The following is a 144,179-nucleotide window of genomic DNA, read 5'->3' on the forward strand; positions in this document are numbered from 1 at the left end:
GCATGAGTAACCCTGGCTTTTTCTCTTTCCTCTTCTAGTTTTAGAATTTGATCATGTCTAAGCTGAATAGAAGAGGAAGGACTTTCCTCAATAAACTGCACTAGGGCTAAAGAAGGAAGAACAAGATTTGTGGGCAATACTGCTTCTTTTCCATACACAAGATTGAATGGGGAAGAACCTATAGAAGCTTTCTGTGTTATTCTATCAGCCCATAATGCAAACATTAAGGATTTGTGCCAGTTTTTATGATTTTGTTCTATAGTTCGCTTAATGATTTTGATCAGATTCTTATTAGTAGATTCTGCTAAACCATTACCCTGGGGATAGTAATTAGCAGAATATTTTAATTTAAATCCTCTTTTAATAGCGAAATCAAACATAACATTGCCTGAGAAATAAGATGCATTATCAAAAACAAGAGCATTTGGGACACCAAACCTGGTAATGATGAATTGATCTATGAATTCAATGATTGCTTCAGAATTTGTTGTCTTCAAAGGGATTGCTTCAACCCACTTAGTAAAATAATCGGTAGCAGTAAGGATATACTTATGTTGTTTGGAAGAAGGTGGAGTAATCTCCCCAATGATGTCCAATCCCCATTGCTCAAATGGTTGTTCAATGTTGACTGGTTGCAGAGGGAAAGCTGATTTGCGTTGTCTTCCACTAGAAGTTTGACAATTGAGGCATTTCCTTACAAACTCGTGGGCATCTTTAAACAGAGTGGGCCAATAATATCCAGCATGAATAATTTTGTGAGAAGTTGTGTCAGCTCCAAAATGTCCTCCTGCTGGTCCATCATGTAACTCCCGCAAAACCTTTTGTGCTTCAGGTTTCTCAAGGCATCTTAATAAGATGGAATCATAATTCTGCCTAAAAAGCACATCATCAATAATTGTAAAATTCTTCGCTTTTAACCTAATGGCCCTTTTGTTCTTGTAAGATAGGTTTGGAGGTGCATAACCATTCTTTAAATAAAAGATTAAATCCGCATATTGGGATTCAGAATCAGTAACACTTATCTGATTGATTTCTTCCGTTTGATCTGTATCACTTGATTCTGAAATGTTGGATGCTCCTGCCAATATCCTGCAAAAACCTTGGCCCCTAACAATCTTTGCTGGCCTAATTTCTAAGTCATACTCTTGAAGCGCTGTGACCCAATTTGCCCTTTTTTCACCCAGTTCTTTTTGGATTAACAGTTGCCTAACTGCAGGGAAAGGAACTATAACTTTTGTGTGGGTTTTCAAAAGGAATGGTCTATAATGTTTGATTGCTTTAAATACAGCAAAGGCTTGTTTTTCTACATCGGAGTAATTCAATTCAGCACCCTGAAGATTTGAGCTAAAAAATGAAATGGGTGCTTCCAGATTGTGATCATTTAATTGCGTGAGTACTGCAGCATACGACGAGTTGGATGCGATGGTATACAATGTAAAATGATTAGAAAAATTTGGAGTATTTAAGGCTGGGGCATTGATTATTGATTGCTTGATTAGATCAAAAGCTTCTTTTTCTGTTGATCCCCACTTAAAGACTGAATTTTTCTTAATCATTGTTTGAAGTGGCAAAATAATTTGAGAAAAATCTGGAACAAATCTTTTAACAAAATTGATCTGGCCTAAAAATGACTGCATCGATTTTTTATTGTGTGGGAAAGGAATTTCAGAGATTTCTTTGATCCGATCAGGATCAATATAAATTCCATCTTTAGATACAATAAAACCTAAGAGCTTCCCTTGATCAAGAGCAAAGAAAGACTTTTTAGGGTTAAGAGAAATACCATATCTTTTGCAGCGTTGAAAGATTTGATCTAGATCATGCAAATGATTATACCTCTCCTTAGAGAATACAGTAATATCGTCTAGATAGACGACTACTGTTCTATTAATCAACCCTCTAAAAGCTGTATCCATAGCTCTTTGAAATGTTGCTCCTGCATTTATAAGTCCGAAAGGCATTTTCTGATACGCATATGTTCCCCATTTTGTTCTGAATGTAGTTTTAAGCTGGTCATCAGGGTGAACCAGGACTTGGTTATATCCTGAGAAACCATCTAGAAAGGACATCAATTCAGAGCCTGCTACTGATTGAAGTATTTGCTCCATGGTAGGTAATGGGAAATTGTCTTTCAAGCTTGCCTTGTTCAAATTTCTGAAATCAATACAAATTCGAATGTCGCCATTTTTCTTTCTGACTGGCACCATATTAGAGACCCAGTTTGAGTATCGGACAGGAAAAATAATCTTGGCTTTCAAGAGTTTGTTAAGTTCCGATTTTATCTAGCTCTCTAAATTTGGATGTATTTTTCTTAACTTCTGCTGAATCGGTTTCTGATCGGGGAGTACCGGAATGGTATGCTGGATAAAGGATGTATCATAAGTCTTCAAATCATCATATTTCCAAGCAAAAACCTGTTTATTTTTTCTTAACAGTTTAATGAATGCCTCTTTCTCTTCAAAGGAAAGTCCTAATCCTAAATTAATATTTTGAGGAGCCTGTTCAGTACCTAGATTTATCAATTCAAACCTTAGGGTAGAGCTTTGGAGCTTTGCATTAGTTACAGTTTTAAACCTGTCTTTAATATCATAAAGATCTTCCAGCTTTACCACAGGTTTAGGAATTGCATTTTCCTGAGGTGTTTCTCTCATTTGGGAGTCATGCTCATCTTCCTCAATGATTTGATTATCATAGGACTTTTCAGAAGTTAAGAATTGTAAAATATCCTCATCATGGTTGAATACTCTCCAATTAGTGACATTGTCAGGAACTGAAGGCCTAAAAAGCAATTCTACGGAAAATCTATCTGGGTTGTAGCCTTCAGAAGGTAGGAGCTTGGAAGCTACATTAGCTAGGAGATCGGCTGCCGAGTTTTGAGACCTGGGAATGGAGGAAATGTTGAATGCGGAAAAGTGTGAGGTAAGTTCTTGTACTAGCGATTGATAATGCTTGAGGTGATTTGAAAGACAATGGATTGCATTCCTCCCCTGTTTAACAATAATTTCAGAATCGCCGAATACTTTTAGATATTGCACTTTAAGACCGATTGCTTTATATAATCCTTGGACTAAGGCTTCATATTCGGCTGTATTGTTAGTGCATTCAAATTCTAGCCTACAGGACAGCATTGTCTTTTCTCCTTGTGGGCTAACCAAAATACATCCTGCTCCTGAGCCCTCGCTAGACTTGGACCCATCAAAATATAATGACCAAAATAAAGAAGTATTAACAATTGTATTTACAGTTTTCTCAGTATCATTGAAACATCTAGACCTATCTGTTTGTGAAAAATTCTCAATCTGAGATGTAAAATGATTCACTGAGAAAGGGGATGGTTGGGCGACAAAGTTGCCAAAGAATGACTCTGATGAATAATTCCCCAAAATGTTGTTGTTGAACGCTACGGGTTGGTTTTCTTGCTCAAATTCAGTAACTGTGTGGGTCATATGTTTCTCTCGATCGATCTTTATTTGATTTGGTTTACCCTTATAGGGAAGCCACATATGTGACCAATCAGTAGAAATATACCCATGCAATTTTTCGGACCAATCCCTACTCAAAATTAAACCGTAAAATTCAGGTATATCGGCTATTAGGATGTCAATCCTTTGTACTACTCTGGGATCAGTAGACAACCTGATAGTTACGGAATTAATTTCTCCCACAACCTGCACTTTGGTCCTGTCCAACTGTACAATATGAATAGCAGACTTCTGGGGTTCAATGTTCAGTTTAGAACAAACTGAAGCTGACATTATGTTAGATGATGCCCCTGAGTCAATTAAACAGTTGTGCAGGTTTCTGTTATAGATCTCATAGGTTAGAAGGAAGGGTGGAGTATGAGAATTTGATCTATCTCCAATCAAAACTGAATCGGTAGCTTCAACCATACCTGGAGGAGGTTGGCCTGAATCATTAGCAGCTTTAGCACTGGGAAGAGCTGTAGAAGGAACAGCATTCAATTCTTTAAGAAGTAATTTCTACTGATGCTTTAATTTACTAAGTTCAAACATAGTAATGTTTGCTTTAGTTTTCTTCATGTCATCAACAATGTTATACTCCATTGAATCGGATACCACTAATGTTTTGGATGTTGAAGGAGTACTAGAAGTTGAAGGCCGGTTTTGGGGCACTGCTACAGGTGATTTCTTTGCAGGTGTTTTTTGTTTGGTTGTAGCGGCACCAGCACTCCTTTTCTTTGATGTTACCTGAACGGGCTCGGAAGTACTTTTGCTTCTAGTAGTGACCGGGAATGCTTCTTCTTCGTTGTCGGTATCGGAGTTGGGGAGTATAAAATCCCACATTCCATGACATTCTACTACTTCTTCATCGCTGGTTTGTGAAATCGATTCCTCTTCCTCTTCTTCTTGTTCTGAATCAGCATTAGATATGAAATTTGGTGGCTTTGATTCATTTTTCTTAAAAGTTCTAAAGGGCCTTTTGGTTGATGTCTCTGCTACCTGTTTCTTTATTTCAACCATTTCATTTGATAAAGTTTTTAGGACTTTTTGTAAACCCTCCATGTCGTATGGATCTTTTGGGGTTTTCTTTCTTGAGTCATCTTTGAAAGAGACTTTTTTGGCTTTTATGTCTTCCAGAGCAGCTTTCTTCTCTAGAGCATTGATGCATTTTTCCACAGCAAGTGCTTCTCTCATGTTTTCAGCTAAGGTAGGTTTCCCTGCCCTGTCTACAAAAATGGCTATATTGGCAGGTAGGGCGGTGATATACCATTCGCTTCGAATTTGTTCACTTGGTTTGGAGGCTGTAGGGATTTTATTCAGGAGCTTATTGAAGCGGGCATTAAATTCCTTAATTGGTTCCCTATGCTCTATTCTCATATTGGAGAGATCATTTATTAGGGTAGCCAAAGACCTATCATCTCCATATTTGGTAAGAAACTGCTCTTTGCAAGTGTTCCAACTAGTAATGGAACCAGAGGGTAAAGAGAAATACCAGGATCCTGCTGATCCTTGCAAGGTGTAAGGGAAAAGTCTAACAACAACATCTTGTTCTGTTACTCCTTTCAAGTTGATTGCCAACATGAAATTATTGATGTGTTCCTCAGCCTGGGTTCCATCATCTGGATTAAACTTGGGTAGCCATTTTTCAGGATAATCTGGTAATGGATGCAATGGTGCAGGCATATTGACTACACTAGGTCTGGTCCATGGATCTGCCATTACAATAGCAGTAGTGGATGATACTACCGCTGTAACTCCAGATGTCTGGGAAGGAAATAATGTTGAGGAGTGAGCAGGTTGGGATGTTGACGCTTCTAATCCCTGGTGAACAAAAATATGTAATGGGGGAGTGGATGGTTGACTTTGCAGATGGGAAGTTGAAATGGAGGATGTGGATGAAAGCTCTTCACTGGCAGATCCTTCAGTATTTTTCTTCGCCTTTTTCCTTTTGGGTAAAGGGAACTCAGTGGGTTCAATACTGAGCTTTTCGCTCTGAAGTCTGGTGAGAGGATGAGATAAATTGAACTGCGAAGTCGCATTGCTTTGTGATACCTCAGATTTCTGTGGTGAAATCGAGAAGTTCTGAAGTTTGTGGATAAGAGACTGGACTTCAGGTGATTCAAGACTTAATTGTTCTGGAGTATGATGGGTTTGAGCAGTGGTAGTTGATTCCTCTTCTTCTTGTTTAGATACTGGAGAACCAGCATGTGAATGAGAAGTTGGAGGGGATTCGGAGGGAGAATTACTCTTAGAATGGCTTGCAGATTTGGGTTTGTTTGCCATTCACAGTCAGACCCTCCTTCTAGCGCCAAAAATGTTGATGCCTCGAAAATCGTTGCAACAACATCAGAGATAACCACCCGGTCCGGACCTTAGTACAACTCCTTTTCCGTTTGGAATAGTGGCTCCGACTGGGGATAATGGGACCAGTTTCCCAAAAGTGGATAAACGGGATGAATGGATGACTTATAAACTAGATTAACGGTGAGCGAATAACTAAACTATTAACAAGAATACAATAACTATGATCTATCTCGGGAACCTATTGAGCTTTAAAGTGCAGCGCTTGATGATCTATGTATATAAACAGGCATATAGATGACTCTATTTAACAAACATAGACATTGTTTCGTACATGATTACTATGCTTAAATAGTTAAGCAAAGCGATTGAAGCGATATTACCACACTTATCGTTTATATCATTGACATATACATGATTAAAAAAAAACACATCATAAAACATCCAATAGTGGAATGAATATAGATCTGCTGTCACAGCGCATGCATATAATCAATAATAGCAAGAATAATCACATAACAATTCATATGAAAGGAATGAATTCAGACATAGATAGAAATACCATATGAGCTGCTTGACACTCCCAATATCAATCGCTACTTGTAGTTCTTCCTTCAACGCAAAAACATTCTCAACAAAGACAATAGTGCACAATTGCATAAAAAGCTTCCTTGTCGAATTAAGGTGGTCCAGTTTCATAAAAGAATATTGACTGAAGCACAATAATGCAAACTTCAGTCTTTTAAGTCTGATACAAAACTTTACGACCCTTTCCAAAACAATGAAAGGGTCTTATAAATACTAAATTAATCTAAATATCTAATAAAATAGAAATCCTATTTAATTGGCATCAATGAATCTTGATCCTATTTTTCTCAGTGATCTGGCAGTCGGCGACATAATTCATCAGGTAGGCTGCTTGCCTTTATATCTGAGCTGACTTATCGCAAGCATTGGCTCTACTTCAGGAGGTTTGTTGAGGCGCGAACTGAGCTGGGCGGCATAGGTGGCATCCTGAATATCGGGAATCATATACCCGATCGCATCTGTTAGGCACTTAAGGGCGGCTCTTTGTGTATGCGGCTTAATCAGGAAGAGCCAATATGCCTCGAAGGTTAAACTGTTAATCCCGGCGATTAATCTCCCCTTTTCCTCTAAATCAGGATAACATGATTGCTCCAATGTGTTTGTTGTTGTCAACTTTCCTGGTGTACATTGGGAAATCATATTTGATAAGTAGAGAGTGTTGTTAACTAGTTCAACTAGATCGCTGGAATTTGATTTGCATCTTGAAGTCGCCCTCTTTGCTTTCATCATCTGAGACTGCTATTCTGTGAAGAGTATATCTTTATGTGTTTCTAAGATCCTGGGCAAATTTGTTGCTCTCCCTTGATCAGAGTCTTGCCAGTCAAGAAATGCAGTTATGATCTCTTCGGCTTGATCTAATTCATTTTTGGCCTTCTCTACCTGCTGATTTATGGATGTCGTTAACTCACACAGTGGCTCTGCCTGAGCGATTTGTTGACACAGGAGCTTAATTTGGGATATTAATGCAGTGTTTATTTGTAATGTTTCTGCTCTGAATTCATCCACTTGTGGAGCGCCCTTTATTTTTTCGAGCTGCGATGACAATTGAGCGATTTGCTCATCCTTTGTTTTCATCATTTGCTCGTTTGCTGCCCTTAATTGTGCCAATGCCTCTGATAATTCCTTCTGTTTCTGATCGCGCTTTGGTCGATCCTTTGCTTTTCTGCCTGTAATTGCTGAGTTAATTGACTGTTCACTTGTTGTTGTGTCAACAATTGCTGCTCTGCCTGCTCTGCCTTCTGCTTTGTCTCAGCCAACTCTGCCTGTAATGCAAAAATTTCTTGATCCTTGGTTTTCAGTAGAAGACTTACCTCCGATGCCTTATCGATTGTCGCTGCCGAATAGGCTCCCGCATACTGCGATAGTTTTGTCAGGTCGTCGGAGGGGTCAAATTCCTCCTTCCAAACCACGCTGCCCGTAACAGTTTGCTCTGGGAAAAGGGAAGGTTGATCAATCTTCCTTCTTTTCCTTTGTCGTTTTACCACTGCTTTATGCCTCGGGCTGTAGAAAACATCCAGGGGAGGAATATCTTCTACCTGGAGAATGATTTGGTCGGAGGGGTCTTTTGGTATTACCTCAACATCCTTAGAAATGGGTGGGCCGTCGGTTCCACTTAGAACCTGAGGTGAAGTGATGTCTTGTGTATCGTTTGTCTTGGAAGTGTCTGTATCTTTTGAACATTCCAACCCACTGATGATAGAGTCAAATTGCTTCCATTCCTGGAGCAATTTAGGGTCAATACGAGTATCTATATTGACATCAATGGTGGTTTGTTTTTGCTTTTCGGCTTGGGACTCCTTCCGCACTTCTTCCTGCTCTTTCTTCTGTTGCTCCTCTTGTTCTCTCTTTTGTCTTTCCTCCTGCTCTTTCATTTGTTGTTCCTCTTTCTCTTTCCTCTGTCTTTCCTCCTGTTCCTTCTTATGATCCTTTGTTATAACCGGAGGTTCCTTTGACTGTTGCCGACCAGGCTCGCTTGATGATGTCACTGCGGTTGTTGCTAGTAAATCTAGAGGCAGAGTTTGCAACCTCTGTTCTCTAAGTTTATTAAGTTCAGTCAACCCTTCATCATTATATTTCGCTATGGCGAATGATTTAACCTGATTTATTGACTCCGCTGAAGAGAACAGGTCGTCAAAGATATCTTCCTTATGATCAAATCTTGTCAGTTTGGCCTGTTCTAATGCATTATAGGCAACTTTATTTGGATCGAAATGCCTATTTGGGAGAGTCGCCAGAGTCAAGGATTGAATTTTTGTGGCTTCCTTTTCTGCATGTTTGAGGTCATGCAGGGTATATACACCACACTTCAAAGGAAAAGAGGGCCAGCGTTGCTTCTTATTTTTCTTGAGTGTTTGTGTAACACTCTCAGCAATGATTTGATAAGAAATTTCACTTGCTAGCAGTTTATCCGGTATGTACAAAGGGAAGACATGCGGTCTGGCTTGGCTACCGAAAACTCTTATGTAGGTAAATCTCTCCTCTCCGAACCATCTACCTATTCTGGTTAAATCAATTCCTGCTTGATAGGAAATCTTGGGAGCAGGTTTATCGAAAATGGAATAATAAATAGGCAACATAAAGCCATTACAGACTTGGTATAGATGATGTTTATAAGAAGATTTCCACAATTTCTGATGATATATATGAATAGGCGTAGGGTCTTGTGCAGTCCACCTCCAGTCGAGTACGGGGAATTCAGAGTTAAAACAGAGGGTATCTAGAATATAGGCACTGTAGTAAAATGGGGGAATTACCCTTTCAGAAATACGGGTCTTGCTTCTAAACTCAAGCACAGCTTGTGCTAATTTGTCAGAAAGGATAGTGGCCCAATCCATAATTATACTGTTGCATGTTGCTTCCATTAGAGGGACCATTTCTATGGTAAAATTAGCAGAGTCATGCAATCCCCATAATCTACACATCATTATTCCAGCATAGCAATAAGGATAAGCCAGAGAATCAACCGAGTACTTACCGGAAGATTCATGTTTGTGCTTGGCCGGATTTTGTCTCCAATCCCGGATGGGTTCGGATTCAACTTCATTTTCATTTGCGAATTTCTCCAGGAACGCCTTATTATATATCTTCTCTGGCTCGGGCAAACGGTACATTTGCCTTAGATCATCCGCCCTGAATGACCCGAAAATTCTTCCGTCTCTAGTGCTGAAAGTTCTATCCAAGATTGGGATTTCTTCAATCGCCCACCGCACTACGTCTGTGTATGGGAGAATTTTCTCCCTGGCCGCTATCCTGTGAAGGAAAGAGTCGGCTAAATCCTTGAGAGTACTCTCAGACTTCCGAGTTAAATCCACAGTAGCTTCTACTATTGTCCTTGCTGGTTCTTCGGCTTCAATCAGGTTGTAGGTGCCTTGCCAAGTAACTCTGACGAGACCCGTACATGTAGTATCAGATATCAAGCCCTTCTTTTTGTCCACGACAGCTTGTCCTGCAGCTGGTGTAGCGGAAGCGCCTGTGGTCTTCTTGGATTTCTTCCCCATCTTGCTTGAGCTTTCTCCTATGGATGAATTCTGCACAGCGGCGAAAATAAACGTAACACAGAGATATGCTAATGAAAATCCAATATGGGAAAGATATATTGATCAAAGCGTGCTGAGAGATTAACTCTTAAAAATGGCTGCGGATACAATTGATGGGAAGATCTTACAATTACATTAAATGGCCGTTTAAAACCTGCCACCCCTTAAATGCGCATTATATCATTAATCGGCCGAATGACCTGTTTAAGCGTGTTGTGGATGTTTTGGCGGTTGAGCGCAGGTGAATGATTGCTTAAAAGATCAAGCTTTAAATATGAATGAATCATAATATCCCTCCATTTAACGGCTTTTTTGAAATCCGCGCTATATCGTAATCGGGCGTCGGGAACACTTAAATCCTTATGTTGACAATTTTGAAATCCCGATCGCCGATAGCGAAATCGCATCGCATCGGGGTGAATGGGCATAACAATGTGCATAAATAGTGTATCGCCGATTGCCAATTGCGATATCGCATCGCATTGGGGGTATGACCTGGGCGCCTTATTATTATGCATAGGATATTTCCGATTGCCGATTGCGATATTCCATCGCATCGGGGTGAAAGGGTTGGGGTGTTTTAAGACTGCGTAAAGATTACCGCCGATAGCCGATCGTCGATTGCGCATCGCATCGGGGCTAATGGCATGGGGCGCTTTAAAATGTGCATAGAGTATTGCCGATAGCCGATAGCGATATCGCATCGGCGGAGACCAATGTGCCACTTATTTGTGTTTTCTATGCCATTGCGATATGCGATCTTGCGATCGCTTTATCGCAATGGTAAAAGATTGTTTTATTTGACCAAAAATGGGTTTTTAAAAGGTTTTATATAATGTCTTCCTTTAGTTTGCGGACCTTTTTCAAATAATGCAATATTGATACCAATTAACTTCTAAAGGGACCCATCTCATATAATAATTTTGTAAATATAAATGATATGAAAATGGGGGGTTGTTGTAGGGCACAACAGGACATTAATTAAAGACTCTGCAGAGTTAAGCTCAGGAGGGAGTCGCATCGCATAATGGCGGACGGACGAAGAAACCCAAAATAAACCACAGAGAAATCGTTGAAGAGTGGCGTAAAAACCAAGCAAAGAGAAGTGAAGCGCTAATGCTCATCAATCGTTGGATCTTTACGATCAACAATCAGGATTAGATCACAAGAGCGGAGCGGAGTTTAATATCGCATCAGAGGAAAGCAGTGGGAACAAAAAACCCTGACCCCAAGCCTGAGCGATTGCGATAATGCAATGAAGCGTGGACCATTGGATCACATAGTTGATCAACGACGGAGATCAAATCGTCGATCGCATATCGGGTAAGTTAAGTGACAGCGGTAATGGAATGCCGACATGCAAAGTTGCGATGGGTCGATTAAGCAATAGCCGATAACAATAGATCGGAGATCGGGATGTAAAGGAGAAGCGCGCGAAAAGGCTTGAGGGAGCGGACCCGACAAAGTTATAGATGCGTGTTTATAATATTTAAGTTTACAAGCCAGCGTTATTGCAAATCAGAAATGGAAGGGTTCATGAGTAGTATGACCGCGAAGGAGCGATTGCGATTAGCGATAAAGCTAAGCCTCGAAACTGTGCAAAGGCTTTGGAAAAGGCAGAAAAGGTGAGTTCACATATGTCTATGTGTATTCTTTTATAAATGGATTAAAGCGCGATAGAGGGTTTTGTGGTTAAGTCAGGGATAATCAAAGCTATAGTGTCAGAATTGGTTATATGTGCGACATAAGGATTAACAAAGGTTTATTAGGGTGAATAAGTCCCGATAGAAAGGGAATGAAAGGTTAGATTATAATTGGGTCTTAATCAAGCATTCCACATAGGGATTTATGAAATGGGCCTTAAACCATTAAGTATTGAAGATTTAACTCCTTAGAGAGTTAAAATTCCTAGGGATATAGGAATTCTATGTATTCGCCCGTTTCTTGCATCAGAAGATCTTATTCATGCATGCCAGTGAGAGTCGCAGTTGAAGGGATAACCCTTGGTTCAATTGAGTAAAACCACAGTCGACAGTGAGCTGCCCTAACCAGAACTTCATGTTGGTATTTCAATTTGAGTCACTCACATGTTTAAGATATTGGTTCTTCATCAGTGAAAGTCATTTTGACTGTTGTAATTGTACTCTCTTTGAAGAACATTTGATATTAATAATAAGAAGAATTGATATAGGGTTTTCTCCATCTTGGGGTTTTTCCCTGGCTTGCGCCACATCTTGTGTACTCTTTTCTTAGCTTGTCTTCAGAATCGATCCTTTACGTTATTTCTTCAGCCATTATTAGTTTGATAATGTTCCACGAGATTGTTAATGAAAATAAAATGGTCTAACAAATAGATGAATTTTAAGTGACAGTCCTTAGCAAAGAACATGTTATCTAAAATTAACACTAAGGTTATGCCACACACAATACTTCAAGGTGAGACTCCAACATAAGCATAAACCAACCCATAGTGGGTCTTTGAACTTATTAGAAAAATCGACAGTCCTTAGCAAAGAACATGTTATCTAAAATTAACACTAAGGTTATGCCACACACAATCCTTCAAGGTGAGACTCCAACATAAGCATACACTAACCCATAGTGCGTCTTTGGAATTATTAGAAAAATCTACTCTCCATCTTCACTCGCACCATGCAATCCTGCATTGTACACACCTAAAGTTAGAAGCTTAAAGGTTGAAGGTTGAGACTCACATGACATGTCCACACCCATGGGCCATTGGTATTCTACATAAAGCACTGAATTTCATGTAGTTTCTTTAGTGTTAGTACACTCATGATAAATCTTTGTTTTTATAAAATGGATCTATTTATTAGCATGATTAAAAAACAATCTATTTTGTGGTTAGATATGGAAATTTCAAATATGTGGTTAACAAGGCTTTTGAGGTTTTTGAGGCTTTTGAAGCTTTTAATACATTCATACTTGAATCTAAACACAATTGGGTTGGGCCTTTTAGGTGCTAGCCCGCTTACAGGAGAGCTCCATTCTTCTTACTTTTCAAAAGATTACAAATTTCTTCAAAATACATGTCATGTATATTATTATTGCTTAACATGTTAGAATTCTTCCAAATTTCCATTTAAAAGAGGATTCAAACATGTGTTATTATCTATATAATAGGGTCCTTCCTTCAGTAAGATCCTCCTTTGTCTAACTCATCACCTTGAAATTTGAGATCTATTGTTCCTCTTCGAAATACACTAGTTAATGGGTTTGACCTTGTTACTCAAAAACTTTTCAAGAATGGTTTAGCATAATTTGTAAAATCTTTGAAATTTCATAAATAGAGACTATAATTGCACTAAATCATTGGCTAGTTTGACAATAGGAATGAACATGATTTGATATGTTTTATCTTTCTAAAGAAATATAAAACAGATACATCTATGATATCATTTGGTTGAAGCATATTTTCTGGTCAAAGCCATAATTAAAAAATCGACTAAGATAGAGCAAAACAGTTGTATTAATAAAAAAATATTTGTTATGTTCACATCAAAAAATTAACAAAAATACATGATACATGATATTTAAATAAATAAAAATCAAACCTCGCAAGAAGGGCAATTTTAAAACGAAACCCGTCATAAAAAATTGACTTAACCAGTAGGAGTGCCATCAAATTTATACCCTGATCCCGAGGCTTATGCCTCACCGATTTCATGGCAATTATAAATATCCATTTCACTTGAGAATTAAACAGGAGTAGATCTACATTCTTGTCATTCCAAATGCAAGGAAAGTTAAAATCTGCAAGACAACCATCATATCATGTATGTTGTCCAAGCAAATAATATTGCTATATAGTTATAGCAAAATAAACTGGAGGAATTTATTTCTGGATATCCTTTGAAGAAAAAGTATACAAAGCAAATATTTTTACCAGATGAGTGCAACAAGCAGTATTACTTACCCCTTAAAAGGAACTTAGTTACAACTGCACTATCATATCTGTACATGCCGAAACATAAAACCTTTTACGGCCAGTGAAGCTTTTTAAATAACAAAAATGGCATGCGAAATCCAAGTAGCAAGGGTGCATATCAAAAAAAAATCTACAGAGCCAACTCTATTATAATTAATGATCTTAAGGAATGAAAACTGAGCTTAATTAAAAGTTGATACAAGGGAGTTGGTCACTCAGAAAATACAAAGGTCCAGGGCATAAAAATGAAATTAGTTACATTAGCAATAGTAGCTATCTTGTCTGGAGGACAATCAACGCCAAAGGGACTTGGACCACTTCTCACCCAGGTTGCTTGATGTGAACCTTTTAGGACTTACGTCTGTCCTTCCGTTTCTGATCTGCAGGTCTGTCACCATGTTTCTTATTTGCAGGTCTGTCCTTACGTTTCTGATGTGCAGGTTTGTCCTTGCGTTTCTGATGTGCAGGTTTGCCATTGCGTTTCTGATGGGTTTTTCTTTCTTCATTAACAGTGAAGACTTTAACAGCCTGAAAGGATGCAATCAGGGCGTTTTAGCATTATCTATGAAGGAAAAGATACAATGGACATTGGTCTGTAATATTTAACCATTTAATCTCATAAAGTATATGGCAAGAAGTAGCTAAGGATTTCAGAAGAGGCTCTTCAAGATGCATACCTTGTCCACATTAAGTATATCGTGATTATGACTAGAAAGCACTTTTTGAAGAACTTTGTCACATTGTTGTTTTTCCCTACTGCCAATCCCTGATCCTTCCACAACTGGTAGAAACTGTATATAACAATTATTTTAGATTAAAAATAAAATGCCATAAAGCCACAAGAGAACACAAGAATGTAGTAAGTTTCCGGAAAGAAGTACCTTCCGATGTTTGCCAGGGTGCTTTGGAATTTTTTCACCCGGAAGCCTTTCATCGAATTTGCCAACACTAGCAGTTGCAGAGCTTGCAAAGCCTGCTGCATGGCCTAAATCATCTTTGCCAATTTTCTTAGGGGTATCCTTTGTCCCTGTTATAGGCAACCTTGTTGCTGCTAGTTGCACAGTACTGTCACCAAGCATTATAGAAGAACATGAATCAATCAAAATGACCAGGTAAATTTTATAAATAAGTTAGACGACCTTTTACAACTAAAACAGCACACGACAAAATCCATACATTTTAACAAAAAGGTTATAACAGTTAGTTCCCCAGTAATGCATGTTCTTTATAAGTTGCAATCAAGACGAGTAAACACCTTGGCAGAGCACCAACTTTTGCTGCGTTTTTTAGATTCTCTAGCTGACTCTTCTCATTCTTCTGAATCCTTGTTTTCTTTTCCGTTTTTTTCCGACTAAAAGGATCCTCACCAGGTTCTGCATGAAAAATAGGTTCAACCTTGTTAAGCAGATAAAATTCATTGTACATCCATAGAAGTGCTTGGATATTCCCCACAGAATAATAAAGGCAAACTAGTCGAGAAAATAAAACAGAATTTGTTTTTTTAAATGTAGGTGAGAATACAATTCTACACTCTTAACAGTACAGGATTGGAAGGGTCCAACATAAAAGAGTTCAATTCAATTTGATATTAGAACTTTTAAACCAAAGGTAGCATATCAGTGTAAAGTTCAAATTTTAGGAGCAAACAGAAAAAGTTATAAAGAGCTTCAAAGATAGAAAACCTCAAGACAAACTCTTAGGAATATAAAACGTTTCCTTTTTCAGCCACATGAATGTCATAGAGGGGAATTTAGATTCTGATCAAGGGCAAAACATGATTCACCATGGTTAACAGACAAGTCTATATTGGACAAGTAAGAGGATTAAAAAAATGGTATACCAACTTTTAAATGTGAAAGTCCGCAAGTGATACACAAGCTTACATATATGGCATACAGATACCACAGAAAGGGGGAAATTACCTGCATTTATACATGTAAAACATTGCGTCAACTAACAGCCAGAAAAGGAAATAGGAAATGTCCACATACTTAATGCCATGTGTATGAGTTCTCTGCAAAGAGAGATGAAGAGGGTGTTCTTATCCTTGTCACCAAAAAGGCATAGCAGGTGAACTTTCAGATAAAATAGTTTTTTACTTATTTCACAAGGTTGTTTATTTTCATTTTGGGTACCAGTGTTACTTGGGAGCGGGAGCGAAAGCGGGGAGTGGGAGCGACATTTTCAGAAGCTCCCAGTTTGGGAGCGAATCCCAGAGCGTTTTTTATATATATATATATATATATATATGATATTTTTTATATTTTGCTACATATATGTCAACAAAAACATGTAGAATAATGAATTAGATATAAAAAACATAGATTGAACCATATAACAACAATCATCTAGAAGTTACAATCTTCATCAACCACGTCCACAAGTTAGTAACATAGTAACATACAACCTATCGAGTCTCATGATTCATCAATCTTAAAGTTTCAAGCTTCCAAAATTCAATATATAACATTTATCATCACTGATCACCAAAGTTGTACTTGTAAGCTAAGTGTAACCATTACAACAAATAATATCTAACATGAAATGAAATGTTATAAAATGAAATGAAATGAAACAACTTTCAACTTTCATGAAGCATCATATTCATAATTCATTACTAATGAGTTATAATTGCCAACTTCAAACTTAAATTGTCATATATTGTTTCAAAAATATCATAATAAATATGAAAGAGTCAATAGTTATAAAAACTACTAGAAACTAGAAAAGAGAAGTAAATCTATTATCTATTTCTTATGTTGGGGCCTCTTGCCACCACGAGAAATGTCTAATTTTTTAGTCTTGTTGGAAAATCAGGATCTTTGTCATTAATATCACCCTCTAAGCATTAATATCCAGAGGTATCTTTGTCATTACCGTTGTATCTGTATAGGGATCTTTGTCATTAATATCACCCTCTAAGCATTAACATAAGATAGAAAATAGCCCCAAGAGTTAGCTTAATCGGTCAAATCAAGTGTCTCGCCAATGGGAGGTCACAGGGTCGAATCCCGAAAGCTCTTGGGGTTAGGTCAGTAAATAGGCCGAGGGGTGTTGATGCCCTTCGGGTGGCGTCCACTCAGTGTTTAAAACCCTGGACGTAGCGGCTACCCACTGACCCGGGTATCCGTGAACCAGTAAGTGAAAAAAAAAAAAACATAAGATAGAAAAAGCATAGCATGTCAAGTCAAGATTTTGTTTGAGTGATGCGTACATTTTTAGGAGGGTCATGATAGAGGAGTTCAACAACTAATGTCACTAACATCAATGTACATAGAGGGATTGGTGCTCTTGATTAAATACGAGTTCCATACCCTAATACATGACAAAATTCAATGGAAACATTGCAATCCCCCAATCCTGAAATCCTAAAAAACTGATAAGTCTGCTGGATTTTGAATGAAATCTAAAATTCTACTTTCTCCATATGAAATCCAATGAGGCCGGAACCACTCTCAAACATCCCGAGTCATTTCATGGTAATGTTAAAAATTTAAGTAAAAGGATGAACCTTAATCTTCATTTTCATCATTTTACTTTAAGAATTTAACATTACCATGAATAGCATATCAATACTAGGGCCATAGACTTGATCATGAAGCTGCCCCACTCAAAAATTATTTGTTTCTTTCAAAAAAAATGCATTTTGAACATTATTACAAAAAAAAAATTGCAAAAAAAGCAAAAACGCTCCCGAAGAAGCAGGGAGAAAAAAAAATTTTAGGGAGCGCGCTGCCGAGTCGCTCCCGCCAAGAGCGCGGATTGGGAGCGGGATTGGGGGGGGGCTCCCCTGCAACACTGTTGGGTACTCATGTTATTTCTTTAAAAGCCATTGCTACAATCAGTGGATGTGGTGAAAAGATTTTACTTGGTTACAACAGCACATAGGTGCAAATGCAGATCTAGTGTAGATATAGACGCAGCGTTTTGGAAATTCAATTTTCACATTGTTTGTGGCACATATACACATAAAAATAGAAAAAACTTTTGTAAAAATGATAAACAATAATATAAATTGTGCAAATAACTAGAAAGGGAATGATGAGGCTATAATTGATTGATGGCCTTGTTACCCACCATTTTGCGGGTGATATCCCTAGGAGAATTTTTTTCTCCATGATGATCCTCAACTGGCAGCTAGCAACCCATTGCAGTCGCCAACTAGCTCATTGTGCCATTTCTCCGCCACATGAGCCAGCCATGTGGTCCCTCACCCATCTGTCATGATCGTATGTTCGAAGATGGGCCTCCCAAACCTAAAGGTATGCCTTGTCATTTGGTAGTTGAGTATTTTAGTTTACTTATCATGGAAACTCTTGGGCATGGATTATGGAGGGGATTCAACAAAAAGAATGGACTAGGTCTATGCTCTTGTCCCCTAGGTCTCTTTTGGATGCTAACCTTGGATCAAAGTCTCGTGGGATCTCTTTTACTAACCTTTGGGCTTTAGGGATGGTACTTCATGAGAATCCATGATGTTGGTTGCGTGGTCCCGCTCCCTAATCCACATACATCACCCCCCCTCCACTCATTATAACCCCATTCATCATTCATCCTATAGATTTTTACTTGTAGATTCAACAACTTATGTGATATGCTAAAACATAAGACAAGAATCTGCTCTACTCATCAGCGAAAACACAAATTGATCGATGAAAACATTAAGAAGAAAAAGAAGAATATCAATCGCACGTAACACAATATTTTTCCAGTGAAATCAACTACTCAAAACCCGAAACTATCTATATTGCATTAACAAAAAGATCTGAGAAAAAAGTATAATGCTTGTTCGATTCGAACAAGCAGCACAAGTACAATCTATCTCTCTGCTTCACAAACCAGCTCAAGCCAACACTTAGCCAAATATGTTGCCTACCAAGCCCCTACTTCCTTGTGCAATTCCTGAGAGAATTAGCCCATATTTAATTGGGAAATTCTCTCTCCATAACTGCACAATCCATCCATAGGCCCTCAACTAATTGCATGCACCATATGTACAACTCAAAAAATTATACAATTGATAGTACATTGTCCTTGAACTCTAATCTCAATTGGGTCTTCCTCAGAACTGACATGCATGAGTTATTTATGAGTGAATCTTCAGTTAACTGGTGGAGCAATGAAGTTGCACTGGTGCTTGTCCCCACTACTAGACCTCCTATTAGTTCCTCCAACTGTTTGAACTAGTTTAACTAACTTTAACTACAACTCAAAAGAACTCAACCTGGACCCCTAAAATTTAGGAATCACTCTATATGACTCTAGATAAACTTCCAACTCGAATTTACTAAGCCTACTAAGTCAAATTAACTTAGTTAACTATTACAAGTTGCTATTAGAATAGAATTTCGATTTAATTCCTAATTTAATTCAAGGACAAATTAAATTAGGATTTCTTGTTGTTATTTCTAACACCTCCCACCTAGGTCCACATTGCTCTACTGGCTCCACAAAGAGTTAGCCTTCCCATCCCCCTTGCCTACACCTTGGGTCGGGCCTGGAACTATGCCCACAGGTTGATACAACTAAAAAGAAAAGAAAAAGCATAATGGCCACATTCAACAGGAAATTGTACCACAAAATGCAAAAGATGGTTGGGACAAACACATTTAGCACGTGGGCAAAAGCCATTACATGAGCTCTACCCCCTTCCATTTACCATCACCCTGGTTCCTATCATTGTTTTAAAAAACGGCCGAGTCAAACCGAGCCAATGCCTAGCCGGGTCAGCTCGGTGGCCGAAACAGAATGGTTGGTTGGGTTGTTACTGAGCCAGTCATTGACTCGGTTGACTCGGTAAACGGAACGGTTGGCCGAGTTGTTACCGAGCCAGTCATTGACTCAGTCGACTCGGTAAATGGAACGGTTGGCCGAGTTGTTACCGAGCCAGTCATTGACTCGATCGACTCAGTATCAACTCGACTGGCTAGGATCTTTGACAAAAATCCTGAAGCACATTTGTCAAAAGTTGTTTCGCCTCCTACATATCAATGGTTGGGTTGTTGTTTATTGCATATTTATATCCCTAAAGTAACATCATTGTGAGAAAGTTTTGAAAATTACAAGGCCGAAGTATGGTTATCCTAGTGGCATGAATTAGAAAACTAAAACAATGCATTTAGCCATACAATGTTTTTAAAAGGCGAACGTTCTGGCAATGGACTAATAAATACATATTTACCTCTGATTGTTCTAGAGCTTGACCAGAATTAAATCAAGGGTTTTGAGACTTCATTAGGGGCAAAGAATTGGTATTATTGTTGTTGTAGTCTAGTGATTGTCCTTAGGCTGAGGCAAAAAAGAATCCTGGCATTGGTGGCTAAGTATGAACTTTGTATTGGAGAGTGCACTAGGTGCCATTTTGTTAAAATTGGCAACTAAGGCCAAACTCCATGTGGGTCATCTTATTTATGGCAACTGATATTTTTCTTGGATCCTTCTCATCGAGAGGTGTAGGATTGATCTAAATATCATCCAATTCGGATAAGTATTCATGGAGTTATGAATTTATTTGTGTTATAAGACAATTCGTCAAGGTCAGTCAGCAACCAAATAAACCCCACATGTGCTCAACGTTTTAGTATAAAAGGAGATGACATGAGAGTCATTTCTCACACACACTTCTATTTTGATTTCTCTCTCCACTTGTCTTGGGTTTTAGTGGAAGAGAAATCTAGGATTGGAAGCCCTAGATGTTGGAGGAAAAGAAGCGGTCCTAGACGCAGATGGAAAACAGCGCTAGACGCAGATGGAAGGCAGCCCTAGACGCAGACTAAAGGGTGCCTTAACGCAGACCTAAAGGCTGCCCTAAACGCTGGTCTAATCCATCCCTAAACGTTGATCTAATTTAGCCTTATCGCAGTCAATTTTATGGGTCGTAGTGAGGGTTTGTTGTAGGTGATAGCATGGTAAGTAAGGGTTGTTCCAAGTGCATAATGTTGGGTAGATTAGGCCGAGGAACAGCTGTGTGGACAGCGGAGTTATAGCTGCAATATAAGGGGTCAAAGGAACAGCGTGGAGGCTGCCCTAGACAACGTAAAGGGGCTGAAGGAACAGCGTGACCTTCGTCGCAATTTGAAGGACCAGAAGGACAGCGTGGAGTCTTCCCTAGACAACGTGAAGGAGCTGACGGGACAGCGTGGCCTTAACCACAGTTAAACAAGGCCTAAAGAAATAGCATAGGTATAGAGGGTTATTCGCTTGCTTAACCGCAGTCTTTAGAAGGCTGCCTTGCTAATTTGTATGGAAGATAAGGGCTATCCAGTGACGCAGTGCAGTAGTGCAGCATGGTGAAAAAACACATGGCAACAAGGGTACATGGTGTTGCTCAACAAGCAAGGCGACTAGTACAGCAGTGCTAAGGTTACATGGTGCTATAAACTAGTCCAGCAAATTAAATAGACAGCTTGGCTACATGGTGCTGCCAAGATGCATGGACAAGCAGGCTACATAGTGTTGCAAAGTCACATAGGACAGCAGCAAGGTATAGCAACTATGTTGGGATAGGAACTATGATGGGACAGCCCTATGACATAGGACAGCAAACATTGTACAGCAGTTGTGATATGACATGGCAACAAAGTGGGACAGCAACTGTGATATGACATGGCAGCAAAGTGGGACAGCAGCTGTGACATGACAGCAGCAAGCATGGTGCAGCATGGCAAGTGTGGACAGCATGGGCATGGTGCTGCAAGCACATGAGACATGCAGTATGACAACATGATTCAACCATGGCACATGGGACCGCAGTGCAGCATTAGGTGCAGCAGTCATGAGGTCCAGCATTGTGATGATGGGTGCAGCATGGTGCAGCACGGTGAGGTGCAGCATGATGACGAGATGTAGCACGATGATAGGTGAAGGAGTCACCTTGGAGAATCAGTTGAAGCAGCATGTCTTCAACTGATCTCATCTTCTTAGAGATGATCTATGTTCTTATCTAGATAAGTCAAAGTGTTGACTTTTGTTGTAAATGTACTATCTCTCTCTCTCTCTCTCTCTCTCTCTCTCTCTCTCTGTTGAACTATTGAAGAACATATAAGAAAAATTGTTCAAGGGTTTCCCCACATTGGGGTTTGTCCCTGGCTAGCGCCACATCTTGTGTCCTCTTGTCTTGGCTTGTCTTCTACGAGTTATGTTTATGTTCTATCTGCAGTTTACTTTAATGCTTTTGTGATTGTTAATCTGGAAAAGATATTGAGCTAACTATGAAAAATTAAAAAAATTGCTCTAAGCATAGAACATACCTAAAATTAACACATTTTGATATAATGGATATATTCATGAGCCTACTTTGATCATATGTTGTCTTCTCTCTATATTCTAAAGCTTTGTTTCGAAACATAAATGAAAATCTTTAAAATTATCTTTAAATATATATATATATATATATATATATATATATATATATATTTTACAACGACTGAATCATTGAAATCAAAGCGGCCGATTCGATACCGAGTCGGAGTCGGAATCGACCCTCGGCCGTTTCCGAGTCGAAGTCGGAGTTTTAAAACATTGGTTCTTATAAGCCTTAGATGAGCCTCCTCTATCATTCAGAAACCCTTATTGCCCCAACCCCTGGTGGGCGATAAACTGCCCCACCGTTAAGTGAGTATCCACTGCTATACTTTACACATCATGCTCTCATTTTTTTGAGCCCCAAGCAGTTAACCAAAGAAAATCATAAAAGGAAAAAGGCATATGAAGAAGGGTGGAAAAATCAAGTCTAGGTAACTCATCTACCACAATTGTTCCCTTCTACACATCATTTACCAAAGTATGGTCTTCCCTTTTATTAGCTACCCTTGTACCATGGCATCTGACCCAGGTTGTCCCCCTCCATCCCCTACTCCGTTCCATCAATTTATCACATGCCACCACCATTTGAAGGATGTACCATGAAAGTACCACCCCCTTTAGAAGTAGAAACCACCTAATAGGGTGTTTGGTTAAACCCCCTTGGGGCTTGTAGACATTAGCACATACCAAAACCCACTAAGGAAGGGCATGCCATTATGAAGTGCCCACATGTTTTCCATGGTTTGTAAACTATTTCACTTGATTTCTTTACTGACTTAGTGTACTGGAAGGCACAGGGACGCATTGGATCTTATGCAGGATTGTAGATGGTCTCTATTTTGTGTTTGGTCTCCCTATACGAGGTCCTGACCCTCCAGAGGGCTGCATTGGCACATGTAGGGTGTGTGTAGAGAGCCATGGGCCTCCACAGCAGTAGACAGCATTACATGGATCCCCGGAGTCATTCAGATATTGCTCGTGGTTCACCTATTGGATGAGGAAGATGCACCTGGTTCACTTAGATGCACTAATGATTAATTGTACCTAATGGTGAAGATGCAACACTGAATATTATTGGCAAGTGATTTTCATCATGCTCTGGGCAACTTAACTAGGGCCCAGGTCCACTAAAGGAGAATTATGACACCCTACCGCCTACTGGTGAAGCGTTGAGAGCCATGGGACTCCTATTACTTGTAGAGCATCACTCCATTCCATGGGCACCTACAACACCCCAACAGTTTGAGCTTTGCCCCACATTATTCATGAGATGATGTTGTTAGAATTGGCAACTAGGGCGAAACTCCATGTGGGTCATCTTATTTATGGCAACTGATATTTTTTTTGGATTTCTCTCGTTGAGAGGTGTAGGAATAATCTCAAGATCATCCGATTCCGACAAGTATTCATGGAGATATGAATTTATTTGTGTTATGGGACAATTCGTCAAAGTCGGCCAGCAACTAAATTGCCCCCACTTGTGCTCAACGTTTTAGTATAAATAGAGGTGTCTTGAAGGTCATTTGTACACACAGTTCTTGCGATCTCTTCCTCTCCACTTGTCTTTGGTTTTGGTGGGAGGAGAGATCCTAAGAAGACAATGCTGCCCTAATGGAGATGATGCCCTAAAATGCAGTCATGGAGATGATGCCCTAAAACACAGTCATGGAGATGATGCCCTAAAATGCTGTTCAAAATGAAGCTGCCCTAAACGCTGTCCATAATGAAGCTGCCCTAAACGTTGTCCACAATGAAGCTGCCCTAAACGTTGTTCATGATGAAGCTGCCCTAAACGCAGTTATGGTGAAGTCCTAAACGCAGGTCTAAGAGACCCTATGACGCTGATCTATGAGACCCTAAATCTGTTGTCAATGTGCCCTAGCTGCAGGCTTGTGAGAAGATTTATTAACAGAAAGAGGAGACATATATACAGCCTATCTAACGCTGAAAGCAGGTCTAATAAGAGACCTTAAGACGCTGTCAAAAGCAAGGCTATTTGCTGTCCTAGTTATCTACAGCAATCCTATATTACTGTTCTGAAGAGTTATCTACAGGAATCTGAAGACACCTAGCCACAGTTAGATGATCTATCCGAGGAAAGACTTCAGACGAGGACAGTATATGGATCTGCCTTCTTGCAATGTATATCAGTTATATATATATATATGTGTGTGTGTGTGCGTGTGTGTATGCATGTACTCTTTCATGGTTTGATGAAAGTCAAGTTTGAAGACAGCATGATGATGAATGCTGCAACATAATAAGGTGCTGCATAATGCAAAGAGGTGCAGCATGATGTGATGGATGCAGCAGCATGGTGCAACACTATGGTACAACATGATGATGGGCATGGATGTATAGCAGCAGCTCGATATTGCAGCAGCTTGTTGGTGTTGGGTACAGCAGTGATGGAATGGTGCAGCAATATGATATGATGGGACAGCATAGTGATAGGGTGCAGCAATATGATATGATGGGACAGCATAGTAATAGGGTACAGCAGCGTGAATGTATTGAAGTGCAGCATGTGTATGATGGGTGCAGCATAGTGCACAGTGATGGGTACAGCAATCATTGGTGCAGCATAGTGCACAGTACAGTGATGCATAGTGCAGCATGATGATGAAAAACAGCATATTGGGTACAACATGATGAGGTACAGCTCAGGGATGGTGCAGCACAGTGATAGGTACAGCAAGGTGATGGAATCACCTGTGTTCAGATCAGTGACCTCGTGTGTCATCTTCTTAGAGAAGATCTCTGCACTTATTATGACAAGTCAAAATGTTGACTTCTGATATATACATACTATCTCTCTCTCTGCTGAACTATTAAAGAACATATAAGAAGAATTGATCAAGGGTTTCCCCACATTGGGGTTTGTCCCTGGCTGGCGCCAAATCTTGTTTCCTCTTGTCTTGGCTTGTCTTCTACGATTTATGTTTATGTTCTATCTGCATTTTACTATCATGCTAAATGTGATTGCTAATCTGGAATTGATATTGAGTTAATGTGAAAAATTGAAGTAAATTGCTCTCAGCATAGAACATACCTAAAATTAACATGGTATCAAAGCAGAGGTGAAGACAAAGCCCAAGCAAGAGTGAAAGAGAAATCACCAAAGACAGTTGGGAAAGGACAAAAGGATCAATGGATTCCTCATCATTCTTCAAATTCACCAAGGGTGAAGTCGAAGCAGAGAATATTATCCAAGTGGCGCAGCGGAAGCTTCTAATGGCGTGCCTACAGATCACTTCAATGGGAAGTCCAGGTCTACGGGTGGAAGTAAAGGCAGATCCCTTGTTTGTAATAAGTTCAGCCATTATGCGAAGGAGTGTCCGACTGGCAGGGACACATCACTTGATGATGATAACAATCATCCCAGGGACATCTTCAATGATCCGAGGAATGACATGTAATGCATGTCATCAAGGAAATAGCCGACTCTTCAAAGAAAGCAAAGAACCCCAGGTATGGAGAAGACCTCTCCTCCACTCTTTGGGAATATGGCTTATTGATTGTAGTGCATCAAGACACTTCATCGGATAGAAGGGTGTTCTCTCTAATTTGGTAGAGATGGAAACAATCATGGGATTATACTTGGAGACAATGCCACCTATGCCGGAAAGGGTGTAGGGAATGTTACCCCTCAATTGAATGAGGATAACTCGATTCATTTACAAGAATCTCTTTTATGTACTTCATCGCAAGTAGAACCTGGTGTCCATTTCGGCAATGGAAGTCAAAGGTTTCAGGGTGGCATTCATCGATGGAAAGGTACGTGTTTGAAAATGGAATTTTCAAAGATGCTTTTATTCAGGTTTGGCAATTTGTATCAAGTTGTAAGCAGTCCATTGGGGACCATGTTAGTCGACACATCTCATCTATAGCACCGAAGGTATGCTTATTATGGGGCCCTACCCAATGTGAGTCAGATGGTGTCAGGGATGCCTGAATTCAAGAAGAGCATGAAGGTACATGTCCGAGATGTACCAAAGGAAAATCTTACAAGGGGACCATTCCCCTCATGTCGCAGGTCCACAAGTTTGGAACAACCCAAGGGGTTTGAGATTCATGATCAGGAATCTCATGTATGCAGGCAGAAGAAAGCCTGCTCTGGCTTGAAGCAAAACACCCCAAGCATAGTATGAGAGGATTGATAGTTGTCTGATGAAGCTGAGATTCACTAGGAGTGAAGCCGATCCAAACCATTGCTTGAAGGTTGTGGATGATAGACCTCTCATACCGGCACCTTCTGAGGACGACCTCTTTCTGACAGGTGCAGACCCTCTCATTTGCAAAAGTAAGAGGGAGTTGGATTCCAGATTTGGAATGATAAACTACAAGCCCGTGACTACCTCGATGGAGCCTAACTTTCAGAAGTTATGTGGTAGTAATGTCGGACCAGATTTGGGAAATGCCTCTGAGTTTCATAAACTCATTAGCATTGATGTTCTTGGTGAACTTCCATCCGAACATATGTTTTGCAGTTAGCATGGTGAGCTCATATATGGTTGAGCCTCACTAGATTGGTGCCAAGGATCTTCTGAGATATCTTCGAGGCACAATCACTCATAGATTGAGATACACTGTCGGAAATATGAAACTGCATGATTATTCGAATGTTGACTGAGCAGGCAGTGTGGAGGATCACAAGAGCACTTTTGAGTGTTGTTTCTCTTCAGGTTCTGCTTCGATACCCTGAATGATCAGGAAGCAAAAGTCGGTTGCTTTAAGCACCGCTAACACCGAATACATAGCTACGAGTATGATCTCGTGTGACGCTACCTGGTTGAGGAAGCTCTTAAGTGAGTTGTTTGACACATGATGGATACCACCGTTATCTTCTGTGTCAACCAGGGGGGATTCGATTGTTGAGGAATCCTGTATTCTATGATTGCTCCAACATATAGACATCAGATACTACCTTATCTGGGATATGGTATGTCGATGAGTGAGGAGGCTCCATCACATTGAGACTGATGTATAGGTCGCAAACATTCTGTCAAAGCCCCGAGGAAAGGTCAAATTTGTGACTTTCCGAGAACGACTTGGAGTCGTTGAGAGACCCTCTTATGAGGGTGTTGCATGCATTAAGCTCTGGAGCTCCGAGGGCCTTGGGGTACTTCTTGGAGCAACAAGCGACCATAAGGGCGACTCACCCTCCCCTAATGGTGCGTTGTGTACAGAGTGAATGGTTCAGCCTTCCCCTGTGATACCCCGTGGCGACTTAGGGACAGGACGAATGGTTCTCCTGTAGAGGCATCCTACCCATGCAGTCTGGGACTCATGGGAAGTACCTCTCATCTAGCCAATGAGCAGGGAAATGGGGTTAGGGACCATAGTACTACTATCGATGGATGCATCATTGTATCTACCGTACTCCCTATGCTAGGATGACCTCCATTGATCTGGGATCAATGAAACTGATCTAGGATCAGTATGAGTGGTTTGAGACACTCTCTTTTGATCTGGGATCAATGAAATTGACTTCAGGTCAGTAAGAGTGACATAACTCACTCTCTTTTGGAACTGATCTGGGATCAGTAAGAGTGGTATGACACACTCTTCATATGGAATTGACTTCGGGTCAGTAGAGAATGGTATGAGACATTCTCGATCAATTCTTCTTCTTCATGGTTCAGCGAAGCAGAGCAGAGCAATGCAAGGCACTGATGACAGAGATAGTACACTCTGGCAAATGGATCAGCTAATGGAGTTCTCCCTAGTTGAGAGGGAGTGCTAAAATTGGCAACTAGGGCCAAACTCCATGTGGGTCATCTTATTTATGGCAACTGATATTTTTCTTGGATTCCTCTCGTCGAGAGGTGTAGGAATAATCTCAAGATCATCTGATTCCAACAAGTATTCATGTAGATATGAATTTATTTGTGTTATGGGACAACTCCTCAAGGTCAGCAAGCGACCAAATTGCCCCCACTTGTGCTCAACGTTTTAGTATAAATAGAGATGCCTTGAAGGTCATTTGTACACTCACTTCTTGTGATCTCTTCCTCTCCACTTGTCTTGGGTTTTGGTGGGAGGAGAGATCCTAAGAAGATAGTGTTGCCCTAATGGAGATGACGCCCTAAAACACAGTCATGGAGATGATGCCCTAAAACACTCCCTATGCTAGGATGACCTCCATTGATCTGGGATCAATGAAACTGATCTGGGATCAGTATGAGCGGTTTGCGACACTCCCTTTTGATCTGGGATCAATGAAACTGACTTCAGGTCAGTGAGAGTAACATAACTCACTCTCTTATGGAACTGATCTGGGATCAGTAAGAGTGGTATGACACACTCTCTTCATATGGAACTGATTTCAGGTCAGTAGAGAATGGCATGAGACATTCTCGATCAATTCTTCTTCTTCATGGTTTAGCAGAGCAGAACAGAGCAATGCAGGGCGCTGATGACAGAGATAGTACAATCTGGCAGATGGATCAGTTAATGGAATTCTCCCTAGTTGATGAGGGAGTGTTAAAATTGGCAACTAGGGCCAAACTCCATGTGGGTCATCTTATTTAAGGTAACTGATATTTTTCTTGGATTCCTCTCGTCGAGAGGTGTAGGAATAATATCAAGATCATCTGATTCTGACAAGTATTCATGGAGATATGAATTTATTTGTGTTATGGGACAATTTGTCAAGGTCGACCAGCAACCAAATGCCCCCACTTGTGCTCAACGTTTTAGTATAAATAGAGGTGCCTTGAAGGTCATTTGTACACACACTTCTTGTGATCTCTTCCTCTCCACTTGTCTTGGGTTTGATGGGACGAGAGATCCTAAGAAGACAATGTTGCCCTAATGGAGATGATGACCTAAAACACAGTCATGGAGATGATGCCCTAAAACGCTGTTCAAAATGAAGCTGCCCTAAATGTTGTCCACAATAAATCTGCCCTAAACGATGTCGATAATGAAGCTGCCCTAAACGTTGTCCACAATGAACCTGCCCTAAACGTTGTTCATGATGACGCTGCCCTAAACGTTGTTCATGATGAAGTTGCCCTAAATGCAGTTATGGTGAAGTCCAAGTCTAAGAGACCCTATGACGCTGATCTATGAGACCCTAAATCTATTGTCAATGTGCCCTAGCCACAGGCTTGTGAGAAGATTTATTAACATAAAGAGGAGCCTATCTAACAATGAAAGCAGGTCTAATAAGAGACCTTAAGACGATGTCAAAAGGAAGGCTATTCGTTTTCCTTGTTATCTACAGCAATCCTATATTACTGTTCTGAAGAGTTATCCACTGGAATCTGAAGACACCTAGCCACAGTAAGATGATCTCTCGAAGGAAAGACTTCAGACAAGGACAGTATATGGATCTGCCTTCTCGCAATGCACATCAGTTTTATATATATATATATGCATGTACTCTTTCATGGTTTGATGAAAGTCAAGTTTGAAGACAGCATGATGATGAATGCTGCAACATAATAAGGTGCTGCATAATGCAAAGATGTGCAGCATGATGTGATGGATGCAGCATCATGGTATATTGCAGCAGCATGGTTTATTGTTGCAACATGGTGCAACACTATGGTACAGCATGATGATGGGCATGGATGTATAGCAGCAGCTCGATATTGCAACAGCTTGTTGGTGTTGGGTACAGCAGTGATGGAATGGTGCAGCAATATGATATGATGGGACAACATAGTGATAGGGTGCAGCAATATGATATGATGGGACAGCATAGTAATAGGGTACAACAGCATGAATGTATTGAAGTGCAGCATGAAGGATGCAGCATGTGTATGATGGGTGCAGCATAGTGCACAGTGATGGGTACAGCAATCATTGGTGCAGCATAGTGCACAGTGATGGGTACAACAGTGAATAGGTGCAGCATAGTGCACAGTACAGTGATGCATAGTGCAGCATGATGATGAAGAGCAGCATGTTGGGTACAACATGATGAGGTACAGCTCAGTGATGGTGCAACATGGTGCAGCACAGTGATGATGGACATGGTATGATGGTGCAACATGGTGCAGCACAGTGATAGGTACAGCAAGGTGATGGAATCACCTGTGTTCAGATCAGCTACCTCATGTGTCATCTTCTTAGAGAAGATCTCTGCTCTTATTATGACAAGTCAAAATGTTGACTTCTGATGTATACATACTATCTCTCTCTCTCTGCTGAACTATTGAAGAACATATAAGAAGAATTGATCAAGGGTTTCCCCACATTGGGGTTTGTCCCTGGCTGGCGCCACATCTTCTGTCCTCTTGTCTTGGCTTGTCTTCTGCGATTTATGTTTATGTTATATCTGCAATTTACTATCATGCTAAATGTGATTGCTAATCTGGAATTGATATTGAGTTAATGTGAAAAATTGAGGTAAATTGCTCTCAGCATAGAACATACCTAAAATTAACAGATGCACTTGGACCAGCATCCCCCCAACCGGGTTAGTAGTGTATACATGGTGTGGTCGTTGATCTGAAGCCTAAATGAGGTTTGTCTCACCCCTTGAGATAAGGGAGGGCTAGCACCATCCTCTAAGCCCTCAACATTGGAGCAAAACTAGCCTATTCTATCACCAGAAGACCCATGAGACCCATTTTGTGCTCCAAACACAAAAATGGGGTCCACCGGATGATTTGAATGGAGATTTAGGGGCCAACCCCTAGATCTGGATTTTTGAAACCCTCTAAACTTGACTTGGCACTAGAGGAGCCCAACGCATGCCCTCGAAGGGCCTACGCTGCACAATGTTACATTCATCGTTACTGGTAGTTTATTGTCAGGGGTCCAAAATTTAAATTATCGACAATATCGGTGAAAATATTGGAAATTATCAAAAAACTTTAAAAATACAAAATCATCATTTTTTCTCTAAGTTTTAACTTCTAAAAAACATCAACATCAAACAAACACAATGCTACATAAATATGAAAATAAAATCGATATACAAGATGTATAAGATGTCAAGTGTTACATGTGTTGAAAATGATAGCAAGAAAGGGTTCCTTGATTTGTGCCTTAATCAAAGGGACCTCAACGAGTTCTTCCTTAGCATGCTCGAATTCCTATAAGTTAGGAGCTAATTCCTATAAGTTAGGATGAATTCCTAAGATTTAGAATGAGTCCCTACATATTAGGACAAGTTCCTATAATTTAGGATTAGTTCTTAAAAGTTAGGACGAGTTATGAAGCAGTTAACTAATGTGCAAAAGTGGAAGGTCGAGTTTCTTGTCTTCTAGTGCGAGTTAATTTGGCAAAAGGACAAGTGATTGATTCTCAAGTTCTAGAATTAAGACTAGATGAGTTACATGAGTCAGTTAACTCATCAATCACAAGTTCGATTTCCAGAAATAAAACTTGCCAATTTTAGCTAATTCGAAAAGCTTACGAGGACGAAGGCACAGAATTGATTCATTGTTTTGTGAGCACGAGTTGGTGAGACAAGACAATAGAGAGCACGAGTTTTGTGTGTGAGATAGCAGAGCTAGGAAGAGCGTGAGGGCGAGGCCTATAAGCAGTGTTTGGCAAAGAAAATTCTTACTGGTATGCAATTCTTGCTGGTATGCGCTAGGAAATAGGAGGAATTTCCAGAGCCAGCGCAAGAATTTAGGAGCTAAGGACAAGGCTGTTGCAAGCAGGTTTCAACTAAGTGTCAGCATAGAGAACAACCTTGTTCTCTAAGTGAAACAATTTGCCTTGTAATTAAGTCTCTTTTCTCAACTTTGTCAATAAAGTTTCTGCAGCTAGCAGAGGGTTTTCCCAGTTGGTTTCCCTAGAAAAATAGTGTTTTTTGCTCTTGTGTGACTGTGTTTATCTCTGTTCTAATTTCGCTGCAAAATTAGTAAAGAAATTTAGTGTCTATATGAAAAGAAATTAGTTTCAGATTGTTCATATCAGCAGTTGCAGAATTTTGTAGATTTTCTACAACATGAGACATCGATATTGAAATATAATATTTGTCCCAAGTCATAAGATCTAATAGAATGATACATGTCATATCAAAACAAAAATAATGTATCTCGTGAGATAAATCATGGCAATCAAAACAACATATTTCCCCTTGTTTGCTTGATGGAAAATGGTCACAACATCCTCAACTAGACAAAAAGATTGGTTGACCAAAAAATACATAAATTATTCAAGTTTTGAAAAGAACATATAATTTATGTGCATCCATGTGAAGGCAAATTATTATACACAAATATGCAAAAATTCTCATGTATATAGCAAGGGTATAACCAAAATATCATTGAGTGCAAGCCATCTCTGAATCAAAAAAGATCAATAGAGAGGCTCTAATTGCCTCTGAAATCCAAAGAAAATCATGCTACAACAAATAGCTACATAACATCAAAATCATTGCCTATATTGGGATCCTCCTCATCAAGATCACCCTCTAAGCATTAAAATAAGATAGAAAAAGTTTAACATCCTAATCAATGATTTTGCTTGAGTGAAGTGTACATTTTTACTAGGGTCATGAACAATTGAGTGAAGTGTACATTTTTACTAGGGTCATGAACAATTGAGTGAAGTGTACATTTTTTAAACGGTTATGAAGGAGGAGCTCAACAGCCAATACCACCAACATCGAGGTACATAAAGGGCTTGGTGATCTTGATTAAATGTTAGTTCCATACCCTCGTACATCACATAATGTAATAGAAACATTCCAATCCCACTAATCTTGAAATCCTAAAAGCTGTTTAAGTCTGCTGGGTTTTGAGTGGGATCTAAAATTCTAGTTTCTCCAATCCAATGAGGTCGGAACCACTCTCAAACATCCTAAGTCAATTAATGGTAATGTTAAAAATTTAAGTAAAAGGATGTAAATGAAAGATGAAAGAAATTATCACTTTTCTTTTAAGAATTTAATATTACCATTAACTACTAGGCTATGTATCTCATGAGATGAATCATTGGAAATGAAAACAATAGATTTCTCCTTGTTTGCTTGATGGAAATAGTCAGAGTATCCTCACAGCTCAATCCCCTAACTCACTTTTAAAAAATTATGGTCAAAAGAAAAAAGAAGTTAATAAGTTTGAATTGACAGAGCAGGGCAATAGACCTTTGTCCTGACAATGGGTCTTGGTGTAGACTTGAAACGTCGACAATCTAAAATGTCTACTGTGGAGCAATTTTCGACATCTCAAATTCAAGATCAACCCCACAGAAATCTGCAAACCCTAATTTCGAAATTACCGTGATACGAGCAATTTAACGTGATAATTACTGTCGATATTATCGTCAAGGTTAGTTTTGGCGATATTATCGCGATAATTCTGACAATATCGCGATAAGTGCAACAATTGATATAAGTGTGTCTCACAAAAGGAACCACTGTTGGAACCCTTTGATTGCTTGCTTCTTCTACTCCCAATGGGTTGCTTTGTAAAATCTGTGTACTCATCTATCTAACACTTTATCAAGCTAGATTGCATAAACTAATAAAGATATTCCTAAGTGCATTTAAACTTCCAAATATGAGGTTAACTGCCCAATCCATGTATTTAACAAGTCCTCCAATTACTCTTCATGAAATGTCAATTTAGTATTAGAAAGAAGTCACTATTTCCAAACACATCCATTACATCCCTATGATTTAATGTTCAAAAAATATAATTGTTCTCTGTGAACAAATCATAACATGAAACCATTAAGATATTACCATCAGTTGGTTTTGCTTCAATGATTGGAATATCATTTTCATCTCCAGCCCGATTATAACCATGACGGCGTTTCCATTCTCCTGACTGTTCATCATATAAATGTTTGCTTCTTTTGCGCTTTTTGATGCCTAAATGACCAAGATATATGAACAGTTAAAATTAGACCCATGTGTGGTAACAAATGTCTCTACAATGCTTTAACAAATATATGTAAAGAAGCAGATTTTATAGTTAACTAGCCAGGCACTATAAATTAGGATACAAAAAATCTAATTAACATAAAATTTAGAAGAAAAAATGATGCAATAATTCAAACCTTTTGACTGGGCAAAAATTTCCCATTTTGTTGGAGGCTTGGCTCTTGGAAGCTGTGCATGGAAACACATTAATACTTTACTTCAAATAAAAAAGAATCTCGGTCTTTGATTAGTTAATAAGCAATCAAAATGAGACAAGCACAAGACATGCAACCACAATTGTGAAATAACACTGATCCTTGAATTCCAATGTGAAGAAAATTTTACGTGCAAAGCTTTGGAAAACTATCATGGCCATCTAAGTAAAATATTCACCCCTGTAATATGTGAATAAGGCTCATAATTTGAAGCTCTGTTCACTGAATTATAAATTCAGATAAAGAATGCAACATAATCAATTTAAAATTCCACCTATTCTGATTCATTTTCAACAACTAATAAATTGATATTCTGTGAACAATGCTGTATCCAAAAAAATGAGGGCTTTGTTAAGATCATAACTGTTATAAGCTACGTTTCCACCAAATTTATCCACGTGATGAGAGAAAAGAGGTAAATGATATGTTAACTCCATGTGGCAGTTACATGCATTTTACAAACAATTAAAGAAGTAACAACAAACCTACAGGTTTCACAAAGAACATACAGAAAATAAAGACTTACAGGCTTTTCACGAGGAATTGGAGTCGTTGGAGTTGGCAATTGAACAAGTGGACCCTCTTTATCAGGAGTTGAGGGTAAGCTAAAAAGCTTATCTGCAAGCGCCTGCACAAGCCTAGTGCCTTTCTCAAGGCATTCTTTCACAAGCTCTTCCCTGTATTTGTGAGACAAATCCACCAAGAAAATATTAGCAGAAAGAAAAATGCAGATACCAATCTCACTTTTAAAGACAAGCTCTGCTTCTTATATTACTGAATAAAAATTCTATATTTTGCAATGAATCCAAAAAACAGTTTGGTCATTTCATGGAACCTTGCAAACGAAATCTAAACAAAGGCATTACAACAATCTCATCCTGTAAAATAGAGTAGCCATTCTGTAGCTGGTGAAGACAAAAAAATGTAATCGAAGTAATTTACAATAACATGGCTTGAATTTACAGGACAATGTAAATATCTTGTATATACACCATTGTTGCAAAGGAATCACTGTGGCACCACTATGCAGAAATTAAGGATGGTTCAGGTTAGCAGTGAAGGACCATTGCAGCCATGAGAGGCACTTGGTCCATGTTTTTTTAACAAGGGGGTGAATCAGAAGAAATGATTAAAACAGCAAAGCACCTGCTGCAGCTATCAGGTGAGAGCATGGACTTTGAAACTGCCCTGACTTGTTTAATACTTTGGAAAAATTATAAACTAGCAAAAACCTACTCTGTCAAAAATATACTGTATATGCAAACAAGGTATTGGTTCACTTGTGAGGTCAACATGAACAGATTATTAAGCCATTTATCAGGTTTCAATTCTTGTTTTGGTCCTATCTCACCTGGTTCAAATTCAAATTCGAGTTCGACGACCTTGAAGTTCGATAAAAATTCAACAGTGAAAATTTTTGTAATAAAATTTGGCATTAAATTCGACAAATTTAAAAATTTAAAAATATACATAATGAATGAAGATAAAAATGAAAATATATAACTAAACACATTAATGCAAGGAACAAGGCATTTAGCTCAACTGGAAGTTTTAACCCTGAACTAATGCCAACCATCTACCTCTACTGGAAGTTTTAGACCAGACAAGATTGAGAATCACATCAAAAATCATTACTCTGACTATGGCAAGAAACCCTTCGTAAATGATTTTAAGTTTAATAGTAGCCGAGTTCGAACTTCGGTGATGCTGGAAGCATGGAGTTTAATAAAAGCTTGCATGGAATTGTGGATGTTGGAACCCTGGATGGCGGAGCCTGGAGGGAAAATAATAAAAAAATACACTCCCGTGCCGTGTCCTTAGGTGCAACGAAAATAATGGGTGCCGGCAAAACCACGCGAAATGAACAAAACTACGAAAATACCAAATATCACGCAGACCGTATTTCTTATTAATTTAATTGCCATTGAATTTCAATGGCTAATTGTTAAATTCACATTCGCTGGAAAACCGTCTGAGTTTGACTTTGAATTCGATATGGAGTTCGGCGAATCTGAACCGAATTAATTCGGTTGGGCTTAAGATTCAATGAATTTCGAATTTTGACCCTGAAATTCGCTGAATGCGGTAACACAACTTTTGTCTGCCCCAACAGAATGGCATGAGTTCAAAAGAGACAAGGCAGGGTGCAAGTCCCAAGTGATTTTGGAAGAATCGTTACTCCTTGGGCCGGGCACCTAAACAAAAGGAAGTCCACCCATGCAGTGCAGCCACACAATGTGTTTCAGCTTTTCTCTGGAAGCACTCTTTGAACCAAAAATAGGTATATTTGCTACATAATATGTTGACCAGGGTGAGGTTAACAGATTATTGAGCCATCCACTAGGTTTCAGTTCATACTTTGGTCTGCCCCAACAAAATGGAATGTGTTCTAAATAGATGAGGCAAGGCGCAAATCCCCAGCGATTTTGGCAGAATAGTTACTCCTCAGGCCTAGCACCTAAGGAAATCCACCCATGCAGTGCAGCCACCCAGGGTGTGCTTCTCTTGTAACTCTATGAACCAAAAATATGTATAAATAGTAAAATACCAATGTGGAAAAAATCGACCTCAAGAATAAATCCGGAAATTGAAAAAGTCGTTAAAGTTGGGAGGTTTTTGAAAAAAAAGGCCAAAAACTCTGCAAAATTTTAGAAGTACAAAAATATTCATTTTTTTTAAATTACCATCTAAAGTATCCACAACGTCAGATAATGCGTTGCCACATAAATATGAAAAGAAAGCTAATATATAAGATGTATAAGAAGTCTAGTGCTAGATCACATATCAATAGTGAATAAAGTCCTGAATCCTGAGTCCTGACTCAGTCTCAAGAGTCAAAATATCAACAAAAAATATAATAAATGTATATCATCATCATGAGACATCTACATGTCCTAAACTAATCAATCACTGAGTTCCTCTGCCTCTTTTACGGGAATAGGGAATGGCTTTTCCTTTTCCTCTAGAGGAAGAAGAACTTGCCCCTGGGGCTACAAATGGACTTCGTCATCCTCTAGAAGCAAAAATAGGTGGTCTCCTCTGTCCTCTGCTGCTGCCCATCCTAGATGGTGTCACCTCCTCCTCCTCCTCCTCTCTCTCCCCTGCAGCTGCTACCTCCTCTGGCTCCAGTGCCTCCGGATCCACTTCACAAAACTGGTAAATCTCCTCCTCTTAGGCAGTGACAAACAACTCCTCTCTCCACAGGCAAGATCGCAAAGGTTAGAGTGCAAAATGAGTGGAAAAATCAGCCTTTTCCTAACTTATACATGGCCTGGCACGTTACTCACAAGTTTTTGGATTGACTCCCGATTTTATCCTCAAGTTTTACGATTAAATACAGAGTTTTTCATTTTTTGAAAAAATCGTAAAAAACTCTGCCAATAACTTCGGTGAACTGAAAACATCGCGAGTTCCCGATATTATCGTGATTTTATCAGGACTTTTTCCACTGTGATAAATACTACAAATGGGTAAGTGATAATTATAAATTTTGATGGCTTACAATGTCACTGCATTGGCAACAAGCAGCAGCCCATAAACTCAGTCAGTACCATAAAAGATCTGATCTTTTACCAACCAAATAGAGGAGATTGCTCTCTGTCCCTTATGGAAATTAACAATTGAGGGCTTCATATCGAGAAAGTATGCACAGATGTCTGAGAAATAGAAGTCATATAGATATGAAAAGTAGTGCAGAATTAAACTGGCAAGCAGACTATGGTTCTAATGGCCCTTTGTTGGAACATCCATCCAAGATTATCAAAATTGGAATACCAGACCAGAACCAACCATTCTGGAACAGTTCACCAGTACTGAATCAGCAATTTGAGGCCTGTTGCACTTTGAACCGGACTCCTAACCAGAACACCAAACTGGGGGAGAAAATGAAAAGGGGCACAAAAAACCTGCCCACCACTCCCAAACCCTAAATTATTATAACCCCCCCCCCCAACGACCTCCCAAACCCTAAATCCTTAATATATAATGACCACCTATATATCCCTCGCACATCTCCCACTGGTGATTTCTGAGGCACCAATCTGGGGAGGGAAAAGGAAAATAACAGAAAATCGAAAATAAAAATAAAAATAAACCACCCCCCATTCCCAAAACCTATTTCATTTTATATAATTAACCCTGCCTCCTCCCCACCCCCACAAAAAAAAGAACTAAATCACTACAGTACAATTACCCCCCACCTCCTCCCAAACCCTAAATCATTATTATATAATGACCACCTCTCACACATCTCTCACTGTTCAAGCATTTGGGGATTGTGGAGCTGAATTGAAGAGACTTGATTGGGAGTGAGCTTGAAGCTGATTTGGCATTGTGTGGGTCTCTTTCAGTGGATTTGGCATCTACACCAATGGTCGATTGTCATCAACAAGCTTGGAAGAGATCTTATCCCAGATTGTTGTGCTCGGGTTAATTTTAGGTACGTTCTATGCTAGAGCAATTTATTTAATTTCTTTTCCATATTAGCAATCACATCAGCATAAAAGTAAACTACAGATAGAACATGAATATAAATCACAGAAGACAAGCCAAGACAAGAGGACACAAGATGTGGCGCTAGCCAGCGACAAACCCCACAAAGTGGGGAAACCCTTGATCAATTCTTCTTTTATGTTCTTCAAAGTTCAGCAGAGAAAGTGAGAGAGATAGTACATTTACAACAGAAGTCAACACTTTGACTTATCTATCTGAGCATAGGTCATCTCTATAACGATGAAATCAGTTGAAGACATTCTGCTTCAACTGATTCTCCAAGGTGACTCCTTCACCTATCATCGTGCTGCATCTGTTCCTCTTGCTGCACCACTGCATACTGCACCATGCTGCACTAATCATGATTATCATCATGCTGCCCATGTCCATGATCTTATCCATCATGCTGCCCATGTCCGTGATCTTATCCATCATGCTGCCCATTCATCATGTAGCTCTTTGCTAATGTTCATCATCACCATTATGCTGCCCCTGCTAATGTGCAAGATTATCATGCTGCCGTTGCCATCATCATGATTATCATGATGCCCTTGTCATAATACACTGAGTTCTATATCTCAGAATGCTGAGTGTAACATAGTCCCTTCGTCCAAGATTTTCATCTTCAGATCACTATTGTATTACACTGTCCAATATGCTTAGAAAGACTGTTTCTTTCATAGACAGCCTTGTATTTACCACGTTGTTACCTAGAGCTTTGTATTACTGCGGCTTCACTTCCATGCTGTTTATGACCTGTGTATTAGGCTACAGGTCAGCGTATATATGTTTCATTTACCTGTGCATATATACATGTGTATCTTGCTGCGTAAGCTATCTTAATGACCAGCGTATATATATATTTCATTGCTGCGTTCATTGCCTGTGTATATATAGCTATTGCCATTGCCTTCATGACTGCGTGATATTCATGACAGCATATCTATGTTTTATTGAATACACAGGGTATCACTGTTTCATTGACCAGCGTATAGTATCTATGTCCCATTGACCTGCATATGGGTGCTTCATGAAGATCGTAGCTAGGTCCTTAGATAACTGCGGCTGTGGTTATGACTGCGGCTAGGTCTTCAACGAGCAGCGTAGTTCCATATACTTTGACTGCGTTATAAGTACGCTGCCAGATCCGAGAATATTACAGCCTCATCTGCTGCGTGGATATGTCTACGCGGATCATCCTTTGCTGCTGCGTACATATGCCTGCGTGGATCTGCCTACGTGGATCATCCCTTGCTGCTGTGTGGAATCCTCATATGCCTGCATGGATATGCCCACGTGGATCATCCTTTGCTGCTGCGTGGAATCCTCAATATGCCTGCGTGGATATCACTACGTGGATCATCCTTTGCTGCTGCGTGGAATCCTCATATGCCTGCATGGATATGCCCACGTGGACCATCCTTTGCTGCTGCGTGGAATCCTCATATGCCTGCGTGGATATGCCCTCATCTGCTGCGTATATATAATGTTCTTCTCAGCATATGGTTGCGTGGATAAGGTCACCATTACAGCATGTAGATTGCCTTCATTATAACGTATGGACTGCGGCTCTTTCTACAACAACTACATCTGCAGCTAGGGCATCCAACGTATTCTCTTTTGTGTCTTCTCCTCCTCCAGAAACCCAAGACGTGGAGAGGAGGAGTTCACATGGAGAATGTGTATTATAAATGACATCAAATCCTGTTCTATTTATACCAAAAACGTATAGGTTGAATGGAAATGACGTTTGGGCTTCTTGAGCCTACATAAGCACTGGTCGGCTTGATAATAATTACATAATCAAAATAAATTCATATCTCCATAAATACTTATCGGAATCAGATGATCTTTGGATCAATCCTACACCTCTCAACGAGAGGGATCCAATAAAAATATCAGCTGCCATAAATAAGCTGACCCACATGGAGTTTGGCCCTAGTTGCCAAATTTAACACTCCCTCTCAACTAGGGAGAACTCCATCCTCTAATCTATATGACCCACTGTACTGTCTCTGCCATCAGTGCCCTACACTGCTCTGCCCAGTGTTGCTGGCTCTGCTCTGCTCTGCTCAACTCTGCTGGCTCTGCTCTGCCCTGCTCTGCTGGCTCTGCTCAACTTAGCTCTGTTGAACTATGAAGAAGAATTGATCGAGAATGTCTCATACCATTCTCCATTGACCCGAAGTCAGTCTCAAGAGTGTGTACCACTGGTCCCAGACCAGTCTCTACCGACCCAAAGTCAGCGTCATAGTGGGTACCACTCCTACCGCTAGTCCCAGACCAATATTGCAATCTCAGAGAGCGTACCACTGGTCCCAGACCAGTCTCAACCGACCCAAAGTCAGTGTCATAGTATGTACCACTCTCACTGGTCCCAGACCAGTACTGCACTAACACGAAGTCAGTCTCAGAGTATGTACCACTGGTCCCAGACTAGCCTCAACCGACTCGAAGTCAATGTCATAGTATGTACCACTCTCACTGGTCCCAGACCAGTACTGCACTAACACGAAGTCAGTCTCAGAGTATGTACCACTGGTCCCAGACCAGCCTCAACCGACTTGAAGTCAGCGACATAGTAGGTACAACTCCTACCACTGGTCCCAGACCAATATCGCAGTCTCAGAGAGTGTACCACTGATCCCAGACCAGTCTCAACCGACTGAAGTCAGCGTCATAGTATGTACCACTCTCACTAGTCCCAGACCAGTACTGCACTGACACGAAGTCAGTCTCAGAGTATGTACCACTAGTCCCAGACCAGCCTCAACCGACCCGAAGTCAGCGTCATAGTAGGTACAACTCCTACCACTGGTCCCAGACCAGTATCATTGATCCCAGATCAATGAAGGTCATCCTAGCATAGGGAGTACGGTAGATACAGCGATGCATCCATCGGTACTACTATGGTCCCTATCTTCATTTCCCTGCTCATTGATCAGATGAGAGGTACTTCCCATGAGTCCCAGACTGCATGGGTAGGATGCCTCGACAGGAGAACTTAATCAATCCCGTCCTCACAGGAGAACTAATCATCCTACTACAATTGTCATGGAGAACACATCATCCAGACCTCACAGGAGAACTAATCATCCTACTACACAGGAGAGCGAATCATCTTGTCCCACAAGAGAGCGAATCATCTTGTCCACAGGAGAGCGAATCATCCTGTCCACAGGAGAGCGAATCACCCTGTCCACAGGAGAGCGAATCATCCTGTCCCATAAGAGAGCGAATCATCTTGTCCCAGTGCGCACCACCAGGGGAGGGTGAGTCACCCTGTGGTCGTATGTTGCTCCAGTAAGAACCGCAAGCCCCCAGAGCTCCATGTATGCAACATGCAGGATCCTTGTACAACGATCTCTTGACGACTCCAAGTCGTTCAGGAAAATCACAGATTTGATCTTTCCCCGGGGCTTTGTCAAAATGTCAGCGACCTGTACATCAATCTTAATGCGATGGAGCCTCCTTGATCATCGACTTACCATATCCCAGATAAGGTAGTATCTGATGTCTATCTGCTGGAGCAGTCGTCGAATACGAGATTCCTCAATAATCGAATCCCACCTCTGGCTGTTACAACTTACAGACAGAGAATCACAGTGGTATTCATCATGTGTACTCACTGAAGAGTTTCCACAACTAGGCAACTTCATACGAGGTCATACTCGTAGTTATATATCTGGTCTCGGCGATACTTATAACAACCAACTTCTGCTTCCTGCTCATCCATGATATCGAAACAAAATCCAAAGAGAACCAACACTGAAAAGTGCTCTAGTGATCCTCCACATTGCCTACCCAGTCAGCATTCAAATAATCATGCAGTTTTCATATTTCCGGCAGTGTATCTCAATCCATGAGAGATTGTGCCCCGAAAATATCTCAGAAGATTCTTGGCACCAATCTAGTGAGGCTCAACCAAATATGAGCTCCCCGTGCTAACTACAAAACATATGTCCGGAATCCAACTCCCTCTTACTTCTGCAAATGAGAGGGTCTACACCTGTCAGAAATAGTTCGTTTGCATAAGGTGTCGGTATGAGAGGTCTATCATCCACAACCTTCGAATAATGATTTGGATCGGTTTCACTCCTAGTGAATCTCAACTTCATCAAACAACTATCAGTCCTCTCATACTACACCCGGGGTGTTTTGCTTCAAGCCATAGAGGGCTTTCTTCCCACCTGTATACATGAGATTCCCGTTCATGAATCTCAAAACTCCACGGGTTGTTTCAAACCTATGGACCTGCTACATGAGGGGAATGGTCATGGTCCCCTTGTAAGATTTCCCTTCGGTACATCTCAGACATGTACTTTCATGCTCTTTTTGAATTCAGGTTTCCCTATCACCATCTGACTCATAGACCTCTGGTGCTATGTGTCAATGGACATGGTCCTAGTGGACTTCCTGTAACTTAATACAACCCTGAACTCAAAAGCATCTTAAAAAAAATTATTTTCAAACACGTACCTTACCATCGACGAATGCCACCTTAAAACCTTCGACTTCCATTCCTGGGGTTCCTTGCTTCCTTGAAGAGTCGGTCGTGTCCTTGATGACTTGCATCTCTGCCATGCGAACACTCCTTCGCATAACGGTCGAACTTATAACCAAGACATCTGCCTTTCCTACCACCCTTAGATCTAAACTTCCCAATGAAGTGATCTTTAGATGGGCCATCAGAAACTTCCGTTGCGCCATTCTGATAACATTCTCTGCTTCGACTTCGCATTAGAGAAGCTCCAAAGACAATAGTGAAATCCAAACATCATGGTGCATCAAGAAAAGCTCCTAAAATTCATCCTAGTAAAAAGTGCGAAAATCTCATAAGAGATACTAATCCAATCCAAGTGATGATGATGGAAATGAATCACCTCACTTCTATTTATACAATCCTCTAAGGGATTCGAATGGCTTAATTTGGGGACTAATAATGTCGCTAAAATAAAATAATGTGCATAATAACAATACTTTTGGTGACAAGCCCACCAAAATAGCTCAATAAAACAAGAGTAAGACTTTCAAGAGGGCAGAATGATCAATATAGTGAGTCGTTGGGCCTTTAAGGAGGCCTAATGAAGACCAAGGGGTGCCATGATGTAAATTGGACTCCAAACATAGTGGACAAGGGGTTGGCCCCTTGTTTTCCAAGCAAGAACATGTGGTGCTCCCAAGTGGGTGTGGGGGCACAAGGACATCCTCATGGGTCTCCAAGTGGATCGGAAATGCTTGTAGACCATCTGTAAGGGCTAGGATGATGACATAATCCCTCCCTCTGCAGCGGGAGACATCCTCTGGACCCTGGAACATCTGCCAAATGTATGGTGCGCGTGTGGAACCAGTTGGGCATGGATTACCATGTTGAGAAATCTAGGAGCAGCTAGATTAAGTGATTTCTCCTACTTTGATTATTGCTTTTGATGTATTTTTACTAAACTTGATTAGCTTCTTCTTTGACTTGATTATAATTAGTGTTCTTATCATCAAACAGCTACCAAACAATAAAGAATAATGAGACAACAGGACACAAGATATAGGTTATCAACCAGGGCCAAAACCTCTTCTCTTGAGAGGAAAACCCGCCAAAATTCTTCTCTTCTTATAGAATTTTCAAATGACGAATTCCAAGACCTAAGACCCTTGTCAAAGACCCCTTCCAGACCAAGTCAAACTTCTTCTTAATGAACTTTTCTTTCAGTTACTTTTGACCTAGCAACTTCCAGCAACTTCGGCAATTTCCATTACTTCGACCCAGCAACTTCGACTTGCCCAACAATTTCCAGCAACTCAACATGCCCAGCAACTTTAGAAACCCTAACACAAGAGAGAGAGAGAGAGGCCCAAAAACTTCGATCTTGCTTTTCTTCTTTTCATCCTTGATTTTTGTCTTTTTCTAGCTTCTTTCTTGAGGAGATCGAATCTGCTTCTTGTGTGTCCAAGTGAGGTCGAGTTCCTTCTTATATATAAGCTTTCCAGGGGTACAACTTGCTTCTATGAGGCCGACTTGATCTTTCATGTAGGCCAACTTATTTGACAAGGGCCTTGGAGGGTCTTTATGACATTTTTGACTCTACAAAAATTTTCTTTACAAGATACAACATGCCCAAAGGGGTCTTACATGTGTGACAATGATTCTTTTGACTTCATAATTCTATGACAAACCTAGAAGCACTCAATGAGTGCTTGACCTACAAATAAATTTACCTTGAGCATGAAACCCATGCATCAAGAATGAAAATAATATTTGTTTTTCTCTTTTCATCAAATATATAAAATCATGATTACAATAGACATTATGAAGACTGAACCTAGTTACATATTTCAACAAGGGTACCACCTGAAACGTCGGGTTCCTAGAAGTTTCATGCAACATAGGGTCAATGGGACTAAAACAAAGGTACATTCAACAATAAGCTTAGTGCAAATGGCTACTCTAAAATTGTAAAGTAAACTAACTAGCTAGCTATCCAAAAAAGTTACATAGAAAAACTGGAGCAAGTAAGAGAGAGAGAGAGAGAGAGAGAGAGCAAAGTCTATATAACAAGAAGGCCCTAACTTTGAGGAAGATGTTTTACTTTGATGAGTGGACTAGATCTCAATGAGGCAGCAAGGGTGATGTGAAAGACCTTTATAAGAGAGTTTTTCAAACCAGATTTTCGTCTACAGCAGAAAAGATTGTCAAAGTTGCGAGCCCCTTGTTAAGGTGTTGTGGATTGTGGACAGGAACATTACATTTATGAGGCCATGGATCAAGCCAGAGAACAAATTACCGCAGCATACAAGCATTAAATGCAGCTAGGTATTTCTAAGCCCAAAAAACCAATTCAAAGTCAAATTTCAAGACAATGAAGTTGAGGAGGTCAAAGATGAATTATGCATTTGTTTAGAGTGCATGTTCTTTAACCCCAACAACCTGCGCAATTACTACCTAGCATATTCCTTGTAACAATATTTAATTATTATGCAAATCTACTGAATATAAAGCACAACTGGGATTTTAACACGTAAATGAAATAAACATCATAAGCAAAACTAATACACCAATCCCATTCAGCCCCGAGTGTTAGCTCAATTGATTGAGTTCTTGTCGTTAAAAGCACCTTGCTAATGGGAGGTCACAAGGTCGATTCTCCTTGACACTCTCGGGATTAGGCTATGTTAATGAGCCCGTTAGAAGCGATCCCTTCAGGCAAATATTCCCAAATATTTCTGTGGACGTAGGAGCCACCGATCTCCGATGTACGTGAACCACACTAAAAATAAATACATCAATCCCATTCACATGCACACATCAGAGTTATGCCCTTCAAATATGTTCTTAATTCAAATAACATAACTTACAAGGGCTCCCTTCCTAGGATAATGGCCCACTGAGGACAATACAAATACAACAAGAAACATGGAGTTATCCCAGCTGATCAAACCCCTATACTGATGTGTCCTTTGATCTTGCTGGCTGATCTACATCTGTCTTCCTTACTGCCCATTCAAATAACAGAACTTAGTGGAAGAGAAATCTAGGAGTGGAAGCCCTAGATGTTGGAGGAAAAGAACGCAGCCCTAACGCTATCCTAAGGCAGCCCTAACGCTAACCTAAGGCAGCCCTAATGCAATCCTAAGAAAGAAACCCTAGCCACAATCCAAGCAAGCATCATCAAAGCTCATCAAAGGAGCCCAAGGAACTCAGCTAAGGGAGAAAGGTAGCTATATGGAAGCCGCAGCAAGAAGGCTAGGACAGCGAGGGAGATAAGGGCTAACCGAGTTGTTGTTAGAGGGTCGAGGAGCTGAGCTTGGAGGCCGAGTTGAAGAAGGATGAACGCAGGTATGTTTGGGGCAGCGAAAAGGTAAGGGAAGACTGTTTTGAGTGGGTTGTAGGTGACAGCGTGGGACTGTGGTAGGCCGCAGTCCCTACCACCTCAAAACAGGGACAGCGTGGAGAGTTTGAGGGCTCAAACATGCCCAGAACAGCAGCGTGATAGGGGAGGTGTACCATGAAGGTGTGTTTCAATCCTTGAGGGTTGTTTGTGGACTGATAGATAGGTGTGTGAGGTCTGCCAGATACCCTAACCAGTCACAATATAAGCAGCAGTGTAGGCAAACTTGGAACAACAGTGTTGAAGGGACAACAGTGCTAGTAAATGGGACAGCTGGGCTACATGGTGCTGCTAAGACACATGGGACAGCAACAAGGTATGGCAAGGCTATTGGGACAGCAGCAAGGTATAGCAAGTTGTGATGGGACAACAGCAAAGCATAGCAAGTTGTGAGGGGCAGCAGCAAAACAATGGGACAACAAGCTTACATGGAATGGCTATGTCACTAATAGTGGGACAGCAGTATGCCACATAGGACAGCAGTGGCTAACATGGTGCAACAATGGCACATGGGACAGCAGTGCAGCATAAGGTGCAGGAGTATGATGTGTACAGCATGGTCATGAGGTCCAGCATTATGATGATGGATGCAACATGGTGTAGCACGGTGAGGTGCAGCATGATGATGAGATGCAGCACAATGATATAGGTGAAGGAGTCACCTTGGAGAATCAGTTGAAGCAACATGTCTTCCACTGATCTCATGTATCATCTTCTTAGAGATGATCTATGCTCTTATCTAGATAAGTCAAAGTGTTGACTTTTGTTGTAAATGTACTATCTCTCTCTCTCTCTCTCTCTCTCTCTCTCTCTGTTGAACTATTGAAGAACATATAAGAATAATTGATCAAGGGTTTCCCCACATTGGGGTTTGTCCCTGGCTAGCGCCACATCTTGTGTCCTCTTGTCTTGGCTTGTCTTCTGCGATTTATGTTTATGTTCTATCTGCAGTTTAATTTAATGTTGATGTGATTGCTAATCAGGAAAAGATATTGAGCTAACTTTGAAAATTGAAATAAATTGCTCTAAGCATAGAACATACCTAAAATTAACATGGTATCGAAGTTGAGGTGAAGACAAAGCCCAAGCAAGAGTGAAAGAGAAATCATCGAAGACAGTTGGGAAAGGACAAAAGGATCAATGGATTCCTGATCCCTCTTCAAATTCGCCAAGAGTGAAGTCAAAGTAGAGAACATTATCAGAATGGTGCAGCAGAAGCTTTTGATGGCCCACCTAAAGATCACTTCAATGGGAAGTCTGGATCTAAGGGTGGAAAGAAAGACAGATGCCTTGTTTGTAATAAGTTCGGCCAATATGCGAAGGAGTGTCCGAATGCAGGAACACATCTCTTCATGAAGATAACAATCATTCCAGGGACATCTTCAATGATTGGAGGAATGACAAGTAATGCAAGTCATCAAGGAAACGGCCGACTCTTCAAAGAAAGCAAGGAACCCCAAGTATGAAGAATCAAATGTTGTTTCTGATAAGATAAAGAAGGGTTATCTTGTATTGGCCCTCTCCTTCAGATTTTGTGGGAATCTGGCTTATTGATTGTAGTGCTTCAAGGCACTTCATCGGATAGAAGGGTGATCTCTCTAATTTAGTAGAGATGGAAACAATCGTGGGATTATACTTGGAGCCGATGCCACCTATCCCGGAAAGGGTGTAGGGAATGTTACCCCTCAATTGAATGAGGGTAACTCGATTCATTTACGAGAATCTCTTTATGTACCTGATCGCAAGAAGAACCTGGTGTCCATTTCGGCAATGGAAGTCAAAGGTTTCAAGGTGGCATTCATCGATGGAAAGGTACGTGTTTGAAAATGAAATTTTCAAAGATGCTTTTACTCATGAATTCAGGGTTGGCAATTTGTATCAAGTTGCAGGAAGTCCATTGGGGACCATGGCAGTTGACACATCTCATCTACTTTATGGGGCCCTACCCGATATACAGGGATGCCTGAATTCAAAAGGAGCATGAAGGTACATGTCTGAGATGTACCGAAGGAAAATCTTACAAGGGGATCATTCCCCTCATGTAGCAGGTCCATAGATTTGGAACAACCCGAGGGGTTTAAGATTCATGATCGGGAATCTCATGTATGCAGGTGGAAGAAAACCCTCTATGGCTTGAAGCAAAACACCCCGGGCTTAATATGAGAGGATTGATAGTTGTCTGATGAAGCTGAGATTCACTAGAAGTGTAGCCGATCCAAACCATTGCTTGAAGGTTGTGGATGACAGACCTCTCAAACTAGTACCTTATGAGGACGACCTCTTTCTGACAAGTGCAAACGCTCTCAAGTAAGAGGGAGTTGGATTCCGAATTTGGAATGGTAAACTGCAAGCTCGTGACTACCTCGATGGAACTTAACTTTCAAAAGTTATGTGATAGTGATGCCAAACCAGATTTGGGAAAAGCCTATGAGTTTCATAAAACTCATTCATGTTGATGTTCTTGGGGAACTTCAGTCCAGACATATGTTTTGCAGTTAGCATAATGAGCTTATATATGGTTGAGCCTCTCTGGATTAGTGCCAAGAATCATTTGAGATATCCTCGGGGCACAATCTCTCATGGATGGAGATACACTGTCGGAAATATGAAGTTGCATGGTTATTCGAATGCTGACTGGGCAAGCAGTGTGGAGGATCTCAAGAGCACTTCTGAGTGTTGATTATCTTTGGGTTCTGCTCGATATCCTGGATAAGCAGGAAGCAAAAGACGGTTGCTTTTTGCACCGCTGAGACCGAATACATAGCTACGAGTATGACCTCGTGTGAAGCTGCTTGGTTGCAGAAGCTCTTCAGTGAGTTGATTGTACACATGATGGATACTATTAGGATATTCCGACACATAGGAAATAGTTAAGTACAACTTGGTCTAGTGTAGAGTTAGGTATAGAGTTAGGTAAAGTGTGTTTCTTTACCGTTGTACATTTTGTAACTTACAATCCGACGGTCACGATATGTAGTGATCTGACGGTTCATTCTCTCCTCGGTATTACCGACACTTGATCCGTGGCTTGACACCCGATTGGTCCATGAATTCTATTTAAAGCGCATGGAGGGTCATTTGTAGGGTAATCCGTGCGTGAGAGAAGCTTATGTAAATTTTCATTCTTTGATTAATAAATTGCCTGAAGTGGCCGCGTTGGCTCAGGCCGTGGACTGTTTCCCTCTTTGAGGGTTTTAACCACGTCAAAAATACTGGTGTATTGATCTGTGATCTGGTTGTGAGCAGTATCCTTTTGGTGTTCTTTCTGAGGAACTTACCCTGTAAATTCCTACAGATACCACCATGATCTTCTGTGTCAACCAGGGAGGGATTCGATCATTAAGGAATCTCGTATTCCATGATTGCTCCAGCATATAGACATCAGATACTACCTTATCTGGGATATGGTACGTCGATGAGCAAGGAGGCTTCATCGCATTGAGACTGATGTACAAGTCGCAGACATTCTGTCAAAGCCCTGGGGAAAGGTCAAATTTGTGACTTTCCCGAACGACTTGGAGTCGTTGAGAGACCCTCTTATGAGGACCCTGCATGATGCATGCATTGAGCTCTGGGGGGCTTGGGGTTCTTGGAGCAACAAGCGACCATAGGGCGACTCACCCTCACCTAATGGTGCATTCTGTACAAGGTGAATGGTTCAGCCTTCCCCTGTGATACCCCGTGGCAACTTATGGACAGGATGAGTGGTTCCCCTGTCGAGGCATCCTACCCATGCAGTCTGGGACTCATGGGAAGTACCTCTCATCTGGCCAATGAACAGGGAAATGGGGTTAGGGACCACAGTAGTACTATCGATGGATGCATCGTTGTATCTACCGTACTCCCTATACTAGGATGACCTCCATTGATCTGGGATCAATGAAACTGATCTGGAATCAGTATGAGTGGTTTGAGACACTCTTGTGATATTGATCTGGGATCAATAAAACAAAAAACGGGTCAGTAAGAGTGATATGACTCTCTCTTGGAACTGATTTGGGATCAGTAAGAGTGGTATGACACACTCTCTTCATATGGAACTGACTTCGGGTCAGTAGAGAATGGTATGAGACATTCTCGATCAATTCTTCTTCTTCATGGTTCAGCAGAGCAAAGCAGTGCAGGGCACTAATGGCAGAGATAGTACAATCAGACAAATGGATCAGCAGATGGAGTTCTCCCTAATTGAGAGGGAGTGTTAAAATTGGCAACTAGGGCCAAACTCCATGTGGGTCATCTTATTTATGGCAGATGATATTTTTCTTGGATCCCTGTCGTCGAGAGGTGTAGGATTGATCTAAAGATCATCCAATTTCGATAAGTATTCATGGAGTTATGAATTTATTTATGTTATAAGACAATTCGTCAAGGTCAGCCAGCAACCAAATAAACCCCACATCTGCTCAACGTTTTAGTATAAAAGGAGATGACTTGAGAGTCATTTCACACACACTTCTATCTTGATTTCTCTCCACTTGTCTTGGGCTTTAGTGTAAGAAAAATCTAGGAGTGGAAGCCCTAGACGTTGGAGGAAAAGAAGGCAGCCCTAACGCAGTCCTAGAAGGCAGCCCCAACGCTATCCTAAGGCAGCCATAACGCTATCCTAAGGCATCCCTAACACAATCCTAGAAGGCAACCCTAACGCAGTCCTAAGGCGGCCCTAACGCTAACCTAAGGCAGCCCTATCCGCAGTCCAAGCAAGCATCACAAGAGCTCATCAAAGGAGCCCAAGGAACTCAGCTAAGGGAGAAAGGTAACTATATGGAAGTCGCAGCAAGAGGGCTAGGACAGCGAGGGAGATAAGGGCTAACCAAGCTAGTGTTAGAGGGCCAAGGAGATGAGCTTGGAGACCGAGTTGAAGAAGGGAGAACGCAGGTATGTTTGGGGCAGCGAAAAGGTAAGGGAAGATTGTTTTGATTGGGCTGTAGGTGACAGCGTGGGACTGTGGTAGGCCGCAGTCCCTACCACCTCAAAACAGGGACAGCATGGAGAGTTTGAGGGCTCAAACATGCCCATAACAGCAGCGTGCTAGGAGAGGTGTACTATGAAGGTGTGTTGCAATCCTTTAAGGTTGTTTGTGGACTGATACATAGGTGTGTGAGGTTTGCCAAATACCTTAACCAGTGACAATATAAGCAGCAGTGCAGGCAGACTTGGACCAGCAGTGCTAGTAAATGGGACAGTTGTGCTACATGGTGCTGCTAAGACACATGGGACAGCAGCAAGGTATGGCAAGGCTATTGGGACAACAGCAAGGTATAGCAAGCTGTGATGGGACAGCAAGCTTACATGGAATGGCTATGTCACTAATAGTGGGACAACAATATGCCACATAGGACCGCAATGGCTAGCATGGTGCAACAATGGCACATGGAACAACAGTGCAACAGTATGATGTGTACAGCATGGTCATGAGGTCCAGCATTGTGATGATGTGTGCAGCATGGTGCAGCACGGTGAGGTGCAGCATGATGACGAGACACAACACAATGATAGGTGAAAGAGTCACCTTGGAGAATCAGTTGAAGCAGCATGTCTTCAACTAATCTCATGAATCATCTTCTAAGAGATGATCTATGCTCTTATCTAGATAAGTCAAAGTGTTGACTTCCGTTATAAATGTACTATCTCTCTCTCTCTCTCTCTCTCTCTCTGTTGAACTATTGAAGAACATATAAGAAGAATTGATAAGGGTTTCCCCACATTGGGGTTTGTCCCTGGCTAGCGCCACATCTTGTGCCCTCATGTCTTAGCTCGTCTTCTGCGATTTATGTTTATGTTCTATCTGCAATTTACTTTAATGCTGATGTGATTGCTAATCTGAAAAAGATATTGAGCTAATTGTGAAAATTGAAATAAATTGCTAATCATAAAACATATCTAAAATTAACACTTCCTTTGTGTTGGTATGAAGATCCTATAAGATTTTGAGGTCTCACTATACTCAACAAATATGTCGTTTTGTCCTAAAGGCTCCAGCTTCATCCTCTTCTCCACCGACACATGGAATGATACTGGACAACCAAAGATCCCCAAATGTCCTATCTTTGGCTTCACCCCAATAAATGTCGCCTCTGAAGTCTTATCCTCCAATATCCGGTGAGGACTCTCGCTCTGCACATATATTGCAATGCTACACACCTCTACCCAAAGAAACATGGGCAGCTCATGGTCATGTAGCATAGCCTTTGGTAGAACCAATGATGGACCGATTATTTCTATCTACAAGCCCATTTTGTTGAGGGTTGTACGAGACTGACATGTCCCTCTTGATCCCTACTTTCGTGCAGAAACCCTTGAAGTCGTTAAGGGTGTATTCTCCCCCATTATCTGACCTCAAGACCTTGATCTCCTTTCCTGTCTAGCTCTCCATTTAGGCCTTGAACTCCTGAAATCGACTGAAAACATCATCCTTGATCTTCATGAAGAAGTTCCAAGTTTTCCTAGAATAGTCATCAATGAACATGACATAGTATTGTGTTGCCTGTAATGAGTCCAATGACATCAGCCCACATACATCTAAGTGAATGAGATCCAAGATCCCCTTGGACCTACTCTAGATAAAACTTAACGGTTCTAACACTCTTCACTGCATACACAGCATCATTACCAAGCTCCACATGTAAATATGAGTCTTTCTCTGTCAGATTGCTAAACAGCTCCCGTGCTTATGTCATATGGTGTGATGCGCCACTATCCAAGTATTAAACACTCCTTGTGATGGTGTTGGTAGATAAGACAGGACACAAATGAAAAGTCCTTCTCAATCTTCATTGCAAACTCATCTAGTTGAACCTTTGTTGATGTTGCTATCTATTGTGACTTCCTCTTCCCCTTCTTCCTCTTTGGACACTGTGATGCATAATGCCCATTCTTGTGGCAAATGAAGCACTTAAAGTCCTTCTTCTTCCTTCATTGAGATGTGTCCCCCTCAATGTTACCCTTGGAACCCTTTCCTTTGCCTTCTTAGCAATACTACCTAGGCCCAAGTTCTCTTCTCCATCTCCCTACTTGTTGGCTTTAGACTCCTCCCAAGTCTCTTCTTGGATGTAGTCATCCCAAATGCTTTCCCAACTGGGAAGGTGTTCTCGAGCGCAAATCCCCTTGACAAATGGTTACCATGACTTGGGAAAACCATTTCAAGTTTATCCCATGTCTAGGTGATCCTCATGAAGTAACTAGTAAAGTTATCAAACCTTGACATCTGGATGGATATGAGCTTGTTTCCAAAGATCATCTTGTTCATGTTGTTACTTAGCAATAGGTCCACCAGAGCTTTAAACATCTCCCTGATTGTCTTCTTTTCTGCCAAATGTGGGATCAAATGATCCTTTACGACATCCACGATAATCCTCTAGGCTTTGATGTCCTTCTTCACATGAGCTTCCTTATCTATTGGATCTGCCAGTTTAAAAACCTCTTTTGCAACTCCCAAAGGTCATTTCCCTTCAACAGCAAGGTGACACTTGAATTTGAGGGCAAGTAGTTAGATCCTCCATCCCAATCTATCCTCAAAACACAAACTGGTTGTTGCCATCTCTAGATTTGATATTTTTCCACCTTGTGCTAAGCCCTTCTAGCACCTACCATAAAAAAAAAACTTGGCTTATAGATCCACTAAGGTCTTCTCATGGAACTGTGTGTTGATCCTTTGAAACACCCACAAAAGTTAATTTTCTAATCTTTGCAATCTCCCTCTCTCCCTATAAAGGAGGACCTTCCCCAATCACTCATTGTTGGCTACACCGATACTATCCTCCATACCTCTAGTAGCTACAAATACCACACTACCTCTTAGTATGCACCCTTGTATGGTCTTTACACATTGCACTAATATGTCTACGATGGTGTTGTCCCCATACACCTGTGATGTCTTGTATGTGATCATGCTTCAATCAACCGTATGACCCCACACCTTTTTCCCATTGTCAATTTTTTTTGTTAGCAGCTATACAACAGTCGATTCCATGCATACAGTTGATTTCTTTTCCTGTACGGTAACCAATCCACCTGCTGGTCTACGACATCTCAATCTATACAAATAGCAGCTCTTGCATGTGTCTTTTCCTAGTGACACGGTTGCAACTATATCTGCTCCCCGCTGGCTACCTTCTCTTACAACTGCTTTTTCTTGGCCCCACAGTTCCACTCCTATCTATTGGTTGGGCCCTTTCCTAACAACTATGTTGATGGCTGACAAACATGTCAACCGCTTCCTGCTTCCTTTTTTCGTTTATTTTATTACGTCAACTCTACCTCGCATGATTTTTGTGTACGACCACATAAAGAATGTTTTACTTTCTAGTTTGCAGCCAACTATGTGGAACTTTTTATTGTCAACCCTACTCCTTGCCACCTTTGTTGTATACACCGCCCCACAATTTTCCTATCAATTACAACACTCTTCAACCACCACTATGTAGGGCTTGATCCATACAACATAGAGCCACTCCAGCCCTACAACCCTTGCTCTATGCAGTCATTGACCCAACTATATATGGCCCCTGCAATTCCTGTACAATGGCTATACAATTCTTAGAGATCAATCTTCAGAGGACAAGCACTAATGCCATGTTAATTTTCCTTAACCCAAGTAACTTGGTCGATTACTACCTAGCAGATTCATTGCAGTAATATTTAATTATTATGCAAATCTACTTAATATAAAGCACGGTTGGGATTTTAACACAAACAAAATAAACAATGAAAGCAAAATCAACACACCAATCTCATACACATGCACACATAAGATTTTTTCCCTTCAAATCAATTTGTCATTCAAATCACTTTAGGACTTACAAGGTCTCCCTTCCTGGGATAATGGCCCAATGAGGAAAATACAAATACAATAAGAAACCTAGAGTTATCCCAGCTAATCAAACCCCTTTATCGATGTGTCTTCAATCTTGTAAGCTAATCTAGATCTTTGTCACCTTTGTTGCCTCTTGCACTCTTCCTTGAACCATATTCATTTGAATAGAAGTCCTTCTCCACCCAATCATTGAGATCTCACTCCCATTGTCTATTGTGCTCAAAGATGTGTGCTTCTCCCTTAACCTAGCCTTCCTTTTGTAAGTTAGAGATATTGACTAAATCCACAACCGTAATCTCCAAAGTGATTGACAGTTGAGATTAAATCTCCACATCACTTGAGATTAACGATTGAGATTCATCTAATTCACAAATGCAAATAATCTTTGCATTTCATAAGATTAACTCACTTTATCCTATAAAAGTCAATTACTTTAAATTATTAAAGTAATTGCCAAGTTTTAGGGTCAATTAGGCGACTTCCACATGCCTAGACACTTAGGCATGTGCAGAAACATGTGCCCAAGCTAAAAACATCACCACCTATTTGAACGTCCAAGATGAAATACCTAAACAGAATGAGGCTTTTGGTCAAAGTAAAGGTACCTTTGGCAAACAAGTAGTCGTTTGTGCGAGAGATCAAAACTAACAAGATATACAATCCCAACACTTTCTAATTCAAGTAGTCATTGTTTTGTCTTTGAGTGCATTCACACAAATAAGAGAATTATTTGGAACAACAGTTAAATGATCTTGTCTCAATGCAGTACAACCTTTGATTGAGATGCAACCAACTGCATAAAAAAACACTTGATATAGATTCCACTATATTGGAGGATATTGATCCCTTCCCGAAATGGAAGGCACAACTAACAAAATTTGAATGTGATGACTTGGGGTGAATGGACTTGGATCCACAATTAGCACATATCATTAGTACTAATGTCCTTGGAGGATTGAAGCAAAGTTAAAGGTGGAGACAAAGCCTAACACTGACGATGAGGATTCAAGTATAAGGATGCTTTTAATAATGTGTCAGTTTGTTGGAGAATGATATTTTTGGACATTAAAGACCATTTAGAGACCCAATGTTTACATATTCCATTTCACATATGTATCACACATTCAACCTTACATGTTATATCAATGGGTAGAAATTGCATATTTGGTGTCTAACAGTTTAAATTTTCATTGACATACAAGAATATATGTATGTATGTGTGTATATAGAGAGAGACAGACAGACAAAGAGAGAGGTGGGTTAGCTCAACTAATTGAGAATTGTGCATTACGAGCATGACATCAAGTCCCCAACTTGGTTATCTCTTTGGATATTAATGGGCCTCACTCAATATCCCTATAGAGTTAGGTTGTCAGAACTACAACCAATCGACTTACCAAAGTGCCATCCTCAAAATGACAAGAAATGCTTGTAAGGTTTCCTTAGGATGTGCATCCCATCGAACAAAAGGTTAGATAGATAGATAAAATTAAACTTTGCATATCTTATGCATTTTTAGCATATGAAATCTTCAACTTGATTCTTCAACCAATTCCAATCCAATCTCGTCAAACCCTTAGTCAGTTATGATCTTGATCCTAGACTTATCTCGTTTGACCCTCAACCTGTTTTGAAATTGACTATGGCTTTGATAACTTTGTATTCATCCAATTAAATTTATTCTTTTCTTGCCTAATGAACTAGATCTTTAAATTTATACTACTCAATTAAGAGACGGTCAATATTTGCTCAATTCTATAGATTTTCCACCTAAAATAAAAATCATAAAGAGTCCATGAATAAACATATTACAATGAATATTGCATAAGACACAACCAAGAAAAGAAGTTAGGGTTTTGTGGAGATTTTTTCAACACTGACAGTGATGGAAGCACAATTTGTGGCAAATTATAAAGAGGGATCCCAAGAGGTCCAGATGTAAAGCAGCGACTGGGGTGAAGGGTGGACAGTAGCTTCCTAGCTATTTCTCATCGGTGTCTTCCAGCCTATCCAGAATTCTCACAATAGCTACGCCCAAAGGGCACGGTTTCAAAGGTACAATGTTGATACTAGGCCTCACTCGATGTCCCTATTAAGTTAGGTTGCCAGAACTATAGCCAGTCGGCTTACCAAGGTGCATTACTCCAAATGACAAGAAATGCTTGTAGAGTTTCCTTAGGATGTGCATTCCATCGAACAAAAAGTTAGATAGATAAATTAAATTAAATTTTGCATATCTTGTGCATTTTTAGCATATGAAATCTTCAACATGATTCTTCAACCAATTCCAATCCAATCTCGTTAGACCCTTAGTCAATTATTGTTAATTTTAGGTATGTTTATGTTGATAGCAAATTTACTTCAATTTTCCATATTAGCTCAATATCAATTCCAAATTAGCAATCACATTTAGCATGATAGTAAAATGCAAATAGAACATAAACATAAATCGCAGCAGACAAGCCAAGACAAGAGGACACAAGATGTGGCGCCAGCCAGGAACAAACCCCAATGTGGGGAAACCCTTGATCAATTCTTCTTATACGTTCTTCAATAGTTCAGTAGAGAGAGAGATAGTACATATACATCAGAAGTCGGCATCTTGACTTTTCAAAATAAGAGCAGAGATCTCTAAGAGGATGTCACATGAGGTAGTTGATTTGGACATAGGTGATTCCATCACCTTGTTGTACCTATCACTGTGTTGCACCATCATACCATGTCCATCATCACTGCGCTGCACCATCATACCATGTCCATCATCACTGCGCTGCACCATGTTGCACCATCACTGAGTTGTACCTCATCACGTTGTACCCAACATGCTGCTCTTCATCATCATGCTGCATTATTCATCATGTTGCACTATGCATCATACTGCACTATGCATCACTGTGTTGCACCACTGTCACTGTGCACTATGCTACACCATTCCATCACTGTGCACTATGTTGCACAATCATACTGTTGTACCCATCATTGTGCACTAGGATGCACTACTCATTGTTGTCTCTAACACCATGCTACATCCAACTGTTGCATCTAAACATGTTGCTCCATGCACCTTACTGCACCATGTTGTTGCATCCATCACATCATGTTGCACCCCTTTGGGGTATTCAACACTCCATGTTAACCCAACACGTGGCTCCCACAGGCTGCTCTAAATCTGATCCAAATCTGGTCAATATCCTTGACCCAACACACCTCTAACACTGCTCCAAATCTGCTTGTCACTTTGTTGTTCCTGACTATTCTGGTTAGGACACTTGGGCATACTACTGCAGCCCTGAATTCCTCTCAACAGTCCTCGAACAACCCTCCAAAAACTGCGAACTAGGCAAGGAGAGATGCTCCTCCTCCACGCTGAAGGTAAGGGTTCAAGACAGCACTCAAATCTACCCACGCTAGCTTTGTTGTAGTGGAATGGCATGTGGCCTACCACACAACACTATTGTTGCTCATGACACCCTCCAACAATGGTACAACCCATCTGTTAGCCATTAAACAAGCTAGCGTTCAGCTCCTAAGGCCTCAGCCTAGCACAACAAGCATCACGACTTCCTACAATAGACTTCGGACCTTGTTCAACCCTTGAGACACTCCAATCCACGCTGCCCTAGCCTCCCTTGTTGTGGCCTCAAAACAGAGATCTCCATTCCTCCACGAGCTGTCCTCAAGATATGCGTTGCGCTAAAATGGATTTACTACGTTCTAGTCCCTTGCTGAACTGCGTCCAAGTCCCTTGTAGAATTTCGGTTTAGGGCATGGCAAACCTCTTCTTAGGACAGTGTATCCTCTTGAGGACTTTCCCTTCCACTAAAACCCAAAACAGTGGAGAGAAGATATCACAAGAGGTGAGTACCAAATGACTTTCAAGGCACCTTTATTTATACTAAAACTTGGAGGACAAGTGGGGGTTATTTGGTTGCTGGCCAACCTTGATGAATTGTCACATAACACAAATAAATTCATATCTCCATGAATACTAGTCGGAATCGGATGATCTTTAGATCAATCCTACACCTCTCGACGAGAGGAATCCAAGAAAAATATCAATTGCCATAAATAAGATGACCCACATAAAGTTTGGCCCAAGTTGCCAATTTTAACACTCCCTCTCAACTAGGGAGAACTCCATTTGCTAATCCATCTGCCAGACTGTACTATCTCTGCCATCAAATGCACTGCTCGGCTCTGCTCTGCTCTGCTGAACTATGAAGAAGAAGAAATGATCGAGAATGTATCATACCATCCTCTACTGACCTGAAGTCGGTTCCAGATAAAAGAGAGTGCCCAATAGCACTCTTACTGACCCGAAGTCAAACCCAATGAAGAGAGTGTGTCATACCACTCTTACTGATCCCGGATCAATTCCAAAAGAGAGTGAGTTATATCACTCTTACTGATCCCAAATTAGTTCCTAAAGAGAGTGAGTTATATCACTCTTACTGACCCGAAGTCAATTCCAATTGATCCCAGATCAATGTCATCCTAGCATAGGGAGTACGGTAGATACACAATGCGTCCATCGGTACTACTATGGTCCCTATCCTCATTTCCCTACTCATGGGCTAGATGTGAGGTACTTCCCATGAGTCCCAGACTGCATGGGTAGGATGTCTCGGTGGGAGAAGGATGAACCTCTCATCCTGCCTACATGTCGCCAGGGTATCCCAAGGGAAGGCTGAGCCACTCACCCTGTACACAACAAATCACTAGGGGAAGGCTGAACCACTCACCCTATGACTGTGTCTCAGCAGGAGAAGGATGAACCACTCATCCTGCCTACATAACAGACCACTAGGGGAAGGTTGAACCACTCACCCTATGGTTGCTTATCGCTCCAAGATGTACCCCCAAGCCCCCCAAAGCTCAATGTCCATATCATACAAGACCCCTAGGAGAGAGTCTCTCCACGACTCGTAGTCATTCTCGGAAAGTCAAGAATTTGACCTTTCCCAGGGACTTCGATAGAATATCGGCAACCTGCACATTAGTCCCAATGCAATGGAACCTTCTTGCTACTCGATGTACCGTATCCCAGATAAAGTGGTACCTGATGTCTATACGCTTGGAACAATCATAGAACATGGGATTCCTCAACAATCGAATCCCCCTCTAGTTGTCACAGAAGATCACGATGATATCCAATACGTGTCCAAACAGCTCATTGAAGAGCTTCCACAACCAGATAGTTCCACACAAGGTCATACTCGCAATTATGTATCCGGCCTCATCGGTGCTCACAGCAACCAACTTCTGCTTCCTGCTCATCCAGGATATCGAAGCTGAACCCAAAGAGAACCATCACCTAGAAGTGCTCTTGCGATCCTCCACACTGCGTGCCTATTTAGCATCAGAATAATCATGCAGCTTCACATTTCCAGCAATGTATCTCAATCCATGAGAGATTGTGCCCCGAAGATATCTCAGAAGATTCTTAGCACAAATCCAGTGAGGCTCAACCATATATGGGCTCAACATGCTAACTACAAAACATATATCCGAATGGGAGTTCACCAAGAACATCAATGTTAGTATGAGTTTATCGAACTCAGAGGCATTTCCCAAATCAGGTCCAGCATCACTACCACATAACTTCTGAAAGTTAAGCTCCATCGAGGTAGTCATGGGCTTGCAGTTCATCATTCCAAATCTGGAAACCAACTCCCTCTTACTTTTGCAAATGAGAGGATCTGCACCTGTCAGAAAGAAGTCGTCCTCATAAGGTTGGCAATATGAGAGGTCTATCATCCACAACCTTTAAGCAATGGTTTGGATTGGCTTCACTCCTAGTGAATTTCAGCTTTATTATCTAGCTATCAATCCTCTCATATCAAGCCCGGGGTGCTTGCTTCAAGCCATAGAGGGGTTTCTTCCACCTATATACATGAGATTCCCAAACATGAATCTCAAACCCCTCGGGTTGTTCCAAACCTGTGGACTTGCTACATGAGGGGAATGGTCCCCTTGTAAGATTTTCCTTCAGTACATCTCGGACATGTACCTCCATGCTCTTCTTGAATTCAAGCTTCCCTTTCACCATCTGACTCACATCAGGTAGGGCCTTATAATGAAGATGGGCAAACCTCCAGTGCCATTGAAGAGATGTGTCACACGACATGGTCCCCAATGGACTTTCTGCAACTTGAAAAAGCATCTTTGAAAATTCCATTTTCAAACACGTACCTTTCCATTGATGAATGCCAACTTGAAACCTTTGACTTCCATTGCCAAAATGGACACTAGGTTCTTCTTGAAATCAGGTACATAAAGAACTTCTTGTAAATGAATCGTGTTACCCTCATTCAATTGAGGGGTAACATTCCCTGCACCCTTTCCGGGATAGGTGGCATTGACTCCAAGTATAATCCCCACGATTGTTTCCATCTCTACCAAATTAGAGAGAACTTCCTTCTATCCGATGAAATGCATTGAAGCACTACAATCAATAATCCAGATTCCCAACGAGACTAGAGGAGAAGTAGTGGAGAGGGCCAATATAAGATAATATTTCTTTAGCTTATCAGAAACAACATTTGATTCTTCATACATGGAGTTCCTTGCTTTCTTTGAAGAGTCGGCCATTTCCTTGATGACCCGCATTACCTGCCATTCCTCCGATCATTGAAGATGTCCCTGGAATTATTTTTATCATCATCAAGTGATGTGTCCCTACCATTCGGACTCTCCTTCGCATAATGGCCGAACTTATTGCAAGCAAGGCATCTGCGTTTCCTTCCACCCTTAGATCTGGACTTCCCATTGAAGTGATCTTTAGGTAGGCCATCAAATGCTTCCGCTGCACCCATCTGATAATCTTCTCTGCTTCGACTTCACCCTTGGTGAATTTGAAGTGGGATTGCAAGCAATGCATCTGTCTTTCCTTCCACCCTTAGATCCGGACTTCCCATTGAAGTGATCTTTAGGTAGGCCATTAGATGCTTCCGCTGCACCCCTTTGATAATCTTCTCTGCTTCGACTTCACCCTTGGTGAATTTGAAGTGGGATGAGGAACCCATTAAGCCTTTTTGTCCTTTCCAACTGTCTTCGATGATTTCTCTTTCACTCTTGCTTGGGCTTTGTCTTCACCTCAGCTCTGATACCATGTTAATTTTAGGTATGTTCTATGCTGATAGCAAATTTACTTCAATTTTCCATATTAGCTCAATATCAATTCCAAATTAGCAATCACATTTAGCATGATAGTAAAATGCAGATAGAACATAAACATAAATCGCAGAAGACAAGCCAAGACAAGAGAACACAAGATGTGGTGCCAGCGAGGGACAAACCCTAATGTGGGGAAACCCTTGATCAATTCTTCTTATATGTTCTTCAATAGTTCAGCAGAGAGAGAGATAGTACATGTACATCAGAAGTCAACATCTTGACTTATCAAAGTAAGAGAAGAGATCTTCTCCAAGAGGATGTCACCTGAGGTAGCTGATCTAGACATAGGTGATTCCATCACCTTGTTGTACGTATCACTGTGTTGCACCATGCTACACCATCATACCATGTCCATCATCACTGTGTTGCACCATCATACCATGTCCATCATCACTGTGTTGCACCATCACACCATGTACTCACTGTGTTGCAACTTGCACCATCACTGAGTTGTAACTCATCATGTCGTACCCAACATGTTGTTCTTCATCATCATGTTGTACTATTCATCATGCTGCACTATGCATCATACTGCACTATGCATCATTGTGCTACACCACTATCACGGTGCTGCACCACTGTCACTGTGCACTATGTTACACCATTCCATCACTGTGCACTATGCTGCACCATCATATTGTTGTACCCATCATTGTGCACTAGGTTGCACTACTCACTGATGTCTCTAACACCATGCTACATCCAACTGTTGCATCTAAACATATTGCTCCATGCACCTTACTGCACCATGTCGCTGCAATATACCATGCTGCTGCATCCATCACATCATGTTGTACCCCTTTGGGGTATTCAACACTCCATGTTAACCCAACACGTGGCTCCCACAGGCTGCTCTGAATCTGATCCAAATCTGGTCAATATCCTTGACCCAACGCACCTCTAACACTGCTCCAAATCTGCTTGTCACTTTGTTGTTCCTGACTTCTCTGGTTAGGGCACATGGGCATACTGCTACAGCGCTAAACTCCTCTCAATAATCCTCGAACAGCCCTTCAAAAACTGCAGACTAGGCAAGGAGAGATGCTCCTCCTCCACGGTGAAGGTAAGGGTTCAAGACAGCACTCAAATCTGCCCATGCTAACTTTGTTGTAGTGGTATGGCATGTGGCCTACCACACAACACTACTGTTGCTCACGACACCCTCCAACAATGGTACAACCCATCTGTTAGCCATTAAACAAGCTAGCGTTCAGCTCCTAAGGCCTCAGCCTAGCACAACAAGCATCACGGCTTCCTGCAACAGACTTCGGACCTTGTTCAACCCTTGAAACAATCCTCCAATCCACACTGCCCTAGCCTCCCTTGTTGTGGCCTCAAAACAAAGATCTCCCTTCCTCCACGCACTGTCCTCAAGATAAGTGTTGCACCAAAATGGATTTACTACGTTCTAGTCCCTTGCTGAACTGTGTCCAAGTCCCTAGTAGAATTTCGGTTTAGGGCATGGCAGACCTCTTCTTAGGACAATGTATCTCTTGAGGACTTTCCCTTCCACTAAAACCCAAAACAATGGAGAGAAGATATCACAAGAGGTGAGTACCAAATGACTTTCAAGGCACCTCTATTTATACCAAAACGTGGAGGACAAGTGGGGGGTTATTTGGATGATGGCCGACCTTGACGAATTGTCACATAACACAAACAAATTCATATCTCCATGAATACTTGTCGGAATCGGAAGATCTTTAGATCAATCCTACAAGAGGAATCCAATAAAAATATCAGCTGCCATAAATAAGATGACCCACATGGAGTTTGGCCCTAGTTGCCAATTTTAACAGTTATGATCTTGATGCCAGCCTTATCTCGTTTGACCCTCAGCCAGTTTTGATATTGGCTATGGCTTTGATAACTTTGCATTCATCCAATTAAATTTTTTCTTTTCTTGCTTAATGAACTAGATCTTTAAATTTATACTAATCAATTAAGAGACAGTCAATATTTGCTCAATTCTATAGATTTTACACCTTAAATAAAAATCATAAAGAGTCCATGAAAAAACATATTGCAATGAATATTGCATAAGACACAACCAAGAAAAGAAGCTAGGGTTTTGTAGAGATTTTTTGCAACACTGACAGTGCTGGAAGCACAGTTTGTGGCAAATTCTAATGAGAGATCCCAAGAGGTCCAGATGTAAAGCAGTGACTGGGGTGGAGGGTGGAGGGTGGATGGTAGCTTCCTAGCCATTTCTCGTCGGTGTCTTCCAGCCTATCCAGAATTCTCACAATAGCTATGCCCAAAAGCGTTATCTAGATACAAAGTTGTTAATCAGGAATAAAAGAAAGGCAATCAGAGGTGGCTAGACCAGGCATGTGAGAAATCTCAAGATTTGTTAATCATATAAACCTTCCAAACATCTATATCACAAGGACAGTTCACCAAGAATAACAGAAGAAGTAAACAGCAGATCATAGCACAGAGTTTGTATAGACGCCTGGTAAAGGATACCGTTTCTAGTGTTTTACCAATCAGTGTTTTACTCTTAAAGGAGCTAATTCAGATCATTGGCCAATACTTTTAAATATTTCTGAAAAATGAAAACCTACATAATGCTCCCTTTTGCTTAGAGAACATGTGGCCATCCCACCCAGACATCAGAGAAAATAGAGTTGGCGGAATGAGAGACAATCTAGAAGGCGATACAAAATGTTTATTTTGGAGCAAAAACTAAATTTATAAAATTGTTATTGTCTTTCCCATGTGAAAATACTCCTGAAGATGGATGGACCAAGCTAATACAGTCCGAAACGTCCAGAGAAAAACAAATATTTACACAGGGTCCTTCCATAAAATCTCTTTGCGTTCAAAACAAGAGATTTAAGGAAGAAATGGAGAAGGTCCAGTCTACCATTTTAAAAGAGGAACTGACTACAGAAATGATGCTAAAAGAAAAATCCCGACTCCAAAAGCTCGATGAATAGGAAAAAAGAGGAAACATTACGGAGCTATAAGTAGTTAACGTGAGTGAATGCAATTAATAAAGATGGTACATTAGTTTGTGACCATCTGTTGCTGGTCCTTGCATGAAACAAGAGCTCAAAAATAAACGGGTAAGGAATGAACCTAAACCCTGCCCGTTGCAAATTTCCAATTTTTTCCCTTTTTTTGTTTTTTTTTTCTTATATATTAATAAACATTTAGAAACCCTTCAGAAAACGTTTGGTGTGAAAACTGCAAAATTCTGTTTTCTAGACTACATTACCCATTTCGCGTTTCTGATAACATCGTTTCCCAGTTGTTATCCCGCAAAACCCTCAAGCACTCTTTTTCACTCATTTTCCCCTTACTCGTTCCTTGCAATGAACCGAACTGCCAGCAACTCCAAGACCAAACCTGACCTGGAGTGTGTGGCAGCAATATCCCTGGACTCTGGATTTTTAAATGGTAAACAACATAAAATTTGAGATCATTGTCTACACTTGTGTTTTGGGGGTATAATTGAACTGGTTATGATCATAAATATCTACAGCAGTGCAAGGATTACACTTGTGCTTCCAAGAAAAATATGCTATTTAGCATAAGCTGGACAAATGCTACTCCATGCAATGGACAAACACAGCTAATTTCGCGGTCAGAGTTCATTTAGATAATCAAAACTCTTTTATTTAGAATGCGACAAAATAAAGAAAACATACTGGGAATACTTAGCGGAGGCTCCAGGATCATGCGAGTCGAAAGCCGTCAAGTTCCCTAGATCGATCTGGTAAAGGCTGGCTTCTTCAGCAGCAACAACCGCCATACTAGGGTTTCGATTTGAGTACAACGGTGGCTCTGTACCTGAAAATGGACGCTGTATATTTAGTGTGTCTGTATATTTAGTGTGTCTCTGCTTATGAAGAAGCGAAAATTTGTTTGCAGCGTGGAGTGAGAGATGTTAATAGTTCTGCGGTTTCTATATGGCGTTCGTTGATCGACCACGCTTGTGCTTTTGACCTAGCTTTCTATTTCGCAATGTAGGTTTATTGCTCTATTTTTGCCTAATCTCGTGTATGATGTTTTGGTGTGTAAATGGTTAACATTGAATAAAAAAAATTCAATTCTTGGTGGTGTCTTTCTCTAGTCAATGTTAATTGTTGGCCTCTTCATGGCCTAAATGTTTAAAGGAAACATGCATCATTAAAGTGCTTCCAACTAGCCTATATACCTATCTAATTCTCCCTCTCTATCAACTTCCTTATGCATATGAAAAAGTTAAAAGATAAGTCTAACATGTTCAACTCTGGTGTTGTTGGTATTGTTTATGGCATCACTTTGGGTATTGCCTTAGATACTCCTTTGGAGGAAAAAATTACATATTTTTTTTTTCCATGCTCATTAGAGGTGTAATAATATATTTGTAGTGTATTAGAGGAGATCATTGATTTATGTGTTATATAGAGTTCATTATTGTAAATAAAAAAATTGTTGTGTTTTCATGTTTAGTTAACCATTCTTGAACTTAATTTTGAGACTGGTTTTAAGATTATGGCTTTGTGATTTCAAGGTGCTTAATTTTATATATGTTAGGTTTCATAACTTTAGTGTCTTCATTGATTTGCTTGAGACTTAGTATTTCCTTGCTTTTATGCTCATTTTGTTTATCCATTCCTTATCCAATTTTGAGCAGTCACTTTTGCAATTGACATTTATAAGCTTTTTTTCTTTTTCTTTTGTCTTTTTTATAAACCTTATTAGTCTCTATCATATGCAAGGTATTATACCATTTGGTTCAAGTTTGATTTTATTGTCAACATGATTTTATGATCCCTAGTGATAAAGACCAATTATTGCCATGTTGTGAATGGTTTAAAATTTTCCCAAAGGCTTAATTTTCAAAGTTTTCAACGTTGAAATTCGATGTTGGAGACACATGGAAGGTTCATGGAGCTTTGTTAGGGTTTCCTTCTGTTGGCATGAAAAATATGTTCTCGTGCAATTTGTCCATTGATGACATGTCCTTTTGACATTCACTACTCACTAATTGGGCACTACTATTTAATGGCCCTTGGTGGCCTTCCCCACACTTCACAAGGCATGAGGGGGATCATTATGATCAACCCTTGACTTAAAACTCTAGTTGATGAATCTATTTTAGGGTTAACTTATTAAAGGATCTCGAGGTATTAGTTCATATTATGGTATTTATTTTTGTTTGGAATTTTAGTGGTTGGTTTAGTATCTTTACAAATCAGGTGCAACATTGGCTTGCCAGACAAGGGAATTTTAAACTACTTACACTATGTCCTCTAATGGCTCTTCAGCCATTGTTATTGGCTCATGCAAAGCCTTCATTGTTTCCTTGTTCTTTCCTTTCAAAGATTTCATCAATTATTTACTTAGAGTCCTTCTTGGCAACATATCTTCTACATAACACATAAGAAAGAATTACTTTGGTATCCCCTATAAAAGCATTAATTTGTAATCCCTTCCCCATATTCACAGGGAGCTATAAAAAAACATCAAAAACTTGTTTGCTCAAGACATTTACTTATTTTGATTACCCACATCAAATAACAACGCTTTATCCTAACACATAAAACTTAAGATTTGACTCTCACATAGTGTGATCTACCACACTAGTGATTAATCGCATCATACACCCAAAACTCATGGCTCTACTCTAATTCAAGAATACAATGGAGAATTCAGCTAGGAAGGTTTGAATTTAACATGCAAGGGACCAAATCTAAGTGAAATGATAACTGGATTTCTCACATTTCAATTGAAATCGCCAAATATTTTGGTTTGAATGCAAATTGGACACTCTAGCCACGAAATCCTAACATTAATGACTAGTCGTGTTCTCTAACGAGTTTGAAAAAACTTATTTAAACATTTTGGTGAGTTTTGAAAATGTGAATGGGTACTCTACCTTGAAAAATGTGTCCAATAGAACATTTAATGACTCTTCGATGAAGTTGAAAAAGTTAGCCAAGAAATATACCATTTTTGCATGCTCAAAAAGACATCCCATCAACCTTTTTAGTGAAATCCATAAACTTGTTTCTTTGGGCTCAAAAACACATGTTTTGGCCTTGTATTAGCAACTCATAAAATAGTGTTTGCATTGGAAAGTTGGAAAAAACATGTGTTAGTGAGTTGGGAAAAAGTGTTCTTTCCCATCAAAGTCTTCAAAAAAATTCCTTTTTGGTGCTTTCAAAATAATGTCTTTTCCATTGACACTTGAAAATTTATTTTGGTTTATTGACAATTTTGAAAAAAGTCATGACAATTGACACTTTCCAAAACTCAACCCATCAACTCTTTCCAAAAATGTTATGTTTTTGGCACTTAAAAAAAAATTGCTACACATATCAAAGGTTCCCCCCAAAAAAAGATCTATTAACACTCCTCGAAAAGGTATTTTCGATGCTTTGAAGAAAAATAGGGGTTCTTAATGCTTGCAAGAACTCGTGCTCTCTTTCAGCACTTCCCTAAAAAGTATATGTTGACAGTTTCCTAAAAAGTACTTAGTTGATTGGGGATCAAGAAAAAATGTCTCTTCTTCCTTTCAAAGCTTTGGGAAAAGTGTATTGAACTCTCATCATTCTCCAAAAAAACTTTTCATGTTGTATTGAAAACCTACAAAACAATTAATCTAAATAAATTTAGGCTTTACTGACGTTAGCAAAATGTTTATACAATATTTTTACTTCTAAACAAAAAAAAAAAAAACACTTTTTGTATACATATTCTAAACTAAGAACTTTTTGGGATTTTCTCTGAGGTTTAAACAATTGCAAAACAAAACAATGCTTAAGACAATTAAAGGAAAATGAATGAAGTCAATAAAAGGAAAAAATTCCTCAAAATGCATGATAACAACTACAAAATCAAAGAAAAGTGGTGCCCAAAAATTAAAAATATTAGGGTGTGTTGTGTACTCAACAATGGGTTGATCTCGATCAACAATGGAAGTGGGTCTTCTAATGAGCTCTGATAACATGTTTAAACAACAAGGTTAGGACAAACATCTTAAGTGACCACTCACACAAACAAATCAAAATTATAACACCATTGTATTCATGAGGTCAAAACCCTCTAAGAGGGCCTATTAAAAACAGAACCCTCAGACATCCTCATGCTCCAAGAGACCAAGATTGAAGGGCAAGCCCTTCTAGATATTAGTAAGTCAAAGTGGAATAAAAATACAGGCAAGGCAGTCAGCGCCAGGGGCACTTCTGGAGGACTGGCTACTCTTTGGTCAGAGTGCACCTTCAAGCTTCACAACTTTAAAGAAACTCAGCACTGGATCTTCACAGAACTCATGCATAAAGCTAGTAAGTTGAACGTTTCCCTTTTCAATCTGTATGTTCCCGTAAACTACTCTGAAAAAAGAGAATGTTGGAATTCGCTTTCACTTTTTCTTGAGCAGCACTCCCCAAGTAACATTATCATAGCGGGAGACCTTAACATAGTATTGAAACCAAAAGAGAAGAAGGGTGGCTCCTGCACCAGAGACTCCATGTTGGCCTTTGTGGAGGAGCTCTCCCAGAGCTGGGACCTCTTAGACTTCAATCCAGTCCGTGGGCTTTACACCTAGTCTAATAATCGTGTTGGGTCGGATCACATCTTTGCTCGTCTGGACAGGTTCCTTGTTCAAAGAACCATTATGATGAATAAAAAGATCATCATCACAGAAATTATTCCTAAATTGACCTCAGATCACAAGCCAATTCAACTCCTTCTAGAAGATGAGGAAGATCTGGGGCCCATTCCTTTTCGCTTCAACCCTCTTTGGATCGAGAAAGCAGGCTTCATGGAAACTGTTAAAGCTGCTTGGGATAAATCCTTCTCTGGCTCCTCCAGCTATATCTGGGAATAGAGGTTGAAGGCCACAAAACAAGCGTTGAAGGAATGGATAAAAAAACCAGACCCCACTCCAACCAACCAAAGAAAATAGGCAGTTCAGATGTTGCACTCCCTGCAAACAGAAATGGAAAAAAAAAAAAGAGACATTACAGAAGAGCTCTTGGACAAGGAAGTAAAAGCCCAATGATGCACTTATCAATCCTTCCGGGCTGAAGAAGAATACTGGAGGTTAAAATCCAGAAGTCTTTGGTTAAAGGCTGGTGATTGGAACACCTCCTTTTTCCATAGACAATATAGAGCTAGACTGTCCCGAAATCATATAGCTGAAATCAAAACTACGGAGGGCCAAGTCTGCAAAGGCTTCAACCAGGTTAAAGACGCTGCTGAAACTCATTTCAGGAATTTATACAACGATGGAATCCAAGGTAACGCTGAGGAAACTGCTGACTTCCTCTCTAATATCCCTCTTCTCGTTAACCCTGAAGAAAATATAGCGCTGTGCAGACCCTTTTCTAAGGAGGAAATTATCAACGTAATTTGGTCCATGGAAGCTGACAAGGCCCCTGGGCCTGAAGGATTTACAATCCATTTTTACAAATCCTGCTGGGAAGTTATCAAAGCTGATCTATTTAAAATGATAAGAGGTTTCATGAAAAAAGCTAAGATAGGAGGAGGAACCAACTCCACCTATCTAGCTCTAATCCCTAAAGAAACCAACCCTGAATCTTTTGCAAGATTTAGACCTATTTCGTTGTGTAATGCATCTTATAAAATTATAGCCAAACTCTTAGCTAACCGAATCAAGCCCCTGCTCAAAAGATTGATCTCTAGTTCTCAAGGCGGATTCGTGGAAGGCAGGTACATCATGGATAATGTTATTCAAGTACAGGAGACCATCCACACAAGTAAACAGCGAGGGGAGAAAGGTATGTTGATTAAACTTGATATGGCAAACGCATTTGATAGAGTTAACCGTTTGTTCCTTTGCAAAGTTCTGCTCTCTTTTGGTTTCTCACAGCAATTTGTTCAGCTCATAAAAGCATGTATCGATTCCTCGTGGATAGCTCCCCTTATCAATCTAACTTCTTCCAAGCTCGGAGAGGCATTCGGCAGGGATGCCCTCTCTCTCCCTTTCTGTACATCCTCATGGCAGATTCCCTCAGTAGAAAACTATCAGTTGAAAGAATTGTTGGCTCCCTCCTAGGTCTCAAACCTTCCAACGGATCAGCCCCCCTGAACCACTCTCTCTTTGCGGACGACTCCCTGCTCCTTGGAGGAGCTTCCTCCAGAATTGCAAAAGCCTTTGACTCTGTTCTGAGAAGTTACTGCAGGGTATCTGACGCACTTGTTAATGAGAGCAAAAGTGAAATCTTCAGTTGGAACACCGATCAGCAGGAGATCAATAACATTTCTAAGATCTTGGGGTTCAAAGGACACGCTCAATGGGACAGGATCAGGTATCTTGGTCTCCCTATAACCTTAGGAGTGAATAAGAGGTCCCTCTGGAATGATATCATTAGCAAAATCAAAGCTAAAATCGCAGCATGGGGAGGCCACTGGTTAACAAAAGGTGGCAAAACCATCCTAATCAAATCTCAGTTGTCAACTCTTCCCATCTATCAAGCAGCTTTCCTCTTGGCTCCCAAAAATGTAATGGACCAGATCTCTACACTTCTCAGGGACTTCTTATGGCAAGGAGGGAAAGGCAACGAGAAAAAAATGCATTTAGTTAACTGGGACTTGGTCAAGAGGCCGATTGCTGAGGGCGGACTGCAAATTCGTGACCCCTCCCTAGTTAATTCAGCGCTAGGAGGCAAGCTCCTGTGGAAAATGATTCACGACCCCACTCATCCTGTCAGCGTCACTCTTCGGTCAAAATACGCAGATAATGCTGCCCTCAGGAATATGCAATTCGACAGCTCTGTATCTTGCACGCAGGTCTGGAGGCTCTGCTGCAAAAGCAGTAAATTTTTCAAAAAACACTTGTACAGAATCCCTGGCAACGGCAAGCGCACGCATTTGTGGAAAGATCGCATAATGGGGTGCGATCCTCTGGCAGAAAACGAAGAAATTGCTGAGCTCAGAGACTGGTTAGAAAGAGCAGGTATAAACAGCATTTACGATTTGTCAAACTGGGACAGTCGTGGTGATTGGGTAGGCTGGGATCTACACGGCGTCCCTGCGCGTCTAAGCGACCAACAGAACCTGCTTGAGGAACTGCTTGAAGAAGCCGCGCCGGTCAACAGATACATGAGGGACAGTTGGGGCTGGGGCCTGACAGGAACTTACACTGCAGCTGAGGGATATAGAGCTCTACAGGGCTATAAGAACAGTAATCACCCACCCTCCTTTTGGAAACAGGTTTGGGAGCCGCTAGCCCTTCCAAAAGTTAATTTTTTCTTCTGGACTTTGGCTCACAATAAACTCTTAACGGGAGACAACCTTGTAAAAAGGAAGATCGAAGGGCCTCATAGATGCGTGCTTTGTAGAAGTAATCTAGAAACTGCCCAGCACCTTTTTCTGGATTGTCTCTTCGCCAAAGAGGTGTGGGGACTTATACTTCAAGATTTTCAGATCTCCCTCCCTTCTCAGATCTCTGTCCCAGACCTCTTTGCTTCATGGAGTGCCTGCTACCCTCATCGCATCCCTCATAAGTCTTTCTGGCGCAAAGTATGGACAACGCTCCCCAAATTTGTTTGCTGGCAACTTTGGCTGGCACGTAATCAGCAGATTTTCAAAGATATACAGCATTCTCCGATTCAAGTTGCTGTAAAAGCTAAGTCTCTGCTCTTGGAAGCGGCCCAGCAGCAGTATCACAAAGAAGACCCTCTGCTCACGCCGGAAGAAAAGAGGTGGCTAGCCCTAGAGCCACATCCCCGAAAGTACCTTTTGCCCCCTCAGAAAGCTAATCCGGACTAGTGAAAAAGAGATCCAGATGACATCTTCCAAAATTGGTGGAGGGCCCAAAAATTAACTACTATATTCTTCGATGGGGCGTCCAAAGGGAACCCCGGAGCAGTAGGCGCTGGTGGGGTCATCTACTCCACGGATGGGTCTTCTAGAGATACATTTGCATGGGGCCTAGGCCTGAAAACGAATAATCAAGCCGAGATCCTTGGGCTGCTCAAAGCCTGTCTTATTGCCAGAGAGAAAGGTGCTAAAGATCTCCAAGTCTTCGGAGATTCAGAAATTTTAATCAAAAATTTAATCAAGGGGGAACTCTTCAACAACGTCGGTCTCAACAAAATTTTGGGCAAATTGAAGAGAGTCTTACAAGACTTCAACTCGCACAAGTTCTATCACATTCTCAGAACCTCCAACAGTGAAGCAGATCGGATGGCGAACATCAGATGCACTCTCATGAAAGGGAGTTTAATTGTAAACGGGGAAAGATCCTTCCAAAAGCTGTGAAATTGTTGTATATCAAAGGCAATAAAAAAGGATAACATCCATGTAATAGGGGTCGCTACGGCAAAGACCCATTTTTCTTTTTGTAATATATAAAAACCACAACCGTTGCAGTTAAAAAAAAATAAAAAAAAAAAAATAAATAAATAAAAATAAAAAAAAAAAAAAAAACCTCTAAGAGGGAAATATTCCATGGGCCTAGCCAACATGGCCACTTGAAGTATTTTATTAATGTAAAAGAAACAAATATACACAAGGGAGTTTCTCACAATTGATCATTAACAAATGACCCTCCATGCTCTTTAAATAAAGCTTGTGGATGAGCAAGGCAAATTTAATGTAGGAGGCAGGGAGGTGAGTCTTATTAGAAATTGTAGGAAGAAAGGCTAAATTTGACTTGTGACTTAGTCAAATTTAGTAATTCGATTTTCCACGTCAACAAGATGACTTGGATGGCAGATAACTTGCACAACATGGCCTTTTCTACTAGTTAGCTCAATAAATTTGAGTTATAGGCTTGGAGTAGAGTTGTGCATGTAGTGATTGCTAAAATCTAGCAATCTAGTTCAAGTATTTTTCAGTTGAACTCAATTAACTGAGCTCAAGTCCTTTGAGTAAGTTGAAGGTCAGTTGAGTAGTAGAATGGTTGTTAACTCAATGATCTCTCAATTAAACTAGTCAATCAACTAAAAATATCCCAAACATGTGTGGAATTCAAATTGCCTAGCTAGAGTGGAGGAAAAGGCACATTGTAATTGTCAATTGTTTATTAGTTGAGTGTACAAGCTTGGCAATTAAGCAGGTGAATCATTCCTTAGGATTTGCGAAAGCAAATAGGAGGAAATGTGTATCTTTTAGGAGCTAATTTCCTCAAGGATTGCGCAAGGAAATAGTACGAAGTTGGGGCCTTGAATTGGCTAAGTGTTGGCCAGAGCAGGACAATCAACAGAGAAATGGTTTACAGTGCAGGGCGTGCTTCAGGATCGAAGCAAAACGTTGTAATAGTTTCTCATTCTCATATGATTAATAAAAAGCAGCGGAGGGGCTTTTCCCAGTTGGGTTCGTCCATAGATCATTGTATTCTTGTGCTTTTAATGGTTGCATGTCATTGCATGTGTTTCTAAATTGTGATTTCCATTCTGCAATATTGTAGAGGAAATTTGTAATCTCTTGTTTTCAGTTCGAATTCATCAGTAGTAGCAAATTTTTATTAATTTCTACATGGTATCATAGCAGAAATCACACTAGAAACCAGTCAATAGATCTTCTCCTTTAGAGATTTTGATTTGATTCAGTGAACAAATTTTCTTCCATGCGGGAAAATGTCTTTCAACGGATTGAGATTGGAGTATGCCCTAGAGGGAACCTCAAATTTCATAGCTTGGAAGGAAAGGATGTAAGTTGTACTTGAAGATAATGGAGTGCTGGAGCACACCAAAAACTGACATTCCAAAACCCATAGCATCACATGCACAACAGTTAGCACAGTGGAAGAAGGATACCGCAAAAGCTAGGAGGATCATCCTGGAGGGTGTGAGGGATCACATAGTCTTGAATTTACATGGCAAGGAGACTCCATTTTCCATGTGGAAGACCCTCACTAAGTTATTTGAAAATATTAGTGATGCCAGGAAATTGGCATTGAGGGACAAGCACAGAAACATCTAATAGCAGAAAAATGAAATCGTTCCACATTACCTCTCCATATTCACTCAGATTCGAGTTGAACTTGGAGGAGTAGGAGAAAATGTTTCCTCTTCAAAACTTGCGAGCCTAACTCTCTTATCCCTTCCAAAATCCTGGCACAACTACCAGGACTTTGTAAATGGAAGGGACAAATTGTCAAATTCAGAGAGACTTTGATCTGATTTGGTGCAAGAGGAAATTCAAAGGAACACCAGAGATGGAGTAACATCCAAAGTTAAGGAGGAAGAAAATTTTGCCTTGGCTGGGAAGGGAAAGAAGGCCCAAAGCAAGGCAAAGTCCAACTAGAACAATGGAAAGGAGAAGGACCTAAGAAAGATAAAATGTTGTCATTGTCATGAATATGAGCACTATGCAACAGAGTGTCTACACAAGAAGTCTAACAAGAAGCCTTCGAGAGGAGCAAGAGCTAAATCATTAGCCTCACAATTCGAATTAGACTTCACCCTAATTGCATGCATGGCCAACACTATAATGGGGAGAGTGTGGTATCTAGATTTAGGTGCCTTGTTCCATATGACATGATGCAAAGGATTCTTCAGTAGCCTAGAGGATAAGGATATCCAGATGCACATAGAACTTGGAGATGATGGGCGGTACAATACCAAAGGAATTGGAAATGTATAACCTTTAATAGGGAGTCGGGCTCCCATATTCATCTGAAAGATGTTATGTATGTACCTGGAATGAAGAAGAACTTGATCTATGTAGTAGTATTGGAGGATAGAGGCTATGATGTTGTTTTTAGCAAAGGGAAAGCCTTTTTGAGACATGCAACTATCGGGCAAGTGAAATAGATTGGAGTTTGTGTGAAGAACCTTTAGAAACTTAAGGTGGAAGCTTGCGTTGCGCTGAGTAGCAAGGCAAAAAAGTGCAAAGTTGAGATGTTGGAGAACTCTAGGACATGTGCATGGGACAATTACACCATGGGGCCTTAAAAACCATGTAGTAGAATACCACCGGTCTCCCGAAATGTACCCTTGACCAACATGAAGTCTGCAAGGGATGCACATTGGGGAAATATGTCAAATGCACCTTCCAGGGCCGAGATAGTAGAGCTGGAGCAATCTTGAAGTGAGTCCACTCTGATGTATGTGGATCATTTTTTGCAGCCTTTATAGCAAAACATAGGTATTATGTAATTTTTGTTGATGACTTTTCTAGAAAATGTTTTATCTTCTTCATGCGAAAGAAGAATGAAGTTTTCTCTAAATTTGTTGAATTCAAATCATTGATTGAAAAGGAGATTGGTTAGAAATTGAAAGCCCTAAGAAGTGCTAATGGAGGAGAATTTGTTTCTAACACCTTCACGGACTTTTGTGCCAAGGGGGGTATTAGAAGAGCACTAATAGCACTCCATAATCCACAACAAAATGGGGTGGTTGAAAGGAAGAATAGAATCATAGTGGGAGAAGAGCGAGCCATGTTACATGATCAAGGGCTGCCATTACATCTATGGGCAGAAGTATACAACACCGTAGTTTATTTGTAGAACATGAGCCCTCATAGAATACTTGGCATGATCACATTTAAAGAAGCTTTCTCTGGGAGGAAGCCATATGTATCACATTTTCGAATTTTTGGAGCTGTTGTGTATTTTCATGTCTCCAAAGATATCAGGAAGAATATTGAGCCTATAGCTAAGAAGGGAGTATTTGTAGGATACACAGAGACACCACATAATTATCGGGTGTATTTTCCCTCACTCGGGGTGATAGTGGTGAGGAGAGATGTCAAATTTGATGAGGAGAAGGCTATGAGATGCTCTCTATAGCGAGATTTGAGTATCCCACTGGAGGAGGATCTTCTGGCTCCAGAGGAGGAGCCTTATGAAAAACTTCAATATGTTGTGGAGTAGCCACAAGTGCAAGAGCAGGCAGGAGGTCGAGTAGAGGCACCCACTCAACCAAAATCTTCTAAAGAGGGGAGGAAGAGAACTAGAGAAGTTGACTGATCGCTGCAGGATGCATGGGAGCATGTGGGAGCTCCTTCAGCTCAATGCAGGTAGAGGAGGTCACCAAATAAGTACACTCGGTATATGGCTTTCATGACAAAACTCATTGAGTCAAAACCTTCTTCATTTGAGGAAGCAGTTTCTCATACAGTTTCAGTTGATGCCATGGTGGAGGAGTATGACTACATCATGAAGAATAGTTTATGGGAGGTGATGTCAAGAATAGAGAACAAGTCGGCAGTTGGTTCCATATGGATTTACAAAGTGAAGCATGCAGCTGATGGGAACATCAAGAAGTACAAGGACAGATTTGTGGCCAAAGGCTTCTCTCAGGTAGAGGGAGTTGACTATGAAGAAAATTTTGCCCCTATGGCAAGAAATTCCTCGATCAAAACCATTCTAACATTAGTTGCACAGATGGGGTGGAAGATCCACCAGATGGATGTGAAGATCTCCTTTCTCAATGGTGTTGTTGAGGAAGAAATTTACATAGAGAAACCAGAGGGATTTGAGACATATGACAGGGAGACACATGTGTGTAGACTCAGGAGAGCCCTGTATGGTCTCAAGCAGGTGCCTCGAGCATGGTACACTTAGATCGACACATATCTCAGTGGATTGGGCTTCACTAAAAGTGAAGCAGATGCCAACCTCTATCACATTGTGGTAGATGGCAAGTTTCTTATCTTGGTATTGTATGTTGATGACTTGATACTTATAGGGGATGAGTAGTTGATCTACTCTTGCAAGGACGAATTTACAAGATAATTCGAGATGAAATACATGGGCTTGATACATTACTTCCTTAGGCTGCAAGTATGGCATGGTGATGGTGATCTATTTGTGAGTCAGGGGAAGTATTCCTTTGAAATACTTCAAAGATTTCACATGGAGAGCTACAAGCCTATGAACACACCTCTAGTTACAAACTGGAGGAAGGAGAGTGCTTCTTTAGGAGGGGTAGTAGATGCTACCATCTACAGACATCTTGTGGGATCCTTGATGTATTTGGTGAACATAAGTCTGATATATGCTATGCAGTTAATTAGTTGAGTCAAGCCATGGTGAAGCCTACCAAGCTGTATTAGAAGGCAACAAAGCATGTGTTGAGATACCTCAGAGGCATAACCAAGTATGGGTTATGGTACATGAGGACAGAGGGATTGAAGCTCCAAGGCTTCATTGATGTAGATTGAGCAGGGAGTCCATCAGATAAGAAAAGTACTTTAGGAGCTATCTTCAGTGCTGGGTATGCAACTATTTCCTAGTATAGCAAGAAACATAGGTATGTGGCACTCATCCCAGTAGAGGTTGAATACATGGTTACAAGTCAAGCAACATGTGAGGCCATATGGATGAGGAAAATACTTGTGGGTCTTTTCAGTCAAGAGATGGATCTGACAGTGAATTATTGTGATAACCAAAGTTGTATTAAACTCTTTGAGAATCCAGTATTTCATGACAGGTCCAAGCACATTGATATTAGGTACCATCACTTGCGAGATTGTGTGCAAAGGAGAATTATGATGCTACAATACATTCCAACTGAGGAGTAGGATGCAAATATCTTAACAAAGGCATTGTCAAGAGGCAAATTCAAATTCCACAGGTGCAGGATAGGGGTGGTGCAAAATCCCTTTCTTGCTAAGAGGGAGTGTTAGAAATTGTAGCAAGAAAGGCTAAATTTGACTTGTGCCTTAGTCAAATTTAGTAATTTGATTTTCCACATTAGCAAGATGATGGTAGTTAACTTGTGTGACATGGCCTTGTCTACTAATTGTCTCAGTAAATTCGAGTTATAGACTTGGAGTAGAGTTGTGCATGTAGTGATTGCTAAAATTTAGCAATCAAGTCTAGTTATTTTTAGTTGAACTCAGTTTACCGAGTTCAAGTCCTTAGTTGAGTCATTTGAAGGCCAATTGAGTAGTAGAACTATTGTTAACTCAATGATATCTCAGTTTAACTAGTCAATCAGCTAAAAATAGCCCAGACATGCACAAAATTCGAATTGCCTAGCTGGAGTGGAGGAAAAGGCACATAGTGATTATCAATTGTATACTAGTTGAGTGTACATGCTTGGAAGTTAAGCAGGTGAATCATTCCTTGGGAATTGCACAAGAAAACAGGAGGAAACTATTAACTTTTAGGAGTTAATTTCCTCAAGGATTGTGCAAGGAAATAGGAGGAAGCTAGGGCCTTGAATTGGCTAAGTGTTGGTCAGAGAAGGACAGCGAGTAGGAGAACAGGTTTACAGTGTAGGGTGTGCTTCAAGATCGAAGCAAGACATTGTAATAGTTTCTCATCCTCATCTAATTAATGAAAAGTAGTGGAGGGGTTTTTCCCAGTAGAGTTCCCCTATAAATCATTGTGTTCTTGTCATTGCATGTGTTTCTAAATTGTGATTTCCATTCCGCAATATTATAGAGGAAATTTATAATCTCTTCTCTTTTTTTTTTTCAAATCGAATTCATTAGTAGTAGCAAATTTCTATTAATTTCTAGAAGTCTCCCAAGGGATGTCTTGACAATTCATGATGGCAATTAAATCCATGTGGTGGCAAGGCAGTTGGCCACTTGGAAAATTTGAGAGATAAGCGAGGTTTTCCTTTGGCAGTTGTTCTTCTTGGTTATGGGGGCATTGGAGGGTGGAGAAATAGTCGTTGAGTATGCACAAGTCACCAACATGTGCATGATCGTTCTTACGAGTATTGCACACCATGTTGGGGATGTTGGACGAAAGGTTGGTGACCTGGTTATGTTCAAGGTGCTGAGTTGTTGGGTTTGGGACCCTGGCAAGAGTCGACATGGTGAATTCCCTGGTGGTTAGATGGACGTGGGGTGGAGCGAGACTTTGTGGAGCTCCTTCTCCGCGGAGGTGCACCGAGCAAGGAAGCTCTTCTTTGTGGACTTGGTAAGTGCTAGAGTTTCCCTCTATCCCCTTTGGCTCTATGCAACAATTGGAATTACTAGTGTGGTGGTAGTTTGATTTGGGTGGGCTTTTCCTTTTGATTGCTTTGGGGATTTTGTCAAGGTGGTAATTATATCTTACAACCCTAGTTGTATTCTGTGGTGATTGTTAGTTTTAAGGTTGAGTGTGGTTATTGGTGTCTCTGGTTTCATACTGTCTCCCCTGGTTTTTCTTGGTCTCTGGTGGTGTTAGGGGTTTTATCTTGTTCGAGGTTTTGGTTATCGGGGGGGGGACATTCTCATTAGCATTGGGGCACTGCTTTGTTGGATTAAAGGTGGGCATTTTTACTCAAACCTGGGGGAGACTGCCCTTGGTAACCAAGGCACTTAGAAGGATAATTTGAACGAGTTTCGGTGGTTAGTATTAGTGTGAGGCATACTTATTCAGAGGGGTCGTGCCAGGCGTGGTGGGGCTCCCTGTTGAGATTTATTGGTCCGTGATCATAGGGCGAGTGTTGGGAAAGGCGCAGGGGGGCTTGAAGGGGCCTCTGATGGTGAGTTGGTTCATGAGAACTTGCTAGAACCCGACCCAGTGGATGCACCGCCCTCATTGGAGTCTATTGACAGATAGATACAAAAACCACAGTGCTCCTAGCAGAGTTACGACAACATTGACATGATGACATGAATGAAGTGATTGAATTCATGAATGATTTACGACACAACTAGTGGGTGATGCTAGACAAAATGGATTCGATCTGGAGTAGCCAGAGACACATAGTTGAGAGGTTAGATCAGATTGAAGACAAAATTGATCACTTAAAGTACCATGTTGATGGGGAACCAAGACCCCCTGAACCTTTAAACATTGGGTATCTCTTATATCAGTTGGTTATGTATTTATTCTTATTGTATTTTGGAGCTATGTGCTTTTGCAATATGGACACACTATAGTTTTCGACATTTTTCTCTTAGTTTTTGTTTATCTCTCTTGGCAAACTAATCCAGTTAAAGTGAGGGTGGGAGAGTAGTGCATCCATTGCAAATCCTATGTAATTTTTTATTAGCTAATGGAATAAGTTTGAATGAGAAAAAAAAAGATCTTGGACAATCAGGTGCTAATCCATAGATCAACACTTGTTAGTATCAAGGAGAATATGAGTTGATAAATCACTCTATGTCTAAAACATATCATGACAGTCAATCCACATAACTACAAATACATATTAATGGATACTATAGAAACACATTAAAGAATACACTTTTAGTCAAAGACACATTAGAACAACTCTTAAATAACTCGTAAGTGTCTAGAGATTCCAACATGAGCATGGGTGGCCCAATCTCTTGTAGTGTTAACAACATTATTTATCATGGACCATTAGTAAAGAAGGTTTGTGTGTGCATTATGACTTTGATTATTGAAGTTACGAGCATGCAAAATAAAACATTTTGATGATCAATGCTGAGCAAATTAAAAATGTACTAGAGTTGAATCAATAAATTCTTCAATCTTGATAAGCTCGAGATTGTCCTATGGAAGAGGAGATGGAACCCTCCCAGGAATAGGTACATGTCTATCCAAATCCCTTAAGCACCCTTCGACTAATAGCTCTTCCTCATTACAATATTCTTGCACTAACTCTTCTTCCATGTGACTATTTAAAGATACTTGGGTTCCATTAAATGGTTCATGCAAAGGAGAGTTAGTTTTATCCATCCTATACCTTTGAGGAGGCAATTCCACACTTTCTAGAGAAATACCTCTAATCCTTCTGGGCTAGTGAAGTGGTCAATCAACCACTTTGAATCAAATATTTGAAAGTGATGAGATAGGAACAACCTAAGGCCATCTAATAATAAATCAATAAGCACCCAACCAAAGATTCCTATAATAGATCAACAAGCAAGACTACTCTTCCATGGATCAAAATAGGATGGTTAGGATATGGATCAAAATAGTGAATTTTTTATTAAAGAGCCTTCCATAAGTCATCATGGGATGATTAAGGCCAAACACTAGCTAATGAAGGTGAGGGAGACATAAGGTGCAAGTACCATTGTGAAGATGGGCACCCTAAAAGTCAGACTTCATGATTGATAAATGGAGGGACCAACCATCTGTCAGGCTTCTACATACCAACAAGGAATGTAGGATTGAGTCCTAGACTTGGAGCTCTAGAAAAAGCGGTGTCACCTTAAGGACTTGCCATTTCAACTAAAACTCCCATGCATGTGTAACCCACTAGTCGAAGCATCAAGGTATGATTTAAGCACTTGAACTAGCTTGATTTGGTGCTTAACACCTATGTTAGATGTGCTTTCCCAAAAAGTATCAATTACTACTAATGGATTTTCCACTCGTTAATCAATTCCTTGTTTGTTATGTAGCCTTGGAGAGTGTACTCTCCAATCCTACACCAAGGCTCTAACAACTAAACTATGTTGGTTTTTTGAAAGAAAAAAAAATGTCTAGTTGCTTTTAGGATTAAATGTTAGTTTTAAGGGTTGTTGCTTGTTCAAGGCAATGAAAGTGCAATTGCAGATGTTTTGAGATTCTTACAATAGGAAATTTAAGAACATTGACAAATTAATTTGTTCCAACTTGTTCATCAATGAAATAGGTTTGTATCAAGTGTTAAGCATAAACAACTTTTTTCAAATATCCAAAAAAGTATGTAATGCAAACACTACTTATTCTTTTTTGTTCTTTTCAAAACAATAACAATGTAATCTTACCAATCAGACAACTAAAAGGAGAATTGAATGTTAGAAACTAAATAACAGAGTAATGGAACACATAAAATATTGCGGAAAAACAAACACATAAAAGCATAAAACAAGAGAGACACAAATATGCGTGGTTCACCCAATTTGGGCTACATCCACAGAGAAACAACCAGTCCTTCCTCTTATATTATCCAGCAAAACGAAGAGATACAACTTACATCAAAGTTTTTGTAATTTCCTCTTCGCTCTCACACAGTCTCCTCTCTTTGTCTCACACATAATAATATATAGCCGCAATACAATTCCCTCATATAAACTAAGGGTTGCTTTCTATGGCAAAAAATCATAAATTAACATAACTTATACTATTAGATCTTTTGCCTAATGAACGACCAAATTTGACTACAAAATTATAATATTTTACAAGACGATTTTTATCTAATTTTTACGTCGAGGGCATTACCCCCCAAACCCTCGCCCCGAAGGGGGGAGGGGGTGCGACGGTACTAGCGGGGGGCAAGCCCCCCCACACCCTCCCGTCAAGGATTGGGATCCAACCATGGATGAAACAAAGCCTCTAAATCAGAGAGATAATCAGGCTACACACCCAACATGGAATGGAAAAGTGCTACTATAATTGCAAAAAAGAGGTAAAAGAGAGAAACAAAAACACTGTTTTTTGCTCTTTTTCCTACAAATTAACTTTAAATATATTTTAACAAGAACAAAACAAGGAGAATTCCCAACTCACTATAGATCCTAATCCTTCAAATTGCTAAAATCCTACTAAAAACGAGGAGAAAAATCTTAATGAGCAAAATTCAAGGAATTCTCCTTAGTGGAGTCGCTATTTCTATTATGGACAAAATTATCCTAATGACTATTGGGCCTTGTAATTGCTATATTTTCTTCTAATTTAACCACTTGAATTGTTATGATAAATCCTTGTTCTTGTTGGCTTTTATTTATATTCCTTGTTCAATATGGCTTAAACTTAGGTATAATCTATTTGCTTGCATGATTATGTTTAAGGTAAACCAAAGATATTCTTTATAATTAAGCTAATAAATTGTTGGATGAGGCCATGTTGAAAATAGGATTGCAAAGATCTTTGGAGGATGATCGTGTTAAAGAGATCGTGGTTAATTTAGGCAAACTTGTTCCTAATTGAAGAATTGGTTACGAGGCAAGTTTCTTGGTTTCTTCGTCGAATATAGGAGAGATAATTTAATTTAAGAAGAACGTTATGAGAATCTTCGATTCTCAAGTATGTTCCTTATTCTGTATATTTTATGTTATAACTCTCCCTTTTGTAATATAAAAATAGAAGAATTTTCCTCTATTGGGGTTGTACTTTTTCTAAAGGAGACAAAACTAAAGACAAAACTTTCGACTGTAATAATTTATTTTTGAAGGATTATAATGCAAGGATTTCCTATTTGACTTCGGTGTTATCAATTATGTTTTAATCTGAGTTTCTCTTGAGGCAGTATGATTCGGGCCAGTTTGTGCATGCTCCCTGGATGAAGCACTGTCTTGTTTGTGTAAAGTAAATAAGATTAGTATTTGTTGTTTCCGATAATCCATTGTTAAAGAGTTTTTCTTATTGTTTCAATAGTAGTAGAGTTCATAGTATTATTTTGTTTTGTTGTTTCTTGAATAAACTATAGTTTGCTTTTCGATGTTTCATTGTTGTTTCCTCATGAACTTACATCAAAGTTGTTGTAATTTCCTCTTCGCTCTCACGTAGTCTCCTCTCTTTGTCTTGCACATAATAATATATAGATGCAATACAATTCCCTCATATAAACTAAGGGTTGCTTTCTATGGCAAAAAACCCTAAATTAACATAACTTCTATTGTTAGATATTTTGCCAAATGAACAACCAAGATTGACTACGAAATTACAATATTTTACAAGGCAATTTTTATATAATTTTTACGTCGGGGGCGCTACCCCCCAAACCCTCACCCCGGGGGGGTGAAATGGTACTAGTAGGGGGGAAAGCCCCCCCACACCCTCCTATCAAGGATTGGGATCCAATCATGGCTGAAACAAAGCCTTTAAATCAGAAAGATAAGCAGGTTCCACACCCAACATGGGATTCAAAGGCACTACTATAATTGCAAAAAAGAAGTAAAAGAGAGAAACAAAAACATTGTGTTTTGCTCTTTTTCCTACAAATTAACCCTAAATATATTTGAACAAGAACAAAACAAGGAGAATTCCCAATGCACTATAGATCCTAATCCTTCAAATTGCTAAAAGCCAACTAAAAATGAGGAGAAAAACCTTAATGCGCAAAATTTAAGGAATTCTCCTTAGTGGAGTCGTTATTTCTATTATGGACAAAATTATCCTAATGGTTATTGGGCCTTGTAATTGCTATATTTTCTACTATTTTAACCACTTTAATTCTTCTGATAAATCCCTGTTCTTGATGGATTTTATTTATATTCCTTGTTCAATAGGGATTAAACTTTGGTATAATCTATTTGCTTGCATGATTATATTTTAATAAGGTAAACCAAAAATGTTCTTTATAATTAAGCTAATAAATCGTTGGATGAGGGCATGTTGAAAATAGGATTGCAAAGATCTTTGGAGGATAATCGTGTTAAAGAGATCGTGGTTAATTTAGGCAAACTTGTTCCTGATTGAAGAATTGGTTACGAGGCAAGTTTCTTGGTTTCTTCGTCAAATATAGGAGAGATAGTTTAATTTAAGAAGAACGTTATGAGAATCTTCAATTCTCGGGAACATTCCTTATTCTGTATATTTTCTGTTATAACTCTCCTTTTTGTAATATAAAAATATAGGAATTTTCTTCTATTGCGGTTGTACTTTTTGTAAAGGAGACAAAACTAAAGGCAAAACTTCCGAGTGTAATAATTTCTTTTTGAATGATTATAAGGCAAGGATTTCCTATTTGACTTCGGCATTATCAATTATCTTTTAATCTGAGTTTCTCTTGAGGCAGTCTAATTCGGGGGAGTTTGTGCCTGCTCCCTAGATGAAACACTGTCTTGTTTGTGTAAAGTAAATTAGATTAGTATTTGTTGTTTCCGATAATTTGTTGTTAAAGAGTTTTTCTTATTGTTTCAATAGTAGTAGAGTTCATAGTATTATTTTGTTTTGTTGTTTCTTGGATAAACTATAATTTTCTTTTCGATAATTCATTGTTGTTTCCTCATGAACTTACATCAGAGTTGTTGTAATTTCCTATTCACTCTCACACAGTCTCCTCTCTTTGTCTTGCACATAATAATATATAGCCGCAATACAATTCCCTCATATAAAATAAGGGTGATTTATATGGAAAAAAAACCCTAAACTAACATAACTTCTACTATTAGATCTTATGCCTAATGAACGACCAAGATTGACTACGAAATTACAATATTTTACAAGGCAATTTTTATCTAATTTTTACGTCGGGGGTGCTACCCCACAAACCCTCGCCTCGAAGGTGGGGGGGAGGGTGCAACGGTACTAGTGGGGGGGCAAGCACCCCCACACCCTCCCGTCAAAGATTGGGATCCAACCATGGCTGAAAGAAAGCCTCTAAATCAGAAAGATAATCAGGCTCCACACCCAACATGGAATTGAAAGGCACTACTATAATTGCAAAAAAGAAGTAAAAGAGAGAAACAAAAACACTATTTTTTGCTCTTTTTCCTACAAATTAACCTTAAATATATTTGAACAAGAACAAAACAAGGAGAATTCCCAGCTCACTATAGATCCTAATCCTTCAAATTGCTAAAATCCAACTAAAAACGAGGAGAAAAACCTTAATGAGCAAAATTCAAGGAATTCTCCTTAGTGGAGTCGCTATTTCTATTATGGACAAAATTATCCTAAGGGTTATTGGGCCTTGTAATTGCTATATTTTCCTCTAATTTAACCACTCGAATTCTTATGATAAATCCTTGTTCTTATTGGTTATTATTTATATTCCTTGTTCAGTATAGCTTAAACTTTCTAATAATCTATTTGCTTGCATGATTATGTTTTAATAAGGTAAACCAAATATGTTCTTTATAATTAAGCTAATAAATCTTTGGATGAGGCCATGTTGAAAATAGGATTGCAAAGGTCTTTGGAGGATAATCGTGTTAAAGAGATCGTGGTTAATTTAGGCAAACTTGTTCCTAATTGAAGAACTGGTTACGAGGCAAGTTTCTTAGTTTCTTCATCGAATATAAGAGAGATAGTTTAATTTAAGAAGAACGTTATGAGAATCTTTTATTCCCATGAACGTTCCTTATTATGTATATTTTATGTTTTAACTCTCCTTTTTGTAATATAAAAATAGAGGAATTTTCCTTTGTTGGGGTTGTACTTTTTGTAAAGGAGACAGAACTAAAGACAAAACTTCTGATTGTAATAATTTGTTTTTGAAGGATTATAATGCAAGGATTTCCTATTTGACTTCGGCGTTATCAATTATCTTTTAATCTGAGTTTCTCTTGAGGCAGTTTGATTCGGGGCAGTTTGTGCATACTCCCTAGATGAAGCACTGTCTTGTTTGTGTAAAGTAAATTAGATTAGTATTTGTTGTTTCCGATAATTTGTTGTTAAAGAGTTTTTCTTATTGTTTCAATAGTAGTAGAGTTCATAGTATTATTTCATTTTGTTATTTCTTGGATAAACTATAATTCACTTTTCGATATTTCATTGTTGTTTCCTCATGAACTTACATCAAAGTTGTTGTAATTTCCTCTTGGCTCTCACACAATGTCCTCTCTTTGTCTCGCACATAAGAATATATAGCTGCAATACAATTCCCTCATATAAACTAAGGGTTGCTTTCTATTGCAAAAACCCCTAAATTAACATAACTTCTATTGTTAGATCTTCTCCCTAATGAACGACCAAGATTGACTACGAAATTACAATATTTTACAAGGCAATTTCTATCTAATTTTTACGTCGGGGACGCTACCCCACAAACCCTCGCCCAGGGGGGGGTGCCATGGTACTAGTGGGGGGGGGGGGAACACCCCCCCCCCCCCCCTAAAACCCTCCTGGTAAGGATTGGGATCCAACCATGGCTGAAACAAAGCCTCTAAATTAGAAAGATAATCAGGTTCCACAACCAACATGGAATTGAAAGGCACTACTATAATTGCAAAAAATATGTAAAAGAGAGAACAAAAACATTGTTTTTTGCTCTTTTTCCTACAAATTAACCCTAAATATATTTGAACAAGAACAAAATAAGGAGAATTCCCAACTCACTATAGATCCTAATCCTTCAAATTCCTAAAAGCCAACTAAAAACGAGGAGAAAAACCTTATTGAGCAAAATTCAAGGAATTCCCCTTAGTGGAGTCGCTATTTCTATTATGGACAAAATTATCCTAATGGTTATTGGGCCTTGTAATAGCTATATTTTCTTCTAATTTAACCACTTGAATTCTTATGATAAATCCTTGTTCTTGATGGCTTTTATTTATATTCCTTGTTCAATATGGCTTAAACTTTGGTATAATCTATTTGCTTGCATGATTATATTTTAATAAGGTAAACCAAAGATGTTCTTTATAATTAAGCTAATAAATCATTGGGTGAGGACATGTTGAAAATAGGATTGCAAAATTAAAGATAAGATAACATATGGACCTTAATTAGTCAATATTCCTTAAGTTTTGAGCCAAAGAGGTCAGGTCTTGGAATTTTTGACCTAGCTCCCTCGAGCTACTGCGCTACACATTCCTGCAGCTAAGTAGCTAAACGCCCTCCCAAGCAGCCATGACCAGCGACGGGGGCTCGGAGGCCCCCCCCCCCCCTCTCTCCCTCCTGAAGTCCTCAATTTCCAAAAGATGGTGGCTGCATGTGACAAACGACCCCCTTCAGCACAACAACAAAAATTTGTAAAAAAGAAGGACTGCATTCCACGATGGCCCTCCCTGTGGAAGAAACTTGCCGCTCAGCACTAAATCTTTCTGATCAGGGCCTCATAGGGTAGTTTACTGGCCTCTGGCCCTCGCCCAAATCAGTTAAAGACTGGATCAAGAGAAACTGGTCCCCGTTGATTAAGGAAGGTATCAAATCTTATTTTGTAGGCAAGGGCTTCCTCATGTTCGTGTTTGAATCTGCCGAGGATCGGAGCCTCATCTTCAGGAACAGGCCCTATTTCATGGGGCCGTAAAGCTTATATCTAAACAAATGGTCTCCAGACTTGATACGACCCAGCATGTTCCCACTATGGTCCCAGTATGGGTGTGACTTCCCCACCTTCCCCTGCATTGCTGGAATAAAAAATCTCTCCAGATCATTGGCAACTCCCTTGGTAAATACATCGATCAGGCTGCCATGAAAGACTAGTACTCTTGTGCCCAAATATGCGTGGAAGTAGATCTGGAAGAAGGACTACCAGAAGCAATAAAACTCACGGTTGCCGGATGGTCTCACATTCAAGAGCTGGACTACGAGCAGATTCCTTTTAAATGTAGACACTACCATGGCTATGGACACTTTGTGCGATACTGCAAGAAAAAATCTGAAGAACAGAGTGATAAATCGAAGGGAGAACAGTGGACCTCAGTTCAGAAAAATGGACATGCAAAAGAAGCTGGGAAAGGACCCAATAAGGGGAACAACTCAAAAGAACATGGAAATGAAAAAAGGAACCCTCGGGCTCCAGATGAGAACCCAAATCCCAAAGGAAGCTCTTCACCAGATCCTCCAGAAGCAGATCTGATTACTCTGGCTCAAATTGAAGATCCTCAAGCTAACAAAGATGGAGGTAGTGTTGCCTCACCTAGTGCCTCTCAGGGTAGCCCCTCCATCCCCTCCTATGAAGATATAATAAAGAAAAAAATGGCAGAACCCTCTGACTCCTGAGAGGAAGAGATCTATGAGAGGCCCTCGAAGAGAGCAAGCAGGAAGCCTCACAAAGTAGTCAGAGAAGAGGAGGCAGAACGTCTAAAAATGCAAGGTAGCCAATCCACAATAGAAATGACAATCGGGAGAAACACTAGAGCAAGACCTTCCAAGGGAGGAATCCCAAATCCCTCGCTAGGTAAATAATGTGTATAGTCTCTTGGAATTGCAGAGGTTTGGGGACCCAACCAAAAATTGAAGCCGTCAAAGATCTGTTGAAAATAGAGCCCTCAGATATCCTCCTGCTCCAAGAGACTAAAATCGAAGGGTAAGCCCTTATGGATATTAGCAAGTCTAAATGGAAGAAGAATGTAGGCAAAGCAGTCTGCTCGAGGGGATCCTTAGGAGGTGCTACAACTCTCTGGTCTGAAGATCACTTCCACCTGCTTAACTCTCATGAGACCCAGCATTGGATCTTTACCGAGCTCAAGCATCTATAAAGTAAGTTAACTATAACCCTATTCAATCTCTATGTTCCTGTCATTTATATTGAAAAACGAGAATTCTGGAACTCTCTCTCCAAATTTTTAGACCTCCACTCTCCCAACAACATCATCCTGGGTGGAGATCTCAACATAGTCATGAAGCCAAAAGAAAAAAGGGGGGGAACAGCACCAGAGACCAACTGCTGCCTTTGGTGGAAGAATTGATGCAGCAGAGGGACCTTCTAGATTTTGCCCCGGTAAGAGGCAAATATACTTGGACCAATAATAGAATTGGGACTGACCACATATCTGCCCAGTTGGATAGATTCTTGCTACAAAGCTCCTTATTACTGGAAAATCTTCTTATCTCTACAAAAATTCTTCCCAAACTCACCTCGGACCATAAGCCAATTCTACTCCTCATGGCTCCTGAGGATGATCTTAGACCAATCCCCTTTAAATTCAGTCCTCTTTGGATTGAAAAGGAAGGCTTTCTAGACATGGTTCAATCTGCATGGGACACCCCTATCAATGGATCCCCGAGCTATGTTTTGAAGCAAAAATTAAAAGCCACCAAAAAAGCCTTAAAAGAGTGGCTAAGAAACCTCCGCAAATCCCTCTCCCATCAGAGAAATGAAGAAGTTCAGCTATTGGAAACTACGCATATGGGAATGGAAGGTCTTTACATCACCCCTGAAATTCTAAATAAAGAGGTTGCTCACCAAAGAAATACCCACCACTCATTCAGACGGGAAGAAGAGTTCTGGAGACTCAAATCTCGTAGTTTGTGGCTCAAGGTAGGAGATCGAAACACTTCGTTCTTCCATCGCCAGTACAAAGCCCGCCTATCTCGAAACCATATCTCTGAGATCAAGAATGAAGAAGGACAGATCTGCAATAAGATTGACCAAATTAAAACAACAGCTGAAAATCATTTCAAAAATCTTTATGGGCTTGGGAATGAAGGCAGTTTAGAAGACACCGAAGACCTCCTCTCCAACATCCCCCATCTCATCAATCAAGAGGACAATCAAACTCTCCTGAAACCTCTATCTGAAGAAGAAATCATCAAAGTTATATGGGCAATGGAATCAGACAAGGCACCCGGGCCAGATGGCTTCACAATTCACTTCTACAAAGTTTGCTGGAAGATCATCAAAACAGATTTGTTGAAAATGATACATGGAATTTTCAGCAAAGCTAAGGTTGGGGGAGGCATCAACTCAACCTTCCTAGCATTAATCCCGAAAGAGGTCAATCCAAAAACTTTTGGCAGGTTCAGGCCTATCTCCCTATGTAATGCCTCCTACAAAATCTTGGCCAAAACCCTTGCAAACAGAATCAAACCCCTGCTTGACAAATTAATATTCAGTCCCCAAGGGGGGTTCGTCAAAGGCAGACACATCTTGGATAACATCATTCAAGTTCAGGAATCTATCCATTCTAGTAAACAGAGGAAAGAAAAGGGGATGTTGATCAAGCTCGACATGGCCAATGCCTTCGATAGGGTCAATGACTCCTTCCTCCTCCAAGTTCTCCGATCCTTCAGCTTCCCTACTCAATTTATCAATCTCATCAAAGCCTACATCACAAATCCTTGGAATGCTCCCCTGGTCAATGGCCGCTCAACATCCTTCTTCCAAGTCTATCGTGGCTTGAGGAAAGGTTGTCCGTTATCCCCATTCCTGTATATTCTTATGGTAGATTCTCTTAGCAGGAAGCTTGCTGCAGAAATGAACACTGGTGGACTCCCCGGAATTCGAACTTCGAATGTTCTAAAGCCTATAAACCATGCACTCTTTGCAGATGACTCTCTCCTATTAGGCGAAGCCTCTATTAGAATAGCTACCTCCTTTGACAAGGTTCTAAAACGTTACTGCAGAGCCTCAGAAGCATTGATAAATGATAGAAAGAGTTCGATCTACGGATGAAATGTGAACCAACATAGTCTTAACAACATAGCTCAGATTCTTGGCTTTGAGTGTTTTGCTCATTGGGACAACATCAAATATCTTGGCTTACCTCTCACATCTGGAGTCAATAATACAACTCTGTGGCATGGCATCATCAACAAGATTAAAGCCAAGATCATCTCCTGGGGAGGTTACTGGCTTACCAAGGGAGGGAAAAATGTCTTATTAAAATCAGTTTTATCTGCCCTCCCCATCTACCAAGCCTCATTACTTCTTGCACCAAAACATATCATGGAACAAATTTTTGGTCTTTTGAGAGATTTTATTTGGAAAGGAGGCAAAGGCAATCACATAAAACTGCATTTGGCAAATTGGATCTTGTTAAATGCCCAACAATGGACGGAGGACTCCAGATCAGAGACCCAACTCTCTGTAATCTCGCTCTTCGCTGCAAGCTCCTTTGGAAAATCTACTCTGACCCTTCACATCCTGTCAGCGAAACGCTTAGGACCAAATATGCACAGGGGATCTCTCTAAGGAATTTATCAGTGGACAATACTCCCACAGGCACTCAAACATGGAATCTTTGCAGAAATAGTATCAGCAGCTTCAGGAATCATCTATACCGCATACCTGGCAATGGAAAAAAAAAAAAATACTGTGGGAAGACCGCATAATGAATTGTGCTCCTCTCAATTCCCATGATGAGATGCAAGAGCTAAGTGGTTGGCTCCTCAGCGCAGGCTTTCGTAAGCTGTTTGACATCTCTGCGTGGGACAACAGTGGGAATTGGTTTGACTGGGACTTCCCAATTGTGCCAGCGCATCTACGAATTGCTCAAACCGCTTCTCATCAACGCTGCCCCTATTCACCGTGACAGCTGAGACAGCTGGGGATGGGGCGGCTTTAACTCTTACACCTCAGCAATGGGATATATTTCCCTGCAGCCAAAAAAAGACAGACCCCGCTCTCCCACCATTTGGAAACATGTTTGGAACATCACCGGGCTTCCCAAAGTAATAGATATATATATATATTTAATTTAATTAATTTATTATTATTATTATTTTTTATCCTCATGCACAACAAACAGCTAACAGGAGATAATTTGTTAAAAAGAAATATAGTAGGACCACACAGATGCGTGATGTGCAGAAATGTTGGAGAAATAGCCTCTCATTTGTTCATAGATAGCGATTTTGCCAAAGAGATTTGGAATTTAATTCTTCTCAGATTGCAGGTTCACCCTCCCCAGCATAGCTCCATGGATGATCTCTACTCCTCTTGGTTCCAAAGCTACCCTCATAATATTCCCAGTAATTCACTCTGGTACCACATTTGGCTCTCCATCCCCAAATTTGTGTGTTGGGAAATCTGGCTTGCCCGGAATGACTTGACCTTCAACAACTCTCTTTGTAATCCTGCAAAATCAGCTGCCAAGGCAAAAGCCCTTCTCCTTGAATCTGTTCTACTGCAATCTCATAAATCAGACTCCTCTCTCCCCCCCTTTGAAAATAACTGGTTGAATCTCCATAGCTCTCACCCTAAAGGCAATGCCTAGACCTCCCCCTTCCCCATCCACCTTGGAGAATTAGAGAACCAGATGATACCTTTCAAGTATGGGGGAGGTCCCAAAATAAAACTACTTTCTTCTTTTACAGCACCTCCAAGGGTAACCTTGGGGCTGCGGAGGCTGGTGGAGTCATCTACTCCCCAGACTACTCTAGAAAAGACTGCTTCTGTTGGGGGCTTGGTCCTCGTACAAACAACCAGGCAGAACTTCTTGGACTCACAAAATCCTGCCAAATTGTCTGTGATAAAGGCATTAAAGAATGTCAAGCATTCAGAGATTCAGAAATTCTCATCAAGAAGATCAACTCGAAGGACCAGTTCAACAACGCCATCCTCAAAAAGTCTCTAAAAAGGTGAAAGATCACTTTGCAGGACTTCACTTCCTTCAAAATTTTCCACATTCTCATAAGCTCGAATAGTGAAGCAGATGTAATGGCAAACAAAGGGTGCCTCCTAGCACCAGGAGATCTCAATATTAATGACAATAGCCCTATCTTATCATGCATTCCTTAATTCAAGTTAAAGAGTAGATCAAGCTGAATTAAGATGTATGGAAATGTTGTGTAACTTTAATTGTTTAGGCTCCGGCCCAACCAAACCCCCTATAATAAAATATACCCATTTCAGTTAAAAAAAATAATAAAAAAAATAGGATTGCAAAGATCTTTGGAGGATAATCGTGTTAAAGAGCTCGTGGTTAAGTTAGGCAAACTTGTTCCTAATTGAAGAATTGGTTACGAGGCAAGTTTCTTGGTTTCTTCGTTGAATATAGGAGAGATAGTTTAATTTAAGAAGAATGATAATATTCCTTATTCTGTATATTTTATGTTATAACTCTCCTTTTTGTAATATAAAAATAGAGGAATTTTCCTCTGTTGGGTTGTACTTTTTGTAAAGCAGACAAAACTAAAGACAAAACTTCCGACCGTAATAATTTATTTTTGAAGGATTATAAGGCAAGGATTTCCTATTTGACTTTGACATTATCAATTATCTTTTAATCTGAGTTTCTCTTGAGGTAGTGTAATTCGGGGCAGTTTGTGCCTGCTCCCTGGATGAAGCATAGTCTTGTTTGTGTAAAGTAAATTAGATTAGTATTTGTTGTTAAAAAGTTTTTCTTATTGTTTCAATAGTAGTAGAGTTCATAGTATTATTTTGTTTTGTTGTTTCTTGGATAAACTATAGTTCGCTTTTCGATATTTCATTGTTGTTTCCTCATGAACTTACATCAAAGTTGTTGTAATTTCCTCTTGGCTCTCACACACTCTCCTCTCTTTGTCTCGCATATAATAATATATAGCCACAATACAATTCCCTCATATAAAATAAGGGTTGCTTTCTATGGCAAAAAACCCTAAATTAACATAACTTCTATTGTTAGATCTTCTGCCTAATTAACGACCAATATCGACTACGAAATTACAATAGTTGACACGACAATTTTTATCTAATTTTTACGTCGGGGGCGCTACCCCCCAAACCCTCGCCCCAGTACAAGTGGGGGGCAAGCACCCCACACCCTCCTGTCAAGGATTGGGATCCAACCATGGCTGAAACAAAGCCTCTAAATCAGAAAGATAATCACGCTCCACACCCAACATGGAATCGAAAGGCACTACTATAATTGCAAAAAAGAAGTAAAAGAGAGAAACAAAAACACTGTTTTTTGCTCTTTTTCCTACAAATTAACCCTAAATAGATTTGAACAAGAACAAAACAAGGAGAATTCCCAACTCACTATAGATCCTAATCCTTCAAATTGCTAAAATCCAACTAAAAACAAGGAGAAAAACCTTAATGAGCAAAATTCAAGGAACTCTCTTTAGTGGTGTCGCTAATTCTATTATGGACAAAATTATCCTAATGGTTATTGGGCCTTGTAATTGCTATATTTTCTTCTAATTTAACCACTTGAATTCTTATGATAAATCCTTGTTCTTGTTGGCTTTTATTTATATTCCTTGTTCAATATGGCTTAAACTTTGGTATAATCTATTTGCTTGCATGAATATGTTTTAATAAGGTAAACCAAAGATGTTCTTTATAATTAAGCTAATAAATCGTTGGATGAGGGCATGTTGAAAATAGGATTGCAAAGATCTTTGGAGGATAATCGTGTTAAAGAGCTCGTGGTTAATTTAGGCAAACTTGTTCCTAATTGAAGAATTGGTTACGAGGCAAGTTTCTTGGTTTCTTCGTCGAATATAGGAGAGATAGTTTAATTTAAGAAGAACGTTATGAGAATCTTATATCCTCAGGAACGTTCCTTATTCTGTATATTTTCTGCTATAACTCTCCTTTTTGTAATATAAAAATAGAGGAATTTTCCTCTATTGGGGTTATACTTTTTGTAAAGAAGACAAAACTTCTGACTGTAATAATTTATTTTTGAAGGATTATAATGCATGAATTTCCTATTTGACTTCGGCGTTATCAATTATCTTTTAATCTGAGTTTCTCTTGAGGCAGTTTGGTTCGGGACAGTTTGTGCCTACTCCCTGGATGAAGCACTTTCTTGTTTGTGTAAATTAGATTATTATTATTATTATTTGCCCCCGATAATTTGTTGTTAAAGAGTTTTGTTTTAATAGTATTAGAGTTCATAGTATTATTTCGTTTTGTTGTTTCTTGGATAAACTATAGTTCGCTTTTCGATATTTCATTCTTGTTTCCTCATGAACTTACATCAAAGTTGTTGTAATTTCCTCTTCACTCTCACACAGTTTCCTGTCTTTGTCTCGCATATAATAGTATATAGCTGCAATACAATTCCCTCATATAAACTAAGGGTCGCTTTCTATGGCAGAAAAGCCTAAATTAACATAACTTTTACTGTTAGATCTTCTGCCTAATGAATGACCAAGATTGACTATGAAATTACAATATTTTACATGGCAATTTTTACATCGAGGGCGCTACCCTCCAAAACCTCGCCCCCGGGTGGGGTGCAACGTTACTAGTGGGGGGGCAAGCCCCCCCGCACCCTCCCGTCAAGGATTGGGATTCAAACATGGTTGAAACAAAGCCTCTAAATCAAAAAGATAATTAGGCTCCACACCCAACATGGAGTTGAAAGGCACTAATATAATTGCAAAAAGAAGTAAAAGAGAGAAACAAAAACACTGTTTTTTGCTCTTTTTCCTACAAATTAACCCTAATATATATTTGAACAAGAACAAAACAAGGAGAATTCCCAACTCACTATAGATCCTAATCCTTCAAATTGCTAAAAGCCAACTAAAAACGAGGAGAAAAACCTTAATGAGCAAAATTCAAGGAATTCTCCTTTGTGGAGTTGTTATTTCTATTATGGACAAAATTATCCTAATGGTTATTGGGCCTTGCAATTGCTATATTTTCTTCTAATTTAACCACTTGAATTCTAATGCTAAATCCTTGTCCTTGTTGGCTTTTATTTATCTTCCTTGGTCAATATGGCTTAAACTTTGGTATAATCTATTTGCTTGCATGATTATGTTTTAATAAGGTAAACCAAAGATGTTCTTTATAATTAAGCTAATAAATCGTTGGATGAGGCCATGTTGAAAATAGGATTGCAAAGATCTTTGGAGGATAATCATGTTAAAGAGATCGTGGTTAATTTAGGCAAACTTGTTCCTAATTGAAGAATTGGTTATGAGGCAAGTTTCTTGGTTTCTTCATCGAATATAGGAGAGAGAGTTTAATTTAAGAAGAACATTATGAGAATCTTCGATTCTCAGGAACCTTCCTTATTCTGTATATTTAATGTTATAAATCTCCTTTTTGTAGTATAAAAATAGAGGAATTTTCCTCTGTTAGGGTTGTACTTTTCGTGAAGGAGACAAAACTTCCAACTGTAATAATTTCTCTTTGAAGGATTATAATGCAAGGATTTCCTATTTGACTTTGGCGATATCAATTAGATTTTAATATGAGTTTCTCTTGAGGCAGTCTAATTCGGGGCAGTGTGTGCCTGCTCCTTGGATGAAGCATTGTCTTGTTTGTGTAAAGTAAATTAGATTAGTATTTGTTGTTTCTGATAATTTGTTGTTAAAGAGTTTTTCTTATTGTTTCAATAGTAGTAGAGTTCATAGTATTATTTTGTTTTGTTGTTTCTTGGATAAAATATAGTTCGCTTTTCGATATTTCATTATTGTTTCCTCATGAACTTACATCAAAGTTGTTGTAATTTCCTCTTCGCTCTCACACACTCTCCTCTCTTTGTCTTGCACATAATAATATGTAGCCACAGTACAATTCCCTCATATAAACTAAGGGTTGCTTTCTATGGCAAAAAATCGTAAATTAACATAACTTTTACTGTTAGATCTTCTGCCTAATGAACGACCAAGATTGACTACAAAATTACAATATTTTACAAGGCAATTTTTATCTAATTTTTATGTTGGGGGCACTACCCCCACACCCTTGCCCTAGGGGGGGTGCAACGGTATTAGTGGGGGGGCAAGCCCCCCCGCACCCTCCTGTCAAGGATTGGGATCCAACCATGGCTGAAACAAAGCCTCTAAATCAGAAAGATAATCAAGTTCCACACCCAACATGGAATTGAAAGGCACTACTATAATTGCCAAAAAGAATTGAAAGAGAGAAACAAAAACAATGTTTTTTGCTCTTTTTCCTACAAATTAACCTTAAATATATTTGAACAAGAACAAAACAAGGAGAATTCCCAAGTCACTATAGATCCTAATCCTTCAAATTGCTAAAAGACAACTAAAAACGGGGAGAAAAACCTTAATGGGCAAAATTCAAGGAATTATCCTTAGTGGAGTTGCTATTTCTATTATGGACAAAATTATCCTAATGGTTATTGGGCCTTGTAATTGCTATATTTTCTTCTAATTTAACCACTTGAATTCTTATGATAAATCCTTGTTCTTGTTGGCTTTTATTTATATTCCTTGTCCAACATGGCTTAAACTTTGGTATAATCTATTTGCTTGCATGATTATGTTTTAATAAGGTAAACCAAAGATGTTCTTTATAATTAAGCTAATAAATCTTTGGATGAGGCCTTGTTGAAAATAGGATTGCAAAGATCTTTGGAGGATAATCGTGTTAAAGAGCTCATGGTTAATTTAGGTAAACTTGTTCCTAATTGAAGAATTGGTTATGAGGCAAGTTTCTTGGTTTCTTCGTCGAATATAGGAGAGATAGTTTAATTTAAGAAGAACATTATGAGAATCTTCAATTCTCAGGAATGTTCCTTATTCTGTATATTTTCTATTATAACTCTCCTTTTTGTAATATAAAAATAGAGGAATTTTCCTCTATGGGGTTGTACTTTTTGTAAAGGAGACAAAACTTTCCACTATAATAATTTATTTTTGAAGGATTATAATGCAAGGATTTCCTATTTGACTTCGGTGTTATCAATTATCTTTTAATCTGAGTTTCTTCTAAGGTAGTCTGATTCGGGGCAGTTTGTGCCTGCTCCTTGGATGAAGCAATGTCTTGTTTGTGTAAAGTAAATTAAATTAGTATTTGTTGTTTCTTATAATTTGTTGTTAAACAATTTTTCTTATTGTTTCAATATTAGTAGAGTTCATAGTATTATTTCGTTTTGTTGTTTCTTGGATAAACTATAGTTCACTTTTCGATATTTCATTGTTGTTTCCTCTTGAATTGTCGTTATTATGATATTCTTTCACGAATGGTTAAAGACTTAGAATTAGGATTGCTTTTCTGTTTCTTAGCTAGCATGTTTACTCAACAATTAGTTGCATACTTGAATTTCCCTTTTTGTATTGAGATTTGGTTTCATTGGGTAATTAGGATTAGTCTGTTTGCGTGAGAGAGATTTAGAATTCAAATTACCTCATATAGAACCGACATTAGTCCCCGGAAGCCTCTTACATAAATTTTGTCGAATTCCTTGAGATAGAAAGACAAATCCTTGGGTTGATAGATTAATGTTCAATACTTGATTGTTTTTAGAAGTAATAAATAGTCTCGACAGTGGCTAGGGTTGAACTATAATAGATTGATTCAAAGAAGAACATACTTCTTTATTTAAAATTAGACTTCAACTACTTGTTACAACTAGATTTCAATTAGATATGTGATATACTTTATCATAGTAGTTGCTTTGAGGTGAATCCTATGTGTTGATCCCACTCCACTTGTCCTCAATCCAAATTGGGTCTTGACACAAAAAGAGATGCCAAACTTTCTCAAAGTAAAAGGTTATAATAATGCAAGTATGGAGTGTTAGGTCCCTATAATACCAGTGTATCCCCTTATTGTTATCGTTGTACCCATGTAGTCCCCATATTTTATTATTCTGCCCCATAGAAGCCCATTAATGTTATTGTTGTGCCCTTACATTATTATTGTTATGTAAGCTCTGATTATATTGTGACCCCTTAGACTCCTATATATAGAAAGGAGGTTTTGTCATTTGAATCATCCAATAATTGTTCATTTATGTAATGTAAAGGAGTTTCTCCCCTCAAAGAGGATACTTTTTAAGTCGTTGATCTATCTATTTGTGAGCTGGTTGCATAACATTTGTTATCAGAGCTTTGGATTCTAAGGTTTCGCTGCTTCAAAAAAGTCATCGTTGCATTTTTGCTATAATTTTTTTTCTACAAAGCTTCAAAAGATGAAATTGAAACCACATGGAGTCAAAATCTTGGTGAACTTCCTGTGTGAATTTTAGATCTTGTCTCACTATATTTTCAGAGATATGATCCAAGGAAGTTAGAGTTTTTGCAGGCTCTAGAATTCCATCTCAAACAGGTGACCTAGGGAAAATCATAATAACTTTCTCTCTGAGCATCATATTTGAATTTCGTAAAAAGTGACAGAAATAGGACAGACTGTAGTTGTTTGGGTATCATTTTCAAGGCCAAAGGTAGAAACAACGAAACTTGGCACTTCGTACAACTTCGCTTTACTGAACCAGTCTATAATCAGGTCATCGTGGGATATTGAACATATCTCTTTATTTAAGAATCCAATCTTGGTTTGACTTTTTGGGTTGGAAGAAAGACTCAGAGGGATACTACAAGACATAATTTTAGATCTTGAAGATTCGCAATTACAAAGATACAATAACTGTAATATCTATCTCCTAAAAAACAATACAAAAGTGTGTATTTTTTAAATTTTGCATAACTTTTGTTTGAAAAATCAGTTTGAAGTGATTCAAAGGGCATATTGAAGCATAGATATCATTGTTTGATTTCAAAATGCCTCGAAACAAAAACAAAAAAATTGACACACCTAGTAAGCAATCAGAAAGCTCTTCTATGACACATTAAGAAGAGGAAGAAATGCAACATGATATATCAAAATTGTGAGATCAAGTGCAACAAATTTCGCTCTCACAAAGAGTAACCAAAAATGAAATGGAAGCTAAAATAGATGGTTTGAAGAATAGTTTAAAATCAGACATGGAAGGTTTGAAGGATGGCATGAAAGCTAATATGGATGGTATAGAAGCAAAAATGAAAGGCAACATGGAATATTTGAAGAATGGTTTAAAAGTAGACATGGAAGGTTTGACAAAGTTGCTACAAGAAATGCTTCCTAATGGCGAAAAGGTATTAGATGAAACTCATGATGAGAACAAAAGAAATGGTAATCATGATTTCATAGACTATATCGCTGGACTAAAGACCCGTGATATTCCAAAGATCAATATGAGGAAGTTTGATGGCAAGGATCTAGTAACATGGATACTATAGATGGAGCAATATTTTGATCTCCATAATGTGCAACACACACAATAGATACGAATTGCGACCTTATATTTAGAACTGTAAGGTCCCACCTTACCAACCTTCAGTGTTATACTAAGGTTGACTCAAAATGTGATATTATTTTATTTTATTTTAAGACGTAAAAGTTAATGCAAGGTCATATATCTATAATTTTTTTTTTTTGTTCGGTATTCTTTACACTATACACTAATTTCTACTAACTAACTAACCCATGGTAATTTTAATCTTCTCATCAAAGCTACAGGGTCATGGTTCATCAAGATCCAAAACTTACAACCACAAGTCTTAAAATCACATTTAAATGATAGAGTCTTTAGTGGGATAAATAATATCAATCTTTACAAACCACAATTTCCAATAAGCTAATTGTTCATTCTATTGCAATTAAATGTGTTTAAGAGTGACTAATTTGATTTTGTTCTAAATAATATGCCTATGAATTCTTTGGTAAAACAAAGGAAAGAAAAACAAGATAATTCAACTTCTAAAGGAGTGGTTTCCAATGATTATGAATTCATATGTGAGCTAACAATTACAACAATTCACCTACCCAATTTGACTTCCATGGATTTTTAATTCAATGGAATCATCATGCTTATTCATTGAGATATTTCCAAAAACACCTTGGTTGCAAATCCTAAATTCACTTAGTCATATTTATAGACAATTCATAGATGTAATTAGCTACAACCATTGAAGCATTATGTCAAACGGTTTGCAACCATGAAATGTACAGCCATTGAGGCGTTTTGTCAAACACTTACAACCATAACCCTTAAGGCGATTTAACCACAATTAACTAACATGAATCTAAGATTACATACCTTATTTTTCATTTTCAGTAATGCCAATAAGTGAACCTAATACATAAGTAGAATTATCATCCATCTTCATTGTTGCATATACAAAAATTTAGGTGCATAAATGACTATAAACTTTTACGAAATTTTACAAATAGCTCGCAACGATATAGTTACAGTGATTGGAGAATTTTGAACAACGGTTAGGAGTCACAAAACAAGCTGCTAACTATTAAACTATCTAGCAAGTAGTCACAAGTTATTTAAACTATCAATGTATTAACCAACAAGAATTCCAAGTTTATATAAGAGGTTGGTTTCATGCCCACAGGGTTTTGGATTGACGGTGAATGGGTGCACTGTTAAGGCACTCCTTGCGATAGGTCACTGGTTCAAATCCCCCGTGGGTGCTTACCTACCAAAAAAAAAAAGAGGTTGGTTTCATAAATAGAGATTACCAGGTAAATCACAGCTAAAAAAACAACGAAACAAACCACCAGGCAGTAGCAGCAACAACAAATTTGTAAAATATACCAGATTAAAGAACTAGATTCTAAAACTCTGTTTTTTGAAATCAAAGTTGCGGTGACATGGTCATAAGGCACAGATACCCCTGAAGTTAAAATGAATCGAAACAGAAATGCCCTGAAATGTGATTATTTAAAACCACAACCAAAAACAAATTCCTATTGTCTCATTTATCATTTTTGTCAAGCATATAATGTGCAAACTTATCTACAACTGTAAAAAGAGAAGGAAAAACCAAATTTATGCTATTAATATGTTTACATAATACTCATGGCAGCCAAAATGCTTCAATCATTAAGACATGGTGTCAATCAACTTGTAATGAAACTGTACAAAAAAAAAAAAAAAAAAAAAAAAAAAAACTTACATCAAATAAACTACAATTATTGCAAAATTCCTTCAACATCTAGTGTGCAACATTTGATATACATCTAAGTTTCAGTCAACAAACAAATAAGCAAAAACCATGTAATTAACTACAAAAAAAACACAATATAATGTTGTCAACATACCTGACAGTGAATTTATACAACTCAAAAAGGTGGGAGTATGCTCCAACTCCAATGAGAGTATGCTCCAGCTCCAATATCCTTACCAACTCATTGTGAAACACCTGGTTTTCCTCCCAACCATATCCAGGAAGAACTTCTCCCCCTAGAAACCTCGAGTTGCAAAAGCTCACAAGCAGTACCAAAAGACAACAGTAGAGAGATTTGCAAGGTAAACTAAAGAAGCAAATTTTCACTTCCTCTCAATACCACACATGATCGACCTCAATAGCTAGAGATATTAGGATTTTAGTAAGAATTTCAGACTTATTTTGGAAGCAATTGGCTACTCTCCATATCTCTCCCTCTCACCATTTTCCTCAAGTCTCTTCCACTCTTGGCATCATAATCCACACCCCCAAGTGAGAATACATGAGACTCATATAGACTCATATATAGGAGGAGCAACCAATTCTTGTCATAAAGGAGGAGTTATGTGCATGCATTTTATTCCATTTAGAGGAGTGTAACTTATGCCATTAAGGAGAGGTACGCATGCCTTAGTTAAGGAGAGTGTAACATATGCATTAAAGAGAGCATAAGAGGAATATTTTATGACATATTTTTAATGAGTGAAAAGGAATATGCCATTCTTTGATGAGTGCATAAAATAGAGTGTAATGTATTATTTAAGAGAGAGAGAGAGTTACATAGAGCCATGAGAGTCATGAAGGAGAGGTGTGAATTGATTGAGGAGATGAAGTTGACTTGTAATTTCTTTTTAATAATACTAGCACAGTCTCATAAAAGATAATAATAATATTAATAATATTGTGGATTCAGTCAAGATTGAACTATTGGGATTAATTAATGATAAGTTAAGTGACTTTTCTTCAACTACGCTTGATTACCAATTTATGCAAGGTGATTTACTATTTTTGGAAATTCATGCTTGAGATGTTGGACATGACTTTCTATTTTTAGAAAGTCATTCCAGAATTGTGAGAATGAAATTTTATTTAAGGAAATTCATCCATGAGTGGTATTTTTCTTCTAGAGAATAGAGATTCCACACCGCTATTTCATGCATCTTCGTGCCTTAGTAGATTGAGGACTCTGTGCCCTGATCTACTCCAAAGATCCAATATTCCACAACTTGATCTTTTTAAATATTCAGGACTTCGCGCCCTAAATATACAAGCCTCCACGTCTTTATCTTTCTTGGATTTAGGACTCCACACCCTAATTTCCATGCCCTCTCATCTATGTGCTTTGTAACTCTACGTTTCTCCTTATGGTATTTATTGTGAGCTTTTACCCATCTGATGGTTCACTAGTAAGGCCTTGTTCAAAGACTTGCACACATTGCAATCTCATAGATCAAAGGAATCAAATGAATTTCATAATGAGATTAAATTAATCACATTTTACTGAGAATGGTGTGTGACTTCCACAATCACTTTGGTTTTGAAGAAATGACTTCCATAGTCATTCATAATTGAACATCCTTGTTGGAAAATGACCAAGTACCCTACCACATCCTGCTTAGTACAATATTAGACATATATAATCACATAAATCATGTATCATCCATAAATCATAATTAACCATCTATTCCACATAACCATGAGCATCCATGGGTCTATGTGTCTCAATCTTGGATCACCATCCATGTCATACACCTACTTCATAAATCAGATGCAAAAAGAGAAACATATGTATAACATTTACTTAACCAAAACCATCTAATACAGATAATCAAAGATACCACACATAAGAGGAAATATAACTATATAAAACATTGTTCCCCAATCCAGTGATCAATCTGCCATACATAAACATAAAAGGAAATATAACTATGTATATAAAACATTATTCCTCAATCAAGTGATCAATCTGTCATATATATAACTCATCAAAAGTCACCCTTAATCGGAGTGTCAAAACTATACTAGGAAAAAAATAGGACACTACAAGAACCCAAACAGTTTGTATGGTATCGATGGCTTTGTTCTCGTAAACCACTTGTCACTTGGTCAATTTTTACGGAGGAAATGATAGCAGATTATGAGGATACAAAGAACAACACCTTTTTTAGCGAATTGATAAATCTCAAACAAAAGGGTTCAATGGCGAAGCACATTGAGGACTTCCAAATATTGAATACAAGGGTAAATGATATTCCAGAGGAGCATAGGATTGATGTCTTCATTGGGACTTTAAAGGATAACATCCAACAATGAGGTTCGCCTTTGGGAACTTGATTCATTGGAGAAGTCATTCAGGTTGGCAAGAAAATTTGAAAGCAAAATTATGGCAACAAGGAAGCCTACAACTCACAATTATAAAGATGGAAGTGTTGCTTCTCCTAGGCTTCCACAACCTATAAGGTTGACACCACAACAATTGGAAGAAAAAAGAGCAAAAGGGCTTTGCTACAGTTCTGATAGAAAATACACTGAAGGTCATAAGTGTGCTGAGAAGAAATTATTTTACATAGATTGTGAAGAGGAGGAAGAAAAGGAACAAGAAACTTCAAAAGAATAGGATATACACTAGGAACCAACCCTAGAGAAAGAAGAAATGAGTTTGACCATATCTTGTAATGCATTGGCAGGAATTACCACTTCTCAAACTCTCAAGATAGAAGGACATATCAAGAAGAAAAAGGTAATAGTGTTGATTGATTCGAGTAGTACCCATAATTTTATTCATTGTAAGATAGCCAAGGAATTGAATTGCTTCCTATACCCAACACCAGAGTGTTAAGTGATGGTTGCAAATGGAGGAACTATAAATTGCTATGGAAAGTGCCATAATATCAAGCTAACCATGGGGCAATATGTATTGAATAGTCCAATGCTTTCTATTCCAATGGGTGGTGCTGATGTTGTACTAGAAGTCTAATGGTTACAATATTTGGGTACAATAGCTTTTAATTTTCAAGAACTTTACTTGATTTTTTTTAGGAAGGAAAGGAAGTTGAATTAAGGGGTATTGCAGGGAAACCAGGAAAGATAATTAGCTCTAATGGCATGAAAAAGCTTCTAAAGAAAGAACAATAGGGCTTAATTGCACAATTATGCTCACTAGATGTTCAAACATCGAAATCATCTGCTTCTCCAGATCTCCAAAAAGTCTTGGACAATCATTCCAAGGTATTTAAGACTCCCAAAGGCCTCCCACCTATTCGTGATCATGATCATGCTATTGATTCCAGGAAGTGTTCCTCCAAACATTAGGCCTTACAGATATCCCTATGCCCAAAAGAGTGAAATTGAACGTATGGTTCTAGAAATGCTAGAGGCCAGTATAATTCAACCTAGTCAAAGTTCCTTTTTGGCTCTAGTAGTATTGGTGCACAAGAAGGATGGATCATGGCGCATGTGTTCGGATTATAGGGAGCTTAACAAGCTCACTATTAAAGATAAATTGCCCATCCCTGTCATTGATGAATTATTAGATGAATTACATGGAGCAATTTACTTCACCAAGTTGAAACTTCGTTCAGGATATCATCAAATTAGAATGAAGACTGAAGACATTCCGAAAACAACATTTAAAACTCATGAGGGTCATTATGAATTTTTGGTTGTGCCTTTTGGCCTTACCAATGCACCTTCTACATTTCAAGATTTGATGAATTCCATTTTCTAATCCTTCCTTAGAAAATTTTTGTTAGTATTTTTTGATGATATACTAATCTACAACAAGTCTTGGAAGGATCATGTTCAACATGTTGACAGGGTGCTCAAACTATTGGAGGAGAAACAATTATATGCAAAAACCTCCAAATGTTTCTTTGGAGTATAGGAGGTGTTATGTTCCTATACCAACAGGTGTCATATATCATGATTGACTTGGTTTAACTCTGAAATATGTTCATACCTTTGCTTGTTGCAAATGTTTTCCATATTTGTAAAAAAATTCAAAAAATAAAAAAAATGTAAAGAGAGTATGCCCTAAAAGAAAAATCAAAGGGCAAAAAGAATAAAGAAAATGTCAAAAAAATGAAAGAAAATGAACCCCAAGAAAAATAAAAAGACCATGAAAGTGAGCAAGTCCAAATGTCACTGCTATTTCACTTTTTGTATAATAAAGATTGTGTGCAACTTGTTACTTATGCCACAATCCATGGTAACCAAATAGTTTAATCTTGGTTATTCCATGTTTTCAATTTCTTTTTTTTTTCTCCGTAAATACTAATTCTATTAAAAAAGTGAAAAAATATATACAATGAGGTCAAGACCTCAGAGGAGGCCGAAGCCTTTCCTCAGCCAAAAAATCAGGGACATTACAGTTCAGCTCTTCAACCAGATTTACAGTACAGACTTCAAAAATTTTGCTTTGGTTCCTGACATACTGACCCAACTTACCAGACCTACCATCTTCATAACCTATATTGACCAAAAAACAAAGTAGCAACTAGCATAGGCATTTTTAAGACAAAAAATAAAGCCTGTATTCGCTGTTGTTACTGCCTGTAGCATGAGAATAAACCATACATAGACCTCTAACTTCAGACTCAAAAACACAAGACCAAGATTGCATAGCATATAAGCAAGAAAGCGACCCGGCAGAAAGGAGCTGTGATCAATCTGCATGACTTGGTGAAGCTGGCGTATCCTCCTTTGCCTGGCTAGTAGAAGCTACCCAGGTCACGAGACCGTCTTCGTCCAGTACCGGCTCACCTCCATCAGGATTAGTAACCAAATGTAGAATACCAGCTTCTCGTTGAGATGTCCTGCAAGCTAAATCATCTTCCTGTATTGGATCAGGCTGCTGAGGCGCTTCTGAAACAGGGGCATCCTCTTGCATGTGGTCCGCATGAAACACTCTCCCCGTCAGGTCCCCTAGCAGAACACTATCATCCTAAGAAAGAGAGGGAACGGAAGGAGACGAACTGAACTGGTTGCTCTCCTCCTCCGAGACAAATATGGTAAAATTTACTGTCACCATGGGCCTGTTGAGCCGACTTTGGAAGGTAAACCTGGAGGTCTGATAAGAATTATTCGGGAGAAGCCTATCTTGGTCCGAAGGCGGAGAAGAAGGAGGAGCTAAGGCGATGGGAGCAACATTCTGAGGGGCATGTCGAAGAAGGCTTCCTCTGTTCCCTGAGTGACTGCCTCTGCGCGGGATTCCTCGTCTTCGAGGCATGGTTACAGAGGCTAAAGAACTGGGAGAACGATTGAAACAGAGCAAACCAGAAGTAATGAAAGCGCTGAGAAATTCAGGGCATTTCCAGAACCTTTCTAACATCCAGACCCGAATGACTATACAGCGGATCTGAAGCGGCTTTGCTTCATAATAAACATAGTCATTAACTGCGTTACGCGGATCCATGTCAATGAGCCAAAGTGTATGCAGAGCAGCCATGCTTGCATTGAATTCAAACCAAATTCGAGGCTGCGCGGTATTTAATTCCTCTGCCCTGAACCTGATATACCAACCTACGACGTGTACCATACAATCCTTCCGCCTGCCATCCGTCAGGCCAGATGTCTGTCTGGCGGAGTCCATCATTGAATGCTAGTAGAGTCACCCGCATCCGGGTATTCCATGTTTTCAATTTCATGTTTATAGAGATAGAGAATAAAATCTGACCAAACTGTTTAGTCTTGGCAAATAAGTAGATAGGTAGAGTGAATAAAAGGAGCTCAACAGTTTAATCTGAGCCCTTGGATGTAATAAGGCTAGACTTAGATAGATATCTATATGTAAAAGAAAAGAAAGTGTGATAAGGGTTTGCTGGTTTAAATGCACCCTAATAAAGAAGTAAAAATGCTAGGTTAAGTAGGTAGCGTAAGTAGATGATTGGTTGCAGAACAAAGGTGTGATGAATGGTTAAGTTTAATGCTTTAATCTTTCTGCTTTCATCACTTAGACAAAGCTTGGAGCACAGTAAAGACAACATATCAAGAATTCTAAGTCAAATTAATTAACTTCCTCACTCATTTTCCCCTAAGTACTAAAGGCACCTACAACAAGTTAGAGGGGCTCAGAGCATTTCTATGACTTCTGGAGGGACCGGACCCTCGGCCCAATAATTTGAAATACCTAAACTACTTAAGCCCCCTTCATAAATTCATTCATCCCATTTATAATGTTTTTCCTAAGTAAAATCCCTATTTCACTTAGGAAAATCAAAACATTCTTAATATAAAAAACCCTCATATTCATTTAGCCTAAGTTACAAATGTTATATGTTGAAAATGCTTTCGGAAACATTTAACTTAGCGCATTTCATATCCTACAAGGTCATATTAACTTTAACTCGTATTATTATTTAACTCCCAAGAAAATAAATCACCCCTTTCCCGTATTACTATTAAAAATCCCAAAAATATGTATCCCGCCCCATTGGTTTGCAAAATAACCATAATAAAGTTTGATAAATGGGATTAATTAATTGACCCGCGATTAATTAGGAGCCAAACCCCCCGCCATCCTAATAAAGGATTAATTAATCATCCGGATTAATTAATAACTTATCGTCCAATCACATCACCCCCGATATGATTAAGGCATTTAATTATGGTCGGGCCCCTCCATTTAACTCCCCACCACTTTCCAACGCCGACTACCATCCGATCAGATCTCCCAGATCCGACGGCTATCGCTCATATCGCGCGGGCCCTTCGGTCAAACGTTAAGCGCGCGATATGGGTGGTTTTCCAAAACTCGCTGATGCAACGTGTCAATCGATCAATGGAATCACGCAACCCTCCTCCAAAACCACTCGCCTCCCAGAAGCGGTGCGATGAAACCTGCTTACCGCCTCCCATAAACAACAAAATGTCCCGTCATTCAATTGATACCAACTATCACTGTCATTAACCTGCCAAAATATTGACTTATGCATAAAAACAAAAATGTTCATTGTTTTCCCTTTTTGTCCGAGAAAACGACCTCTACCTCCCATGCACGCACAGAGTACGTCCCAGTCCAGAAACTGACTTTCAACCGTCAACCGCCAACAGTTGCTGAACTCCAAAACTGCTCCAGTCTACTGTGTGCACCCACAAAGCCGTCACCATAGCCAATTGTCCCTTCGACCATCTGAAAATAGGTATTTACCTTACTTTCTTCCTGGAAACCTTGTTGTGAAATGAACTTCCTCTAAATTGCTTTAAAAAACCCAAAGTTTTCAGTGCAATTGAGTCGCTAGCTTAGTCCCAATACTTCTCGACACCTCTGTGTCAGCAATTTATTGAAAATCCCCATTTTCTTCCCTGAACACACAAGAACTAGGAATGGAAACCCCAGTTGCCCTAAACATTGCTCCAATCACTACTCATCACAGGGATTTGGACTATCTCCCCTTGGCCGATAAGGATTTTCAAATCAAAGACCTTACTTTCGATGACATCCCCTTGAAATTCTACTGCAGGTACTGAGACAATTACCTGAACCACTCTGATAAAATAGGTCTTTGGGAGTCCAACCTCCCCAGATATCAGTTCCCCATTGTCCATATCTTCTGAGACATTTTTCACCAATGCCATGTAAATTACAACCCCAATCTGAGAGCTGTAATTTCCCCTAACCAAGAAGTTCTTTTCACCATTACAACTGAGTCCATAAACGAAATGTTGTAATTACAGCCTGTACAGAACCTCACTCCTCTTTCCGTTGCAGAATTACTTGAGAAATCTACCAAGCTGTCCAGTTATGAAATCAACCAAGTCTGTCAGACTTTCATGGAGGAAAAATACAGGCCCAAAGAACCCCCTCCTTATATGTTAAGCTTCTTTACAAATCTAGGCCAAGATATCATCACCATGATTGCTTGCATTTTGGGTTTTACTACTAGTGAGTATGTAGATGAGTTGACCTTAGCCTTCATGAATATTTTTACCCCTGGTCAACCTCCTGTAGCTAAATTTGACTATGCCACATTCATTGCAGACAAGATACATGACCAATTCATGAGATTAGAGAATGAGAGAGTCTTTAAATATTCCACAGTCTTGTATCATCTTTTTCTTTACTACTAGTCTGATAAATTCCCTTTCTCTGTCCAAAAACTTGATACCAGAGGGATTCCCAGGTCTGTTGTCTTCTGGACTTCAATTTTCCACTATTCGGCTTCTTCTCCTTATTCTTATATAGATTTCATTGACCAATTTGTCCATCCTATAACTACCATGCTGACAGGAAATTCTCCCCCTAGAATCAACGATGACATCAAAAGAATCCTTCAGTTGTCAAAGCAATATAGGATAGGTGACTGGTACTTATACCAGAACCATACTGAGATCAGAGTCTATGGGTGTGAACTGCCTCCCTACAAATTGCCCAAGTATGTCCTCATGAGATTATTTGCCCTGGAGTACTATAGACAAATAATCAACTCTGATCAAATCCACTTCATGAAAGCAAAAAGGAAAGCCCACCTGAGGATCAAAGGTCACCTAGGCCCATTTGTGTGCAACAACAGAAAAGCAGGGTAAGCAACAGAGGAGATCCTAGAGAGGATGCATTTGAAAAAGAGTTTTATTTGGCCTTATGATCCTCACAGCTTTATCGGTGACAGAAGACTAAAACATAAGCTGTCCCCTTACATTCATCATAGAATTCCAGAGATAGAGCAATATGCTAATCAAAATGGATGGGTGGAGGGAACACTCATAGAACAGGATAATGAAAAGGTTGAAGTTCAAAATGTGATGAAAGATTTGGAGAAGAGACTTGACCTAGACTCCTTTGTACATGTACCTACAGAGTCTCCCCAAAGGCCAACACCGGAACCTAGCGCTCCCACAATAGAGCCTTCACATAGGCAAACTCAGGAACCAAGTGCCCATACATCAGAACAACCAGAAACAACAGAACAACCAGAGGAATCAGAGCAACCTGAGATCTTGGAAGAATTGGCTCCACCACAGCCACTACCAGCTCAAACAAACATGGGTAATCCTCCAGTGCTACAGACTCCTCTAAATGAGGAAAGAAACTTGAAAAGAGAAAGGGAAGTAGCTATCTAGCAGACCCACAGATCAACCCTTTGCTAAGAGACAAAGGTTGAATCCTTATTCGGAGCAAGAATTCATTGGAGAGACTACAAAGAGCATAAGGAGGGAAGCAACAGACAACTTACAGACTTTCCCAACAGATGGGACACCCTCTAGTTCACACAGGCAGGTACTGGAAAGGCAACCCAGCACAGAAGTATCATCTTTCAAGTCTTCTTCAGAAAAGATCATAGATGTAAAGGGGAAATACAAGGAGATCAAAACAAAGAATGAGCAACTGAAGGCCCAAGCCTATGCTCAATACTTAAAAATGCCCCCACAAACCAGACCAGACTGATGTCAGCCTTTGACATCAAAGAGGGTAAAATGCAGATGAGTTTCCTGAAGCCCACAGTGCAGCAGCCAAAATCCTTGGCTGATTATCTTAAAACTGATTTTGAAGTTTTAGCTAAGGACATCCACCCAATCGACTAGATTGAGCTTCATAAGCAAACAGGTGAGATGGTCTACTCAACACTGACCAACAAAGCAATGATGGCTCATAGGTTGCAAAATTCATTGAGCAACACTACAGCTCAATTGTAGCTGGAAAAAGCCTCATCACAAGCTAAAGATAATAGAATAAAATCATTGGAAGAATTAGTAATTGAGTTGGGTCATGACCCAAAGGATGTTAAGGCAGCAGAAAGCTTAATCAAGAAGAAAAATGAAGATATAGCTGCACTTAGAAAACAACTGAAATTGCCACCCCTCATACACCCTCAAACTGCTGAGGTTATTGAGAAAAAGAATGATGAGGAACTTATGGACTTGGTCCTTAAGTTGAATGAGAAATTAAAGGAAACTGAGCAAGAATTAGAGAAAGCGTTGCAGTCAGGGCAAAGTGAATCAACCTCCCAGCCTCAAACTGTAGTGCCAATAGTTTCCACAGCAGTCCCTTCCACTATGGCAACTGTTTTAGCGCCAAGCATTCCTTTGGCAACAACCACACCAGTGGAAGCAACAGGTACAACATAGGCAGGCACATCAACACAGAGCATAGAGGACTTAATTAAGTCAATGGAAGAAATGAAGCTCCAAGTAACAGAGCTACAGAAGGTAAAAGAGAAATTTACTACCTTGGAGCAAAAGTATGATCTTTCAAAGATCAATTATGCAAAGGAGAGAAGAAAAAACAAAGGCATGGTTGAACAAATCAAGACATTAGAGAAGGACTTGACATTTGACAGGCCTTTAGCAGAGATCAGGAAAATACTGTGGACCAATATCATTGATTCCATCAATGATATTTGGTCATCCATTCAAATTATTTTTGAACAAATTGATTTGGTTAAGCTTGATCTTGAGGCAATTTAGAAGACCAAAGAAGCACTGGGTGGAAAGCCTGAAGAGGCAGTCCAATTAATAAATTTTCTAAACAGTAAAAGCAGGTAACAGTTGGAGCAACTGGACATTGAGGATAGGACTGCTACTATCCTCGAACTGAAGAAAGTTCTGACAAAAAGGAACTTAATGCAAGGCCTGGAGTGAAGATGTCAAAGTATGCAGGAAGACATAGATGAGTTCATGAGAAAGTTTGACATCTTAAGGAGTAAAGGACTCCCAAGCCCTTTAGTCATCAATGATAGGCTAATGTTGCAGATAGACTACATCAACAAACTACATCAGCAGGCTGAAAGTCAAGCTAGTTCATCCTCAGCAAAGGCACTACCCACAGGAAAAGTTCTTTACGATGGTTTAGAGAACCTCTTCTTCATTGAACATGAAGTAAAGCACTTATTCACAGTCAAGCCTAATTTTGTGAAATATATTGAGGCTGATGAAATTTACAGGAAGTTGATAAGGACGAAAATACCAAAGGAAGAATGGTGGACTAACATGACAGACATGCTTTAAATTACTATGGTAATAGCAAGGTAAATAGAAATATCTGCCACAGTAAAGTTTGGCAAAAAGGATGAAAGTTGGTGGACAGGTAAAGTGTATCAGAAATAGGTGAAAGAGTATCAGTAGAGAAAAACTAAATCAAAGTCCAGCACAGATTTACTGAAGCAACAACAAGAAAAAAATCTGTATAAAAGCCTCCAGCTCCTTCAACAAAAAGGGGGACAACAACAATTAGTTTACTATCCGTTTCTATATTTGAGATCATCTCTGTCTATATTTATGTAAAAGATATTTTGTACTCCTAGAATAAATCTCATATAGTTATGATATATATATATATATATATATATATTTTTAATTTTTTTAATTTTTTTTTTAATGCAATTTTTTGTATAAATTTTTCTCCATTCGAAGTATTAGAGGTGGATTCTATAACATTTTTGTAACTCTATACTATCAAGCGGAGAAAGCTTTGTACTCAAGTCTGGATTTTTGCTGGAAAAGGAATAAAAGTTGAGGACATTTCATCAGATTCATGTGCAGTCTAATTGCAAATAAGTATTCTATCCTTGTGATTTATGTGTTTTCTACATGTTTCTCTGTTTCATGCATCTTAAAAGTAAATGGTAAAATAGTCAAAGTATATCAGAATTAGCTCCATTGCTCTCTGCTATCAACAATATTCCATTTACATGTTTTCTTCTAAACTATTTCGGTAAAGGAATTCTTAATTGCTCCTCTATCCTTGTAGTTTTGTTTAATAAGTCCCTGGTATAGGATTCTTAATTGCCTTATGCTAGTTGACCTATCTTCCTTTCTTCTTTCTAATCCTAACTTGAGGATTCTTAATTGCCCTCTTGTTTTCAACAGAAATATCATCCATTCAAGCCCTGAATTTGTTTTTACTTTGTTATCGTGCCTGTTGGACTCATACTTTAACAATTTGACTTAGTGAATTATCCCTGATTGGCTCCATAGCCCAATGGCCTGAAGCCTAGTTTGCCCATTTGTTTCAGAATTCCACCACTCTCAAACAAAACAACCCTGAACATTTATAACTAGCCTAAAATCATTTCAAATATAGCTAAATCATAAAGAGAGAGCCCTCTCTGAGTACAGATTGGTTAGATTATGTACTTAAAAGATTGGTTTGTGGTTACCTTGGACCCCTTTCCTTCTTCCCATAACTTCTAAGGAAAATCTGAGTGATAAAAGGAGGTGGAATATTTGGGTCATATTGTATCTCATGAGGGTGTTAAGGTAGACACTAACAAAATTAAATCCATTAAGGAATGGAAAATCCCCACAACTATAAAGCATCTGTGAGGATTTCTCGGGTTGACAGGGTATCATCGTAAGTTTGTTAAGGATTATGGGAGAATAACAACACCTCTAATAACATTACTGAAGAAAGATGCATTTTCTTGGACTCCATAAGCAATTAAGGCCTTTGAACATCTTAAAGAGGCAATGTGCCAAGCACCGATCTTAGCTACGTCAGAATTCACAAATTTTTTTATTGTGGAATGTGATGCCTCGGGAAATGGAATTGGTGTTGTTTTAATGCAAGAAGGAAGACCCATTGCTTTTGAAAGTCGTCCAATCAAAGGAAAGTATTTACACAAACCTATTTATGCGAAGGAAATGTTGGCAATACTACATGAACTAAATAAATGGTGAACTTACCTAATGGGAAGACACTTCAAGGCAAAAACTAATCATGATAGTCTTAAATACATTTTGGAACAAATATTATCTTCAGAAGAGCAGCAAAAATGGGTCACAAATATGTTGGGTTTTACTTTGAAATCATTTACAAAAAATGGAAGCAAAATGTTGTTGCAGATTCACTCTCAAGAAAGGATGAGAATGTGGAAGCATTACTTTGTGACATTTCTATTATCCAACAAGATTGGATAATCGAAGCAAGGGATGAATGGAAGAATGATGAAGAAGTATGGACACTCATTCAAAAGTTGCAGCAAGATCCCAATACATTTGATACATTTAGCTAGAAAAATGATTCATTATGCTACAAAGATCGCTTATATCTTTGTAATAATTCCCAACTCAAACAAAAGATTCTTTTGGAATTGCACACCTCTCCCTTAGGAGGGCACTCAGGATTTTTTAAAACTTACCACGGGGTCAAGAAGGATTTTTTTTGGGCTTAAATCTAATATTGAAAAGTTTGTGGCGGAATGCTTGGTTTTCCAACAAAATAAAGTTGAGACAATTAAGACCTCAGGTCTATTGCAACCTTTATCCATTCCAAGTCAATGTTGAGAGGAGGTTTCAATGGATTTTTATCACAAGTTTACCCAAGTCTGAAGGAAATAGTGTCATCATGGTGATAGTTGATATACTTACCAAGTATGCATACTTTTATGCATTATCTCATCCATTTAAAGCCAGTACAGTTGCTACTGAATTTATGGAAATAATTCAAAAGCTACATGGAAACCTAAAGATTATTGTAAGCGAGAGAGATCCCAATTTCACTAGAAAATTTTGGATGGAATTATTTTCTTGCCTGGGTACTCAATTAGCTCGTAGCTCATCTTATCATCCTCAATCTGATGGGAAAACTGAGATAGTGAACAAATGTTTGGAAGCATATCTTCGTTGCTTTTTATATGATAAGCAAACACAACGGGTCAAGTGGTTACCTCTGGTTGAATGGTGGTATAACAATTCCTTCCTTATTGCAACAAAAATGACCCCATTTATGGCACTTTATGGATATCATCCATCGTCCATCACATTATCTTTAAGAGAAATTATACGGTTCAAGTAGTGGAAGATCACATCGAGCATCAACAAAAAGTTCTCCAACTCTTAAAGGATAACCTCACTTTGGCGCGAAACAACAAGCAGATCAACATCGCAATGAATGAAGTTTTGATGTAGGCGACTGGGTATTTTTACAACTACAACCATACAAACAAACATCCCCGAAGCAAGCTAAGAAGGATACTAAATTATCACCAAAATATTATGGTCCTTACAAGGTGTTACAAAATATTGGTACTATGGCATACAAATTGGATCTTCCTGCATCTTCTCGAGTGCACCTAGTTTTCCATGTTTCATGCATAAAGAAGGTTATAGGTGACAAGCTCCTAGTTCAAACAATATTGCCAGAACTTGACGAGGAAGGAAAATTCATATTGGAACCTGAAGCAGTCACAGAAACAAGAACTCAGAAACTATGAAATCAATCAATTTCAAAGTATGTGAAAGAACTTACCCACTGAAGATTCCACATGGGAGGATGAGAATTTTATACAGAAGCATCCAGAACTACTCAAGCATTGAGGACAACACTTTTTCGACGGAGAGGGGCATGTTAGGTCCCTATAATACTAGTGTATCCTCTTGTTGTTACTTTTGTACCCATATAGTCCCCATATTGTTAATATTGTGCCCCATAGAAGCCCACTAATGTTATTGTTGCGCCCTTACATTATTATTGTTATGTAGGCTCTGATTATCTGGTGACCCCTTAGACTCCTATATATAGAAAGGATGTTTTTTCATTTGAATCGTCCAAGAATTGTTAATTTATACAATGTAAAGGAGGTTTCCCCCTCGAAGAGGATAATTTTTAAATTGTTGATATATCTATTTGTGAGTTGGTTGCATAACATGGAGATAAGTAATTCTAATTAACTAATCATGAAATTCAGTTCTACAACCAAACATAGATTGAAGTCGGATACTAAAGAAGGTCATTTTATTTGGGGAGGAAAATAAGATATATCTTCTTTTTATCAATGAAAACAACAATACATAGTTATACCTTATTTCTTATTGTCAATGCATTTCATAACTACCATCAAGTTGCTCTTATATGGGGCCACTTAAGACTACTTTTGGACTACAACTCTTCTCCAAGTGAGATATTGAGGAAAACTAAGGAGTCTTAGGTCTCAAAACCAAGACAAGAAGGCATGCTCAGAAAACAAGTGTTTTTTATGGGCACAAAGTCATAAAAAGTTGAGAAACAAATGCCTCCTAATTGCTCTAGCATGAGAATACTTGTATGGTAGCTCTTCCAATTATGTTAGTTTGCCTCCCCTTCAATATTAACCCTACTTTTACACCCTCATGAGTTAGTTGAGATAGTTAGTAACATGTTTTACGAAGGTATAGGTGCATGAGTTCTATAAACCCTACTCAGAGGGCATGATTTTCAAGCATTTATTATTTTTAGTCCACTTTTTAAGGTGTATATACATTTTGTGAATAGGTTTTTATACACTCCTTTTGTGAGGGAAAAGAGCACATGGATTGAAAAATGTGCTCTTTATGGATGCTTTAAATTGATTAATCATAGTAGATGATGGTTATAATAGTCGTCTAAACATTTTGGACATGATGGTGTCAAATGATGTTATAAAAATAACTGAATCCAAGTACATAAATGCAATTAATATCCAATTTGATATGAGTACACGTGGAGGAACAATATCACTTGAAATGGTGCTAAATCATAACAACCAAATCCGTATTGAATAATGAAGGGCCTTAAGATATGGAAAGAGCTTATGGAGAAGCTTGTCATAGGTGGCTTAAAGTAACTTATGAATAGATCCAAATAGATATAGATGTTGGGTTGTGTTATATTCTTTCCATGACTAGCCCAAGTAGTTAACCGGGGGGTTAGAAGGGGGGTAGAGCCCCCCCTTCGTTGCACCGATTGCATAGCAGGGGGAGTCACAGGGGGTTTGAGGGGTGCAGGTAACCCCACTCTGTGGGGTCCGGCGCAACGCCCCAGAAAATTTTGGTTTTGGACCCTATTTTAGGTTGGGCGGACCTACCTATGGTTTTGTGCACATTTTTTGCACATGGTTTTGGACACGATGGTTTTCGATCCATGGTTTTGGACGCGATGGTTTTCGGTCCATGGTATTGGATGCTTCGGCATGTATAAATATGTATTGTAACATTGAAAAGAATATAATGAAAAATCAAGCTGCTAGTCCTGGTTTTGGGATCCAGGGGAAAATCTCTGTGTATATGTGTTTTATATGTTATTCTCTCGCATTGTTTATTTTATACGTTCTAGAATTCGTATGCAGGTAATTTTTGTACGGGGTTAAAACCTACATTTGGTATCAAAGCTGTTTTGGATTCAAGGGGACGCCTTTGTTGCTGAGGAGTTTCGCTGGGGCCTATGGTAACCCTGTTTAGTGGGAGATCTGCAGGATCGATTCTGGTGGTGAAAGAAGATGGCAAGCAGTGGAAAGATAGAGATCAAGAAATTTAATGGTTAGAGTTTTGAGTTATGGAAACTCAAGATGGAGGATCTGTTGGTGGATAAAGATCAGTGGATCGCGGTAGATACAGGTACTAAACCAACGGGAGTGTCCGATGAAGAATGGAAGAAGTTGGATCAGAAGGCAAAGAGCACAATACGGTTGAGTGTCTCAGATTTAGTATTGCTGAATGTATCAGGGGAAGCAACGATGAAGGCTTTGTGGTACAAGTTAGGGAATTTATACCAATCTAAGTCTTTGGTGAATAAACTGTTCCTATGGAAAAAGTTGTATAACCTAAGGATGAAAGATGGAGACTCGGTGACAGAGCATCTGAACGCATTTAATACTGTGGTAAGTCAGTTATCATCTGTTGCTATTAAAATTTCAGATGAAGATAAGTGCATCAGTTTGTTGTGTTCTCTACCAGATTCGTGGGATAGTCTGGTTATTGCAATAGGTAGCAATGCAACTGCCTTGCAGTTTGATGAAATAGTCTCATCCTTGCTGACAGAGGAAATGAGACCGAAAAATATGGAGAGACAGAATGGTGATGCCTTGTTTGTACAAGGACGGTCCTAGAAAAGAAACAAAAATAAGTCATTGAGTGGGAGGTCTAAATCTAGAGGGAGATCTAAATCTCCAGGAAAACCCGTAAAGGTGGTGTGCTGGAAATGCGGAAAGGAAGAGCACTACACAAGGACTGTAAATCTAAAGCTCCTGATAAAGGAAAGGGATCTGATGATGCTCCTTCTGCAGAGGCGAAAACCACCTTAGATGAAGGTGGGGATGTGTACTTAGCTTCTTCAAGTACACATGTAGATCATGAGGCATGGTTGATTGACTCAGGTGCATCCTTTCACTTCACTCCCCATAGAGAGTGGTTTTGCGAGTATGAGAAATATGCTAGTGGTGATGTCTTCTTGGGGGATGATAGGAAGGTTAGAATCATTGGTCGTGGAAAAGTAAATTTGAAGTCGCAAGGTGGAAGGGTTAGAACACTTCCGGGTGTTCTGCATATTCCTGCATTAGCTAGAAATTTGATTTTTGTAAGCACGCTGGATGATGCAGGTGTAAAAATAGTGTTCGAGAAGAATACCTGCAAGATGGTTCGGGGGGCACTTGTATTGATGCGGGGAGTTCGAATTGAAACTTTGTACAAGCTGCAAGGTAGCATTGTTGTTAATGGGTGCAACAGTTCAGTGGTTCCTGAAAGTGGAGCAGAAAATCTAGTGGTCTCTGGAGAGAAGACCATGCTGTGGCATCAAAGGCTTGGACATATTAGAGAGAAGGGCCTTCAAATACTTCATGGTAAAGGTATGGTGGAAGGTATGAGTAATAGCTCTTTTTTGTGAAAATTGTGTATATGGGAAGTAGAATCGGGTGAGTTTCCCTTCTGGTGGTAAGAGGGCGAAACATATATTAGAGCTTGTGCATAGTGATGTGTTTGGACCTGTGAAGGTTCCAGCACTGGGTAAGTTTGTGTATTATGTATTCTTTATAGATGACTTCTCAAGGAATACATGGATATATTTCCTTAAGAAGAAATCTGAAGTCTTTGACAAGTTTAAAGAATTTAATTCTCTGGTGGAAAACCAGACAGAGAAAAAGATAAAGGTACTGAGGATAGACAACGGTGGAGAGTTTTGCAGTAAGGAATTTGAAGAATTCTATAAGAAGTGTGTTATAGCACGGTAGAAGACTACTCACCTGAGCAAAATGGAGTTGCTAAAAGAATGAATAGGACATCGATGGAAAGGGCAAGAAGCATGCTCAGTGGTGCCAGGTTAGGACAGGAATTATGGGTGGAGGCGGTGGAGACAACATGTTACCTGGTCAACAGATCACCTTTATCAGCGTTGGAGGATAAGACTCCATAAGAGGTATGGACTAATAAGAAACCCTCTCTTTCACATCTGAAGATATTTGGATGGGATGCATATGTACATGTTCCAAAGGAGAAACAAACCAAGTTGGATAGTAAATCTGAAAAGTGCGTCTTTATTGGGTATAAGGATGGTTTAAAGGGTTATAAGCTTTGGAACCTAGTAACAAGGAAGGTTGTGTACAATCGAGATGTGGTGTTCAGAGAGGTAAAAGATGTCATTAAACATGAAGTCCAACCATAGGAACCTGAGAAGATAGAGTTTGAGCTAAAGGAGGAAGAATCAGACTCTACAACAGAGGAGGAATCAGAAGATGAAGAGCCACAAACTTCGGGTGTGAGAATATCAATTCGAGAAAGAAGGGAGCCAAAAAGGTATAGTCCATTTGCTTTCTATTCAAATTTTGCTTTATCTATTATTGATGATGATCCCAGAACTATGAAGGAAGAAGTAGATTCAGAGGATGGAAACTCCGGAAATAGGCCATGGTTGATTAAATGGCATCTTTGCACAAAAATGAGGCTTGGGATCTGGTGGAGTTGCCTGCTGGAAGGAAACCCGTTGGCAGCAAATGGGTGTTCAAGAAGAAGACAAATGCAAAAGGAAAGGTGGAGAAATACAAAGCTCGGTTGGTAGCAAAAGGTTATTCCCAGGTGTGGGGAATTGATTTTGGTGATATTTTTTCTCCTATTGCCAAGGTAACTTCTATTAGATTACTTTTATCTGTTGCTGCTGCTTTTGATTTTGAGGTAGAATAGATGGATGTGAAGACAACATTTCTTCACGGGGATCTAGAAGAGGAGATCTACATGAAGCAACCTGAAGGCTTTACGGTGAAAGGTAAGAAAGAACTGGTATGCAAGTTAAAGAAGTCTTTGTATGGGTTAAAACAGTCACCAAGGATGTGGTATCATAAATTTGACACATTTATACGGGGACTTGGCTTCACCAAAAGCAAAGCAGATCACTGTGTGTATTTTAAATTAATTGGTGACCATGTTATTTATCTGGTCTTGTATGTGGATGATATGTTTCTGGTTGGAAATGACAAAGAAATTATCTAGGATTCCCACTTGTCCTCCAAATTCGACATGAAAGATCTTGGTGCTACAAACTATATTTTGGGCATGGAAATTAAAAGAGATCGGACAAAGAGGAAGCTCTGGTTAAACCAGAGGAAGTATTTCCAGACAATATTGCAGAGGTTTAATATGCAGGACAGTAAACCGGTGAAGGTTCCTATTCCTGTAGGTGTAAAGTTATCTGCTGAACAGTGTCCCAAGACACAAGAAGAGGAAGAGGACTTGTCCCGTGTTCCATATGCAAGTGCAGTCGGTAGCCTGATGTATTCGATGGTCTGTACTAGACTAGACATTGCACATGCAATAGGAGTATTGAGCAGGTTTATGTCAAAACCAGGGAAGGAACACTGGACAAAAGTGAAGCGGGTTTTCAGGTATTTGCGTGGCACTAGTAATTATGGTTTGTGCTATCAAGGAAGACGAGGATTGGACATAGTGTTGGATATTCATGGCTTTGTTGATGCAGACGGGGTTGGAGATCTAGATCAGAGAAGATCTACAAGTGGGTATGTGTTTAACCTATTTGGAGGTGCAGTCAGTTGGATGATTAAGAAACAATCTATAATGGCATTATCAACTACAGAGGCAGAATACATGGCAGCCACTCATGCAAGCAAGGAAGCAGTTTGGTTGCAGAGATTGTGTTCAAGTATGGGGTTAGTATAGGGAGCTATAAGGATAGACTGTGATAGCCAAAGTGTAATATTCTTGGCAAAGAACCCTGCATATCATTCAAAGACAAAGCAAATTGATGTTCAGTATCACTTTGTGAGGGATATGATAGAATCAAAAAGGTGTTGCTGGTAAAGGTGAACACTTTGAAGAATACTGCAGATGCATTGACAAAATCTGTGAGCTCTAAGAAGTTCTCTTGGTGTAGAGAAACAATGGGCGTTGCAGGGCTAGATAAATGACTAATCTCTCTTGTGGCCCCCTATGGAAAGAAAACAACAAGTGGGAGAATGTTGAGTTGTGTTATATTCTTTCCACGACTAGCCCAAATAGTTAACCAGGGGGTTAGAAGGGGGGCAAAGCCGCCCCTTCGTTACGCCGATTGCATAGCAGGGGGAGTCACAGGGGGTTTGAGGGGTGTTGGTAACCCCACTCTAGTGCCCCAAAAAATTTTGGTTTTGGACCCTATATTAGGTTGGGCGGACCTACCTACGGTTTTGTGCATGTTTTTCACCCATGGTTTTGGACGTGATGGTTTTCGGTCCATTGTTTTGGACGCGATGGTTTTTGGTCCATGGTATTGGATGCTTCGGCATGTATAAATATGTATTGTAACATTGAATGGAATATAATGAAAAATCAAGCTGGTAGTCCCAGTTTTGGGATCCAGGGGAAAATATCTGTGTATACGTGTTTTATGTGTTATTCTCTCGCATTGTTTATTTTATGTGTTCTAGAATTCGTATGCAGGTAATTTTTGTACGGGGTTAAAACCTACAATAGAGAATTATAATTGAAGCTACATGATATCGCTAAAGCATCCCAAACAACATAGGGAGAAATCTAACAAGGGATTCCCAGATAGACTCAATGCTAGCTAAAAAGAGTCATACATGTCCATGGTGTTCAACAAAACTAAGGTACTAGAACTAATTCATATCACATGATTTTTAATGATGTGTTGCTGAGCTAGAGTTAAACATGTCAGATTCAACTAAGTTAGGTAGTAATGATGGTTCTTCTTGTTGATATCAATATGACCCATCAATGAGGAAAATGGGACCAAGGTACATAATGTCTATAGACTAATCCCCTAGACTAATTATTTGAAGTTAATCAAGGAAAGTTTACTAGAATCAAAGTATAAGGAAAACTTTATAGGCTAACATGAGGTGTGATAGAAGGATAATAAATGGGACCGACTGGGGATAAGATAGTAATGGATTAGTAAAGAGTCAATGGGCCTAATACTTCCTTTGTTTAAATAATAATGGAAAATTTGCCAGTGTAATAAATAGATAACTCAAAGGATAATAGTTAACAGTGGGAAATAGGAAAATGAGGTCAACTACGAGGATGGATACAATTGATGACTAAGAAAGAAAAATTGAAATGAGTGGAGCTCAATGAGATCTATGACCAAGATCGATCTTGTATTACAAGTGAAACTTTAAGACTCCAAGGGTGACTTGTTGTAGGATGCTTTGGAAAAAGGCACCTAGAGATACTACCAAAATAGATCATATACATTGCAAATGCACTAAGAAAACTTTTATAGTTTCCCAAAGAATAAATGAGTTGGGATAGTGGTGTAAGCAAGCAGATTAGTTACCCAAAGATGACCACATGATCCAATCACGAGAGAATTATGGTAAGTTAAAGAAATTGGGTTTTGGGCACCGTTAGTGTCGGTATCTTCATCCCTCCGCTAGAGATCAAATTCTCTTGTTGCATTGCATATTAGGTGTCTCGCTCAGTCAGCTGCATTCCATTAGGAGCATGGATCATCTGACGGTAGTGGCTTCTCCTACAGTTTCCCTCATGTCATTTACCTGCTGGCTCATGTTTACTCATTAATATCATGTACTGTCACTTTTTGTCTTAAAAATTGCAAAAGTCTTTTCTAGGGTTTCATTGTCATTTAGGTCTAGGGTTTCATTAGGATTTCATCAAAAAGGGTTTCAAAATGTCCAATAACAACCAGCAGGCACATGAGGAGGTTCCAGTACCAATAAATTCATAATCACTTGCTTAGAAATGTATTTTTCCTCAAAACTCTGTTTTGAGGAAAAACAGAGTATTCTAGGTTTTTGTTGTATAAATTCATGTAATTTCAGTTCTCTTGTATGTAAATCACTTCAGTGGCAACCCTGGTCACCTTGCCAAGCTTCAACTGCTCCATCCCCTGCAAGGCAAACAAAAAATCAAAGCATTCAGTTCATCACAGGCAAAAATAAAGCAAACTACCCAAAAACAGAGTTTGAAAAGTAAGTCACATTGCAAACATTGTAAAAGTGGGTTTTATGAAGGAAAAATCAAAAGCTCTTGTATATAAATCATCTTTACAATTCAAAAGCTCATTGGCACTCAAAGAAGAAATATTTTGCAAAGTGAAGGTCATGTTGGAGAAAGGAAGCAAAATCGCAACAAAGAGTTCCAGTTTTGGAGGCGCGGCGCATTGGGCAACTGTCGCGGCGCATACAGCCGCGATCTCCAGTTCAAATTTACACAGGCGCGACGCATATACAAGGCGCAACGCATTGGGTTTGAGGCGCGGCGCATACACAAGGCACAACGCGTTGGGTTTGAGGCGCGGCGCATAGAGCTGCCAAGCCCGATTTGCTTAAAAATTCCCTCAAATTGCCAAAATCACTCAAGTCTTCTAGTTTGCAAGTAAGTTAAGCTCTCTTCCTTACTAGTGAAGGAGTTTTTCATACAATTTATGGTGGTTATGTAAAAGAAAAATTAAACCCTACTTCCTTGCCATTTCTCAAGAAACTATTGCATAGGGTTTTTATTGGTTATTTTGACTACCAAGTTCATTCTACCACTCCCTCACTTTTCACTCCTCCATTTATTTTCTCACCTTATTCACTCGTTCCCAAACTTCCATATTTAGTCATCCCTATCCCCAATTCCCATTTTCCCAAATCCTAACTATAAATCCCCAAACCCTAATTGTTGTCCCAAGAGCTTCATATCACCATTCAGCTGAGTGTACCATCATTCAGAGGGTTGTCATCATCATGTCAGGTTCCAATGGGTCATTTTACACCTTGTTCATGCTTCAGTTGTGCCTAGGTAAGGTTCATTTCTCTCTCCTAAGGTTTTGAAGCTAATTTCTCTTGGATGGTAAAATCATCAGCAAAACTTGTATCCTGGTGTTCATACACCTTCCCCTGTCCTTAATGTACATTATTAAACACTTCCCATCACGGAGATCCCCCAAATTCCTCATTTTTCCACAAACCCTAGTTTCTTGCTACAACTTGACAATTTTCTAGGTTGGGCTTGTGTTTAGCCCTTTTTGACCCCTTCCCCTCACTCAATATTTTAAATTCCACTTTCCCCTGCTTCCTAACATCCCTCCCTAATTCCAAAAATTTTCTCAAGAATTTAGAAGCCCCTAATCCCCTTCATTTCGCTTCATTTCGACAAATCCCTTGTTCCACACATCGAGATAGGTTTTACTCCAATGATGTTTCTGAGCAAGAAAAGATGAATTCGGGAAAAGTGAGAGAGGTTTTTGTCCAAAATAGTACAAGGAAGAAAAACCTCCTTCAATTTTTATACATGTGTCATGGTTTTAGAGAAATGTCAAAAATACAGTTGCCTCAGGAGAATTGATGCACCTCTGAAGTGACCTTGGAAAATCAAGTTTTCTCCTAGCTTGGTTGTCCAAATGACTTGCTTGATGAGACAAATGATAGCTAGACACAAATATATTTCCAATGAGCCATCATGAGCTCAATTTGGAGTTGAGGAAGACCTTCAAAAGTTGAATGCAACAGTACTCTGCCTTAAGGCAGCCTCATTTTTCACATTTTGACCAGTCTTGGGAGATTTGATTTTTGACAGGGAAAATGAACTCCAAATTCAAAAATTCTAGTTGGGTTGGAAATGATACTCAATAACCTTTCCAACTAGCTATCTCGTGACCAATTTGGACATAGGGAAGGCCCTCAAAACTGGTCTGCAAAAAGGCGCTACGCATAGAAATTTTTAACACAGGGTTTTCTACTCTATGCGCTGCGCCACGTGGCGCTCGCTTTTGCTAGGAGCCTCTAAATCACAAAAACTTAGCATTTTTGGATTTGGCATGGAAAAATATGTTTTTATACCAATGGCCAAGAAATTTGGACAGGTTTTGAGCCCTCAAAAAGGTCAAAAACACTCAAAAAATGACCTCACTGCCCCTATTTTGACACACAGGAAGCAGTGTTGGGAGAACTGACTTTTGGAGGGGAAAATGGAGGCCAAATTGAAAAATTCCACTTGGGTTGGAAAGTAGACAGGAAGAAATTTCCAACAAGCACACCTGGAGCAAATTTGGACACTGGAAAGGCCTTCAAAAGTGGGTCTAAACAGGCGCTACGCATAGAGAATCAGGCGCGGCGCATAGAGGAAATTTTGCCAGTTTGACCAAGTATTACTCTGTTTTTCGCCCAGCTTTGGCCAGTTTGACTTTTTCACTTTCTTAATGGAAAATTTGTGATGTAATTTAATGTAAATTGATGGATCATGATGTAAATATGTCAAATTTTCACTTATGGAGGTAGATTCATCAGTTTAAAGGTTGTTTGAAATTGAATGAATCAGTTCCCTTGTTTCTAGAGGCATGTTGTTCTGTTCCCTGATTTCTAGTTCTCAGTTTAGAATTTGTTGAAATAGCTCCTACACATGTGAGCTCGTCCCCTAGAGGCTAGGATGAGCTATGGTTTGTCTATATTATGTAGTTTTTGCAGTCATTAGCATGGTTGGACTCTTGAGAAAGCCTTGAGCTTCATTGTACACTCATATCAGCATTTTGGCTAAGGAATTGAGACCAGGGTTTGCAGCACTCTTTGGGATCCATGTGGCAATTTGTCTTGGTACAGTGCTTTCTTTTGTAATTGTGAATTTTCTTATGTGTTATGTATGCCATTCTCTATCTTGTTTCTTCTTAACTAAACAAACAAGAGTGTAAGTAGAATCCATTGAAATTGCAGTGCTCTACTTGAGGTTTGCTTTAGTTTCTTGATGTTTTCAGCTGTTTGGAGAGGATCCATGAGTTTTCTTGCCCTCTTCAGCTCCTCACCTGTCTAATCCTTCCATCTCATTCAATTTTAAGTGCCAAAAACAATTGCCTACCTTGCCCCATTGAGATCTCTGCAAGACTGAGCCTCAATCCCCGCACCCAAAATTTACCTTTCCATTTGAGCCAACAAAAACATCATTTTATTCAATCAAACTCTCTTGCACATATACCTAGCCTAAGATCAGTATTTTTATTAGTCATCTCAACCCCTCATTGATCATAATTTGCCGAGATTGACCCGGAGAGAGCCCTCTCCTAACCTAGTAGGGCTAGCTACCAGGCTGAGCGTGGTTTGATGTTGGCCCTGGATCCTACCTTTTCAGCCTGAGGTAGATTTAGGCCCTAACGGGCACTAATGGTAATCTTCATGAGGATATATGAATGGTAGAATAATATCACAAATGGTCTTTGTTGTATGGAGAGGTGGAGGGATATTGACATGTAATCAAATTTAGCAAAGAATGACAATGTAAGTAAACCTCTCAAGAGCTTAGTGAATGTAGCTAGTAAGCATGGTGAGAATGAGTTTGAAGCTAAACTTCGAGATATGAACGACATGGACTCACAACCCTAAAGGGAAGAGAATGGCATGGGTGCCAATATGCAAGTCAATGCTAATCCACAACAACCAATGTAGGTGAAGTATGATCATCGAGTAAGTGTAAATGAAAATATGGACAAGGTAAGCCACTAGTCAAGATAGTGTGGAATATCTAGAAAATTCAAAGGGTGGTAAAAGATAAAATGAAAGGGTAGTAGAGGGAAAGCTTGTACCTAAATATACCTAATGGGGTACCACCCATGATGCGTGAGAGATGACACCATTAATAGTGTCATACACATTCAAATAAAGCCTAGGCCATAAATAATTCTTAAAGAAAAAACATAAAAAACACAAATAACATAAAAGGGTCCTTTAACATGATTCAATGGAAGCCCACACTAAATCTATCTAAATGGGTAAACTAGACTAGACAATGGGGTTCATAATCAAGTGACATTAGGAAATACGTGACATGAGAGGGTGTAATGGTGAATCCCACAAACAACACAATGTAGATCTAGGTTATGTCACAAATTCAACCGCATGGGACCAAGTTGGGGAGTATAATTGCCCCCACATTCTTGGATGTAAATAAATAAAACAATTCATAGTAGAGACTAAAGATAAGAATCCAAAGGTATACAAAGAGGTAGTTGAAGGATAATAATCTTGTTGATGGGATGGAATGTATTACCAACAACTAGGAGGTATCCCTGGTGTGAAGTCTCAATCAAACCTCACAATGTTTGGGATAGGAGCCCCATCCGGTATGTAGGCCCAACTGTCATCATGTTGGTTTTGTACCTGGCTATCAAATGATGAGATGTTAGAATGAGGACAAGAATGAAATTCCTGGACAATGGAAATAAGGTCAACCTAAGATTGAAAAAATGCAGAATGAGATATAGGAAAGCAACAACAACAAGAAGTATGCTATGAGAAGGATCAATGAGCTAAAAACATCTCAGACTTACATGAATAAGAACATGCCAGAGGATAGTTGCAAATCAGATCACAATAAGTTACCGACATAGCGTGGAATAAGTAAGCACATATTCAAAGTGGACATGAAAGCCATAAGCTAAGAATGATTTCATTAACATATGCCCACATTGTATGATGGAAATACAAGAAATCGAGTACAAGGATCATAAAGATGCATGGAAATCCATATTGAAAGAAAATAACTTCTTATTAATGTTGTCATAAATACAAGTACATGTTCTACAATCCATGAAATCCCAACAATAGAACATAGGCTGCTCATACCATTATCTAATGCAAAATCCTAGCCTCACCACAACTCACCCTACTAATTGCCAAGAGTTGAGTGCCTCTAGCTCTTCAAGCACAAATCAACTATCTAATGCTAGTCCTAGCTCTCGTGCTAAAGTCCACTCAAATGAGGCTTGAGGGTATATTTATAGAGGTGAGGTAATTGTTCACCTACCATGACCTTTCATCTACCCTCTTGACTCTTAAACTTCCTCACTACTCCTTCATGCCTAATGACTATTACATGCCCAATTGACCTTTACATCAATGTTGACATTATGATTAAAAGTATTCACACTATGAGAGAAGAGGAATTATGATAAGATTAGAAAGGATTTTGGAAACCCTATAATACTTGTCACCAATGTCGTTACAAAGTCACAAGACAAGGTTCCATCGTATTGAATGACTATGTGCTTGCTTTTGTGCCTCATATGCATGAAAGCGATCACCTAATCAAGATGTTGTGCCTTTGGTATTGCTAATTGGTTCTAGAACCATATATGGATTTGACTTTCTAGCTTGTCGAAACCCTAGTTGCATAGCCTTTGTGAGAAAACCTAACTTCCTCCACATAGGTTACCATTCTCGTTCCTTATCTTCTACCTTCAAGCAAATTACAATGATTATACATATTTGTAGAAAAAGAATAATATTAAAAACATAACCAAATGATTGAAATAAAAATACTAATTTGGACCGTTGTACTGTCCCTTTATGCGCCATAAAATAGTCAATGGGTGTGGTCTATGCAAGATCCTTTTGAGCTTTTTCGATCATGTTTTCAGAAGAGTTCATAGCCAACATCACAACATATAACAGTAAGAGCTGATTCCAAAGACTACTCATATGCCTCCTTGTTCAAACATTAATCTTCTAGTTTAGGCATTCCTCAAGTTTGTCTTATCCATCTCCATTTGACTCATGTATTTTTAGATTATAGCCACCCTACATTATTTTAGCAAAAGACACCATAATTATTCTTTGGAGTTTTTTTTTTGTAAATAACAGGAGGAAAGAATGAGTGTTTTTCCTTAAAGTTTCCATGATATCGTTGAGTAAAACATGGAGGATCAAAAGTGGACATCACATTACACATCGTTGGATTTTCAATTGTCATCTACATGGGCTTCAATATATTAGATGTCTTGAATACCTTGCTAGTTCCTTCGAACGAAAGGCCAACATTGGTTGTGCAACAACCAAGTTAATAAATGTCATAATCACCAACCCAATAGTGATAATTTAGAGAGTCTGTGAACCACCAACAACATTAATCAGGTGTAAATATGACATTTGTCCATTTTTGCGTTCAATATAGAGATCCAAAATTTTCTCGTAGTGGGTTGAAATATGGGTGTCATTCCTTGTTGTAAGCCTCATGGAGTGCATTGTATTCATGGGGTGGATTCTGAGTTTGTTCTAGAGTTTAGTTGAATATGGGTTTTCTATATCCCTAGGCTCTAAGAAGGATCCATCAAGAAATGTAGGTGATGATTCATGTAGATTTGATAAGCATGGATCAATACTTGTAGATCCCTACTCCTTAATTTTCATGCAAAAATGAAAGATACCCACAAAATCTTCCATATTTCTCTACGTAAGATTATTAATGTTACCAAACAAACCTTCCAAATCACTAAACACTACACCATATTCAATTTGCACGGAGATAGGTAATAATAATTCCCAAAACTTCTCATTATGGTGTGTTGCCGATATTAACAGTAGCCAAACTGCATTCTTTGAATTGGATTCTAAGGTTGAAGCCATATATGTGTTTTCCCCTTTTATCTTTATTTGTTAAATTGCCATAAACATCATTTGGTTCAAATTTTGCTCTCTCTCGGATTTCCTTGGAATACTTTCATGTTTTCAACTTGCAAGTTTCTTTCATGTCATGAACAATGTCATTATCAGATTCAATAACAACGTGAAATCTTTATTAATCATATATGTTGGGTCCCTATAATACTAGTGATTACCCCATTACTATTGTAGTTATACCCCTTATTTATATTGTTGTGCCCCTATTACCCCCATATTGTTATTTCTGTGCCCCATAGAATCCCTCTATTGTTATTTTTGTGGCTTTATATTATTATTGTTAGGTCGGCTGGATTACATGGTGACTCCTTAGACTCCTATATATAGAAAGGAGGTTTTGTCATTTGTATCATCCAAGAATTGTTCATTTATGTAATGTAAAGGAGGTTTCCCCCTCGAAGAGGCTGAATTCTAAGTCGTGGATCTCTCTTTTCTATCTTTTTGTGAGCTGGTTTCATAACATTTGGTATCAGAGCTTTGGATTCTAGGGTTTCGCTGCTCCAAATAGGTCATCGTGGCATTTTCGCTATAACTTTTTTTCTGTAACGTTTCAGAAGTCGCAAAAAAAACCCATTTGAGAAGAATTGGCGCTGAACTTTGGGTCCGAATTTCAGAGCTTTTAGTGCGATATTTTCGGAGATATGATCTGAGGAATTTGGCCTTTTTGCAGACTCCTGAATTACATTCAAAACAGGTGACCTGGGGAAAATCGTCATAACTCTCTCTCTGAGGATCGGATTGAAATTTCGTAAAAAGGTACAGAAAGAGGATGGACTTTAGTTTCTTGTGGGTGAGTTTCAGATTCAAAGGTTGAAACAGTGACTCGTGGCACGTCGTACAAGTTCGCTCTACTGAACCAGTCTAAAAGCAAGTCACTGTGGGAGATTTCACATAACTCTTCCTTGGAGAATCCAATTTGGCTCAGACTTGTGGCATGGGAAAGAGGACGCAGAAGGCTACTACAGATAGCAATTTCAGAACTGGATGATCCGAAATTACAGAGATACATCAGATTCAATATCAGGCTTCTATAAAGTGAAAAAATGTGTGTAGTTTTTTTTTAAATTTTTGTGTAAGCTTGGTTTAACGGAATTCAAAGGGCATAGTAAAGCATTATTATCGGTAACTGATGCCCCGAGGAAAAAAAATGTAAACACCTAGTAAGGAACCTGAAAGCTCTAGCATGACTCATGAAGAAGAGGAAGAAATGCTACATGATATATCAAAATTACAAGAACAAGTGCAACAAATGTCACGCTCACAAAAGCTAACAGAAGCTAAGATAAGTGGCGTGGAATCTAAGATAAATGGCGTGGAATCTAAGGTAAATGGTGTGGAATCTAAGATAAAATGGAAGCTAAGATGGATGGCATGGAAGCTAAGATGGATGGCATGGAAGCTAAGGTGAATGGCATGGACGCTAAAATTGATGGCATGGATGATAAGATGGATGAATTGAAGAAGTTGCTACAAGAAAGGGTCACTAATGGTGAAAAGGTAGTAAAGGAAACTCATGATGAGAACAAAAGAAATGTTAATCATGATTCCATAGACTCTAATGTTGGATCGAAGACTCACCATGTTCCAAAAATCGATATGAGGAAGTTTGATGGAAAGGATCCCGCCACATGGATATTACAGATGGAGCAATTCTTCGATCTCAATAATGTGCAAAACCCACAAAAGGTACGTACGGCAACTTTATATTTGGAACCAAATCAGTTTGTATGGTATCAATGGCTTTGTTCTCGTAAACAATTTATCACTTGGGCAATTTTTACGGAAGAATTGATAGCACATTATGAGGATACAAAAAGCAACACTTTTTTTAGCCAATTGATAAGTCTCAAACAAAAGGGTTCAATAATGGAGCACATTGAGGAGTTCCAAAAATTGAACATAAGGGTAAAAGATATTCCAGAGGAGCATAGGATTGATGTGTTCATAGGGTCTTTAAAGGATAATATCCAACATGATGTGCGCCTTTGGGAACCTAATTCATTAGAGAAGGCATTCAGATTAGCAAGAAAAATGGAAAGCAAAATTATGGCAACTAGGAAGCATACCGTTCACAACTATAAAGACGGAAGTGTTGTTGCCCATAGTCTTCCACAACCTACAAGGTTGACACCACAACAATTGGAAGAAAAAAGAGCAAAAGGGCTTTGTTACAATTGTGATAGCAAATACACAAAAGGTCATAAGTGTGGTGAGAAGAAATTATTCTACATAGATTGTGAAGAGGAAGAAGAAAAGGAGCAAGAAAGGTCAAAAGAAGAGGATAGATTCCAGGAACAAAGCCTAGATGAAGAACAAATAAATCCGACCATATCTTGTAATGCATTGGCGGGAATTACCACTCCTCAAACCATCAAGATAGAAGGACAAATCAAGAAAAAAAAGGTAATAGTGTTGATTGATTCAGGAAGCACCCACAATTTTATTCATTGTAGGGTAGCAAAAGAATTGAATTGCTTCCTATATCCAGCACCAGAGTGTCAAGTGATGATTGCAAATGGAGGAACAATAAATTGCTCTGGAAAGTGCCATAATATCAAGCTATCCATGGGAGAATATGTATTGACTAGCCCAATGCTTTCCATTCCAATGGGAGGTGCGGATGTTGTACTCGGAGTCCAATGGCTACAATCCTTGGGTACAATATCTTTTAATTTTCAAGAACTTTTCATCAAATTTTCTTCGGAAGGAAAGGAAGTTGAATTAAGGGGTATTGCAGGGAAACCAGGAAAGATAATCAGCTCTCATGGTATGACAAAGCTTCTAAGAAAGGAGCAAAGAGGTGTAATTGCACAATTATGCTCGCTAGATGTTTCCACATTGGAATCATCTATTTCTCCAGATCTCCAAAAAGTCTTGGACAATCATTCCAAGGTATTTGAGACTCCCAAGGGTCTCCCACCTATGCGTGATCATGATCATGCTATTCATCTGATTCCAGGAAGTGTTCCTCCAAACATCAGGCCGTACAGATATCCCTATGTCCAAAAAAGTGAAATTGAGCGTATGGTTGCAGAAATGCTAGAGGCTGGTATAATTCAACCGAGTCAAAGTTCTTTCTCAGCTCCAGTAGTATTGGTGCACAAGAAGGATGGATCATGGCGCATGTGTCCAGATTATAGGGAGCTCAACAAGCTCACTATTAAAGATAAGTTCCCCATTCCTGTTATTGATGAATTACTAGATGAATTGCATGGATCAATTTACTTCACCAAGTTGGATCTTCATTCGGGATATCATCAAATCAGAATGAAGGTTGAAGACATTCCAAAAACGGCATTTAGAACTCATGAGGGTCATTATGAATTTTTGGTCATGCCTTTTGGCCTTACCAATGCACCTTCAACATTTCAAGGTTTGATGAATTCAATTTTCAAACCATTCCTTAGAAAATTTGTGTTAGTATTTTTTGATGATATACTAATCTACAGCAAGTCTTGGAAGGATCATGTTGAACATGTTGACAGGGTGCTACAACTATTGGAGGAGAAACAATTATATGCAAAAAGATCCAAATGTTTCTTTGGAGTCCAGGAGGTGGAATATTTGGGTCATATTGTATCTCATGAAGGAGTTAAGGTAGACCCTAGCAAAATTAAAGCCATTAAGGAATGGAAAATCCCCACATCCATAAAGCATCTGCGAGGATTTCTTGGGTTGACAGGGTATTATCGCAAGTTTGTTAAGAATTATGGGAGAATAGCAGCACCTCTAACAACATTATTGAAGAAAGATTCATTTTCATGGACTCTGGAAGCAACAAAGGCCTTTGAAAATCTTAAAGAGGCAATGTGCCAAGCACCGGTCTTAGCTACACCGGACTTCACAAAAACCTTTATTGTGGAATGTGATGCTTCAGGAAATGGAATTGGTGCTGTTCTAATGCAAGATGAAAGACCCATTGCTTTTGAAAGTCGTCCAATCAAGGGAAAGTTTTTAAGCAAAGCTATTTATGAGAAGGAAATGTTGGCAATACTCCATGCACTTAAGAAATGGCGACCCTACCTAATGGGAAGACACTTCAAGGTAAAAACGGATCATGATAGCCTTAAATACTTTTTAGAACAAAGATTATCCTCTGAAGAGCAACAAAAGTGGGTCACAAAGATGTTGGGTTATGACTTTGAAATCATCTACAAAAAAGGGAAGCAAAATGTGGTGGCAGATGCACTCTCAAGAAAGGATGAGGATGTGGAAGCATTGTTGTGTGCCATTTCTATTATCCAACCAGATTGGATAAACGAAGCAAGGGAGGAATGGAAGAATGACGAAGAAGTATGGGCACTTATTCGAAAGATACAACAAAATTCTAGTACTTCTGATACATTTAGCTGGAAAAATGATTCGTTATGGTACAAAGATCGCTTATACCTCTGTAAGAATTCCCAGCTAAAACAAAAGATTCTTATGGAATTGCACACTTCTCCCTTAGGAGGGCACTCAGGATTTTTAAAAACTTACCATAGGGTTAAGAAGGAATTTTTTTGGGATGGCCTTAAATCAGATATTCAAAAGTTTGTGGCAGAATGTTTGGTTTGCCAGCAAAATAAAGTTGAAACAATTAAGACACCGGGTCTATTACAACCTTTATCCATTCCAGCCAACGTTGGGAGGAGGTTTCAATGGATTTTATCACAGGTTTACCCAAGTCTGAGGGAAAGAGTGTCATCATGGTGGTAGTTGACAGACTTACCAAGTATGCACACTTTTGTGCATTATCACATCCATTTAAAGCCAGTACAGTTTCTACTGCATTTATGGAAACAGTTCAAAAGCTACATGGAAACCCAAAGATTATTGTAAGTGACAGAGATCCCATTTTCACTGGAAATTTTTGGACAGAATTATTTTCTTGTCTTGGTACTCAGTTAGCTCATAGCTCATCTTATCATCCTCAATCTGATGGGCAAACTGAGATAGTAAACAAATGTTTGGAAGGATATCTTCGTTGCTTTGTATCTGATAAACAAACACAATGGGTCAAATGGTTGCCTCTGGCTGAATGGTGGTATAACACTTCCTTCCATACAGCAACAAAAATGACCCCATTTATGGCACTTTATGGGTATCAACCACCATCCATCACATCATATTTAAGAGAAAATTCTAAGGTTCAGGCAGTGGAACATCACATCGAACATCAACAACAAGTCCTCCAACTCTTAAAGGATAACCTCGTGTTGGCACAAAATAGAATGAAACAACAGGCAGATCAACATCGCAGTGAAAGAAGTTTTGAAGTAGGTGATTGGGTATTCCTACGGCTACAACCATATAAGCAAATGTCCCTAAAGCAAGCTAAGAAGGATAATAAATTGTCACCAAAGTATTATGGTCCATACAAGGTGTTGCAAAAGTTGGTACTATGGCATACAAATTGGAGCTTCCTGCAGCTTCTCGATTGCACCCAGTCTTCCATGTTTCATGTTTAAAGAAGGTTATAGGTGACAAGCTTCCAATTCAAACAATATTGCCAGAACTTGATGAGGAAGGAAAAATTATATTGGAACCCGAAGCAGTCACAGAAACAAGAACTCGACAGCTACGAAATCGATCAATTTCAGAGTATCTTATCAAGTGGAAGAACTTATCCGCTGAAGATTCCACATGGGAGGATGAGAATTTTATGCAGAAGTATCCAGAACTACTCAAGCGTTGAGGACAACACTTTTTTGAAGGAGAGGGGCATGTTGGGTCCCTATAATACTAGTGATTACCCCATTACTATTGTAGTTATACCCCTTATTTATATTGTTGTGCCCCTATTACCCCCATATTGTTATTTCTGTGCCCCATAGAATCCCTCTATTGTTATTTTTGTGGCTTTATATTATTATTGTTAGGTCGGCTGGATTACATGGTGACTCCTTAGACTCCTATATATAGAAAGGAGGTTTTGTCATTTGTATCATCCAAGAATTGTTCATTTATGTAATGTAAAGGAGGTTGCCCCCTCGAAGAGGCTGAATTCTAAGTCGTGGATCTCTCTTTTCTATCTTTTTGTGAGCTGGTTTCATAACAATATAGGTCACACTTCATATCATAATTCCAGGATGATCTTTACTGCAACCTTTAACGATTCCGTGCTCTATTACAACATCACTATTATGTGTATTTACATTCATATATGTCACACTTTTGATGCGGGTCACATTTTTAAGTTCTTCCCCAAAGTGCCCATTTCTTGGTTGGTTCCGGTAGTTTCAGTTGATCAAAATGTATACACAAAGTCTTACTGGGCCCATTTATCCTTTTGTTTTCATTTTCACATCTTCCTCAACATACACTTCATCACCCCAAGGGATAGGCATCATCATTTTGCTATTGAGGGTATGCTTAAATTCATCCTGATTCTCAACCTTCACAATGCATGAGTCCCTTTCAACATTTTCCTTTTCAAACATATCCTTGAGCTCATTCAAAATTCACATAAAATGTTGAGAAGGAGCATTACTATGGATGGAAGAATTGGAATATTGCCTGGAGCATGCTTTTCAGGTTGCTTTGTTGCTATCAACTTATAGAGATCGACTCAATTGCTCCTTTATTTAATACAATTGCCAACACATCTATAACTAGTGAAACCTCTTCGATGGAATCCCAAAACAGGTTTAGTTCCAACATCCTTTATATTCATCATGCCAGTTGCATTTGGAAATGCATCTTGTGGAAGATCGCACAAGGAATCATAAGATTGCACAAGGAATCATGACTTGTGAAAGGTTGTAGAAGCACAATGTGACTAGAGGAAAAGTCGTAAGTGGAGAGTGCGATTTGTTAAAGGTCACATAAGCCAGGTCTCATAATAGATTATATCGCATAGATCTTTAACCTTTCCTGGTGCGATTTTGTGACTTTGCGACTTAAGGGATCAATAGGATAACCCAGTCACATTTGGTAGGGCAAGATAGATAACAAGATAGCAAGGTTGTTGTGTCGCTGGGTCACACTTTGTAAATGCATCATAGTTCACATCTCCAATGATAGAACATTGTAGGAAGTTTCTGCTACTTGCAACCCATAGCCAACTATTGTCGCATTTTTATCAATATGACAGGTCACATTCACATCACTTTAAATCTTGAATCATATTCTTCATTGAGAGATCCTAAACTGTAGGATGCATTCTTCCTTTATGGAATTTTCATGACCATTAATAAACATTCGAATAACTCACTTTATGATATTATTGCACTCCCAAAACATGTTCACTTATACTGACCTCTGGTTAATTGTATGATGTACTCAATGAGTAGCTTGTGTTGAATCTACTTAGGTCCAATGCTAACGCATATCTAACTTCATACTTGTCCCTATCACTTTAATTGTATGTGTGCACTATTCCTACATTATGTACAATGGTCTTTCACACATCTACTTGTGCATTACATGTAATGCATACTTGGTATGGTGTGATTTTGCACAAGTAGATGCCCTATGCAATGATAACTATTGTGTTAATTTCTCCATCACCTCATTTATGTTGTGTGTATCCTTCAACATTCTTTCAAGAGCAAGATTTTACATTGTCCAAGCAATTGTTATAGTACATAGGTTTGCATTATATTTATGTCCTTCACGTTGAGAACCATTCTAATTCGATGTTGCTCCTTTAACATGTCCCTCATTTTGTTACACTCACCCTCTGCTCCAACTGATCGATCCATTCCCTTCCCAAGTGGTACTCATTGTATTATCCTAATGCCACACGTGCTTGTGTGTTCCCCAACATATCAATAAATCTACAATGCGTGTGCTACCTTACGATTTCCACATTTGCGTTATTGGTGAGTGGATTTTAATCACGATAGTTATCAAACTTGGTAGTGTGACACCATTGGTTGTATTCATTTACAATGGATTCACATTATATATTGTTCTATGCATGCTCAGTCATCCTCACACAGATTATGCATTAAAATCCTTGACATAGATTTCCAGTTCTTCCTTCATAATTATTTTGATGCCAAGGAATATATATATATATATATATATATATATATATATATTATTTTTGAAGAAAATGCTTATTTCTTCTTTTAGTTTTCCCTTTTAAAAATCCCAACGTTTGGTGATCAATGGAAAAAACCTGCAACACCATGCAAGAAGAGAATAAGAATCTAAAATGCAATCCCGCTGTTTATGTAATTAATAAATATTTGACAACTTAAGGCATTAGGGTCTATAACCTCTATTATTTGAAAACAAATGTCTAAGCTAGGATGCAGTTCTTCCAGGGCCTACAGGAGTGATGTAAAGGTGAATATAAATATAACAACTTAGATGGCCATCTTTCAATGTGTGATGTGTAAGAACCAAAGCAAGTTAACCTCAAACAAATTTTGCAACAACTCAAGAAATATTCTCAAATGACTTTGAAAATGAAACACGGCTCAGATTTTCAAATGCCTTCTCAGAAGAGTGATATGCCATGCAATAGTGAACTTTTAATGGCTCAATCTTGCTCTCATAAACAAACATTTCCACAAGCCCGTTTAGACCCCGAACATGTGAATTAACTTAATGATTAAGATGGAGTTGTCATGCAAATAAATTCTTATCATGATGCAAGTGTGATTTAATGTTGTTGAGGATGCACCTATAAAGGCATATGGATTAAGTTAAAACACGAATGGGACTTTCATTATGACAAACTAGGGTTTGAAAGGTGAATGTGAAAATTGGTGTTTTGTAAATTCTAATGCAAATAGAATGAAGTCATGGTTGTCAAGGAAGGGTCCCTTTGCCCCAATATAGTCACATGAGACTTAGAATGCATCATTAGAGAAACAAAACCCGCAAACCCTAATGCATTAATAAGACCAATATCTGAGATATAACATTAGGAGTAAATGCCATATGCATCACCAAAGCACAAGAACCAATAGAGTCTGAGAACAACCATGTCAATGCAATATTTTACTTATTCAAAGTCATAAGCATACCCTTACGAACTTGGAAAAGCAGAGGGGGACCCAAAAATATGGTAATAGGCCAAAAATTTGGGTGGGTGTTGTAGTAACTACAACAATTGGCAAATCGTTGGTAGAATCCAACATCTCAGCCTACATCCCTACAACATATTGTAAATGATGCAAGGAAGTATTGAACGAACTTTGTGGGTACTCCTTGAGTTACCCGACCTTCTATAAATATGCCCTTCCCCTTACCCCCAACTAGGTTATGTTATTCTTTACATATTATAACAAGAGCTCACACACATAAGCCTTCAACGATGATGCAGAGAACATGGAAAAATCCTTATTGTATTTTAAACTGAGTTTCTAGTGTTGCTCCACTATAAGTAGGCCAGTTCAGTACTCTGATGGAGTTACTTAAGAAATCAAAAGCATTGCTTCACTGCCATAAGGCCTATTCAATAGATCGGCTAGGTTGTTTGCATCACCTCTCTTCGCAAGAAGCCTTTCTCAATCTTGTACCCTTTATTTAAATAATTTTCTTTTACATGCACATTGGCATCATTTATTAGGATTTTATTACGCTAGGGTAGATAGGGATCCCAATTTTTTTTTTGTAAACAATAATGAGTACATTCAACTAGGAATAATTGATAACTTTGTAAAAACTATTGCCACTATTCCATCTGGTAGAACCAATTTTTCATAAATGCCACAAGGGCCAACATGACCCATGCTACTTAGAATACAAATCATGAACCATTCCACTTGATCTAAGTTCCTTTGATGAGGGATTCTGACTTATTTTATGGGAAAGAGAGGTTGTTTCTTGTTTGACATAAACTAAAAGAATTTATGATTTAGGCTTACCCTCATGCTATGCTTCTACATATTGTCTTTGACTGACATGTGGGCAGTTAAAATATATCATAAAACATTCAGGACCATTCCAAATACAGGTTTCAGGTTACAAATGTAGGCCATATGAAATAATTAGGGTTCCCTATGAGCACATGTTCGTATTTTCCTTGTTAACGAGTTAGAATCATAGGCAATATGTTTGGAAAGTAGTTTTGATAATTGGTTTTATGAGGATGCCTCTTGGAGTAGCCACCACAGCCACTCGAACTAAGGAATTAGGGTTTCAGTATTAAGGTAAAGTGACCAAAGAAGCTCTTTTAGTGTTTCAACAAGTGCAAGGAGGACGAAGAAGTCATCCTAATGTTTCAGCATGAGGGGAACTCTTTATGATGTACATGGTTAGTAGGGAGCATGCATATAACACATCTTATGAGGAATCATGTAGTACCATGAAACATAACAAGCAAAATGTAATGCGAGAAGAAAAGCAAATGCATGATGTAATGTAGCGGTCAAAACTTCATGTGATACATGAAAACAATGCGGTGCAATGAAAAATTAACTAACCATAGTAAAATAGCTATGCAATGAGGTGAAGAGAAATGTAGGAAGATGAATGGGTGATAAATGCAAAAAAGACATCATACAACAAAATAACCTGTGATAGAGAAAACACAACAAAGAATATCTAAACCCTAAACAGTGTAAAATTAAAGGCTTAAAAACAAATCCTAATAAAACTAAAGCTAAAACCATAATTATAAAACTAATAAGAAAATCCTAAACCCTAATTAGCCTAAACCTAAAGCCCTAATTTAACCAAAGGACGTCGGGTCATATGAAATCAAACTTCCAATGTAACCATCGCAACAATTCTTAACCTGCAACAACAAAGATATCAATGATTAAAACCAGTTTGAAGTATTATGCCAAAACAAAAGTGCTTACCTGGAAAACATGCACAAAAAGAAAGAGGGTCACGCCTGCTGGTAGGAAAGCATTCTAAAAGAGACTATTCAAGCCAACTTGTAACTCCATCCTGGTAAACAAAATGAAAAACTCAAAAATCGAAATGACCCATCCATGATATGCAATCATTTGTGTTTAACCCTAAACCAAGCATAAGAGAGACGAGACGTGGCTTGCTCATAGAGGAATTCACTAGATAAGGGTGTTCAAGCTACTCATCAACCCAATCATGAAATTCAAAATGACTCGAAAATTTCTCAAGAATAAGCATTCATCGGAAAACCTAATTTGACACTGTTCATGGATTTTGTTAAGGACACGAGGCCCTGACATAACCATTAGTGGAAGCTAAAGTGCCTCATGGTCTTGACAAACCTCTAAACCTTCAAATGGTATATAATTGAATATCATTGGTTTCGTAAGATCAATAGAAGAATGCACACGATCATCATCAACTATGTCATCAAAATCATTGTTGGTATATCGTTGGTTTGATCAGATGTTTGAATACTGACATATTGGAAGCTCAAAATATCATATTATTTTGATTTCCAAGATGAATATGAATCAACCAGATTAGTCTCAAAAAAGTGATGAGTCATGTGATTTCTTCCCTCTCACATAGTAGAATGTATGAAAACACCAACTTATGCCTAATCATAATCTGCATCATCTAGGCAAGAATAAGAAGTATTTGAAACAATGGCTAGTGTACTCTCTTAAAAAACAAATCAAATTATAAGGAGTGATGCATCTCAAAGTCTTTCAAAAATGAACTTTGATTTGGCAAGATGGTGCTGAGAGGGGAATCATGTGAGGAAACCCTAATTTGACCTAGTTTAGGGATATCGTCAAGATCGTGAGAACCTGACATGAGCGTCAGTAGAAGTTGAAGTGCCTCAACTTCCTAAAGAGCCCTTGAACCTTTAGAAGGTTGATCATCAAATTTTGGTAGCTTCGTAAGATAGACATATGGACATGAATGATGAATATCAGGGGTATCAATGAATATGTTGTCAATAACAAGACGATCACTAAAGCCAGTAATTTGATCAGATTGGGCATCTGATACATGGGACTCTAGAATGATTAAAGATGCAGACAAATCAACCCGAGGACTTCCTTGAACCTTTGGACATGTAGAATATTCTTCTTCACCTATTGAGGATTTCATATTGAAAATGTCATAAACAAGGGATTCAATATTTTCATCTTATGAATGTGAGACAACACCACTATGTACCTGACCAAAATCTAAACTTACATGATGAATATCTAAAGGGGTTAGAGAAATCGTTGGAGTAGTAGACCCATCAGACTAACCAGGGTACAACGAATGAAAAGGCTCGGGTGAAGAGGTCTCGCATCCAATTAAATTAGATCCAAAAATCAAATCTACCAGGTTAGTGTCATCTTGAGCAAGCACTGAATCAACATGCATGCTATGTTCCGTGGAGTTGACTAGAGTTTAAATATTATCTAAGAGAGGAACTAGGTCATTGCAAATAGG

At 39.1% G+C, this 144,179-nt stretch overlaps 1 protein-coding gene across 1 annotated transcript; it reads right to left on the reverse strand.

The window, feature by feature from the left end:
* Positions 1-13,701: 13,701 nt before the first annotated feature.
* LOC149158248 (ribosome biogenesis regulatory protein (RRS1) family protein) lies at positions 13,702-66,517 on the reverse strand. The gene is made up of 8 exons (XM_089436163.1): positions 66,212-66,517; positions 34,720-34,870; positions 34,116-34,167; positions 33,799-33,927; positions 15,091-15,208; positions 14,717-14,900; positions 14,513-14,626; positions 13,702-14,363 (listed from the first exon to the last, which is right to left on the reverse strand). Exons 1-8 carry the CDS (start codon positions 66,313-66,315, stop codon positions 14,184-14,186), a joined length of 1,032 nt encoding a protein of 343 aa, XP_089292289.1. The 5' UTR covers positions 66,316-66,517; the 3' UTR covers positions 13,702-14,183.
* Positions 66,518-144,179: the final 77,662 nt, after the last annotated feature.

This window comes from Pinus tabuliformis, chromosome 5_2 (assembly GCF_031772625.1).
Source record: "Pinus tabuliformis cultivar Carrire ecotype Pingquan chromosome 5_2, CPIR1, whole genome shotgun sequence".
Lineage (NCBI taxonomy): Eukaryota > Viridiplantae > Streptophyta > Pinopsida > Pinales > Pinaceae > Pinus > Pinus tabuliformis.

Bases quoted from the DNA above. Each gene is read 5' to 3' on its own strand.
- LOC149158248 (XM_089436163.1), bottom strand. From the start codon at position 66,315: ATGGCGGTTGTTGCTGCTGAAGAAGCCAGCCTTTACCAGATCGATCTA. The intron at 34,168-34,719 runs GTAAGTCTTTAT...TTCCATGCACAG, and splicing joins CAATTCCTCGTGAAAAGCCT to CTTCCAAGAGCCAAGCCTCC. The intron at 15,209-33,798 runs GTAATATCTTAA...TTTTTCATGCAG, and splicing joins TGAAGCAAAACCAACTGATG to AACCTGGTGAGGATCCTTTT.